Source organism: Zingiber officinale, chromosome 8B (assembly GCF_018446385.1).
Source record: "Zingiber officinale cultivar Zhangliang chromosome 8B, Zo_v1.1, whole genome shotgun sequence".
Taxonomy (NCBI): Eukaryota; Viridiplantae; Streptophyta; class Magnoliopsida; order Zingiberales; family Zingiberaceae; genus Zingiber; species Zingiber officinale.
In genome coordinates this window covers 99,125,911-99,250,989 of record NC_056001.1, presented here as the reverse complement: position 1 = coordinate 99,250,989, position 125,079 = coordinate 99,125,911, and the positions used below count along the sequence as shown (strand labels likewise).

At 37.7% G+C, this 125,079-nt stretch overlaps 3 protein-coding genes and 1 long non-coding RNA gene across 8 annotated transcripts; 1 reads left to right on the top strand and 3 right to left on the bottom strand.

Annotated features, from left to right (window-relative positions):
• The first annotated feature begins 28,121 nt into the window (after nt 1–28,121).
• On the top strand, nt 28,122–92,425 carry LOC122015840 (truncated transcription factor CAULIFLOWER A-like). The gene is made up of 8 exons (XM_042572904.1): nt 28,122–28,421; nt 90,902–90,980; nt 91,246–91,310; nt 91,412–91,511; nt 91,587–91,628; nt 91,798–91,839; nt 91,926–92,026; nt 92,126–92,425. The coding sequence occupies exons 1-8, from the start codon at nt 28,234–28,236 to the stop codon at nt 92,238–92,240; spliced, it is 732 nt and encodes a 243-aa protein (XP_042428838.1). The 5' UTR covers nt 28,122–28,233; the 3' UTR covers nt 92,241–92,425.
• On the bottom strand, nt 30,335–92,083 carry LOC122015841. Its single transcript, XR_006120979.1, has 3 exons — nt 91,751–92,083; nt 90,559–90,601; nt 30,335–30,923 (listed from the first exon to the last, which is right to left on the bottom strand). It is a non-coding gene; the product is annotated as an uncharacterized LOC122015841 (long non-coding RNA).
• A 1,876-nt stretch (nt 92,426–94,301) lies between the features above and the next one.
• Nucleotides 94,302–102,767, bottom strand: LOC122015839. 5 transcript variants are annotated; one of them, XM_042572900.1, is made up of 7 exons: nt 102,632–102,767; nt 102,318–102,463; nt 101,721–101,850; nt 98,116–99,907; nt 97,403–97,516; nt 95,636–95,752; nt 94,302–94,892 (listed from the first exon to the last, which is right to left on the bottom strand). In XM_042572900.1, the coding sequence occupies exon 4, from the start codon at nt 99,203–99,205 to the stop codon at nt 98,204–98,206; it is 1,002 nt and encodes a 333-aa protein (XP_042428834.1). In that variant the 5' UTR covers nt 99,206–99,907; nt 101,721–101,850; nt 102,318–102,463; nt 102,632–102,767; the 3' UTR covers nt 94,302–94,892; nt 95,636–95,752; nt 97,403–97,516; nt 98,116–98,203. The 5 variants fall into 5 exon arrangements, with proteins under 5 accessions (XP_042428834.1, XP_042428837.1, XP_042428836.1 ...); XM_042572903.1 differs by lacking the exon at nt 101,721–101,850 and adding an exon at nt 97,737–97,872; XM_042572902.1 differs by lacking the exon at nt 101,721–101,850 and having other exon boundaries at nt 94,302–94,573; nt 94,677–94,892.
• A 20,650-nt stretch (nt 102,768–123,417) lies between these two features.
• LOC122015837 (nuclear transcription factor Y subunit B-3-like) lies at nt 123,418–124,552 on the bottom strand. Its single transcript, XM_042572897.1, has one exon. The coding sequence runs from the start codon at nt 124,196–124,198 to the stop codon at nt 123,551–123,553; it is 648 nt and encodes a 215-aa protein (XP_042428831.1). The 5' UTR covers nt 124,199–124,552; the 3' UTR covers nt 123,418–123,550.
• Between the last annotated feature and the right edge of the window lie 527 nt (nt 124,553–125,079).

The following is a 125,079-nucleotide window of genomic DNA, read 5'->3' as shown; positions in this document are numbered from 1 at the left end:
TCGCTTGGTTTTCATCATCATGATTCAACATTATTTGTTAGATGTACGCGTGCATGTCGTATTCTTTTATCATTATATGTTGGTGACATAATTATTACTGGTAATGATTCTGATGGAATTGCTTCTCTGAAGTCTGAGTTGGCTCGTTGTTTTGCTATGAAAGACTTGGGTATACTACGCTACTTTGTGGGCATTGAGATTGCTTATTCTTCGAAAGGTTATCTTTTATCCCGGTCAAAGTATATATCTAATCTATTTGAGCATGCTCGCCTTACTAATAATAGAGTCGTTAATACTCCTATTGAGACTAATGCTCGATATTCTCCATTGATGGCTCACCTTTGTCAGATCCTAGTTTATACAGAATTATTGTTGGAAGCTTGGTTTATCTCACTGTGACTCGTCCAGATATTACATATATTGTTCATGTGATTAGTCAATTTGTCACTGCACCAACTACAGTTCATTGGGATGTTGTTCTTCATATTCTCAGGTATCTTCAGGGCACTCAATTTCAAAGTATTTTATTTTCTTCTACTTCATCTCTTGAACTACGTGCATACTTTGATATGGATTGGGCTAGTGATCCTACAAATCGTAAATCTATCACTGGCTTTTATGTTTTTCTTGGTGATTCCCTCATTTCGTGGAAGAGTAAGAAGCAAGATGTTATTTCTAGATCTTCCACAGAAGCTAAGTATCATGTCATGGCCTCAACTACTTGTGAGATAGTTTGGTTGCGCTAATTGCTTACATATATGGATATCTTTCTTCATCAACCTACTCCGTTATATTATCATAATTAGAGTGTTATTCAAATTACATGCAATCTAGTTTTTCATGAGTGAGCGAAACATATTGAAATTGATTGTCACATTGCTCATCACCATCTTCAGATTGGCATCATCACATTGCCTTTTGTTCCTTCAAAGTTTCAGATTGCTGATATGTTTACCAAGTCACATTCTGCTTCACGCTTTCGTTTCTTATCTGACAAAATCTCAATACTTCTAGCTGTAGCATCGTGAATTTGAGGGAGATGTTAGTGTTAGAGTGTATACTAAAAGCCTAGCTTTTGTATAAACATTTATTTAGAAATAAAGAATTATAATGGTCAAATATCTACATTTATTTGTTAAATATAATTTGTTCAATTAATTTATATAGTAGATAACATGGTGTGTGGTGTCACACACAGAAGATCATGTTGTCGGTTCTTTATAAATTATAAATAGTTGCTCGCGACTAAGATGAAAAGCAACAAACTGTTGAAGGAGTCATAGTGTAATTAAGTATTAGTTTATCTTAACTAATAAATTACACTGATACACTCCAAGTGTATTGAGTAGGACCATTTCAGGTAAGTTCTTTTTGTACTGACTTTATAAAAGAACTAGACCTTAGTTATTATGGAAGTGTGTGCTCTTAATCCTAATATGATAACAAACATATATATTTAGTATTTATTTCTTTGACTTATCAATGGGTGAGATTTAACTCGATAAGTCAATAAGCTCGATAAGTTGGGAAATGATATTACTTATAGTGTGTATTGTTAATTATAGAAGGAAATTGTGTCCTAGTTATCTAGGTTGAGAATGTCCCCAAGAGGAGCTCATAAAGATTGCCATGTTAAACCCTGCAGGTGGACTTAGTCCGACATGACAATAAAGTTGAGTGGTACTACTCTTGGAGCTAGATATTAATTAAGTGAGTTGTCAGTAACTTACTTAATTAGTGGACATTCGTAATCTTAAACACAGGGAGACTAACACACTCATGATAAGAAGGAGCCCATAATGTAATTTGGGATTGGTGCGGTAGTGCAATAATAACTCTCTAGTGGAATGAGTTATTATCGATGAACTTGAGTTGTGTGTTCGGGGCGAACATGGGATACTCGAGCTCATCGGAAGGCCAAAACTAATTTCTCCTTTAGGTCCCTGTCGTAGCCTAATTAGAACCTCAAGTTCATCCAAAGTAAGGCCCATCTTAGTGTCCAAGAAGGGGGTCGGACCATTGCTTGGTGACCAAGCAATGGCCGGCCACATCTCCTCCTATAGGGGCCGGCCCTATTGCTTGGTGATCAAGCTAGTAAGGGTCGGCCACAATAATTCAAACAAGGAGGGTTATTTTGAATTTTTAAAATCTTCTCTTTGTAGAAAACTATAAGTTTTAAAAGAGATATTTTAATTTTTAAAACTTTCCTTATTTGAATTAGGCCACATGTTTTAATAGAGAGTTTTAAAAGTTTTAAAACTTTCCTTTTTTAATCATCCTCATGGTTTAGAAAAAAAAAAAAGATAAGTTTTAAAATTTTAAATTTTCTATCATTATGTTAAAAAGGAAATTTTATAAGAGAAGTTTTAAATTTTAAAACATGGTTTTAATTTTTATAATTTTCCTTTTTAACTCTTACTTTAGGAAAGAGAGCTTGTAAAATTTTATAAGAGTTTTTTTTCTTGTAAAATTTTATAAAAAAATTATTTCCTTCCTCTTATAGGGGTCGGCCACCCTTGCTTGGTGCCCAAGCAATGTGGTGGGTCAAAACAAAAAATAAAATCATCATCCAACTAATTTGGTGATTGATTCAATCAAGAGGAAAGAAAAGGAAAAACTCTTGGAAGATTTTAATTTTTGTAAAAATTCTTCCCTTATTTGCCTTGGGTAAGTATTATAAAAGAAGGGGTGAGGAGGCTTCATGTAACTGATAAACATGATTTCATTGCATTATTTTGATTCATATATGCATGGTTTGATGTTGATTTCATAGGTTAAAATCATGGTTACATCACATTTTGTGCATTGTGTGTATTTTTGGACTTAATTGCAAATTACTTTATTTTTATATTATTTGATGCTAATATTTTATTTTTATTTTGTAGGCATCAAAGGATCTTGAATTTGGATCTATTTGGACCGAAATTGGGCTCAAATCGGAGTTCAAACAAGAAGATCAAGCTTTGAAGCATTATGGGCCGTTTATCAAGAATAGGACAGATCTGGACCATCCGTTGAAGATCTGGCCGATTCAACTTAATGGGGAGCAGATCTGAGCCATTGATGAAGATCTAGAAGTTTTGATCCAGATCTGAGTTCATCTAGCCATTGATCAAGACGAATTAATCTGGGCCGTTCAATGAAGATTGGGCCGATCTGGGCCATCCAGTGATGATCTGATCGATCCGACCTACGGGAGGGTAGATCCAGACCCTAGATCAACATCAGTACCTTCGGATCAGATTTTGGATGAACTTTCACCGTTGATTTAGCTCCAAATTGATCCCAGCCGTCGGTTCAGATCTGGAACAGATTCAAAACACAGAAGCTACACTGTTTTCCAGTGTCGATTCCTCCACGCACAGTAGCTTCGTCCCGGCGCGGTTTTCTCCGGATTTCGGCCCCTTTCTCTTCTCCGATCATTCTCCCGAGCTTCAACCTCGGTGAAGGACGTCCCAGCAGCTTCATCCCGATTCTCTGGAATCGATTTGGGTGTTCCCTCCGGCGCAATCTCCATTTCTTCGATACCTCTGTTCACCTCAGATTTGGAGGTGTTCTTCCAAATCTGAGCTCCGATTCCCATCAGAAACGCTAGGCGGTGGTCCTCCGGCGTTGTTGAGCTTCATCCTACCACAATTCGCAATCCGTAGCTCCCATTCCAGATTCAGAGGTCAAGGATGGCAGATTTCCAGATTTTCGGCATTTTCTTGGGTTTAGGGTTGTTTCAGCTCGTCGGGGGTGGTCTGTCGGTGTTGTTGAACCTTCCTTGAGCTGATACGCAGCTGAGACGATCCATTGAGGTCCAAAGTTGGGTGGCTTCGACTTTGGCACTCTTGTGTGACGGCTTGAGTGTGAAACTTGTGGAATTGATTGTGAGAATGGATTGGTTTGCCATTTTATTTCATTTTAGTTCATTTTCTTACTGTTTTATAGCTTAGACAGATTTCTTTTAATGTTCATTTTATTTTTATGCAAGTAGTTAGCATTTCTTTCCTTGTTGAAGCTTAGTTTAAGTTTTATTTGTGCTTGGTTAATTGTTTAGTGTTTAAGTGCTAAATTAGGTTTACATCTTGCTTTAGATCAGATTTATTTGAGTCTCGTAATTTCTTCCTTAGTTTGATGTGTGTTGATGGATTTATCACAACGTAGTGTGACAATGTGTAATGATTTGTTCATTGGCACATAGTTATGTTTCACTCTTGCTTTAGATTAATTTCTTAATTGCTGTGTTTTTCCTCTGTTAGATTTAGATTTAAAGCTTAAACCCCCCAACTCCATTTTTATATCGAAAATCCCAAAAAATAGGAATTAAAGACAATCCTAAATTACATTCTACCGTTGGTTCCTCGGATCGATCCTGGGCTCGTTATTACAACATTATTGCGAAATTAAGGGGTTCAGTTAAATATACATTTGTACAATTTGAGTAGCGGATGTGACAGATTCGCTTCATCAAATTTTGGCGTCGTTGCCGGGAAAATTGTAATATGCAATGTTTAGTAATTTTAGGATTGTTGTTTTGATTGCTTTCATGATTATATATCCATGTGTTGATTTTATTTGTTCCTGAGTCTTTTGATTTTATTTGTTAGTGTTTCAGTGTAAGAACATGAGATTTATTTGACCATGGATCCATATCATCAGTATTTTGGAGATGGGATGGAGAATTATTTTTATCAGACTCAGTCCTACCTACCTATGGAGCAACAGAATAGGTATGAGGATGCACAAGAATAAATTGAAGAATCAATGTGGAAATATAATAAAGTTATGCAACAAATGTTAGAGCATCAAGAGCAGCAATTTGCAAGGATACAGAATATTCAGAGTCAGTTAGATCAGATTACATCATCTATTAATCAGTTACAAAAACAAAGAGTCAGTGAAGAGGTGGATTGTGGAGCGCTTGTCAGGCTTGACCCTACTTCTATTTCTTCACAAGAATTTTCTAGTTTAATTTGTGATGATGATGTAGTTGAACCTATTTTTGATTCTACTACTAATAGTATTGCTTTAGATGTTGTTGAAGATGCAGGAAATGAAGATTTAATTATTGAAGATAATTTAAGTGTAGGGGAATGTTTACTGGAAGCATTACCTCAATAATCACCAAGAATAGAGGATGTAAGTGTAGGGACTTGTGCTATGGAGCCAAGCACCCAAGAATCACTACATGAAGTTGAACATTTGCCAGAACTGGAGTCTGAGCATTTACTTGATGAGGAAGAGGTAACAAACACCACTCCAGGTACCTTTCAAGTTGACAAGGTAAGAATTTTGTGTAATTTTTCAGAGAATTTTATAGCGGTACCAATTGTTGATTTTATTAGTTGTGATGCAATTCTTGATATATATTTTACCCACACTAATATTCTCCTATTTTCTTTTTGCCCCACATGTGTATGGGAGGTGTTTTCTTTTATTGATTGTGTAGGAGAAATTAAGCTTCCGGAGTGGGTGCTTAAACTGAACCATCTACGACCTCCAGAAAAAGTTTTCAACCACCGGGAAATGAAAGGGGAGTTGGTTCTAATTTAGCTTCCTTTTGCATTTTAATTCATGCTTGTGTTTAGTTTTTGCTTTAATAAATTCTTTATACGTTTCTTTAGTTTCATACTTTGCATTTTGCATTTTACTTACATACTTTGCATTTAGTTTGGTATACATAGCATGTCATTTGAATAAAAATTCTCCATGAATTGTTTAGTAATATTTTTAAGATGGTAAAAGTCTTTTAAATTTGATCATCAATTTTAGGTCAAATTACATGATTGAATGCTTTACTTACATGATATTGGTTAATTTGGTAGTGGATTCCATGTTGATCGATTTAGCTTGATTGCATGAATATTACCTAGTGAGGTCCACTTTAAGCCTAAACACTATTTTATCTTTGTGTGACATGCGCTTACAACAATTGAAACTCTAGAACTTGCTTAATTTCTTTTCAAAGTCACAATAACATATGTGTGCATGGAAATTAAGGATTGTTTTCATTCTTGATCCCACATTAATTCCAATTCCTTTCTTCACAATTTTCTTAAACATTCTCCTCTAGCATTTTAACCTATGTTTGCCTTTGCTTGCTCTATTTCATTGAGATTTTGGTTGAATTCTTGATAAGTTGGCTTGATCAAGATGTGTACATATCCCGCAAAGATCAATTCTGTTGCTGCTGGGCATAGATTCTGTATGGGTTTGAAAGGAAAAAAACTCACAAAATGAGTGTGCTATCTTAGCTAACCAAGATTAACTGAATTCCTTGCTGAAATGAGAACGTGCTAGCTGATGTAGCTGAAAAATTGGTTTATGCAGATTTGGTTTTTATACAGAATCTGCAGTAAGCAAAGATAGAAGGCAGTTTGAGTTGTATCAAATGAAGATATTACTGCAGTTGTATCAAGAGAAGAGGAGAAATTTAAGTCAGTTTTGGGCTGCAATAAGCTATTACTGCAGTAAGCTTCTGAACAGCAAGAATTCATGAAGAGAAATCTGATACTCGAATGAAGATATTGCTGAGAAGGTTAGTTGCTAGTTTTGGAGATGTGTTGAATTAATGTTGAGTGTTGTGATCAATACTGCTACTGGTGATTAATGGCATGTCCTTATTGAATCTACCAAAGACAGAAACAGAAAAAGGAAATTGTTAAGATCTGCAAATTTTAAAAAAAAAATAGAACTTGGAAATGTAGAATTGAAGATCTTAAAGTTACCAAAATTCTGTTATGGTGTACTTAAGTCGAGTTAATAGTTGCAGAAATGAAGTGTCATTTATCAAAATTTGAATTCTGAAAGTCATCTGCTGCTAAGTGCTACTCAATTTTTGTTGCTGGGACTTAAAGATGCTGAATTACAATCAGAAAACTTTTCCTGTAAGAAGATCATAAGATGGACAAAAGAAGCAACAAAATGATACTGAATTAATGTATGGAAGTAGACAATTTTAGGATGACTTGTAGAGAGTTTCAGAGACAGTTGCTGGGAAATTCTGTCAAAACAGTTTGGAATTCCAGAATGGATACTTGGTGGTCTTTTATAGAGAAATTCAAATCTGCAGAATATGGATCTGCAGGAAATCTGCAGAATTGAAGGCAGAGACTTTTATAGAGCTGGAAATTGCAGTGCAGAGTTGAAAAATCTGTATCAGGTTTGTATCAAGATTTGGAAGCAATATCCAAATGAGAGAAAGCTTAATTGGAATTTAAGAGTATGTTGGAGACAAATGGTATGCTTACTTTTCATGACATGTGCAAGATAAGAAAGGATGACTCCAGAAACTCGATCGGGATACAAAAATAATTCCAGGAAAGTGAACTTGTGTAGTTACTGAAAGCTGATCATTGTACTGTAATGGGGAACTCAATTGGTGGTTATTATTTGATTAACAAAGCACTTGAACATAGTATCATTTACTTGGAAAAATTGAAGAAAAGAGCAGCAATTGTTGTTTAAATCCTGATAGCATTCTTTACAAACCTGCTGGAAGAATTCTGATAGCATCAAGTGGCTGAAATTCTGAATTGCAGTAACTTTCTATGTTATAATCTGAAACAAGATGAAGATCAAGCTATTATTTGATTACATGATTGCAAAGTCCTATAGAAATAACTGTTGAAGCTTGAAGTGAGAAAGTAGTAATATTAGATTTGGATATCAAGTGTACCAAAAATTCTGTGGGGTAAATGCAGAAACTTTGCAAATCTGTAAAAGTTGTAGAATGCTAAAATGGGAATCTGAAAAAAAAAATTGTTTGAGGCTGCTGATGGAATTTATTAGTGTGCCAATATTCTTGGACAAGATGCCTATTGTATACTTCACTTCTGATTTTTTAAAAAAAATGCAAAGAATAGAAATGGAATCCAGGGCATGATTTGCTGGAAATGAATTTGTAAATGCTGATCAAACTACTGGATTGATATAGAATTGAGAACATTGGAGGAACAAATCAAATTCAAGAAGATTTTTAAAAGGATAGGAATCATCACTTGAATTCATTTGAAGTTGAATTCTTGAGACCAAAACCTGGAATCTGAATTTTTAAAGAAGCTGACTCATGAATGCTGATTGTTGACCTCAAATTATTAGGAAGTAGGAAGATGAATTAAGTTCTTTTGAGTATTCAATTCTCTATAAATTCTGCAAGCAGAAACTGATTTCCTAGAGTTTAAATTACTGAAATTGCTCTTTTGATATTCTTGGAAGCAGAGCTCTGAAATTGAATTTATCAATTCTATGTTTGGATTTGATTTGCATCTATTGTGGACAAAAGGTAGTCCTGACTTGCTGAGTATTTGCGATGTGAGAGTAGGAGTGTTGTGAAAGTATGGATGGCTCATAAGAAGTGTGAAACCAATGGAAATAATTCTGCAATTCCTGTGATTAAAAATCTGTCAGAATCAGGAACATGATTTCTGAAACTTAGTTCAAGAATTGAAATATATTGCTGCAATTGGAGAGACTAAAATTCTTCACAGCAACTACACCAATTGTCTTAAGAGTCACGGATCAGAGATGCATAGCAGAGCATAGAATCCAGCAGCTTCTGAATGCAGACGTTACTGGAAATGTTGGACTGAAATGTTGGAAATTAAAATGTGGTAACGATGGAGATGAATGCAGATTGCAGAAGTTGCAGAATGCAGAAGTTATTAGAAATGTTGGAATTGGCTAGCTGCATCAAAAGTCTGCACAATTTTGAGTTTCTGAAACTGGGTTTCTGAAAGCTGATAGCTGTGCCAAATGATTCTGAAAGTTACAGCTGGTAGCTTCAATACTTTGAGTTCTTATTGTATTTGATACACTAAAAGGAGACAGAATGTATGAGTCAGAATTCAGAAAGTGAAATCAGAATTTGAGGATTGCAATTGAGGTATTAACTTTTGCATGTATGTGTCAAGCCACAGATGAAGATTTCTGATCAGCAAAGAAGTCAAGTGGAGTTCTTGCTCTTTCAATATAAATTGATTTTCCCTCTTATTCCAAGATTACTATAATTTGAAGCATGCATTTTTTAAGAATACAGAATTTGGAATTGGCCAGTTACACTTCAATGTTGAAATCAATGACTTTCTGGTTCTGATTTATGTGTGCCGATTTTGTATCAATTTCCATATTGTTGGTCCCTTTTGTATTCAGTCCTGTTGCTAGTTCTTTACCTTTGCCTTTTGCATTGTTTCCTTGATTATGTAGAGCTTGAAGCCAGTCTAACACAGAGAGGGCAATGGTAACAAATATGGACAGATCTGATTCCTGTGAAGAAAATCTGCATATCCAATTAGAACTGAACTCTTTGTATTGTTGATGGTTTCTTCCTAGCAATCTGTGATTATTTGCTGGTGTTTGCTTAACTCACTCAGTGGATAAAATTGTCATGAGATCATACTGTTGTGATGCTCTAAGTTGGGTTGCTATAATCACTGAATTTCGAATTTGTTTAGCTTATTGTTTACCCTTTGAGTTCAGAAAATAATCTGTTAATTTCTGAAAATTTCTGTTACTGGATAACAAGTCTGGGAGATACAATTGAAAGAAGTGTCATTCAGTGCCATAAAAAAAATAATTCTGCACATTTTGGAAGAGTGGCACACAAGGAGACATACTTGAATTCAATGTGGCTTTGTTAGGAGGATTTTGGGAACTTAATTATAGAGGTTATTTATAATGAGAAAGTGATAACAGCCATAGATATTGGGATTTCTGTAGATTCTGGATATGCAAGTTGCTGGAAGATTTAAAATGGGAATTGGAAGAAGCAATTGCAGTAAATTTCTCAACCGAGAAGCTAAACCTTACATGATTCAAGCCAAATATCTTTCGAGAATAATGGATTGTATTCTGAATTACCTCATTGCCTAACAATTCTTGCAAGTTTCTGCCAATTCTGCTAAACTCAGTTGCCAGCACTTCACTTGGTACGTCCACTTCCAGAAAGTCAAAACAGAAATTGGAAGTGACTAAAGAATATCAAGTCATTGGGTACATGGTGTGTGCTATTGTCCGAGACGGCCAAAGTTAAAGTGTGGGGGAAGGGAATTATTCTTCATGATTTGAGATTATTTTTGAGCTTCCAAATTGCTGAAATTGAAGTGGAAAAATAGTGAAAGAATTTTTTTTGAAAATTGGCACATTCAAGAGAGTATCAAAAGGGAGACAATGTATCAAGATTCTATGTTGGCATTCAAATTGAATGGGAGGGTAGATTGATACTTTGAATTGGTTAAAACAAATGGTATACAACTCTTTTTACATCAAAATGGTTAACTCATCAAGTATACTCCTCCAATACTCTCATCTTCTCATTTTCTTCATTAATGCCTTTTCTTTTGCCTATTTCATCCATTTCAATTTTTCTTTTTGCTTCTATTTAAATTCTTCATGATTAAATCCTTTTGATTCATGTATGCTATGTTTATAGTGGTGGAGAATTAGAAAATAAGCAAGCTTATGGTAGTGAAATGTTGTGAGTTGCATTGAGTGAGCTCCACTTTATACACATGCTTGAGTGTGAGAGCTAGAATAGGTAAATTCTTGTGAGATTGCAACTTGCTTAATTTTTCAATTGGATTGAAACTACCATACATACTGATTATTGTTTGGATTGTATTCATGATTGTTTGTGATCTTTAAGATGATATTAGTTAAATTCTTTTTACTATCTTCTAGATATTATTGCTAGGGAATTTTCTATGGAGATGATTTTTAGTTTTCTTTACTTGCACGGGACGTTCAAGACTAAGTGTGGGGGATTTGATAAACATGATTTCATTGCATTATTTTGATTCATATATGCATGGTTTGATGTTGATTTCATAGGTTAAAATCATGGTTACATCACATTTTGTGCATTGTGTGTATTTTTGGACTTAATTGCAAATTACTTTATTTTTATATTATTTGATGCTAATATTTGATTCTTATTTTGTAGGCATCAAAGGATCTTGAATTTGGATCTATTTGGACCGAAATTGGGCTCAAATCGGAGTTCAAACAAGAAGATCAAGCTTTGAAGCATTATGAGTCGTTTATCAAGAATAGGACAGATCTGGACCATCCGTTGAAGATCTGGCCGATTCAACTTAATGGGGAGCAGATCTGAGCCATTGATGAAGATCCAGAAGTTTTGATCCAGATCTGAGTTCATCTAGCCATTGATCAAGACGAATTAATCTGGGCCGTTCAATGAAGACTGGGCCGATCTGGGCCATCCAGTGATGATCTGATCGATCCGACCTACGGGAGGGTAGATCCAGACCCTAGATCAACATCAGTACCTTCGGATTAGATTTTGGATGAACTTTCACCGTTGATTTAGCTCCAAATTGATCCCAGCCGTCGGTTCAGATTTGGAACAGATTCAAAACACAGAAGCTACACTGTTTTCCAGTGTCGATTCCTCCACGCACAGTAGCTTCGTCCCGGCGCGGTTTTCTCCGGATTTCGGCCCCTTTCTCTTCTCCGATCATTCTCCCGAGCTTCAACCTCGGTGAAGGACGTCCCAGCAGCTTCATCCCGATTCTCTGGAACCGATTTGGGTGTTCCCTCCGGCGCAATCTCCATTTCTTCGATACCTCTGTTCACCTCAAATTTGGAGGTGTTCTTCCAAATCTGAGCTCCGATTCCCATCAGAAACGCTAGGCGGTGGTCCTCCGGCGTTGTTGAGCTTCATCCTACCACAATTCGCAATCCGTAGCTCCCATTCCAGATTCAGAGGTCAAGGATGGCAGATTTCTAGATTTTCGGCATTTTCTTGGGTTTAGGGTTGTTTCAGCTCGTCGGGGGTGGCCCGTCGGTGTTGTTGAACCTTCCTTGAGCTGATACGCAGCTGAGACAATCCATTGAGGTCCAAAGTTGGGTGGTTTCGACTTTGGCACTCTTGTGTGACGGCTTGAGTGTGAAACTTGTGGAATTGATTGTGAGAATGGATTGGTTTACCATTTTATTTCATTTTAGTTCATTTTCTTACTGTTTTATAGCTTAGACAGATTTCTTTTAATGTTCGTTATATTTTTATGCAAGTAGTTAGCATTTCTTTCCTTGTTGAAGCTTAGTTTAAGTTTTATTTATGCTTGGTTAATTGTTTAGTATTTAAGTGCTAAATTAGGTTTACATCTTGCTTTAGATCAGATTTATTTGAGTCTCGTAATTTCTTCCTTAGTTTGATGTGTGTTGATGGATTTATCACAACGTAGTGTGACAATGTGTAATGATTTGTTCATTGGCACATAGTTATGTTTCACTCTTGCTTTAGATTAATTTCTTAATTGCTGTGTTTTTCCTCTGTTAGATTTAGATTTAAAGCTTAAACCCCCAACTCCATTTTTATATCGAAAACCCCAAAAAATAGGAATTAAAGACAATCCTAAATTACATTCTACCGTTGGTTCCTCGGATCGATCCTGGGCTCGTTATTACAACATTATTACGAAATTAAGGGGTTCAGTTAAATATACATTTGTATAATTTGATTAGCGGATGTGACAGATTCGCTTCATCAGTGACACAATTCTTATTCTCTTGGAGGAGTCTCTCTTGATGGTGGTCGGCCCTCTCTCTTCTCCCTTTCCCTTTGCTCTCTTCTCCTTGGTGGTGGTGGTGGCCGGATTTTAGAGGAAGAGGAAGAAAGTTTTTGGGTGGTGTTCATATTGGAGGATCGTCGCCCACACGACGTCCAAGGCGAGGCGAGGAATACGGCAGAAGATCTCGGGATCATTAGTTTACAAAGAGAAGGTATAATTAGCAATTATTTTCCGCATCATGCTAGTTATTTCTTTTTGTAAGAATTTCAAACACAAGAGGCATTAGATCTAGTTTTTTGAATTAGTTTTTTGAGTTTGTGTTTTCTTCTTTTTCGAATTTGTGATTCGATTGTTCTTTTTGGTTAACCTAGAGTTATTTAAGGAAATTAAATATTAACTTTCCTTAAAAGGCTTTGTCTAGGCAGTGGTGGTTGCTCTCATATCCAAGAAGGTCATGTGCCTCGCCATGCAGTCCTGGAAGTCAATTTTGGAAATTAATATTTAATGGAATTAATAATATAGGTGGATTTGAATCAATAGTGTTAAGTTCCGCTTGCGATTCAAATCTAAATCATTAAGAACAGATAAGTTAAATTTGGAAGCAATGATGTTAAGTTCCGTCTGCGATTTCTAATTTAACTTCTAAAGAACATAATAGGTTATTTAAGGAAAGGTTCGACACTTGTACAAAAAAAATTTGTACAGTGGGATCGGTACGTTTTCCTAGGACTAACTAACAATTGGTATCAGAGCTAAGGTTTGCCTCTGTGTGTTTAGAATTCAAATAAGTTATGCACATGTCATACATAATTTAGGCAGGATAATAGTAGGATGTGCTAACTTTTTTGTTGTAGGCTCCAACTATTATAGCTTATAGATGTTGTGTGTGATTGGACCCTTGGACATATCAAGGGCATTATTGTGTGTGTGCATGATTGTATGTAACTAATACAGCAGGAGCTGTATTAGCCCTAGGATTTTAGAATTCTATTTTCGATCTAGATTTCATGTACATTCTCTCGTGAAATATAGGATCGACTCATGTAAAATTCTATTTTTGTCGCGGATCGAATGCTTGCGAGGCGTGGTACTTTTGAAGCACCAGAGGCGCAGCGGAATAAGAAGCAAGATAGATGCGACGTCTCGACCTAATGGCGGTGGCTAAAGATGGCAGCAGCTAGGGTTGGAGTATACTGAAGACAGTGATGGAAAAAGTCATAATAGTTGAAAAATTAATTTCCAAATTTATTGCTTTTATTTACTGTGATGTTTATGTGCATGTGATGTATGCTAGCATAGGTTAAAATCCTCATTTTTAAATAACTAAGTGAGAGAGGGATTTTAATAAATTCCACGTTCTCCATTACTGGTTTGTAAGTGATGCAACAAGCTTGCGTGTTGGGTCTGAGTGCCTCCCTCTACAACGGATGGGTTTGTTGTGGATCACTAGATCAAACTTCCTTTATGGATGGCTATAGGAAATTATTTAGGAGCATGTGATCTTCTCCAACTGAAGGAGCATAATCCTATTTAATGGACTAAGTATCAAGTAATGGTATACACTTAGGCGCATTCAATAGTATCCTCCCCAACGGAGTCACTGCTATTATTTTGCGGGACCAAAGCAATACCAACTATTAATTTGTCATAAAGTTAGGTAAAACCCCCCTCTTACAAATTTTTGAATTTGTATACGTCCACACTAACGTGGCATACAAAATTCACGGTATTTTAGGTAATTTTATTTGTCATAAAGTTAGGTTGAATAAAATGGGTAATACCTCCTCTTACAAACAATTGAATTTGTATACGTCCACACTAACATGGCATACAAAATTCATGGTGTTTGAGGTAATTCAAGGTTGACAAGATAATTAATGGGTAAGACCCTCCTCTTACGAATGTTGAATTTGTATATGTCCACACTAACGTAGCATGCATAATTTCCGGTGTTTGAGGTGTTGGTGAATTTAAATAATATTGTTTGAGGAATCAATGTTATTTTAAATTCAAAGTTTTGACCAAATATTTGATCAAAGACAGACTAACTATTAATTTTATTCGTCATAAAGTAAGGTTGACGAGATAATAAAATTAATGGATAAAATCTCCTTTTTGATTTTGTATACGTCCACACTATCGTGGCATACAAAATTCACGAGGATTTTAAGGAATTGGTCTTGACCAAATATTTTTGTGATTCTTAGGATTTCAAATGTTAGTCAATCCCCTAGTTGTTATACTATAGAAAAGACTTAGTAGTCCTAATTAGAATGATTGGAAATAGGACTTGGACATTAAGGTAGACTGTCTTCTTAGAACTGAGAACAATATAGGTGTATTTAATTTATTAGTTGTTGTAACATGTTTAGTGGTGTTATCTACCAGTACCTGGAGTGTAGATACAGATGCCACTAATCATGTCTGTAATTCATTGTAGGGTTCCAGGAAACCCGATAACTATATGAAAAGGAAAACACCGTCTACATGGGCACTACTGCAAAAGTAGCAGCTGTTGCAGTGGGAGATGTTTATCCTCTGATAGGAATAAAATATGGATTTTCAAAAATTGTCTTTACGTACTAAGTTTAGAAAGAACCTGATTTCGGTTTCTAAAGAATAGATATTCTGTCTATTTTGATAACAAACTTATTATCGAGAAAAATAGGGAAGTTATCTGTTCTGGTACGTTGGTTGACAATTTATAATCCAATAACTCCCACGATGCAATAAATGGAAATTAATAACACATTTTCTAACTTTAATAAGAGAAAGTAACCTTCGGAAATGAACCAATCATATTTTTGGCATCTAAGGCTATGTTATATTAACTTGAGTAGGATTCAAAGGATAATAACCAATGAACTCTTGGGCTCATTGGTAGTGGAAATCTTTCCAACCTGCGAGTCTTACTTGGAAGGAAAAATAACCAAGAAGCTTTTAAGTTTAAGGGGTATGGAGCCAAAGATATGTTGAAATTGGTTCATTCTGATTTGTGTAGACCTTCGACTATCCAGGCAAGAGGTTGTTTCTAATATTTTGTTTTTTTTATAGACGACTATTCGAGATAAGGATACATTTACTTGACGCGCTACAAGTCTAAGTGCTTTGATTAGTTCAAAGAGTACTAGGCTGATGTGGAGTAACGTCAAAGTAAAAGTATCAAGACACTACGATGAAATCGTAGTAACGAGTACCTCTTAGGAGAGTTTAGGAGTCACTTATCAGAAGTCGGGATTTAATCCCAACTAATTGCACCTGGTACACCCCAACAGAATGGTGTAGTAGTAAGAAGGTACAAGGCTCTTATGGAATAATTAGATCGATGATGAGTTATTCAGAAAATTACCAAATTCGTTTTAAGGATATATACTGGAAACGGAAGTGAACATAGTACCTTCTAAGTCAGAACTCTCTGTTGGAGCAATCTAGTGACCCTAGGTTTTGATGTTTGGGCAAAGGTTTAAGTTAGGTTTATTGTTGTATTTGATATGCATTGTGAGTATGCAGGATACAGGTACAACAAGGAAAGTCCAAGGGTGAGTCTTGGCGGTGTAAGTCCAAGCATGTAGTCTTGGCAACATAAGTCCAAGTGTGATATTGGCAAAGGACGAAAGTCCAAGGATGAGTCTTGGCGGTGTAAGTCCAAGCATATAGTCTTGGCAACGTAAGCCCAAGTGTGACTTGGCAATGGATGAAGTCCCGGAGGTGCGACCTCTTGGCAAAGGAAGACCTGACAACAATGACAAGGGCAATGGAAGCTCCAGAAGGCAAGACGTGAAGGATAGGGAGGCATCCGAGGGACGCAAGGCTGATGGAGGAGGCTAGAAGGCTAGGTCTAGGTTGGTCGGGCAGAGACGAGTGCTGAGAGATTGTACTCGGAGTAAAATACTAGAATTAGGGTTTACTGTAGCAGTACTGTAGCGCTACTGTAGCAGTCGACTGCATGTTTTAGCAGTCGACTGGCAGCGAACATAATGTGTGAAATCGAGCCGTTAGGGTGTAACAGTCGAATTTCCACAGAGGGCAGTCGACTGCATGTTTTAGCAGTCGACTGGTAGGCGGGGTTTTCAACCCGCGGGCTATAAAACCAAAGCTTGGGAGCTTGGTTTGGACTGACGAAATTAGTGGTGGTTAACCCTAATTAGAGTCTCCAAGTGCCCAAGTGATCTAGCGTGCTTGTACGAGGTTGTGGCGAGGTTTCTCCACCCACAAGGAGCTACGCGAGCTAGCCGGAAGTTCTCCGGGGAATCATCCACCGACGGATCGGGATCGTCCACCTTACGGACAGCCGTGGAGTAGGAGCTTTATCTCCGAACCACGTTAAATCAACGTGTTAGGTTTGCTTTCTATTGTTAGTGTTTATTTTGTATTTTCGCTGTGCACACTAATCATTGTAGGAAGTGACGATTTGGGTGAGACGCTATTCACCCCCCCTCTAGCGGACGTTAAGGTCCCAACACTCTCTAACTCCCATAGAATTGCAGAATGGGCGTAAGCCTAGTCTGAAGCATATTCGGATTTGGGTGGTCTATCACATGAGAGACACTGATAAGTTGGACATGAGTTCACTTGTTTGTGAGTTATCCTAGAAAAATGAAAAGAGGTTTATAATCCTTAAAATTGGAAGGTCATTGTTTGCACCAATGCCCGATTTTAGAAAATGACTATACTATGAACCACAAGCCCATGAGTAAAAATTGTTCTTAAGGAAATTAAAGGGCACGTCTAATCTAGTACCAACTGTACAAGATGAAATATCACAAGAAACTGCAACACGTATCACAAATGATACACAATTACAGAAAGTGTCTCATCGTAATGGGAGGGTTGTTAGGCAACCTAAAAGAATCATGCTTTGGGAGAGTCTTTGGACTTGATCCCTGGTGGACATGAACCTGATCCCCGGACATATGACGAAGCACTCCAAGATAAAGATACAGCATCTTTGCAAAGAGCAATGAATACAGAATTAAAATATATGTATTCTAATAAAGTCTGGAAGCTTGTAGAACCACCAAATGGTGTAAAAGTCATTGGGTGAAAATAAGTCTACAATAGGAAAAGAGGGATAGACAGGAAGATGGAAACTTTCAAAGCAAGGTTTGTTGAAAAAGGAAACTTTTTCACTGGTAGTCATGCTTAAGTCTATCCGGATTCTTTTATCTATTACTTCTCATATGGACTATGAGATTTAACAAGTGGATGTCAAGATAGCTTTCCTTAATGGAAGTCTTGAAGAAAACATCCATATACAGCAACCAGAAGGGTTCATTGCAAAGAGTAAAGAGCATCTTGTGTGTAAGCTCAATCAGTCTATGGACTGAAGTAAAGCTTCAAGGTCTTGGAACATCTGGTTTAATAAAGTAATCCAGACATATGGATTTATTTAATAACCGAATGAGTCTTGTGTATACAAGAAGTGTGATGGAAATGTGGTGGTATTTCTTGTACTATACGTAGATAGCATTTTTGGTAGTTGGAAACAATATCAAAGTGTTGTCAGAAGTAAGGGTATGGTTGTCCAAACAATTTGATATGAAGGACTTGGGAGAATGTATATATTCTTGGGATCAAAGTAATAAGGGATCGCAAGAAAAGAATATTTTACTTATCCCAAGCTTCATATATCGAAACAATCCTTACTCGTTTTAAGCATGTACAACTCCAAGAAAGGTTTCTTACCTTTTCAGCATGGAGTAGCTTTATCTAAAGAGATGTCTATGAAGACATCAAAGGAGATAGAGGAAATGAAGGTAGTTCCTTATGCTTCGGCTGTCGGAAGCCTAATATATGCTATGCACGAGATCAAAAATCTGTTTTGCCGAGGGCATAGTTAGCAGATATCAAAGTAACCCTGGACAAGGACATTGGACTGCGGTAAAGCATATATTGAAGTACCTTAGAGGCACTTTAGATTATATGCTAGCTTAAAAGGCGGATAATTTGGTCCCAGTGGGTTGCACGGATTTTGATTTTCAATTGAATAGGGACAATAGTAAGTCGACCTCGGGGTTTTTGTGTTTACTTTAGGAGGTGAAGTCATAATTATGGAAGAGTGATAAGCAAAGGTGCTTTTTCGGACTCCGCCATAGAAGCTAAGTAAGTGGCAGCCGCTGAGGCAGTCATAGAAGTTGTATGGCTCAGATACTTCATGATGGACTTAGACATGTTTTCTGGTTTGCCCAAAAATTATTACAATTTATTGTAATAATAGTGGTGCAGTAGCAAACTTGAAGAAACCATAAGTCCATAAGGCAAGTAAACACAATAGAGCGTAAGTACCACCTAATACGAGAAATCGTATAAACGAGGAGAAGTTGTTGCCGCCTAGATTGCATCAGGTGATGACCTGTAGATCCTTTAACTAAGGTCCTTAAGGCAAGAATTTTTAATGGGCATGTTGAAGGGTTGAGAATCAGATGTATGACAGCATTTATGGCAGCATAGTCTTTTAGTATAAGTGGGAGATTGTTAGAGTATATACTAAAAGCCTAGCTTTTGTATAAACATTTATTTAGAAATAAAGAATTACAATGGTCAAATATCTATATTTATTTGTCAAATGTAATTTGTTCAATTAATTTATATAGTAGACAACATGGTGTGTGGTGTCACACACAGAAGATCATGTTGTCGGTTCTTTATAAATTATAAATAGTTGCTCGCGACTAAGATGGAAAGGAACAAACCGTTGAAGTAGTCGTAGTGTAATTAAGTATTAGTTTATCTTAACTAATAAATTACACTGATATACTCCAAGTGTATTGAGTAGGACCATTTTAGGTAAGTTCTTTTTGTACTGACTTTATAAAAGAACTAGACCTTAGTTATTATGGAAGTGTGTGCTCTTAATCCTAATATGATAACAAACACATATATTTAGTATTTATTTCTTTGACTTATCAATGGGTGAGATTTAACTCGATAAGTCAATAAGCCCGATAAGTTGAGAAATGATATTACTTATAGTGTGTGTTGTTGATTATAGAAGGAAATTGTGTCCTAGTTATCTAGGTTGAGAATGTCCCCAAGAGGAGCTCATAAAGATTGCCATGTTAAACCCTGCAGGTGGACTTAGTCCGACATGACAATAAAGTTGAGTGGTACTACTCTTGGAGCTAGATATTAATTAAGTGAGTTGTCAGTAACTTACTTAATTAGTGGACATTCGTAATCTTAAACACAGGGAGACTAACACACTCATGATAAGAAGGAGCCCATAATGTAATTTGGGATTGGTGCGGTAGTGCAATAATAACTCTCTAGTGGAATGAGTTATTATCGATGAACTTGAGTTGTGTGTTCGGGGCGAACATGGGATACTCGAGCTCATCGGAAGGCCAAAACTAATTTCTCCTTTAGGTCCCTGTCGTAGCCTAATTAGAACCTCAAGTCCATCCAAAGTAAGGCCCATCTTAGTGTCCAAGAAGGGGGTCGGACCATTGCTTGGTGACCAAGCAATGGCCGGCCACATCTCCTCCTATAGGGGCCGGCCCTATTGCTTGGTGATCAAGCTAGTAAGGGTCGGCCACAATAATTCAAACAAGGAGGGTTATTTTGAATTTTTAAAATCTTCTCTTTGTAGAAAACTATAAGTTTTAAAAGAGAGATTTTAATTTTAAAACTTTCCTTATTTGAATTAGGTCATATGTTTTAATAGAGAGTTTTAAAAGTTTTAAAACTTTCCTTTTTTAACCATCCTCATGGTTTAGAAAAAAAAGAAAGATAAGTTTTAAAAATTTAAATTTTCTATCATCATGTTAAAAAAGGAAATTTTATAAGAGAAGTTTTAAATTTTAAAACATGGTTTTAATTTTTAGAACTTTCCTTTTTTAACTCCTACTTTAGGAAAGAGAGCTTGTAAAATTTTATAAGAGTTTTTCTTCTTGTAAAATTTTATAAAAAAAATATTTCCTTCCTCTTATAAGGGTCGGCCACCCTTTCTTGGTGCCCAAGCAATGTGGCGGGCCAAAACAAAAAATAAAATCATCATCCAACTAATTTGGTGATTGATTCAATCAAGAGGAAAGAAAAGGGAAAATAAAAGGGAAAAGGAAAAACTCTTGGAAGATTTTAATTTTTGTAAAAATTCTTCCCTTATTTGCCTTAGGCAAGTATTATAAAAGAAGGACTGAGGAGGCTTCATGTGACACAATTCTTATTCTCTTGGAGGAGTCTCTCTTGATGGTGGCTGGCCCTCTCTCTCTTCTCCCTTTCCCTTTGCTCTCTTCTCCTTGGTGGTGATGGTGGCCGGATTTTAGAGGAAGAGGAAGAAGAAGAAAGCTTTTGGGTGGTGTTCATATTGGAGGATCATCGCCCACACGACGTCCAAGGCGAGGCTAGGAATACGGCAGAAGATCTCGAAGTCATTAGTTTACAAAGAGAAGGTATAATTAGCAATTGTTTTCCGCATCATGCTAGTTATTTCTTTTTGTAAGAATTCCAAACACAAGAGGCATTAGATCTAGTTTTTTGAATTAGTTTTTCGAGTTTGTGTTTTCTTCTTTTTCTAATTTGTGATTCGATTGTTCTTTTTGGTTAACCTAGAGTTATTTAAGGAAATTAAATATTAGCTTTTCTTAAAAGACTTTGTCTAAGCAGTGGTGGTTGCTCCTATATCCAAGAAGGCCATGTGCCTCGTCATGCAATCCTGGAAGCCAATTTTGGAAATTAATATTTAATGGAATTAATAACATAGGTGGATTTGAATCAATAATGTTAAGTTCCACTTGTGATTCAAATCTAAACCATTAAAAACAGATAAGTTAAATTTGGAATCAATGATGTTAAGTTCCGTCTGCGATTCCTAATTTAACTTCTAAAGAGCACAATAGGTTATTTAAGGAAAGGTTCGACACTTGTACAAAAAAAATTTGTACAGTGAAACTTGTACGTTTTCCTAGGACTAACCAACAGTTAGATTATATATATTTATTTGTTTATAGCTTTCAGGACAATTTGATATTTTCTCTTTTTATATTTAGAGTTTAGAGTTTCTTAACTAAACTATATAAAGACCTTATACTCTGTATTTCCTATTATCAATTTTGGATTCAATAATATGACTAGTATTTCCTATTATTCAAAGTTAGGGCTTATCTATGATAAAAGGTTATAACGTTCACTTCTAGCGGCTCAACAACCTCAACCCCCAATTAGATACATGCAAGTAAATTATAGGAGGCTTCGCCCAGCAATAGTAGTGCATGCAGGGATGAGATAACCCACATAGCTTTCACACCCGCTAAGAATCAATCCAAATTTATCTATAATAATACCACTATATGAACCATCTGTATCAATCCGTGGGATTATAATTTAGAGCTTATGGTTTAGTATTGAGTGTTTTGGGAACCTACCGGTCTCATTTTATTTTTAATTGCAAAAAATAAAATTTAGCCTTAATAATGTCGACCGGCTGTAAGAATGTTAATCAAAATACAATATTTTAATTAGCAAAAAAAACTCTACAAGTAATTTCCTTTAAACAAATACAAATTGGCATTTCGAATATGCATTAATCATATACACTGTAGTTATTGGAATGATTTTGACAAAGTTAATAGCGATTTTAATGAAGTAACTGTGATTTCGATTAATTTTGCTTTATAATAAAATTAATTTTGAGATGAATAATATGATAGAACATTGTTTAAATATTTTGTTGAAATAGGACATCCTTTTTGAGGATACTATTCAAAGAATGCTCTAGTTGTTGTATCAATTATTTTATCATCAAGAGAAGAATTTAAAGTACACACAAGAAATGACAACAATTAAATTTTATCCCACTAGATGAGATCGATCTATCGTGCACACAAGATCAAAAATAAAAAAGAAAAATCACAGGTTATGCCCAACAATAAAAAATAATGGAGATAATAGAATTACGCCATGACAGTAAGTTAAGTTTGTTAGGATTTTGATCTCAACACAGACTTTAGTTTTGGATATGGTGAAATGCAGATTCTTGACTATAGTAGAAAGAAGGCACATGGGAATGAGAGAAAACCAAAATTGGGTTAATGTTGCTCGAACTGGCTTTAGCTTGACCAAGGTATTTGGAGCTCAACTCGAGCCGGCAACGCTCAACTAGATTGGGTGTCGTTTGTCTGGGTTGTTGGCAACTTGTCCAAGGTGAGTTGGATAGGATTCAGGATCATAAACTTTTGCCACAAACAATTGGATAATTTTAGATTGGGTTTAGACACTTGCAGTGGCATTGCCAAAGGCTAAGCTAAAGTTTATGGGAAAGGTTTGAGTTGAAGTGGAGATTGTACGGAAGGATTGGATCAAAGTGGAGTGACTTGTCCAAGTTGGAGATTACTTGTTGCCTAGGCTTTAACCTGAGAGTTCTCTGCAGTTGGTTTGGTAGTCTGTCTGAAGGTCGTTGGAAGATCTAATGTCATCCAATGTATATCCTTGGTCAGTGCCTATGTTAGTCTATCGTTATGTAAAATTTAAGAAGTTGCAACATTGATTTTTAGAGATTGAGAGCATAGATTTTGTTTTCTTGCCAAGTACATACAAAAGCACTTGTGTTACATCTGATGAAGGTTTGTATAAAGGGCTTGATTGGCTCTCCAACAACATCACCAACAAAATATCTACTTTTTGATTTTTCAAAGTGGAATCCATGATCTGTTACTTAAACAAAAAATCATTTTATAGATGTTGAATCAATTCATTGAGTTTAATGTATTAATTATGTGAACTTGTTTATTGTCTTAAGTTTAATATATAGATACTACATCTGTTGTTAGCTATTATCTTTTTCAAATTTGTTCATTGGTCTGATTTAATGTATTAATTATATGGGTTGCTTCATCTTAATTATAATGTAATAATTTAATATATTGATTATGTGAGCTACTTCATCTTAATTATAATGTAATATTTTTCTTCCTCGCAAATGAACGTGGAAAGAAAATGAATTTTTATTTTGCCAAGAAGGGTACTCGTATATTTCTAAGAAGATGCAATATTATCAAAAAAATTCAATCTAAGAAGCAAGATATGTTGGAATTAACATGCATGTCTAGTATGTAGGGTTTTACTTTTATATAGACTTAACATGGATCCAAAGTTTGTGGATTATATTTATATATTTTCTATTTGAATTGTATGACACATTGCTGGTTCAATAATAAGAAGATTAATCAGTTGTTTTTTATGATATTTTAATTTGTGCTATTTATAAGGGTTTAATTAAGTAATTCATAGTGTAAATATAATAGACAAAAATTTTGTAAATAGAAAAACAATGCTTTTTATACATTACAAAAGTATTGTCTTTGTAAAAAATAAAAATACTTTTTATGCGTTGTCTTTAAGCAGTACAATAGTGCTTTTAATAACGTTTTTTTTTCAGTCACATAGACAACGTATAAAAAGCTTTGTCTTTCAATTTTGTTCTTTTAGTGTACATTTTTTTCTTCTTATACAACAACTAAGTTTCATTTCACTAAGTGTGATCAGCTATATAAATCCTTCTATCTCATTGGACTATATTCCTTGTTATATCATCATTTATATTTAAATAAATTTTATTTTATTTTATTATTACTAATCAAGTTTTTTTTAATTTTTCTCTTTCTCGTTTGATGTACACACTTGTCATAGTTTCACATTACTTAATTGTAATATTTATTGGTCGTCTAAGTATTGTTGATCCCGATGTAGCCAACAAGAGGGAGATAAATTACCTGAAATTAAAAACCTATCATTCTTAAACCTTTCAACTTAAGTTAATAATAATACTTTAATAAATGAAACTAAAATGCATAAGAAATAAGTACGAGACAAAAAGGGTTTACTTGGTTTGCAACCAGGGTTGCTAATCTAAGAAAAGTGAAGCTCAACTAGTTGACTCTTTCTTTGACACAGATCGGAGGCGGAGAAGTCTTGTACAGAACGTTGAAAGCACAGAACAAAAATGGAAAACTCCAATATAGAAAGTATTGTTCTTAATGAAGAAGACCAGAGCTCTATTTATAGTCCACTGGTCGAAACTAGTTGTTTGTTGATGTGATAACTCTGGGCACCTAGACCCTCTTCGGGCACCCCAGTGTGACAAATTTTATCTCCATACAACATCTTTGCAATGGCTTGAAGATGAAATTTTCATGTCCGAGCTCTTGGACCATGTCTCGGCACCTGAACTGTTGCTAACGTAGACCGGAAGAATGATCCACTCGACGAGACACCCTTTGGGCGCCTTGGTGGTCTGAGCACCAGGATCATTCAACCTCGGGCTGACAGTCCGACGTCGTCTCGGGTCGTTAGCGCCTTCTCCAGTTGCTTGGGTGATCCTCCGATCTTCTCCTCGAGCAGTCTTCGATTCTGACTTCTCATCTCTCGAAAGTACCGCGTGAGTCCTTCTCACTCCATCGGTCTCAAGTCTAAATGGAAAAGGGTGAGGAAAAATATTAAAGGCCTAAACAAAAATTTGTTTACCTAAAGGCTCATGGAACCTTGACAATAGGATGTCTAACTACTATTTTATAAATTTTATTTTTAAATGTTAGTTATAAATAGTTTTCCCTATATATCTTGATCATAAAATTAAACCCCTTGTACTAATAGCAAGCACAGCATAACTTTAAACTCTAAGTACTTTTAATCAAACAAATTAAAAGCCGGTCTTAGATCTAGTTTACGTACTACTAAACCAATTAAAACCATTTCATTTATTGTCGAATGCATGCACTGCGGTTTGAACAGCTTTCATCACTGTTCCATGACTATTTCCTACCTTGTACCTTCGATTCAAGCTGAGGTTTCCGACATATATACATTATCACTGATAGAAACTCCCAACTTCTGTATCCGTACAGATGTTAAGGAAGAAGACCTAACCAAGTACATGAACAAAAAATAAGACAACATTTCATTCTTGTTTTCATAAACGTAACGATCGAATAAATCCCATAAAGTAATATCTTGTATCCATTAAAATAAAGTTATGCTGATAGATAAATAAATGAATATAATTATGGTACATGTACATGCTTTATAAATGGATAATTAGCTCGGATATACATTTTAATTGTTGTTAGAAAATAAATACATTTGAAACTTTTTTTTTGTTTTGATGCATTTTTTATTTGTTTAGTAATACAAAATATAAAAACAAATAAGTTTGAAGATTAGTAAACTTTTTTATGTTTTTGGATATAGCTACCATACATATATTAAAAAGGAAATAATGCAAGTTTTATTATGCATTAGATCAACACTTTATTTAAAGTCTAAGAGAATATATATATACTAGTACTTTATTTATTTATTTATTTTTTATTTTTTTTGCATTAGATCGTGGGAGTAAAAGATGATTAAGCGCTCATCCTTGCTCATCTCATATGTTCTTTATAGTCCGTCCATATAGGTTATGTAACGACAGATAAATTACGAGGTCAGCTTATAACCTACCGTTAAGTTGAATAGGAGGTGGGAGGAGTTTTTTTCCCCGAGGACATGCACTCGTCGAAAAATTGATCTCTTATTTCATTGTAGCAAATCTACCACCTACTAACCTAAATATATTATACCTTAAACCTTAAATCCTAAGTTCTAAAAATCAGTTTATCTCTCTCTCACACAAACATCTTAATAATATTTTGAATTTTTGTAAAATATATTTTATTTACCTCTCGTTTTTCTTGGAGTGATCTGTCTATTTAATAATTAAAATTCAATAAAATTTAAATAATATTTAGTTAATTAGAATCAGATTATTGTTTAAACAATAAGTGTATTTTTTTTAATGATTTTAAAAGATGTCCTTCAATTATTATTAAAACAACGTCACACTTAGAATCTAATACCCTAAATACTTCTTTGTGTTCCATCTTAAATTAATTTAATTAAAAGTATACTATTTAAAACCCATTAATTTCAGCTAAAGTTCGATTTTTTTTTTGCCATTTTAAAATAGAATGAGCTCTTTATATATATATTTTTTATCCATTTGTACGCGGGCAAAGAAAGCGACAGCTGCCCTCCGCGCTAGGGACAAGTCTCGGTGCGGGGTGCAAGGACAAGTGTCTGTGCGGACTGCAGGACAAGTGTTTGTGCGGACTGCAGGGACCAGTGTCTGACCGGGAGGCGGGATTGACGGCAGGCGGGCAGCAGACTCGATGACAGATCTTGTTTGAGTTGTTTCTAATTTTAATTTTAATTTTTTCCTCCTTATGGTTGGTGACAGCTCTTGTTTTCCTACACGCTGTTTGGCCTTCTTTGGAACTAACGGCACCTGGTGGCGCCACCGCCTGTTTAGTTAGTTGACACGCCAACATCAGTGATGTCATTTTCAAGTTTGTCATCCACAACCAATCAATATTTTTTTTAATAAATAAATAAATATTAAAAAAAATTAAAGGTAAAAATAAAGATCGTGCTGCATTTAATGGGAGTGTCTAAGATTATTAAATGAATGTCCTGTTAATTATATATTTTATTTTAAAAATATTCTTACTTTCAATCCTAGTATAGTAGTTACTGTAGGGCACGATGAGATGGTCAACAGCAAGATGGTTAACCCCATCGGTAAAGGTTCGATTCAAGAAAAAATTTAATTTTTGATTTATTCGATTTGGTTGGTTTAATTTTGACTAAATATCTTACCCTAATTTTAATGGAATTTAAGTAATTTAGATGAAATTGGTAAATAATATTTATTTAATTTTAATTTTTTTCATATATTTTTTAAAATTTGCATGTTATGCTAGCTTTTATTGTCCTAAAATTTGTTTGAGCTTCCTTCTCAACCCATTGACAAGATTAGAGCCTAGTACATAGGTGCCTTGACCCTTTGTTTTTATTGTCTTTTTTGCAAGTGCGTAAGTTATCAAATACTTTGAGGTTAGATTTTTTTAGGTTTTGGTACAACAATATGTTATTTACCAGTTATATAAATTCATTTTATAAGTAATGTAATTTTCATGTGTCTTCTCAAAATATATATATATATATATATATATATATATATATATATATATATTTTGAAAAAATTAAAGTGTTCCACGATTCGCCCAAAGTCGTCACGCCTGCCATGTAGGCTAAAAAGACTATTATTTTATTTTTCTTTAGCCTAAATACTATACAATAAATTCTAAATACTTATAAGCTCTAAAAAAAATTACACTTGCACAGATTCAAATTATAAAAAATTATCAAATGAAGTATTGAATCACTCAACAAATTACAAGGAGCGCGGTGTATATATGTTTTTTAGCCAGAAAAAAAGTACTAGTTGAATAGGCGATAATCGAGGGAATAAATTTGACGAATACAAAAACACCTTTTTTATATATATATACTACTATACTAAATGTAGCCCTGAAAAAAAAAACGAAATATTTTTTTAATGATTCAATAATTAAAAGGTGTGAATTTTTATTCTTTTTTTTTATTTTCCATTTTCTCTTTAAAAAACAATCATGCGGTCGCGGCTGGCCCAGAAGGTTTTTCTGGCTTCGATCCGTACGATGATACTCTGTGGACATCGTGGAGCTGCTGCTCCGCAGGCCGTTCTAACCTCCGTCCAATCACCTCTCGACAACGTGGTCACCCAAAACCGCCCTGGTTTTCTATAAGACCGCCTTCTTCCCCTTTCTCCGTCTCGCGCAGCCTCTCTCTCTTTCTCTCCCATTCTCGCCCTCTTCTCGACTTCGTCTATCTCGTCGCAGCAGGAGTAGGAGGGCAGACTGCAGAGATGGGGCGGGGGAGGGTGCAGCTGAAGCGGATCGAGAACAAGATAAATCGGCAGGTGACCTTCTCCAAACGCAGATCCGGATTGCTCAAGAAGGCGCACGAGATCTCCGTTCTCTGCGACGCCGAAGTCGCCCTCATCATCTTCTCCACCAAGGGCAAGCTCTACGAGTATTCCAGTACCGATTCCAGGTGCGTCCGCTCCGCTCTTCTACCTTTTCTGCCTCTACTCGATACCGCACTCCTCCTCGTCCTAGCTTTCTACCTACCTACTTTGATGATCTGATTAATTTCTTCTTGTCCGATACTAATTTGTTGTGTTTTTTCCGTGGGTCATGTAATCTGTCTGCTACATCTATCTTGCAATGGGTGCAAGGTTATCTATTTTAGATGCTTGTAGTAGAAGCCAGGCGCTTCCAACCGGGGGTTGGTACAACGATTTTCTACACGAAAAACAATTTACTCATTCAGGGATGATCCATACCTAAACAACCTAAACAAGGACAAAAAGTAAAACTATCTATATTCGGGGTAATACTGATACATATATACTTAGCTTTTGGAGTACGTACCACGAGGATTCCATCCATTTCCTTACTTGTGACTGTAGTCGCTTGAGGTACTACTACTCCTAGGGTTCGATTGATTCTCTTTAGTTTACCTACTGCCATCTTTTATATCGGGGCATGCCACATCTCAACTATGTCGAGGAGCTAGGACGGGAATATTAATTAAAAACTACTGTAGACAATTTTTCCGTATTAATTTCATTAATGAATTAGTTTTTTTTTTTCGTTCTCCTGTTACTCACTCGATGGAAAGAGTGGATTCGGAAAGAAAGCACTGTAGATTAATTTATTTTTTAATTGTTTTTTGTACGTGTTCAAATAGGATGGAAGATAATTACCTTTTATCTTTCCTAATTTCTCTCTAAATGGTGTTCGTACGTAGTCACGAACTGCCTCTCGCGACTGTAAGCTCGCCTTGCGGGACCGCGATCGTCGGCTCCGCAGAGAAGGACGCGAGGCCGCCTCGTGTGCAAGAAATAGAGGAGAGCATGGAAAATAATTATTTTTGATGATACTAATGTAGCCAAAGGAATTATTTATATAAATTATCTAAATAATAAATGGAAAGATTAAAATATCTAAATCATAATAATTACAAATCGGAGCCATGTATATAATAAATTTTAAAATATTATTTTTATTATCAATTTGGGAACTTGATTATGATACCATATATGGTAAGTCTTGATTGATCAATATTAATTCGAAATTCTTATTCCTTATTATTATTTTTTACTTTGAATTTGATTACTAGTTTAATAAAACATAGTTTGGATAATAGGTTACGTTGGATGTAAGAAATTGAAAGCTATTAAGTTGTCACGTGTCATTAATTTTCACAAGTATACTTGGTGCAAGCATAAAAAATTAGATTTGTGATGAAATATGTCACTCCAATATTATTATACCATATTTTAGGAGTAACATTACTAATAGAAAGATGTAGTTAAGAAAAAATGGGCCGAAGCCAAATGAATTCAGATGTTACATTGACTATTTTAGGAAAATTTTATATTCAATTTTGGTGCTTTAGTGAGAAATAATTGATTACTTTTTAGAATGCCATGAAATGAGGTTTCAATAAAGTAAAATTGCATATCCACCAAGAAAACATCTATCTTTCGGAGAATCAATACTGTCTGCATCACTTTAAATATTTAGCTTTCTTGAATGATGATATAAAAAGAGACTATGAAAAATAATATCTTTGAAATAATGAATAATCCTTTTAACACCATAAATTAGCAAGCTCAATTAATAACAAAAGTGATGTCAAATCGGGTGACAGTGACATGATGTAGTTACCAATAATACTCCAGTACATTTAAGGATCATTTATAAGAGGAGAAGATGAAGATGTATAAAAGTTACCTATAATAATCGATGTAAAAATAAGGCGCACCATCCATTTAGCCTATTATAAAATCCTAGTAATGTATTTGCTCTGTAAAAAAAATACAACATTCAAAATTTGAGAAAAATTCAATACCAAGAAAATACCGAACATTGTTAAGATCTCGAATCAGAAATTCCTAATTAAAAAGACAAAGTTTAGCATTGATGTCTTCTTAATTATTACAGTAATAGAATATCATCCATATAAATAAAAAGAAATATGGTCAACATTATACTTATAAAATAAAGAAGTATCAAATTTTGAGTCATAGAATCCTTGAATGTATAATAAAATAGGTAGACGATAAAATCATTCAGGGGGGTTTATCAAATACCATATATAGATTTCTTAGACTAATAAACATGTGTTTGAAATTGTGGATGAATGAATCTGCTCCATAAATACGATTTTCTAGAGATGACCATAAAGAAAAGTATTGGAAAATTTTAATTGTTGTTTATTTAATTAGAGTTGATAATGTTAGGACCCGTGCGATCTAGAGGAGGTGTGAATAACTTCAATTATTTCTCTTTGATGTTTTATGCTTGTTGTTAATGCGCAGCAAAAGCCTTGTTTCAATCTTGACTTCATATGCACAACACCTTGGTTTATTTGGTATCCGTCTTCTTGAAGTGACTAATCCATCCACTCCTAGCGATCTCTTCCACTAAGAACTCTATCCTTCTCGGAAACTTTTCGAAGGCAAAGAAGCTTCTTAGAAACTCATTCCTACAAGAACGCAATAAGAAATAAGAAAGTAAAGACAAATATAATCAAAAACGAATTTGCAATCAAAACCTTGCTTGCTTGATCTCTTATAGCTTAGAAATGTCTCTTGTTAATATGAAAATATAACAGCACTATCCTCAAAATCCCTAAAAACTGGCCTTGAAGTATTCCTTGAAATTCCTTCTTTAAAAGCCTTTAGATCGGGGTTGATTTTCGCTTATAAGTTGACTGATCTTATCCGTTAGTCAATTGATATGGTATTTGACCATTGAACGACCTCTAAACTTTCTGAAATCTATTTGATTGGATCAATTATTAAAACATTAGTCGATTGATATAAATCATGATTCGATTGATCAAATCAGTCAAATCAAAAAAGTGAATCTGACTCACTTCTGTTCAATTCTGATCGGTATCAGTCGATTGATTTGAACCATCAGTCGACTAATGCTATCAATCAAATTGAATCAACTGAATCCGACTCACTTTTGTTCAATTTTTGAAGCCATCAATCGACTGATGTCATTAATTGAGTTGAATAATCAAATCAACTTATGTTTGGTTTCTAAAATTATCAGTCGACTGATACTTGAGTTTTACAAATATAGATCTCTGAACGAGCTCCATTTTGTAATGAAAATCGCCTTGTTTTGATATCTGAGTCAAAATTTATAGCATTTGAAAGTTTTCTCTATCGAAGCTTCCTCATTTCATATCAACTCTTTGTTGGACTTACGACCACTAAGTGTCTGGTCAATCGTAACTCACTTGGACTTTCCGTCTCATGCTAAGTGTTCAACTCCCAGTTGACCCACCTTGGAGCTAACTTAATTTCCAATTAGGTTTGCCTAGTTTCCAACTAGTTCCCTACCACTTAGCCCTACTAAGACTTCCATTGTCTAGTTCCCAATTAGGTATTCTACTGCCTAGCCCCGCTAGGACTTCTATTGCCTAATTCTCAACGAAGACTTCCATTGCCTAGTTCTCAACTAGGTCTTCCACTATAGTCCTAGTAGGAATTCCATTGCCTAGTTCTCAATGAAGACTTTCATTGCCTAGTTCACAACTAGGTCTTCCACTATAGTCCCATTAGGAATTATATTACCTAGTTCCCAACTACGTTTTTCACTGTCCAACTCCGCTAGGACTTTCATTACCTAATTCCCAACTAGGACTTCCCTTTTCCTAGTCCCAATAGGACTTTTACCATTAGTCTTACTAGGACTTGCACTGCATATTGATCAAATATCGAAATCTCAATTCAAGTCAACTCGAGTTTGGTCAACTCTAACAAAAGGTCGATTTCACCCATAGATAACTATATATAGCAATAATCTAACAATTGTAATCTTAATGGTTGAGTTGAATATGTCATTAAAATCAATACTCGGTTGTTAATTGAATCTTTTGGATATAAGATGAGTTTTATACCCTTCAGGAGACCATTAACACAATACTTGAGATGAAGACATATTTGAATCCCACAATATTCATAGAGGAGGTGTGAGAAATTAAATTCATGTCCCATTATAAAAAAAGAGCATCACACTTCATAGTTGTCATAACACGCTAAGTTAGATCTTTAATTGCTTGAGTAAAATATATTGGCTCAATAGGTTTACAAGAGACCACTAGAGCTCAAGGAATACTGGATAGCTATTAGTGGGCATCATCTATAGATGTCACTTAAAGAAAGTATGCAATAAGAAATATCCTTATCAGAGTCACTTATCGAAGAGGGTGAGGAAGTAGGTTGAGATTGTGAAGATACGATTTATGGCACATTCAACAAAAGAAGTTGATCATTTTCTCGATTGGATGATGCAACAAAGGAATCAATAGGAGAGGCCCCAAAGAGAAGTGGAGATTGAGCTAGATCTAGAATATCATCACTTCCGATATTAGCAGCATTTTTGGCCGAAGGAGTCGGACATCTAAGGTGATATAAAAAATGTACCACCTATATCTTTGAGGAGAGATTAAAGAAACTGCTGAAAAATAAAATGGACTCATCAAAAACAACATGCCATAAAATATATTTCTCTGATTGATATATGTAAGCAATCATACTCATGGTGCAATTATTGTAATCAATGAAAATACATTGCAGTGAACAATAGTTAAATTTATGTTTAAAATAGAAGTATAACTATGAATAACATGCACAACTAAATATTCAAAAGAAAATGTATCCGGAGTCTAATTAAAAAGTTTTTTCAAATGACACTTATGATTGAGTAATGTGGTCGTTAAAACTCGATTTATGAGATATACTGCAATACTAATAGCTTCATCTCAAATTTACATGAAACTGATACATTATGGAGAAGAGTCAAACTAGTTTCAATTATATGTCGATATTTTTTCTCAACAGATTCGATAAATAATTCTAAAAGAGACAAGATAATGATGAAGAAATTAATGTTTGTCTTCCAAATCAGAATAAAGAGAGAGTATTTTGTAATTAAAATACCATTCACTTATTTTGAAAATGACATAATATATTTAATAAATCATATTTTTTCCTCACATAATGGAGCCAAATATATTTGCTTAAATGATTAATGAAGTTAACATAATATAAGAAGTCTTGGTTAGACAAGATACGTTCAGGGCCCTAAACATCGAATGAAATATTTCAAGTAGAAAATTTGAAACATGATTAGCTGTAAAAAAAAGTTAACTTATAACTTTTAGCATTAATGTAGATCCTACATGAACTAGATTGGAAAGAGGTAAAGGAAGTAGGTAAACTATATCGATTGATAATCAACTAAACAATGCTTAGAGAATGATGATCAAGTTGAGCATGCAAAGTTGGTATATTGATGAGTTCACTAATAAAAATTTTGATTGAAGAACTTTAAAGATAGTAGATGTCATTTAAGATTCCATCATGAAACAATAGTACATGTTCCTCTATCTTCTATAAGATAATCATTATGATGAAATTAAAATATATATATATATATATATATATATATATATATATTATCAAGATAAAACTTACGTATGGAGAGAAAATTTCAAAAATAGAAATTCACAAACTTGAGTCATTGCATACTTGCATCATATCCGAGTTATAGTACGACATTACTTCTACAAGGATGTTATAATCTAGTGTGATATGTGAGTTGCTTTAATATCAATATACAATTTAGTAGATGAAAATTCTGATGGTTTACCAAGAATAGGTACACACGAGAATACTTTAGGAGAGACTCGTGAATCAATTGTTTGTTTTAAAGTTGCAGTATCGCCATCAAAATTTGAGTCAAATCTTCTAGTACATTCAATATAATATGTCCAATTCTGAGATAAATTTATCATCTTCTTTGATTATATGATTAATCATTCTTCTAGAACAATAATTTCTATTATGATCAATAATGAGACAGGTTTGACATTGTTTGGATTTCTTTTGGCCGCCTTGATGCGGTTGATTATCTGAGATCTAAAATAAATAATTTATTGTCCCCATTAGTAGTGTAGATTTATGGTGGAATGATGAAACATAACACAAAAAAGGAATTTATAACAATAGGATTTTTTTTCTCGTTTTTTTTACAGCTAATCAAGAAAATAAATAGAGAGAAAAATAAATGAAGTTGATTTCAAACCCAAATTAGGAGATGACTGTGGCTTTCTTAGACTCTGGCGATGAGTGGTTGTTTGTTGTAGCTTGCTGGAAAGAGAGGAAGAAGACTACTAGGAAGAAGAAGAGGTTCCAACTGGTTGCTGGAGAAAATAAATAGGAAAAGAGATGCTAGAGATGATGCTGGAATACTGGTCTAGTTGTTGGTGCCTGAACCGGCTCTTGATCTTACTAGTAATGGCAACAGAGAAAAGAGAAGGTTGTTGCTGGTCTCGGCAAAGAAGAAGAAGAAGAAGAAGAAGAAGAAGAAGAAGAAGAATTAGGGCTAGCTGTTGTTGCTGGTGTTGGTCTGTTTGCTAGGGGGAAAAAAAAAGAGTGCTTGCTGTTGGAAGAAGAGTGGGAGACGAGAAAGAAGGAAGTTGGTGGGAAGATATTATTGTTGGAAAACTAAGGGAGAAGAAATTAGGAGGAAGAGAATAAATCTAGTGAAGAGCACGACTTGTGATGGTTGTAGACGAAAAATCACGGAGGAGAAAAAGAGATAATTAGGAGGAAAAACAATAACAAAAAAAAGAGAGATGAAAAAAAAATGGAGAATAATTATGATATTATTACTTAGGCAAATGACTTACTTATAAAATTTGTCTAAATAAAAAATTAAAGATGATATACAATCATAATAATTAAATCATAGTAATAAATTTGATAAATTTAAAAATATTATCTTTTGTTATTGATTTATGTATCAGATATGGTAATGTTCGATTTGAAATCAATTCAAGATTACCATCTATTACTATTATTTTTGCTGTCATTACACAGATAGTGGTCTCAACCCCACATGAGGTCACCTTGTGCGGCTGTAGGCAGCGACCCTGTGCGAGGTTGCCTCATGCAACTGCAGGTAACAACCCTGCACAAGGTCGCCTCATGTGGCCTCAGGCAACAACCCTGTGCAATGTCACCTCGTGCGACCATGAGTTCACCCGTTGTGTTTTATTTTTTTCTTCCCATTCTTGGTCTTTATCTTCATCCTTTTTCCCCTTAATTTTTTTCTCTTTTCTTTTCCTTACTTTTTCATAATATTTTTTCCCGCTTTAAATTTCTTTCCTTAAGAATTCATCCTTAAGTAAATAGAGGGTTAGTAGACGTATATGCGCCTATTTCATCTTCATCTTCTTCCAAAGCCTCTAGGAGCAACTATTACCTCTGACTATCGATGCCTACAACTACTCTGAATGGTTGTTTTGCCCCTCTTAGTGGCAATTATGTTGTTTGTACAAAAGGTCTATGCCGAGCAATCTCAGACCTAGCAATCACATACAAGACGTCATGGCAGATCGGTATATACGATGGGCAATTCAATATGATTAACAAGAAGGGTGCATATTTAAGTTGTGCTTTGCGGCGGAGAGGAATAGACCACGTGGATTTGAACAGGAAGTTGACCAGTGCTTGAATAGAGTGAAAAATAAATTTGGCAAGTGATGGTCCTCCGCGCTTGGGCCTTTCCCCCTCCCTCCTTTCCTGCTTCTCCAGCTGCCTCCCAGCCGACCTTGTGATTATGCTTGTCAACACTCGTTAGCGGGTGCTGACATAGACGACGTGATCTCTCCAATGGTCAGTTATGTGTCACGATGAGTGATGCGGTGATGGGAGGAGACCTACTTGACATGGGTGGTCAACACCTAAGTGTCAAAGGATCGACCGAAAGATAATTACAGCAGCCGGTCGGGACGGTTAGGGCCCGACCAGCGGGTAATATATCCGAGTGAACAACCCTTCCAACTCGGGGGATATGATAAGCAGGCGCTCAAGTCGTATTACCAAGGTGCTAACGGAGACCGGATAGTTTGTCTGAACGGAAGAAGGCAGGTTACCACATAACTATTGCACGGAAGAACAACCTGAGGCCGCGAGAGCGGATGGGTCCCGGCCGATCGGCTACCCCGCCTGGCCAAGCAGTGGGGCATGGATGGCAGAGTAGAGTTCCGATCGAGTGATTATCCCGCTCGGCCCAACAACAGGACCACTGTAGTATCTCTCGACATCCTTTTGAGAGATAGTGCCGCTGACATAAGATATGGTCCACAGAGGGATCGTATGACTAAAGCTTCTACTGTCGTGTCAGGAATATGCATGCCCTGTTAAGGTATAATGTCAAGGGTACTTTCCTGACAAAGCCCTTTCATGGGACATATGGAAGAGCATGTTCATACCTCAAGAACGTGCACAATGCCCACTAGGCTCTATATAAAGGGGGGTCCTTCACCGACGGAGGTACACGTTACTATTGAATTCCATTATTGTTACCATTGCTATGCTTTTCCACATTTTCCGATAACTGACTTGAGTGTCGGAGGACCAATACCGGAGATCCCTTCCTTGACCTGACAATGCCGCCATTTGTTTTGCAAAACATAACGAAGTCTACATTTGATCAACGAAGCCATCACCTCCTAACTTTCCAGCTTCACGATTTTGGACAGGATCAATAAGAATGTAGCTCGGGAGAAAAAATACCTTTGTGTGTAAGAGAAAATCATACCTCCACTTGATACACTATCCTTCTATAATGTGGGGGGAGAGAGTCCACGTCGTCTGTAGGGTAAGCCGGAAGTCGTTTGAGTCGATGAAAAAGAGTCAATGGCCAGGGGGGTAATCACAGAGCCGTATGCGTGCCGTGGTTTAGCTATCTTCTAGGAATCACTTTCAGGGCATATTGCCCATAAGGGGCAGTTACAGGTTGCAAGGTACGATGAAGACTGTTGTTGTCCAGAGTGGTAGGAGGTTGAGGCCATAGAAAGCAGCTAGTGAGGATCCTTCTGCCCAATTAAGCTCCTTTGTGTGAGCGTTGGGTTGAAAGACTTGGGGTACTTGCAAGGGCCATTTCTTCATGAGGAGGATAGTAAGGAATTTTTGATGGGGAGTACTTGCAAGGGCCCAAGCGGGAGACTTGGGGTCTTTCCCAGGCGGCCGGGAGACCCAGAGTGCATCACATACCCCCTTCCTAACTGAATCGAGGAAGAAGTGACAAGACTTGATGAGAAAAGTGATGGCAACCCATCTCAGGCCTTGATGCTCCAGTGTTTGACGCCCTACCATTCACGACTCGGTTGCCCAGCTATTCACCGCTCGATCATTTAGCTAAGGCCAAGTTGTCTTAGCTACGATCCTCCGAACGGGAGACTTGGGGTCTTTCTTGGGCGGCAGACTCAGGGTGTGAAGGCAACCCTTCTCAAGCCTTGACACTCTAGTGTTCAGCTCCCTACCATTCACAACTCGATCGCTCAGCTATTCACCACTCGACCATTTGGTCAGGGCCTAGCGGCTCACTACCTTTGAGCAGGAGACTTGGGATCTTTCTTGGGTGGGAGACCTAGGGTGCATAAACATGATGACAAAGTATTTTTAACATATCAACAAGCAAATGTACTTTTGGTGAAGGACAGTGAGGTTTCCTAGTAAGAGGCCTCTCAAATGAAATTGAAAAATTTGTGTGCGCAACTATAAGTATGAAAACTATACATACGATTGATGTATTTATCAAACTATGAACCTCAGCTAAGATTTGAGATGAAAACTTCTGAAGCTCGATATGATTGCGTGATCGGGAGAAGTTGATGCATAATTTTGTTCATTGTGTGAATCTTGACATATCTGTAAGGAAGTGCAAAAAGAGATTCCCTCTTGATGTTAGTTTGTATATTGATTAGTTGGGTGTAATAACCCAATATTAGAATGATTTATCTCTGATAAATACAATTACAAACTCTAAACAACAACAACAAAATGTTGATTTATAAAAGATATAGAATTTGGAGAGAACTATTTGCCTTGGATGAAGAATTGTACAAAAGTAGCATGTAGCTATGACAAATAAAAGAAAGAATGTCTTTGAAAAATATGATGGAATGACAGAAGGATAGTGATTCAATGAAAACCATTGACTGAAATTGTAAGTACATTGCCTACGTGTTTTAGTTGTTTAGCTAATGTATGTGTACGAGTAACATAGATGTAAAAACATGATAACGTTCACGCTAAGCACTCCTTATCGTTTTTCCCATGGTGAGATGAAAAGAGGTATATCAGGTACTGAGCGGCTCCTTAAGTGGAAAGAATATTTGTTATAGCCGCGACTCAAACCTTTGTCCATTGATGCAAGCCTATCACTTGGATATTGATGCTATTTAGATTTATCTTCGAGCTTTTCCTCTTCGACCCAATATTTTTAATCGGACTTTATTCAACTTCACTCTTCAGTCCGACTTGAAGAAAGGATCTGATGGTATATGGATTTATTTTATAGCATCTCAAGTCGTTAGAGTCTTCTTCCAAGTAATCACATTCTCAAATGTTACATTAACATCATTGCTACAGTATAGGAAACCATTTTAATCACCCGATTAATCAAAGTTCTCAAATGCTACACTAACACCATATTACAAGAACTGTTACAGTAAATAACCCAATATTAAGGAAGTGCAAAAAGAGATTCCCTCTTGACGTTGGTTTGTATATTGATTAGTTGGGTGTAATAACCCAATATTAGAATGATTTATCTTTGATAAGCATAATTACAAATTCTAAACAACAACAACAAAATGTTGATTTACAAAAGATTTAGAATTTGGAGCGAACTATTTGCCTTAGATGAAGTGTAGAAAAGTGTCACGTAGCTTTGACAGATAAAAGAAAGAATGTCTTTGACAAATATGATGGAAGGATAGAAGGATAGTGATTCAATGAAAACCATTGACTGAAATTGATAGTACATTGCCCATGTGTTTTACTTGTTTAGCTAATGTATGTGTACGAGTAACATAGATGAAAAAACATGATAATGTTCATGCTAAGTGCTCCTCATCATCAGTCCCACGGTGAGATATGAGATGAAAGGAGATAAATCAAGTACTAAGCACCTCCTTAAGTGGGAGGAATATTTGTCACAACCACGACTTGAACCTTTGTCCATTGATGCAAGTGTACCACTTCGAAACCTACAAATTATACAATCCCTCTAGAGCATCAAGGAAAATGCCACTTCTAACAGAAAGTCAGTATAAAGACCTAAACATGATGGTAAGGAAAAGACATGATTTATAACTTAACTTGTTGAACCCTAAGGATCCTAAACTTGCATCCCATTAATGAGTTAATAAGGTTACTGATTTCCTAACCTTTATCATGATACAAATCGAAATTTAAGCTATAACATGTGATATTGAACAACTAGCATGTCAACAACATCATTCAATGGCCTTACTACATGGAATATGAAGATCCCCACATATTTTACAATATCTAAGGGACCATAAATTCTGATGAAACATCCTAAAATATTCCCTATATAGTAACCATTAGTTCCATAATTTTAAGGGTCATTGAATGTGTAAGGAACTAGGGCACTAAACACGCGAAAGAACAGCAGAAAACATCTAGTTCCTATCCAGAAGATCCATGCAAAAGGAAATCGTATACTAAGTACTAATTTTTTACATGAGAAAGTTATGCCTTTGTTGCATGCCCTTCGCAATCCCGACAGCAACGTTTCTTTAGGATGTAGATCTCAGCGCGATCAACACGTCCGCGCCTCTATGGTATCCACACGAACACGTTCTCCGTCCGTCTCACGAACTCACGAAATGGAGAAAGAAACAACCAAAGGTTGTGCTAGCAACCGCTTGTGGAAGTTTTGGCCAAGAGTGGAAGAAGGAAGAAAAGCAAAAGCCAAGAAGAGCACACCCACCCAAAAGGTCACTTCATCTATATAAAGTGACTTCACAAAAGGGTTTACTTTACCAAATAGGTTACTTCACCTAAAGGTTACTTTTACAAATAACTTTTGTATTCATCCAATGAATACAAAATATTTTTGTCTCTTGATCTTCCTTTTGATTAATGATATATTAATCTCTATTAATATTCATTAATCTTAATATGTTGGATTTAGAATATTGGATTAACCATTAACTCAATAAGCCATTAACCCAATAAACCAATGAGTCTAACCCATTACTCAATAAGTCTAATCCGAATTCATTCGAGTCTAATTCAATGTGTATAATTCGAATTAAACTTAACCCCATAATCCATCTCCAAATCAACATGTTCTTTGTGTGTGACCCAATAAGCTCTCGTAATGTTGGCAATGTATCTAAAACCATTTTAGAAACATAAGCAATGAATGACATCTAACAATACATCATTGCTACCGAAGTGATGAGAATGTCGAGATCCGACCTAACCTTTCCATGTCTATTATCTTGTATGACTCAATCCTTCTATCATTGATATCTAGATTGATCAATAAGGCATAGAACGTGTCATCCTCTTATCAATCTTTGTGTTTCTTGATCTCTAAGTAGACACACTTAATCAAATAAGCTCAATATCGCATATTGACTCATTTGAGCATGGTCATGCATTCTTGTGTCCTACTAATCATGGGGTCCACAGATATCGCTTCCGTCATATGGAAGGGATAGATCTCATCTACATCACTCACATCCCTCCGCATAATTTATTGCATACCCAGTGATCGACTTTATTGTCCACCTTGTTACAGGTGACGTTTACCGATACCAAAGTACACAACTCCTTATGTAGGGAACTGTAGTGACTTCAGGTCTAAGGACTATTCATACCAATAGTCACATGAAAATATTTATGACACTCATATAATGATCCATGAAATATTCTTATGGCGGGTCATTCAGTATATATTCTCTAATATATACTCATGTGTCAATCTGATATCTCATATCCATGACTTGTGAGATTAAGTCATCTGTTGACCTACATGCTAATCTCAACGCATTAATATTGTCCTTGCATATTAATGTTTAACTAGGAATAGTTAAGAGTAGTTTTCCATGTATATCTACAATATCTCACTATCAATTCAACTAATTGATATATTGTAGATAAGAACCTACTATCCAAGGACATTATTATACTTATTCAATTGACACTGAACTGAAATAAATATAATAACCAACTTTACATTTTATTAATAATGATATATGATACAAGCCTTTTACAATCATCTCATAATTGGTACTAGGGCTAATACTAACAGTATGCATCAATAAAATGAAGAAACTACATAAAATGTTAAAACTACAAACAAGGATCCGATTTAATGGAGCATGAAGAATCCTAACGTTTTCACTAGTGATTAAATGACATTAAATTCATATTTAATTCACCTAAATATTCTCCATACAGTATCCATGAGTTCTCTAATTTTAAGGGTCATTATATGCATCAAAGAATGAAGAAACTACATGAAATGTTAAAACAACAAATAATGTTCCGATTTCATGAAGTATGAAGGAACCTAACATTTTCACCGGTAATTAAATGACATTAAATTCAGATTTAATTCATCTAAATGTTCTCCATACAATAACCATGAGTTTTCTAATTTTTAGGGTCATTATATGCATCAAAAGAATGAAGAAACTACATAAAATGTTAAAACTACAAATCATGTTCTAATTTAATGAAATATGAAGAACCTTAACGTTTTCACCAGTGATTAAATACCATTAAATTCAGTTTTAATTCATCTAAATGTTCCCCATATAGTACGTTAATTTTTCATATTGTAAGTAAGATTTAGAGCATCTAGAAGACAAAGAACATACACAAACTTGTTAAGTAGAATTATGATGGACAACCTTTAACATTTAGTGAAGAAATTATCCCTTCAAGAAATCTGAAACCCTATATTCAGACAAACCATTTGGGGCTTAGGAAAAGAACCTAAAGTGATAGTATCATGCTTCCAAAAATAGCCAAGAATATCAAACTATGATACCTGAAATACACAAATTATAGAAACTAACTAGAGTATTAACAAGGTAGGGAACATGCCTTTGAATCTTTAGCTATTACCCCCATTTCTTATCTTCCCTAAGAGCTATGGAACCGGTGGAACTTGGTGAGGGTGAGAGGCTCAGGGCCAGCAGAAATCAAAAAGATAAGGTGGAGGTTTATGTGAGGGTTTTATATAAGGTGGGGGTATTAGGACTTGATCTAAATCTTACCCACTAAATCATGTAAATTTTCATACTAGATATATTTTATAAATGCCAAGTCTTATATATTTTACATGTTATACACATTATGTATTAATCCTTTATTTAATTTTATGTACACAATATAAATTTAATACTTGACTTCTATATTGATTAGATATAAAATTTTATAAGTATGTAATAATTTTATGCCTATTTATATCCTACTATTTTCTTAATATTATTGATTAATAAATTTGTAATTAAATTTAAATTATTCTTAATTGAGTAATTGGATTTTAAAGAGATGGAGCTTAGAATTTTATCTAAACTTTATATACTAAGTCATATAAATTTTATTATATTAAGTCATAAAAATTTATATTCATATGTTATATAAATTTTTATCTACATACCAAGTCTTATAACTTTTATAAAGCTAAGTCTTGTATAATTTAGTTTTATTATATATATAAAAATTTATATCCTTATGTTATATAAATTTTTATCTACACACTAAGAATTTTATTCATAATAAAAATTTATTATAAATTTGGTTATATAAATTTATATAGTCATATAAATTTATATAAAAATTTATATACATGGATTATATAAATTTTTATATACGCATTTAGCTTTTAATTAAATTTTATATATTTATATTTAAATTCCATAAATATAAGCTAACTTAATTAATTAAATCTAACTAACTATATCTATTAAATTAAATAAATTCTTAATTAAATATGAAATAATCAAAAAACCCATCTTAATTAAATAAATTCTAAATTTTAATTAAATTACAATTAATTTAATAAATCTACTTAATTAAATAGATTTAAATTCTAATTAAATTACAATAAATCCAATAAATTCCCTTAATTATATAAATTTGAATTTTAAGTAAATTATAATTTAACTCAATAAACCTCCTTAATTAAATAAGTGATTTCGGACACTACACCTTTTAAGTCTTAAATATACTTTACGATCACAAAGAACACCTGACGCTCTTCTCCATTTCAACTATCCTACTTGTATTTTATGTAAGATGTCTCTTTCAATTCGTCTTTCATTTTATAAAAATGATTCCAAATACCTCATCATCTCATATCTTAATAATTATCTTATTACATTTAATATTGATAAATTTAAATTTTATATATTCTATCTTTACTTTACTAAGTCTAAAATCATTTAATTCTAACTTTTTCTGTCAAGATTCAAATTTAGTATTTACTTCTTCATATGTTTCATCTATTAAAATAATACAATCCGCAAATAACATGCATCGTAATACTATATCTTGGTTGTATCCAGTGAGTTCATCCATGATTAGTGTAGAAAGACAAAAACTCAAAATTGACTCTTGATGTAACTTTATCTTTATTGAAAATACTTCAATTAATCCACCTGAAGTCTTCACTCTTATCATTATATATTCTAAATTAACTCAATAGATGTTATGCTAATACCTTTCTTTTCTAGTTTTCTTCATATAATTTCTTTTGAAACTTTATCATAAACTTTTTCTAGGTTAAGGAATATCATGTGTAAGTCTTGTTTCATTTCTCGATACTTTTCGATTAGTTGTCTGAGAAAATGTATAGCTTCCTTTTATTGTCAACCTCCAAGGAATAAATTCAAATTAATTTTTGATCACTGCAGTATCTTTCCTTAGTCTTTTTTTCTATACTCTTTTCTAAAATTTCATGATATAATTTATTAGTTTAATATTCCTATAGTTTATATAATTTTGTATGTCTATTTTATTCTTATATAAGAGAAATAGAGTAATTACTCTATGTTGATTAGATGTTTTTAAAATTTTTAAAATCAGGTTGAATAACTTTGTAAATCATTCAATACCTTATTTCAAAATGCACTTGCATACCTCTATCAGAATACCATCTGATCTAACTAATTTTTCATTTTACATTCTATTTAAAAATTATTTTATTTCTGAAGTTTAAATTATATGATAAAAATTTAAATTTCTATATTTTTTTACCTACTTAAATTGGTCATCTAAATCTTAATTAAAAAATCAATGAATATACCTGTTTTATTACTTTTTTTATTTCGTTATTATTTATTTGTATCCTAATATATTTATCTTTAATATATCTTATTTCGATAAGATCTATTTTTTTCTTACTCTCACTTTTGTTATTTTGTAAATATCTTTTCCCCCTTCTTGTAATCAATTTTTTATATATGCTTCATTTATGATTTTCTTGATTTTTTTCTTATCTACTGTATAGTTTTTAAAGCTTTTCCTCATTTTTTAAAGTATATAATTACTCATAAGCCATTCATTTTTTTTCTTCAATTTCTCCTATACTTTCTTATTCTACTACTAAGATTATTTACTTAATGGTGTACATCCCTTTGACTCTTCGAGTAGAATCTTGACTATTATTTTCAATTTTAATATCATCTTATTTCATATCATATTTAAATTATCGTATATTTCTCCTAATACTTGTAATTCTACTCTTTCCTTAAATATGTTTTATCTCTCATCCTTTAACTTTTATCATTTAATTTCAAGAGTCGTATATTTTTCCTTCTATTGATATTATACTTGATGTGAATATTTAACACTACTAATCTATATTGGGTAGTTAAATTTTTTCCAGAAATGACTTTGCAATCTTTATAAATCTTTCTATCATTCTTCCTAATAATAAGAAAGTTAATTTTCGTTTTATTACTTCCACTTTTGAATATAATCAAATGTTCTTCTCCTTTTTTTTAAAAAAAGAAAATTGTATTAAGTAGTTTAAGTAGTATAAGATCATATACTGTTGCAAAATACAATATAATTTTCCTTCTTCATTTTTTCCAAACTCAACCCCATAGAACTTATCCTATTCCACCATTTTTACTCATACATGTTAATTTAGATCTCCTCTTATTAAAATAATTTAGGTTGATGGAATATTTTTTAATATCACATCTAGATTATCCTAAAATCTAGATTTGGTGTGTTCATTTAATTTTATTTGAGGTGCATATATGCTAGTTACATTAATACCTTTTTTTACCGATATTTTTTTATGAGCTATAATATTATTTTCCTTTTTAACTACTACTACTTCATCCTTTAGCTAACTATTGACAAGAATACATACTCTATTTCTTATTTGACTCTTTCTTGTGTACAATACCTTAAAATCTGAATTCTCTATTATCTTTACCTTCTCTCCTATCCATTTTGTCTTTTGCACATATAATATATTAATTCTTCTCCTAATTATCATATCGAATACCTCCATTACTTTACTAGTAGACATTTCTATCTTTCATGTTCTATCTTTCATGTTTCAAATATAAGACCATTAAATTTTTTATAATATTTGTTCTTATCCAATTTACAGTATGAGAACTCTTGTATATTTAACACTACACCTAAGTTTTCATAGAGATATAGTGGTCATTGCCAATACATTATAGTCAGACCTTGCAATGCGAACTCTTACATATTTAGCACTACACTTGAGTTCACGTGGAGATGTAACAGTCCTTATCGAGACATTATAGTCGGACTCTACAATGCGTTCTTTGCAAAGAACATCCTAGCATTAGCATAATAGTTTGATGGATATATTCATTGAGCATCTGCCTGAAACTCCACGCTGACTGATAACCTAACGCACAACTCTCTCTCTCTCATATCATAGGTTTTGATAAGAATAAATATTATAGAAAAACTAATGATTTAAGATTTGGAATATAGATTATAAAAATATTTACTGGAAAACAATAGAGGTAGTAGATATGATGATTAGAAAAAGAATTTATATTTTATGTGTACAAGACATAAAATAGTATAATAGTTAGTCATTCATAACTATTAATTACAATTATAACTAATGATTTGGAACATCCTAGCATTAGCATAATAGTTTGATGGATATATTCATTGAGCATCTGCCTGAAACTCCACGCTGACTGATAACCTAACGCACAATTCTTAGTTTATGTTAGTCATTCATAATTAACTATTAATTATAAATCGATCATGAATGACACCTAACAGTACATCATAATCCCTAATTAATCAAAAAAATACAATTGATTACAGAACTAAATCTGAAATCTTTCATCAGCTAAAGTAGTCAGTGCGTCTATTTCTTTCACTCATCTTATACCCACTTGATTCAGGACATGGTTTATGTGTTAGTCTCTACTAGGCTGACTACGCCACACTTAGCCCAAGTAGTAGCTCCTTGTCTTTTGGATTTAAATTACTCAAACACATATCCAAGAACACCATCCTCTTGAGGTGTAATGCTTTAACCAAAGACTTACGAGTAATAATCCTGACAATAGACCATAGGCTATACGCCTCCTTATAAAAGGAGTGGTGAATCCTCTATATGTTATTTAAATACTTTCGGATACTTTAGTTTATACTCAATCATCTCGGGGTCACACCTCCAAGGAAATGCTTTCTTAAGATGTCAAAAATATAAGTCTCTATGACCAAAATGACTTGAATACCTCAAGTCGAAGAAAATTTACACTCAAGCAGTAATAAGATCTTCATAGACATATATAGAACTATATGAAGTCTCGTGGTAGGTCATGTCCAATGAACTGGTTACCCTTAACCAACATCCATACGCTAACACTCAACATCCCAATATTTTCAGCCAATGAGGATCAACTGCTTAGATAAACTAAGGAGCATGACATATGCTAGTCTTGCAAATTTGATAATGTTCAATCTCATCAATTCATCGACTAGGGATATTTCAATATGTATATAATTCACATGGAGAGATACCCATTAATTATAATACAATCATAATTTCTCTCATGTTATACATTGTATTGTGGACTTTATTAATTAAGTTTAAGATCAATATCATATATATAGAGAATGTATACTCAAATAATGAATTTATTTATCCAATAAATAATATAATATCTAAGGTGATTGCCTTAAGATACTTTTCAAATATAATACTCTCACTTTTCCTTGATATAGTATACCAGAGGATTCGATGTGACTCTCAAACTTACTTTATGGTAAAGTCTTTGTCAAAGGATCCGTTAGGTTCCTTTCGATGGAAATTTTTTCAGTTTGTATTTCTTTCCTACTTATGATCTCTCTAATCAAATGATAGTGGCAAAACACATGTTTAGATCATTAATGAGACCTTAATTCTTTGGTCTATGCAATGATCCCATTGTTATCGTAGTAAACTGATAACACTTCAACAATGCTCGGAACCACACCAAGTTCAGTGATGAACTTCTTAATCTAAATCACTTCCTTTGATGTTTCAGAAGTTGTAATGTAATCTGCCTCAATGGTAGAATCAACGACTTTCTGTTTGAAATTTTTTCAACTTATTGCTCCTCCATTTAAGGTGAATATGTATCCAGATTGCGACTTGAAATCATTTTTGTCTGTTTGGAAGTTGACATCAATATACCCACGTATGTCCATATCCCCATCTCTATACACCAAAAGCACATCCTTAGTTCTTCTTAAGTACTTAAAGATTGCTTTGACAACCACCTAATGATTCATTCCTAGATCTAGCTGATATATACTCGTAACACTCAAAGCGTATGATACATCAGACCTAATGCATAACATATCATACATGATTGATCCTATAACCGATGTATATGAGATATGACTTATACGTATCCTCTTGTCTTATGTGCTCAGGTACATAGACTTCGAAATGTTAATCCCATGTTCATGGAAAGAAAACTTTTCTTGGATTCTTCCATATTAAATTATTTTAGCACTTTATTTATATATGCAGACTATGAAAGACCAAGCAACCGTCTTGACTTATCTCTATAAATCTTTATCCCAAGTATATAGGTTACTTTTCCCATATTTTTCATGGAGAATGTTTTGAACAATCAAATTTAATTTACTGTAAAATAAGCACATCATTTTATATAAACAATATGTTATTAATATATAACACTAGGAAAATGACCGCACTCCCACTAGCCTTCATGTACACACAGGGCTCATTTAAATTTTATGAGAAATCAAAATCTTTGATTACCTCATCAAAACGGATGTTCCAACTTTTAATGCTTGCTTCAATCTAGGGGTGGCAATTTTTGACCCGACATGAAAACACGACCCGAATCGAACACAAAAAAATCAGGTTAAGGTTGGGTAGTTTCGGGTTCGGGTCGAAATCGGGTCGACCCATTTGACCCAATTAATAAACAGGTCGGGTTCGGGTCAACCTGAAATGACCCAATTACAACCCACGAACCCGTTTATAAATAATTATAAATTTAAACTAAAATTACAAATTTAAAAAAGTTAAAAACCCTAAACATAGAGATATGTTATGCTATTGATTGCAATGTTGCTATAACTTATCATTTATGATATGAATTTTTAATTTGTTTAGATAAATGTTATTTTTAATTTTTAATTTAATATACAAAATTTATTTAATGAATTCAGGTCATATTCGGGTCAAACGGGTCAAACAGGTTAAACGGGTTGAACGGGTTAAACGGGTCGGGTTCGGGTTCGGGTCAAGTGCAAATAAACAGATCAGGTTCAGGTTGAATATTTTGACCCGAATTAATAATCAGGTCGGGTTCAGGTTGTCATTTGCCAACCCGCCAACCTGCCAACCCGAACCTGTCAACCTGAACCCGAACCGAATTGTCACCCCTACTTCAATCCATAAATGGACTGTTGAAGCTTGCATATTTTACTTTTGTCAATGGATGTGAAACTTTCGAGTTGTATCATATACACGTCCTCGAATATATTTCTGTTAAAAAAAATTATTTTCACATTCATTTATCATATCTCATAATCATGATAAGCTTCTATAGCTAGGAGTATCTGAATGGATTTAAGGATGATTACTGGTGAAAATATTTTGTCATAGTCAATACTGTAGGGATTTTTTGTGTGAAAAATAACATAAATATGCAGAAAAAGAGAATCCCTCCAGAGATCCAAGCAAATGCAAAATACATGTTTTGATCGGATTGTTATCTTTGGTGCGTGAACAGAACAATCCTGGCAACACTAATGCTTCAGCAAATCTCAGCATGATCAGAATGTACGTGCCTCTATAGTATCTACACGAGCAATTCCCTTGGTTCTTCTCCAACAACTTTAGAATTGAAGAGCTCTCTCCGCACACGAAAAATGAGAAAAGAATGGAGAGACATCATCCTCTTCCTCATTTTGCTAGAGATGGTGTATATAGTGGCAATCGAAGAGACACTCATACCTCTTCATCGTTTTGGCCTCTTTATGACTATTTAAGACAACATTAAAAGAAGAGAAAATACTAATTCTTTATCTTCTCTGATGACTCCATCTTCTCCGATGACTATTAGTGTTTATATTAGTAGGCTCTTGATTATGTTGGGTCATAATAAGGTCTTAAACCAATTTTAGAATTAAGACTCAAACCCATACAATTTTAGTCAAACTAAAATAAATCTATCTTCAAGTCAATACGCTCTTTATGTGTAACCTAATATGTTCTCGTAATGTTGATAGTGTTTCTAAAATCATTTTAGATACACAAGCAATGAGCGACATTTAGCAATGCATTATTGCTACCCAAGTGACAAGAATGTCGAGATTTGACCTAACCTGTCTGCGTCTATTATTTTGTATAATTCAATTCTTCTATCCTCGATATCTAGATTGATCCATGAGATATAAATCATGTCATTCTCTTATCATTTTTTGTATTTCTTAATCTCCAAGTAGACTCATTTAATCAAATGAGCTCAATATCTCATATTGACTTATTTGAGCATGAGCATGACCATGCATTTTAGTAGCCCTACTTAATTAAGAGGCCTATAGATATAGATTTCCTCTACATCACTCACATCCCTTCGTATTACTTATTACATACCCAATGATTGACTTTATAGTCCACCTTATTACAGATGACATTTGTCGATATCAAAGTACACAACTCCTTATGTAGGGAACCATAGTGACTTCAGGTCTAAAGATTATTTATTTTAATAGTCAGTATAAGAATATTTATAACACTCATAACAATTCATGAAACATTCTCATGGCGGTTTAATTCAGTATATATTCTCTATATCTTGTGTCTATGACTTGTGAGATTAAATCATCAGTTGACCTACATGCTAATCTCAACATATTAATATTACGCTTGTATATTAATACTTGACTAGTATTCTATATATATCTACAGTCTCTAACTATCAATTCAACAAATTGATATAGTGTAAACTAGAACCTACTACCCAGGACATTATTATACTTATTCAACTGGCACAGATTTGAAGGAAATATAATAACCATAAATATTACCTTTTACTAATAAAATATGATACAATAGATCTCTTGTAAATTATCTCATAATTGGCTCTTAGGAGTAATACTAACAGATACTAACAAATATCATATTTTTGACGATAGCCTTTTGCCACACTAATCTCGCTTTGAAAGTAATCAAATTACCATCCATGTCAATATTTTCTTGAAAACTTACTTGCACCCTATAGGTGTTATACCTTCGGGTGGATCCACCATGTTTCAAACTTAGTTTTATACATAGAATCCATTTTTGAATTCATATAGTTTTATACATAGAATCCATTTCTGAATTCATGGCTTCCAACCATGAATCTCTTTTTGAACTATTCAATACTTATTCATAATTAGTAGGTTTCTCATTCTCAATAAGTAACATGTCTCTTGATTCACTTATGAGAAATTTATATCTCTCAAGAATTATGTGTGTCTTACTAGATCTACAAATAAGTGATGTAATAATAGGTTCAACCATTACCTCATCCTCATAAGTAATCGATTGTGGTACCTGATTAGGCGTCTCTTCGGTATTTATTGGAGTCTCTTGAGCTGTCTCATGTTCAACCTCGCTCCCATTGTTTTCCTGTAAGAGAAATTCTTTCTCCATGGATTCAGGATGCCTTGAAATAAATACCTTTTGTTCCAAGAAATGATATTTTTTGTAAACCCTAATTTCTTTAGGATAACCAATAAAGAGACACTTATCAGACTTAGTATCCAACTTATCTGATATAGTCATCTTCACATAACCAGGACAACCTTATATCTTCAAATAAGACAGATGAGATTTTTTACCATTCCATATCTCATATGGAGTAGTAGAGACTGTCTTAATCGGGACTCTATTTATTAAGTAAACAAATGTCTCGAGTGTGTAACCCTACAAGATTTGAGAAGACTTGCATGATTCTTCATCGACCTAACCATGTCCAATAAGATTTGGTTTGGCCTTTTGACACACCATTGTGTTATGATGTGTATGGTAGAGTTCATTGAGACAATATGTCATTGTCCCTGAGATAATCTAGAAACTCTCAGCTTAAATATTTGTCATCTCGATTTGATCAAAGTATTTTAATACTCTTACCTAGTTATTTCTGTACTTCATGTATGTATTCTTTGAACTTTTTAAAGGTCTCAGACTAGTGTCTTGAGAGTTACACATAGTCAAATCATGAGCAATCATCGATGAAGGTAATGAAATAGTTATAACCTCCTCATGCATGAGTTGACATAGGTCCATATATATTAGTATGTATGAAGGTCAATATTTCGTTCTCTCATTCACCTTTTTCCCTTAAAAAGTAACTTAGTCATCTTGCCTTGTAAGCATGAAGCGCATATATCAAATGAATCCAATTCAAATAATTTCATAATTCTACACTTGTATAATTTGGACATGTGTTTTTTTACTTATATGACCAATATGATAATGTCACGTGTAGGAAGTTAACTAATCATCTCGTTTAGCATGTTTGCTACTTATTTCGATATTGAATATGTCTTTAGATATAACTAGCATATAGATATCATTGCATAATGTTCTAATCACATAAAGAACACTATTTAAAGTTATGTAACAAAACTGTTACTAAAAGTTAAATATGTTAGGACATGTGCGGCCAGCAATAGAGGAGGGGGGGGGGGGGGGGGGGGTGAATTGCCTGTAAATTAAAAATGAACTTTTCTCTATCTTTCAAACAAGATTAGTAGCACAATTAACTTACAACAATTTAACAACTAATAAAATAAAGAGGCAGAGAAAGTTACTTGATTACAACCTAGATGGTTATTAATCCAAGACAAAAAAAAGCACTAAAGATCTCCTTCGGTGAAGACAGAGAAGTCTCTTACATTCATTGAATGCTAAGAAAGTTACTAGGAAATGAATACTTGATTTGTTGAATATTTCCTAACACCAGAGGTCTTTTTATAATCCTTGGAAAATTCTATCTGAGGCTGGAAGGCGTCTTCAATAGGCTTGAAGACGCCTCAAGCGTGACAAGTTTTATCCGTGTGAAAATAAATTCTATCTTTACTAACGGTTACTATTTGGCTAGTCGAAGGCGCCTTCAAAGGGTTGAAGGCACCTTCCATAAATGTGCGAAGGCGCCTTCAACTTCCATAAATGTGCGAAGGCGCCTTCAAGGAATTGAAGGCGCCCTCCATCAAAAAGGTGTGAGGGCGCCTTCAATGTTATTAAGGGAGCCTCCAACAACTTCACATCACTCCGTTCGCTTTTCCGCTGCTTCGATCGACTGGGTGATTTCATCCATCCAGAATTGGGCTCACCCAAACTCATCTCCCGACATTCTCCTTGAGCAAGCTTCCATTTTGACTTCTCGTCCCTCGAAAATGCCGCGCGTTTCCTTCTCGGTTGCCAGTGTACTTTTCCATAGTACCTCGTCCCTCGGACGCACCGAACCCGTCGACTCTCTCCCGTGCCATCAGTCTCACTAGCTGTGTCTTTTACTTGACTTCCTGTGCTCTTAAGTTCCTACACACTTAGATACAATGCATTAAATATACATATGAACTAACTTGACTCGGTTGACCACATCAAAACTATCTCGGGATACTAACAAAATATAAACCTTTTCTACTTAAGCAAGAAATAGAAATAATATTTTTTATTAACGAAGAAACATAATAACAACTATCCAATTCCAATAACTAGTCTAGTAGGGAGTTTCAACAAATAAGTTCTAATGGCTATGACTGTAACTTTTGTTCCATTGTCAACTCACAAATTTAAATCTCCTTTGACTAGCCATCTACTATTCTTCAACCCACTTATATCATTACATATATATGAGACACACCTACTATCTAATATTCAAGTGTTTGAAAAAATAGTATAACATTCAATAATAAAGATACCTGAAGAAGATGGAGCATCAGATGTTTTTCTCTTCTTAATGGACTCAAGATAAATCTTGCAGTTTCTTCTCCAATAACCCATTTTACCACAATAATAACATGGGCCCTTTAGAGCGTGTTCTTTCTTGGCTTTGAGAATAATTCTCAGATTTTGAAGTTAATCCAAGAAGTTTAACCAGGTCAGTTTGTTTGTTTCCAAAATTAAGCATAAATTTAAAGAAAACATTATGATTTTATTATTTTAGAAATATAAAATTAAGCATATAAGAGAGCTGAATTAAATGTGCAAGGCAACAATTAGTATACTAAAAAAAAGTTTCACTTGCTTATCAAATTCAAGAGTCATTACTTTAAATTCGGGAGATTGTAGATTTTTTCTAAGTGAATTAAGTCCAACAAGTCATTCTTATTTCTAGTGGTAGGTATCATATATACCAATTATATATCACATATATATAACTATCACATTATGCTATCAACTTTTAAATATTTGCATAAATATTGAGTTGTTAATTCATTAACATATATATATCACCCAATTTCACCTCTTTCCATATTAATCTTGGAGAGAATCTAACAAATTAATGCTTCAAGTTAAAGTCAACTCATTAATCATGAAATCATATCTCAATGGTCTAAATATGTTTTAGTTCAAGTTAAATTTAGAGAGAATCTAACAACCTAAATATGAAATTAAACTTTAGTTTTTATCATATTAATGGAAGGTATAAGATTTAAAAAAATTTTATAAAGGCTTACTTAATCTATGTCTCATTAATTATATGTAAAAGGATATTAAAAATATTTAAACTATTTACATGATATGAATGGTGATATATCTAATAGCATAAATCATGTCATCTAATATGATATAAATCATATCATCTAATATGATATAAAATGACATAAGTCATATTATAGCTGTCATAAATTAATTAGAAAATTTATGATAAAGAATTATGTTTTCATAAATCATAATTCTTTAATTAAAATAGGAAATAAATTTTCAAATCTAATTTAATATCTTATTTAATTAAAAAAATAATATCAAATGAGGAAATTTTTAATTAAATTAGGAAAAAATTTCTAGATTTTGATTTTCCTAATTAATTAGGAAATAATTTTCAAATCATAAAATTCCTAATTAAATTATGAAATAATTTCCTAAATTAGTTTTTTCTAATATGATTAGGAAATAATTTTTAAAATTGGATTTCCTAACAAATTATAAAATAATTTTTAAGATTGAAATTTCTTAATAAATTAAAAAATATTTCTAAAAAACAGAATTTCCTAATAAATTTAAAAAAAACTTAAAATTAAAATTTATATAAATAATTTTCTTATCCGAAATTTTATAAAATTTTTAAAAATAACTTTAGATAATTTACGATATACTAAACATAGATCTACGATCTATGTCAAAACCTATGGTGACTATGATATCATTGTTGAGTGTCTCTATGCACGTTTTAAATTTTTGTTTCATAAATAAGTCGCGGAAACATAATAATTTCTTAAATTATTATAAAAAAATACAACACTCAGATACAAGATATAAGACATAGTCATAGAACATAAGTTTTAAAAATAAAAGAATACCTTCCGGATGACGTTGAGCGAAAATGACATCAACTAGTAAACTTGACAAAGTTTACCTCTATCAATATTCACGCTGAGATATCTTCAAGATGGCTTCGCTAAGCCACAAGTTGTCTCCGATTTGATACTAGCCAAATGAAAGATACAATGTGATCCGAGAGAGATACTACGACCCAATTTGTGTCTGACGACATAAACAACTAGGCAACACAAAAAGGGAAAGGGCTCAACCCTTTTTCCGTCTGCTATTCTGACGACACAATAGGTCTTCACTTGTTTGTCGACCAGAGGTTGGCCGGAAGGTCCAGCAGCTACAAGTGCTGATGATGATGAGGTTGTGGGTGGCAGCAGTAAGAGGACAGCTTCCTCTTGCTGCTGTTTGGCACCTCTTGGACCTATTGGTGGTCGGAGGCGGCTGCTAGCAGCTGGCCTGAAGTTGTTGGCCGACAGCAAGGGAGGTGGTTGGCTGCTCCAATGGGCGGTATCACAAGGAGGTGTTCCTTCTTTGGTCGACAGTAAAGAGAAGAGGGAGAGGAAAGGAAATCCTAATCAAATTAGGTTATCTAATTCCAATTAATAACTCTCCTCATGGTGGGGTATATTAATACACCTCTTCAATGACTTAGGGAGTAAATCATCTTCCAAACCCAATACCCAATACCAACCCGATCCATTAAGTTTAGTTCAAAACTAAATCATCTTGGTTTATAATCAAACCAACTTTCATTCATAACTAAACAAAACCAATTCGATTTATTATGAATCCTACTTGTCTACAATAGGTGTGACCCACCATCGCTTCCATCCAACAAATATCTTTCATATTTGCTCCTTGGCTGGTTCTACCAGATTTAGTTTATCTCAATCTGATAATTCAATTCTCAAACATTTTTAAGTCTTTTAGATATACTCGCAGTGAGTGTGATCCAATAGATTTTTGATTTATGTTGGTCATTCATAATTAATCATTAATTATGAATCGATTATGAGTGGCATATAGTAGTACATCCTGATCCCCAATTAATCAAAAATTATAGTTAATCCCAGAACTAAATCTGAAACCTTTTAGTAGTACAGTAGTCAGTATATCTATTCCTTTCACTCATCTTACACTCACTTGATTTAGGATATGTCTATGTGTCAATCCCCATTAGGCTGACTACGTCACACCTGGCCCAAGAACAGTTCTTTGTTCTGTAGATTCAAATTACTCAAACATATGTCTAAGAATACCATCCTCTTAATATATAATGCTTTGGCCAAAGACTTACAAGTAATAATCCTGACAAAAAAATCATAGGATATACATCTTATAAAAGAAATGGTGAATATTTTGTGGGCTATTCAAACACTTTCAGACACTTTGACTTATACTCAATTATCTCGGGGTCACACCTCCAAGGAGATGCTTATTTAAGATGTCAAAGTATAAGTCTTCATGACCAAGATAACTTGAATAACTCAAGTCGAAGGAAACTTGCATTTGAGATGCAATGAGATCTTGATAGACATGTATAGAGTCACATGAAGTCTCATGGTAGGTTACATCTAATAAATTAGTTACCCTTAACCAGCATCCATACGCTAACTCTCAACATCCCAATATTTCTAACCAATGAGAATCAACTGTTTGGATAAAGCAAGGAGCATAACATATGCTACTCTAACAAATTTGACAATGTCCAATCTCATCAGTTTATCGACTAGGGATATTCAGTACATATATAATTACACATGAAGAGATATCCACTAATTGTAATCCAATTATAATTTCTCTCACGCTATACATTGTATTATAGACTTCATTAATTGAGTTTAAGATCAATATCATATATATAAAGAATGTACACTCAAATAGTGAATTTATTTTTCTAATAAATAATATAATATATAAGAAGATTACCTTAAGACGCCTCTCAAATATAATATTTACATTATCCATAGTGAGCATGACCTAACCACACCTGAGCACCTCATCTATCACGGCGGTGATGAGATGTTTTCAACGTGAATTGCACAACCAAAATCCCGTGTGACCTTTCCAGGATGTTCCCACACAGTTAGGGATGGCAATGGGATGAGTTTGAGCTGAGTTTTGCCAACCCCAAATCCTGCCCCGCCAGAAAAAATGGACCCAAATCCGGATCCACCCCACCTAATTTTTCAACCCATCCCGCCCCGACCCCACTCAAAACATGGCGAGTCCATAGCGGGTTGGACCTGTCAACCCGCTAAGCTAAAAAAGAAATACAAGTTAACAATAAGTTATTGATCCTGTCCGAAAGTCGAAGAGATGGCATGCTGGGAATGTGGCGCTCCCGCTGACCTCTTGTGGACTTCGCTCCGATCTACAACACAAACTAGTCAGTGTCGAGCCAGGGAACGGGTCCCCGGCGTTGGCTCTCCGACGTTCAAATCAGTCACTAGCGATGAAGTAGAAGACGAAGCAACAAGAAGACTGTAGCGCAAACAATGAATATTACATACCTCCGTCGATACTTGGACCCCCCTTTATATAGAGTTCTTATAGCGCACGTGCACGCTCCCCAAGGCAAACACACTTCTCAAAGCTTTTCCTGAAAAGACATGTCAGTAAAGTGTCTCTGACATAGTACCGCAATGGGTCGAGCATATCTCTGAAGTGACAGTGAAAGCTTCAGGCGTATGATCTTCTGGCTGCCCGTGCCCGGTGTCGACGGCACCAACTCCCTAAAGGATGTCGATGGATATCAGAGGAAGTGCACTGTTAGGCCGAGCGGGTGGGCCGCTCGGTTGGAATTTCGTCGCTCTAGTGTCCTGCCCGGTTGGCCAGAACCTTGCTACTCCCGTGTGCGTGTCCGCTCGACAGAAGTTCCACATTGCCACTGCCGAGACCTGCTGTTAGGCGAAGCAGGGTAGCCGCTCGGCCGAAGTTGAACTCTGTGCATATCAAGCTCTGTTGTCTGGCCGAGCAGGGTAACCGCTCGGGCCAGCTTCTGCACTTCGTCGCCTCTTCCGTTCGGCGTCCAATAATCCATTGAGAGTTGATCATTTAACCCCGTGTCGAAGGCGACGGTGGATCGGGGCCTTGTTCCCCGGTCTGCGCATTGACCGTCTTGACTTTGACCTCCACCATGGCCACAGGATGGAGCCTCTCATCATCACCGCATCATATACCTCTCCCTCAAGTCTAGTCGAAGGAGGCTGCAAGTCCGACTGACTGGATAATTGTCTGAGCAGTTTTCCACCCGATCATCCTTCGGCATTACTTGGTTTCTGATCGGGATGCGACCGCTCGTTGCTAGTCGGCCTGTTGAAGCTTGTTGTTCGACCGTAGGTATGCTCCCTCAATCCGATCGGCGCAACGAAGGTTTATACATGTGAAATCTCTTCTTGGGTTGTCTTGGGCAAGCGCGAGCCAAGCTTACGTCACTCAGATTTTCGAAAAATCGTGCAAATCTCTTCGCATTAAGGCTAAGCGCGCCCCCAAGCCCTCATTAAATGCTGACCCGTGGCGATGCGCCACATGTCCTGCCCACTGCTACCGCACGCCTGATGTGACAAGCGGATATCCGCTGGTGATGTGACATTTGGCGATTCAAATTCAACGATCAGATATCGTCCTAGATTTCTGCGACCTAGATCGGACGGCTCCGATCGGCTAGTCTCGAGGTTTATAAACTCGGGTTTGTCGTCGCCTTTTCACACTCTTGCCTTTATGCTCCGGTGACTTCGTCTCTGTTCTTCGGGTGATTTTGTCTCTGTGCTCCGACGATACTCCTCTTTTCTTGCTCCTCCGGCGACCTTTTCCAGTAAGCTTCCTTCTAATCGGCTTTGCCTTCGAGTTTTTTGACGTTTTTGTGTTCCAGCGGTACTCTGCTAGTAATCTTCTACTTCGCATCCTTTCACTATGTTTTTTGCGATGGCGAGTTCCTCACAGCCTCCCGCTGGCATCCTTGGGCTCTAATACACCTCTATCGAGTCTCGATTTGACATCGGCGATGCTAAGAGTTTGACAGCCGCATTCGAGTTTCCTATTGATTATCAAGTCTTCCTTCCCTCTCCTTTCGATCGGCCAAATTCTTCGCCGCCGGGCTGTATCACCTAATTTAGGGATCAATTTATCGTCGGTCTGTGGTTTCCCATTCATCCTTTTTTCCCCGCCGTTTGTAAATACTTTCGCATCTCCCTTCACCAATTAGTGTCGAACTCCTTTCGGCTGATGTACAAGCTCATTGTTCTTTTCCGCCTGTACGACATTCCTCTTACCCCCGGATCTTTCATTATTTTTATTATCCAAAATTGTCCGAGCCGGGGGACTTTCCTTTTCCAAGACCGAGTGAGCTTGGCCTCCAACAAGCATTGGAGGGAATATTTCTTGTTTGTACGCCTTCCTGATCGGCCAGACTTCCCGACCCACTGGCAGCTCGAAGTGGTGTCTCAATCTCCTTTGAAATAGTACAAGAGTCGGTCGGACTATCTCAACATTACTTCCATGCTGGCAAGTCAGAAGTATGACATCCACAAATTGCTGTTGGAGGGTGTCCTCTACATCTTTGGCTTGAGTCTGATCCACATCCAACTTCCATCCAGCCTAGGTATGCAACTTCTTCAATCCTTCTTTTGATTCTAACTGGTTTATCTTCCTCTTTTGTAGCTGAAGTCATGCTATGTGCACGTTTGGTCGGTAAGGCGAAGCTTATGGACGTCGCGATCAATGCGATTACTGCGGAGGAGCTGGAGAGTCGTGGTCTGCAGTTGGTAGGCTCCCAAGAAGACCCCCAGGATGAGAGCGAAGCGGCTCCAACCCTAGTGAGTGATGGAGCGACTGGTGGCTCACAACCTCCTTCCGAACGATAGCCGATCGTCGAGGTTGAGGGGGCTTTGGGCTCAACCTCCTCAGCCGAGCCATTGATCAGGCGCAAGAAGCGTTGGGCGGAGCCTCTATCACGCTCCGCCACTTCGGGGGTGCGGTTCGTCGAACGAGTCGAGACATCGACCCCCACTCCCGTCGAAGAGTCCACTGTGTAGGGACCATTGGTGGCTGGCTATCAGAGGGTTGAATGACCTTACACAATAAAAAAATACCCTTCTCGTACTTTTAAAAGAAGACTTGCGTAAATTAAATAAAGAAAGAAACTTAAAAGATGAGGCTCATGGATTTGACTTGATTACAACTGGGGAGGTTGTTAATTCAAGAAATGGATCGCACTAAGTATCTCCTTCAGACGGAGAAGCCTCTTACAGCAGTAAAAGCACATAAATCAGAAATGAGAAGCTTAGACTAAAAGAAGAGCTCACAAGTGTTGTAATGCTAATTGCTTGTTGATTGAAAAGCTTCTGTACCAAGGTTATATTTATAGCATTAGTTGGGGTACTTGGAAGGGTTCCAGGCACCTGAAGCGGGATAAAAATTTATACCCGATGCAACGGTCAAACTCCACGTCATTGTGGATAAAAACTTAGTTCCGGGCACCCGGACTTTTAAAGTCAACCTCGTTGATTTTTTCGGTTCGGGCTCTCTGCTACGGTTCAGCTCACTTCAGTTTCCACTTACTTGGGTGATCTCGGTCATCTGAATAAGACTCAACCGAACCTAACTTCCGATCTTCTCGAGTAACCTTCCACTCCGGCTTCTCGTTCCTCGAAAACGTCGCACGTCTCCTTCTCGTTCGCCCGCGTACTCTTCCACAACACCTCGCCCTCAGACGCACCAAGCCAGTCGACTCTCTCCAGTACTGTCCTTCTCGCTTGCTACTTCTTTTGTTCGACTTCCTGTGTTCCTAAGTTCCTGCACACTTAGACACAAGGTTAAAACACCACAGGACCTAACTTAACTTGTTTGATCACACCAAAACAACCTTGAGGTTCCAACAATCTCCTCCTTTTTGATGTGAACAACCCAAGTTAAGGTAGGATAAAAAAAGACATAAAATTAAAACAATAAATTATGTAATAAAGTCCAAAAATAAAAAATTATAATCTACCTCCCCCTAGATTTAATATTTTCCTTCTCCCCCTTTGATCACATAAAAAATGGGGTATCACAACAAGTCTAAGGGTAATAACTTTGAAACTTTGAAAAATTCGAAGATTATTTTTGATATCACCAAAAAGAATTTATACTAATTTTAGAAACTTTAAACTTTGAAAATTTTCCAAGTAAAATTCAAGTAGAAAGAAAATTTCTAAGGTAAAAATTTTGTAAAAGAAATTTCTAATTTTAGAGAACTTTGTAAAAAAAAATTGAATAATTTCTAAAAAAAAAATATTTGAAAAGACTTTTTTAAAACATTATCTAATTTCAATTTAATACTTTATCAGTTAGGCAATTAAACATTTTATTTCAATATTTAACTTCTAGGCTGTGGTGAGGCATTAGGCTTTCTTGGTTATTGGATCATCAATCACTTCTAGACAAAGCCTCATAAGAAAATTAAACGTTTAATTTTCTCACTGAAAGCGCTAAGTCTAATTAAGGTTTAAGTTAGACAATACTTTGGAATCCAATATAGGTTCCAGCCAATTAGATTAATTAAGAAATTTTTAGGGACATATTCCTTTGAGATTTTCCTAATTTTTCTTTTTGATATTTAAAATACCAGTTCAGGTTATATTTTCTAACACTTGTATTATATGTACATGTATGATTTTTTAAGTTATCTACTTGTATTTTCAAATTATCATTTTCTAATTTTACTTTGTCTGACTCTTCTAATGGGCAAGATTTAACTAGAATTAATTTTAAATTTTCAATCTCTTTTTCTAATTTGCAGCAATCTTTAGTTAATAATTTAACAAACTTAAATAATTTATCAGAAGGAAGAGATCATACCTTACTTACCTTGTCGCTCTCATTATCCGTGTCTTCCCCTGAACTATTGCTTTCTTCTGACGTAGCTCCCCCTTCATTGATGCTCTCGATACTCATTTCGGACGAGCTTGAATCGTAGTCCTCGTCTTGATAATTTGTCATTAATGCAAGTCCGAAGAAGGCCTCGACTTCCGATTCGGACGATCTATCATCTCACGTCGCTTTTAGTGTCTTGAATTTATTTGTTTGGACAGGTTTCTTTCCTTTGTCCTTGTCCTTGTTCTTTAGCTTGGGGCAGTTGTCTTTGACGTGCCCTTCTTCGTTGCAGTGGTAGCATCTGATCGTCCTTTTCTTTCTATCCTGAGGATGATTAGTTTTACTTGAATTAAATAACTTTTTAAAGCGTCTTACCATCATTATTATTTCCTCATCGTCGAGAGAAGATTCTGACTCATGCTCGTCTCTCATTGCCTTGAGGTCGATGTTATGCTTCGGCTCCTTCGTACCTGCACATCTCGATTCATGCACTTCAAACGTAGAAAATAATTCTTCTAAGATAATAGTTTCTAAGTCCTTAGAGATATAAAAAGTATCTACTAGTGAAACTCATTTCGTATTTTTATGGAATGCATTTAACGCGTACCTTAGCGAATCTCAGTTACTTACCTTTTCTAGGAGATTTGATAGTCCGGTGATGAGCTCCTTAATTCTCGAGTGAAGATGCGCAATTGTTTCATTTTCTTCAAGCCGTAAGTTGGTCAGCTGGTTACGAAGTAAGTCCCATCTCGCGAGCTTGGCTTCAGACATCCCTTCATGTAGCTCAAGGAACTTCTCTCAAAGCTCCTTATCTGAGTCATAGTTGTTGATCCAATTGACTTCTTGTGGCAGAAGGACGCTCGGTAGATGGAATTCTACTTTGCCGTTTGCCACGTAGTCAGCCTGCTCATTTTTCGTCCACTGGTATTTTTCTTTACCTTCCGGTGCTATAAAACCAAATTCCATTATTAAAAGTAAATCGAAATCAGTTTTAAAAAATACTTGTATTCACTTTTTCCAGCTAACGAACTCCCTCTCGAATTTCGGCGGGTATATGCTTGGTTTGGTCATCGTCTTTTCTTCGATCGACGGTTAGTCCTCCTGAAGCGTCCTTGCTCTTATACCACTTGTAGGGACCGTTGGTGGCCGACTATCGGAGGGTTGAATGGCCCTGTACAAAAAAAAATACCCTTCTCAAACTTTTAAAAGAACACTTATGTAAATTAAATAAAGAAAGAAACTAAAGAGACGAGGCTCACGGATTTGATTTGGTTACAACGGGGGAGGTTGTTAATCCAAGGAATGGATCACACTAAGTATCTCCTTCAGACAGAGAAGCCTCTTACAGCAGTGACAACACATAAATGAGAAGTTTAGACTAAAAGAAGAGCTCACAAGTGTTGTAATGCTAATTGCTTGTTGATTGAAAAGCTTCTGGACCAAGGCTGTGTTTATAGCGTTGGTCGGGGCTCCTGGAAGGCTTCCAGCCACCTGGAGCGGGATAAAAACTTATCCCCGACGTAATGATCAAACTCCATGTCATTGTGGATAAAAACTCGGTTCTGGGTGCTCGGACCCTTAAAGTCAATCTCATTGACTTTTTCGATTGGGCCCTCTGCTCCGGTTCAGCTCGCCTCGGTCCGGGTCTTCTGCTCCGGCTCCTCTTGCTTGAGTGATCTCGGTCATCCGGAATAGGGCTCACCCGAACCCAACTTCCGGCCTTCTCGAGCAACCTTCCGCTCCGGCTTCTTATCCCTTGGAAACATCGCGCGTCTCCTTCTCGTCCGCCCGCGTACTCTTCCACAGCACCTCGTCCCTCAGATGCACCGAGCCCGTCGGCTCTCTCCCGTGTCGTCCTTCTCGCTAGCTGCGTCTTTTGCTCGACTTCTTGTGCTCCTAAGCTCCTGCACACTTAGACACAAGGTTAAAACACCACAGGACCTAACTTAACTTATTTGATCACATCAAAACAACCTTGGGGTTCCAACACACTACTCTTGAGTCGTCAGATCGGACTCCTTCCCTCTCTAGTTTGCCTCAAGGAATCGTCTGTGCGCCACCAGTGGCCTTCCTGTCACCAAAATTGAATGCCAAGAAGTCTAGCATCCATCCGACGTCTTCATCCCGGTCGTTCGGACGAGCTACTTCTGCACAATCAGCCCCGAGCGGCCAACGCCATATTACAGCGATTCTTCACCTGCCGATCGAATAGTGGCGTGAGTCGACAGGCGCTGCATCCCGAGCCCCTGAGCACCAAATCATCATCCAAGGGTCGCTCGCCCAAATATGGGCGGACGCCTAGCCCGTGCGGCTGTGATGCCTCTTGGGGTGCTTGCGGACAATCACACCCAGATGTCTACTGGGGTAAGTATTAATATTCTTTTTAATCAATTTTTGCTCGGCACTAATACTCTCTCTGTTGCTTGTAGTACTGGGTGGAGAGTCTGGTCATATGCCAAAGGCTCGCATTTTTGGAGGAGAAAGTGAAGAAAATGAAGGCGTCGAGCGGTCAATCCTCCGCCGCTCAAGAGCAGATGAACGCCAAGGTGGCTAAACTGCGGGCCGATCTGGAGAAGAACACCAAACTGCTCGAGGCCGAATGGGACAAGAGTTTGGGACAGGCCACTCTACTGGCTCGGCTCAACAAGCAGGTCAATACCTTCGACAACAAGATTGAGACGCTCAATGCGAGGAAGCTCCGGACCATCGAAGACCTTGAACTGAAGAATAAGGAGGCCCGGGCGCTCGCCCAGAAACTCAAAGAAGTTGAGGATTTCCTAGTCTCCAAGCGGAACAGTCGGTCAGCTGAAGAAACTACCCTTCGCGGCCAATTCGCCGCCAAAGATAATGTGTTGGCCACTGCGAAGGATGAGCTAGCGGCCTCCCGAGCGACATTGAAGACTTACCAAGATGCCGAGGCTAGCCGATTCGAGGCGATGAAGAAGAATTATATCCGTTTGGATGCTTTTAACGACAAAATTTCCGATCGGGCGCTCCGCCTGTTCGACCTAGCGATCGACGGGACAATCGACCAGCTCAGAAAGGGTGGCTACCTATCGGCAGCTCTGACCAACAATATCATCAACCGGGACAAACTTACCGTGTCGCTGCCTGACGACGCCTTAGACAACCTTGAGTGAGGTCGAGAGCTCTTGTAAAATTTTTGAAGTTTTAATGAATATTTATCCGTTCGGACAAGATTTATCTCCTTGTATGTTTTTTCAACTCATCTTTTGAGCATTATGAGAACTCATGGCCTCGTGACTCCTCCGATCGTCCACAATTAGTCTATCCAGCCGATCGATCCTTTTTGTCTCCAGAGTTCATTAAGATTCTGCGACTTTCCGATCGGCCATGGGAGTATTTTGAAGAATAGTCTGGAACGGTCACTGTATTTTGAAGACTTCGAGCTTTTGAGTAGCCTCGGTTCACAGTCGACTATTCATCGACGCTTGCACGCTCACTCAGCAAAGGTTTAATGTCGTCGCTCGACCGTTGAAGAAGATTAGGCGAACACTGGGATTTAAAGTCATCGCTCGACCGTTGAGGAAGATTAGACGAATAATGGGATTTAAGGTCGCCGCTCGACCGTTGATGTAGACTAGGCGAAGAATGGGGTTTAATGTCGCCTCTTGATCATTGACGGAGACAAGAGTTTAAGGTCGTCGCTCGACTGTTGATGGAGACAAGAGTTTAAGGTCGCCGCTCGACCGTTGATGGAGACGCATCTCAAGAGGCCTTCACTTTTTATTCATATTTTGCCATGCGTTCAGGAAATATACAAAAAAACATGGTATTCACTCACGCACCTCTCATCCGACCCTATAGAGTTGGAGAAGATTTGTGCTCCATGGCCTCTCGAGCTACCTTCCATCTTCATCCTCCAAGTAATAAGCGCCCGAACGGAGCTTTTGGACAATCTTGAAAGGTCATGCCCATGGAGCTTCGATCTTGGTGACGTCGCCGACCGGCTTCACTTTCTTCCAGACGAGATCGCCGACTTGGAAGGACCTCGGGATCACCCTCCAGTTGTAGTTCTGTTTCATCCGTTGTCGGTACGCCATGAGACGAACAGCTGCTTTCACCCGCGTTTCGTCCACCAAGTCAAGCTCCATGAGCCTCCGTTCGGTGTTTCCTTCATCGTAGTACTGCACCTGATCGAATTCTACTCCGACCTCCACGGGGACGACTGCTTCACCGCCATATACCAAGTGGAAGGGGGTTACACCGATCGCATCCTTCGGGGTCGTGCGAAAGGCCCACAACACACTGGGGAGCTCGTCGACTCAGCTGCCTCCAACGTAGTCGAGCTGAGCGCATAAAACTCTGAGGATCTCCTGATTAACGACTTCAACTTTTCCGTTGCCCTGGGGATAGGCCACCGATGTGAAGGCCTGTTGGATGGCATAGCCCTCACATCATTCTTTGAGCCCCTGACCAGCAAATTGTCTCCCATTGTCTAACACGAGTCGACGTGGGATGTCGAACCGACATATGATGTTCTGCCAAACGAACTTAATGACCATCTACTCAGTTATTCTTGCAAGCGGCTCGGCTTCCACCCACTTCGAGAAGTAGTCGACCGCGATGAGCAGAAATTTCCGCTGATCGGTAGCCATGGGAAATGGCTCAACGATATCCATGTCCCATTAGTCGAACGGACAAGATACTGTGGACGCCTCTATTTCCTTGATCGATCGGTGCGTAAGGTTGTGATACTTTTGGCAAGACAAGTAGATGACCACCGTCCAAGCAGCACCTTCTTGGAGGGTCGGCCAAAAATATCCGGTCAGGAGTATCTTTCGAGCTAATACATGGCTGCCCGGATGACTTCCGCAGGAGCCTTGATGCACCTCCCGCAGAATATACTTGACATCTTCCGATCTGACGCATTTGAGTAGGGGCCTGGAGAAGGCTCTCTTATAAAGCTGGTCCCTAATCAAGGTGAACCGTCCGACCCTCTTCTTTAGCAGGCGAGCTTCTTCCGGATCGGCAGGTGTTACTCCCGATCGCAGAAACTCTGTCAGAGCTGTCCTCCAGTTGTTCAAGAAGGTCACTCCTTCCATTCGGTCAATATGCGCCACAAACGAGACTTGTTCGACTAGTTACCCTATGATGATCGACGATAACGAACTGACTAATTTTGCCAACTCGTCTACCACCTGGTTCTCGATTAGGGGATTTTTTTTATAATGAGATCCTGAAAGTTTGTCTTCGACTTCTCAAAGGCCTACGCATAGAGCTTGAGTCGAGCATTACTTATCTCGAACGTCCCAGATAGCTGCTGAGCGACCAACTGAGAGTCCAAGTGGATGAGGACTTTAACAGCTCCCACAGCCGGACTGCCTGAAGGCCGACTATCAATGCCTCGTACTCTACTTCATTATTGGTAGCTCTGTAGTCCAGCCGAACGGAGAGCTGCATTCGGTCTTCCCGTGGTGAGATGAGCAATATGTCGATTCCACTGCCTTGCCGAGTGGACGAGCCATCAACATATATCTTCCATGTTGTCTCCGGCTCGACATTCTGAACCTTTATGACGAAATCCGTTAAGGTTTGAGCTTTGATTGTCGCTCGGGGTTGATATTGTATGTCAAATTCGCTTAACTCGGTCGTCCATTTGATTAGCCTTCCTGATGCTTCGAGGTTGAGAAGAACTTGTCCCAAGGTGCTGTTAGTTAGCACAATGATTGTGTGCACTATAAAGTACGAACGAAGCCTCCGAGCGGCGAGAATCAAAGCATAAGCTAATTTTTCAAGACCAGTGTAGCGAGACTCTGCATCCTTCAATATATGGCTCAAAAAGTATACATGCTGCTGCTCTTGGACGTTCTGCCTAACTAGAGTCGATCCAACGACATGTTCGTTGGATGATAGATAAATCTGAAGTGGCTCACCAATAATTGGCTTGGCTAATACAGGTAAGGAGTTTAGATATTGCTTCAGCTCTTCCAATGCTCGATCACACTCGGCTTCCCATTGAAATTTTGTAGCTCGACAAAGCACTTTGAAGAACGGCAGGCTCCAGTCGGACGACTTGGATATGAATTTGGATAGCGTCATGATCTGACCGGTCAGCTGTTGAGCTTCCTTCAAGTTTCGAGGTGGCGGCATGTCTCGCAATGCTCGGACTTTGCTTGGATTGGCTTCGATGTCCGCTCGGTGACGATGTAACGTAGGAAACGACCACTCTTTGCACCGAACAGACACTTGCCGGGGTTCAACTTTATCCCATAAGCCCTCAGCGTTCGACAGGTCTCCTCAATATCTGTGCATGGGTCAGCAGCTTGGAGGAACTTTATTAATATGTCGCCAGCGTATACCTTCATATTACGGTCGATCTGTCGTCGGAACATCTTGTTCATCAACCTCTAATAAGTGGTTCAGACATTCTTGAGTCCGAATGGCATGACGTTATAGCAGTACGTTCCGTCAGTCATAATGAAACTGACCTTTTCTTGGTCTTCTCGAGCGAGCGGCACTTGGTGATATCCTTGGTATGCGTCGAGCATGCAGATCAGCTCACAACTCACCGTCGAGTCCACCATCTGGTTTATCCTGGGCAACGGATAGAAGTCTTTTGGGCACACCTTATTCAAATCGCGGAAATCAATGCAGACTCACCATTTATTGCCCGGCTTAGAGACCAACACGACATTGGCCAGCCAACTCAGAAATTGAACTTTCCTAATATGGCCGACCTCCAGCAATTTCTCTATCTCTGCCCGGATGATCAAATTTTACTCCGCGCTGATGTCTCTCTTTCTTTGCTTCACCGGCCGAGCATCCGGTCGGACATGAAGCTCATGCTGAGCCACGCTCAGGGAGATGTCGGGAAGCTCGTGTGTCAACCAGGCGAACACGTCATAATTTTGTTTAAGGCAGGCGATCAACCCTGCCTTCTTCTCCACCTCTAGGTCGGCGGCAATAAAGGTGGTTACTTTCGGTCGCCTAGGGTGAATCTGAACCTCCTCCTTTTTTTCGTACACCAGTGTGGGAGGCTTTTCAGTGATTATGTTCACCTCCAAGCGCGGATTCTTCCGAGCGCTCCTCATTTCGGACTTGACCATTTTGACATAGAATCGCCGAGCGGCTAGCTGATCGCCTTTAACCTCGCCCACCCAGTCGTCTACCGGGAACTTGATTTTTTGCCAGTAAGTAGACACTACTGCCGGGAACTCGTTGAGGGCTGGTCACCCAAGATGACGTTGTAGGTCGACGGGGCGTCCACCGTAATGAAATTCATGGTTCTGTTCTCCTCAATGGTTCTTCCCTAAGCGAGATGGCAAGTCGGACCTGTTCGAGTGGCAACACTTCATTGCCCGTGAAATCGTAAAGAGGGGTCGTCATGGGCAACAACTCATTTCGATCAATTTGTAATTGATCGAACAACTTCTTGAAGATAATGTTCACCAAACTCCTTGTATCGACAAAAGTTCAATGAATAGTGTAATTAGCGATTATCGCCAGGATGATCAGTGCGTCATCGTGAGGGATCTCCACTCCCTCCAAGTCGCTGGGGTCGAAGCTGATCTCGGGCCCTTCGGCCTTCTCCTTGCTGCATCCCACCGCGTGAATCTCCAGCCGCCGAGCGTATGACTTCCTGGCTCTGTTGGAGTTGCCGTCGGTCGACTCTCCGGCGATCATGCCTATCTCTCCTCGGGATGTGTGTCTTCTGTTCTCTTCTTCCCGAGCGGATGGTCTATTTCGCTAGGCCGAAACTCGAGAGGGATCAGTGTCATCCCTCCACTGATGTTGATGGTGTCGCTCGGGCGCCCTTCTTTCGTCCTCCAGCTGCCCAATAGATCGATGTCTTTGTCGCTGATCGAGAGAAGGAGATCGGCGGCGATATCCTCTTAGAGCTGGCCGGCTGACGATTGGTGTCAGACTGCGACAATCACACGTGTTGTGGGTCACCGACTGATGGAAAGAACAGAGCATCGACGTCCACACCTTGCCTTTTGCCGCCTTCTGCCGACCGGAAGCCACATGCTGCACAGCATGTGTCCTGGTCTCCTGGTGCGGCCGCGCTCCTTCGGCCCTTTGGGCGGCTAATGGCTGCTTGACTGTCGGCGCTTGGTTGCCGCCGAGGGTTCGGTCAGTGCCTCTTTTCTTCTCGCTGCTTGGACTTCTTCCACATTTATATATTCGTTGGCCTTCTTGAGCATGTGGTCGAAATCCTTGGGCGACTTCCTGATGAGCGATCGGAAGAAATCTCCCTCGACGAGCCCCTAAGTGAAGGTGTTCATCATTATCTCGGATGAGACCGAGGGGATGTCCATGGCTACCTAATTGAAACGATGTATGTAGGCTCAAAGCATTTCTTTAAATCCTTGGTGGCGAAAGGTGAATACGCTTGCCCCCAGCGACCCCGCCAATCCGTCCCAAGGCTAATACGGAGGAGGTAAATCACGGGTGGCTACTAGCTTTTGGAATAGTAACTAGCACATAAGGGAGGCATTCACCTCGGCTTTGCCATGATTCGAACTCAAGACCTCTTGGTGGTAATACCTCATGTACTAGCCACTGGACCGTCCCGAGGGGACCGTTTCTTTTGATCCTTACTTTAGGGAGACGAGGCTGACACTCGTCTTTTGATAGTGTCGGCTGCTAGCGAAATGGTGTAAGAATACAGCTCAGAAGTCCTTGAAGCTGCATATAGATCCGTCTGGCAATCTTTTGAACCAACGCTGCGCCGATTCGGAGAATGTAGTGAGAAAGACTCGGCGGCACTTCGCCCCATCTGTATACTGGTGCAGCGTGGCTTCATTATCAAATCTATCCAGATGATCATTTTGATCAGTTGATCCGTTGTATGTCCCGATCGCCAGCGAGGTATAATGTCTGGGCAGAGAATCTTGTAGGATCTCCTCGGAGAATTACCGATTGATCCGTTCGGGCGACGTGTTCTTTGGGACGCCTTGCCTTTCCGTGCATCCCGAACGAGAGCATCATCCGAAGACGATCCCTATTCTTGATTCGCCTGGACAATTTCTGAGGGGGTTTGGAACAAGGCACGATGAAAGGGGATCGGCGCGGGCGACGCTTCCCCCTGTGTGCCGGTCGGCTGTCTATTCTGCCCCTATACGAAGATTTGCTCCGCTCAGTCTTCCTGCCCCGCTTGTCTCCCGGCCGCCGATGTTGCAAGCTGCGGTGCTTGTCGATCAGCTAACGTCTGTTGTTGTTGTTGCTCGATCATCTTTAGCGCTCGGGCTTGCGCGAGCATGTCGAGCTATTCCTGGGTGAGCGTTACGGTGGTGAGTCGTCCAACGTCCTCTATCTTCTTGGCTCGGATGTAGGTTATGTTTCAACAGACGGCGCCAAATATGATCTTATCCAAAATTCGATGAGATGGCAAGCTGGGGATGTGGCACTCCCGCTGACTTCCTGTGGACTTCGCTCCAATCTGCAACACAAACTACGTCAATGTCAAGCCAGGGAAGGGGTCCTCGGCGTTGGCCCTCCGACGCTCAAGTCAGTCACCGGTGATGAAGTAGAAGGTGGAGCAACAAGAAGACTGTAGTGCAAATAGTGAATATTGTATACCTCCGCCGATACTTGGACCCCCCTTTATATAGAGTTCCTGTAGCGTGCGTGCATGCTACCCAAGGCGAGCACGCTTCCCAAAGTTTTCCATGAAAAGACATGTCCCTGACACAATACTGTAACAGGTCGAGCATATCTTTGAACTGACAGTGGAAGCATCCGCCGTACGATCTTCTGGTTGTCCATGCCTGGTGTTGGCGGCACCAACTCTCAAAAGGATATCGATAGATATCAGAGGGAGTACACTGCTAGGCCGAGCGGTGGGTCGCTCGACCAAAATTTCACCGCTCTAGTGTCCTGCCCGGTCGGCCAAAACCTTGCTACTCCCGTGCGCGTGTCTCCTCGACCGAGGTTCCACTTTGCCACTGCCGAGACCTGCTGCTAGGTCGAGTGGGGTAGTCGCTCGGCCGAAGTTGAACTCTGTCCATATCAAGCTCTGCTGTCTGATTGAGCAGGGTAGTCGCTCGGACCAGCTTCTGCACTTCGTCGCCTCCTCCATTCGACGTCCAATAATCCATTGAGCGTCGATCGTTTAACCCCATGTCGAAGGTGGCGGTGGATCGGGGACTTCTTCCCCAATCAGGGTATACTTCGTCTGATCGACCGATGCTATTCGCGTGCTGACCGTCTTGATTCTGACTTCCACCGTAACTATAGGATGAGATCCCTCATCATCACCATATTAATTATATTATTATGTGTATATATATACAGGACAGATTCGAGACGAATTTAAATAGACCTACTGTCATCTCTACATACGGTGATGTTCAAAAATGAACTGCACGGCAAAAGTCGTATATGACCTTTCTAGGAATGTTCTTAAAATAAAATGAAGTGCACGGCTAAAGTCTTATGTAGCCTTCCAAAATATCTCTGACGGGGATGTTCGTGAAATGATATGTTGCCAAGTCACTTCATCTATACATATGCTTGTGCTGACGCTCAAGGATGAGCCTAGTTGAGTGTGTGCTTGGACAAGAGTGTCCAATCGTCTCAGCTTCCCGAACAATGCATTCCTCGTGTGACAATTCTGATACATATCACTATCACTTAAAATATTAAGGGTGAGTAAAATTTCAATTCAACCAAAATAACCAACTAAACCGAATTAATTTAGAAATTCGACTCGATCTATTTGAAAGTTTATTTTTCAAAAATATATTGATTATTTCAGTTAAATGAATTTGATTTTGATTTTAAATTTTAAAAATTGATTAAATCAATTTTTATTTAAAATTTTTATATGTTTTGAATATTTTTTTTTAATGATTAATTTTATTTTCGACCGAATCAAATGCCACTGACCCAATCCATGAATCGGCGGCAATGATGCATTGCGCTCTAGTGGAAATGGAAGTTTTAGGCTGGAGTGACTAGGGAGCGAGGGTTCAGTTCTGAGCTAGAAAGGGGCAAGCATGGTGCTCATGCATCTCATGACTCGACTATTGTGCCCGAGACATGAGTCATTCGGAGCTCATGAAATTAAATGGTTGGGTTCAAGAAAGCTCGTAGGTCAGGAAGTGACACGAAGATATGAGTTTAGCCGTTACAGCATGATAAGGGTCAAATCATTAGCGAAAGCCGTCGACCATTGTGGTAAGTCAATTGTTGTTGAAAACCGCTACTCTGTAAGAGTAAGAGTAGTACAGAGTAGCAAATAAAGGTATGATGATTGATAAGGGTATAAATGAATCAAATTGTTCGTGAGGTATTTGAAACTTGATTCGATAAAAATTTATTTGAACTTTTTTAATGAGATTCGTTAAGATAAATAAATCAAGCTCAAATTTTACAATACTTGGCTCGTTAGCTCGTGAACATATTCGTTAGTAAACCTATGAATCAACTTTTAAATGGAAATAATAATAATTTAGTATTGAATTTATAGATTTTACATTCTACTTAAGAAAAATATAGATAAATATATTAAATTTATTTATTATAATAAAATTATAAATTTTAATGAAAATATTATGCGATCCTGTCGAGAATCTGAGAAGACAGAACTGTCAAAATAATGTGACGGGGATGTTGATCGCATCTCCATGACCCAAGGGGATGTCTTCTATGTTGACCAAGTTGTCCTAAAGCCTGCGGCCAATGCTACCTATAGACAGAAGCCGGGTTTCCCCAGTCCCTGACACCCCGATACTCGAAGCGTATCCCACGAATATATAAGTAGTCAAATAATAGCAGAACAATGAAATAAATATAGGATGAGCACAGTGACGTACCTTGGCCCTGGGGCACCCTCGGATGGATCGGTGAGTTGGTCGCGATGTTGATTGAGTCATCATGATCCAGAAAGGTAAATGAATGTGAGTCAACTAGGGAGTTGTATCTGGGGGCGACGACACGGAATCAGGTACAACATGGATCCAAAAGGCAGCACGTAAGTTGAAATATGGCAACGACACCTAGGTCGGAATACCACAACGACTCACAGGTCGGAACACGGTGCATGGGTCGGATAATACCAATAACTCACAATCATAATAGCGGTGCGAAGAGCGAAACACAGCGGCTCGATGGTCAAGACACAATACACAAGGCAAAACACAGATCATGGAGGCAGAGTGCAATAGCAGTGGCCCAAAGGCCGGATCATCAGTGGCTCGAGCGTCGGATCAATGCTAAAACCATATGCCGACATGGATCGAATATTGAATCGACGTCAGAAGTGTATGACAGCGCCGATCGAGGGCTGAACAAGTGTCGTGAACGTGGTAGCGATGCTGGATGGTCGGATTTGGCGATCGGGGTGCCAACAACGGCGATGGCGCTGCGCCACCGGCGAAGGTCGTGGGTCGGCCGGTGGCTGTCGCTAGAGGTGACATCAGTGATGATGCCGTTGACGGTGGTGGCTAGTTGCTACGGTGGAGAGGCTGTCGACGCACGAGTGTGTACGCTAGAAAAAAGGGGGGTGAGGTAGCCAGTTGTGGCACGAAGGCTGTTGTGGAAAGGTCGTGGAGCAAGGAGAAGAAGAGGGAGGGCAGTGCAGGCCGCGTCGACGTGGAGTGGGAGAGCCAGGCGGTTATGGCGAAGTCGGACCAAGTTAACCTGAGGGAGATGGCAATGTGATGCTCCTCAGCGTGTGCGGCTCCAGCCGCCCCCTCGGCTGACAACCTGAGGAAGGCGAGAAGAGGCGCGGCGACGACGTCCCTGTGCAGCGCCGACATGTTGAGAGTAGCACGGCGGCGACAACGACGACGGAAGTCCAACCAACCCTCAATCTCCCCTTTTTTGTAATGAACAGTGCTCTTCTAAAACCCCTCAAAACATGAAATGACCTAAATATCCTTCTCTTTTCTCCTAATTCCTTTTGAGCCCAGAAATATATCCACATTATTATAATTTCCTCTAAATATATAATTTAACTTTTAATGAATATCTAAATTTATAATTTATATTTATTAAATTCATTTAGACTCGATAAATGTTCGTGAGCTATGAATATGTTCGTTAAATAAAGTTCAAGCTTGGCTCAATTATAAATGATTCAAACTCAAACATTCAAGAATTCCGCTCGACTCAATTATACCCCTAATGATTGAAGAGCCAACCAGATATTTTATTCATTTTCCTTTTGCATTACTTTGTGCAAACTACTTCCGGCAAGGAAACTTTAACTTAGGCATCATGAATGTTCGGCTCAACTCAATTATACTCCTAATGATTGAAGAGCCAACCAGATATTTTCTTCATTTTCCTTTTGCATTACTTTGTACAAACTACTTCTGCCAAGGAAACTATAACTTAGGCATCATAGCAGTAATGTTGGATATCGTCGACGTCCATTGACTCATGTTGTCGACGTCCAGTGACTCATGTTGACCTTGGATAGGAGGCTACTCATCTAGTTACAGAAAGGCAAGCAGTGTTCGGGGAAAGAGATTGGATTTCAACCATAACATAATTGGTGTCCTTTTAGACTTATATGTTGATGATAGTCTACACTAATCGTAATCCTTGCTTTGCTCATCTAGAAGAGGAGGAGCTCCTCGATCCTAATTAGTTTACCCAATTAATCAAGGCGGCGGTTGAAGAGGCACTCCATCATCAAATTAACTCGGTTGATGACCAACCTCGTTGGATGAAGGGGCAGGAACCTCTATGTCGGCCTTGGGCGGGCACGAGATAAAATCTAATTAGAGTCCCGTCCCAGCCAACTCCTCAGATAACTCAGGAAATAGTTTAGTGCAGGCCAGCCTTAGTCGCATTTATGGCAGTGGCTTCACCCTACCATCAAAAGATCAAATTCTCGGTGTGTGGGAGTGTGACCAAGCAGCATGGGGGATCATGTTAGAATTAGAGTTGACGTCTAGAAAAGAATGGGGGACCCCAATGTTTATTTTCGAAAGAATACCTTAAGTAGGTGCCGTTATTTCCAACCGATAAGGGAAAAGTTACCTGAATAGCTCAAGGGCTGATGGACGCACTTAGAGAAGATCTAATGGCATGTCTATGAAGGAACACAGATGTATTTGCCTAGGGGTGCAAAATCTATTGGAGTCGATTCAACTCTAATGGAGCACTAACTTAACATCACCCAATGGGTCATGACAATGAAGTAGAAGAAAAGAAACTTTGAGATAGAAAATGATAGAATCATTTCTGAGGAAGTGGACAAGATTTTAGAGGTGGGACATGTGCAAGAAATTCCATTCCCTATATGGTTGTCAAATGTGGTTTTGATGCCTAAAGCATGGGGATGTTAGTGGATGTGCGTGGATTCTGAGATCTTAATAGAGATTGCTCGAAGGATTCTACCCGCTCCCTCAAAATGATCAACTAGTAGATTTGACAATGGGCAACGAGTTCATTTCTTTGATGGACGTATACCAAAGATATCATTAAATCCCTTTACTAAGGTAGACCAGGATAAGATTTGTTTCATGACATTTGAAGGTATGTTCTATTATGCCCTTCAGATTCAAGAATGCAACAGCCACCTATTAAGGCTGATGGATCATGTGTTTGATTGACAAATAGCATAAAATGTTGAAATGCATGTAGATAATATCCTAACAAAGTCTGTCTAGGCTAAAGATTTGACAATGGACCTCAAAGAAACTTTTAATACCCTGTGGGAGCGCAACTTGAAGTTTGATTTGAGTAAGTGCATTTTTAAGGTTGGATTACATGGTAACTGAATGAGGGATTGACTCTGTCCAAATTCATCTCTACATCGGTTGATAAGGGCCTACTTTTCTTCTGGGTGTTGAGAAGAGCATCTCATTTTCATTGGAATGAAGACTGTGAATGAGCTTTCCCTGAGATGAAAAGATAATTGGGCAGCTTGCCAATGTTATCTAAATTATGCTTATATGCTTAGGGAGCAACTCTAAGGGTGTGTTTAGTTCAAATTATCACATATAATCTTAGTTATATGATTACCACTTAGGTGTTTGGTTACCACTTATGTGATTACCACTTAAGTGTATAATCTTGATTATATGATTACCACTTAGGGAACAACTCTAAGAGTACCAAGTAATCACATAATTAAAATTATGAAAAATAAAACATTACTTATTAGGTGTTTGGTTCAATGATTATGCAACCACTTAGTTTTACATTTACTAATTTACCCTTGACCTTTTGAATTAATTTAATTGAATAAAAAAAATTTTCTCTCTTCTCTCTCCCGTGACTTCTCTTCTTCCCCTCTTCGTTGCCACCGTCGAACAGCACAAGCTTGTCACCGCCGACCAACCACGCCAATCGTGGTTGTCGTCACCACGCAACACTTGGGAAACGAAGGGTTGTCCTCTTATAGCCGTCGACTAAAGAAAAGCTTTCTAAAAAAGCTACTGCTCCTCCTCGACTCCGTCGGCCAACTTATTAAGTTGTTGATCTCACTGGCCAACGAAGAGGGCTACTGCTCCACTGTATGTAGACGACCAGCAGAGCTTGCTGCTCTGGCCAAAGAAGACTGTCGAGTAGCCTTACTTGTCATCCAAACTTGTTACTCCCGTCAAGGACTATTCCGACCATAAAAGGCAACAACCTTGTTGTTGTTCCATGTTCCCTCCGGTCGAAGAATTGCTACAGCCAACTTGCTACTCCCTTGCGCCAACGGAACAACAAAGGTTGCTATTCCAGTCAAGGCAATTGATCCTGTCCAGAATCTGAGTCAGATGAAGGTCGGATGAGCTGTTGCTAGCGTTGACGGAGGGGCGACTAGGACACCCTTCTCGTATGCGCCTACAAGAATGGACCCCCACGTGGTGCTGACGGACGGCGATGACTGAACCGGCGGTACTTGAGCTCTGCGCACACCCAAACAAGCACACGGAACGTTAAGAGGCCAGAAACAAGGGAAAAAGTCCCCGGAGTAGGCCCTCTGAAGCTCAAGTCAGGTACTTTTTCCCCATAATAACAGTGTACGAAGGGGAAAGAAAAGTAGAAGACAAATGTGAATGTGCGAGAGAGCGTACCTGCGTAAGGGAGAGGACCTCCCTTTTTATATGACAGTGTGTACCTCCGGAGCCTGACTGATGTCAGGGAATGTCGGGTGTCAGAACCTATCTGGTGATGGAGGACGCGTGACACCCTTTTATGGGTTGGAAGAAAGTTTTATTCGCAGATGACCGCAGAATGTTGGAATATTCCCTGACATACAACAGGTATTCTCTGACAAGCGGTTACGATTCCCTGACCTTATTGTCGTATAACACCTTTTGTCCCGACCGGGTATGAATAGAGGAAGCTTGAGATGGTCGGTATTTGGCTTACTAGGAGGACCAGGCCTGGATATAGCCGATCTATGGAAACCCGGCCAATCGGAGCAGGTCAGGCATCACCCCGACTGCCCACCATGTCTCAGACCAGGGTGTCTCAGATCTGGGGTCCTGGTCTGTGAGAACCCGATCGAGAACCATATTGCTGATATCGTCACACGGTCCTACCTCTTCTTTCTCTAACTGCTGACTGCCACGTCACATTGACCTATGACTGTCACATCCCCTTGACTTCTGACTGCCCAGCTTTATCGGACCCCACTATTATACACCGTATCACAACCCTCCCCTCAAGTCTAGTCGAAGGAGGCTTAAGTCCGACTGACTAGACTCAGACCCTGATTTCATTTGTTTCTCCATTATGTCCCTAAATGTTGCTCCTTTTCCCAGATCATCGATCGTTTAACATGTTTAATTATTCAATCAGCATAGGGAGAATGGTCATTTTAACATCATAAGTTGTTTTCCCCTTCCCCTCCTATTTTAAAGGAGGCCAGTCTATCACTCTCCATAGAATCATACTTTCTTTTTACTGACATCCTTTACCTATGGATGTGATTTCCGAGTCGGATGAACTACAACATCTCCGTCAACAATTGGAATAGACGACTCAACTGCTTACCCAAAGGAGTACGGCCTTAGCCGAGATACAGCAGGATAGAGATCTTTAGTCTTCTCTCTGTCGAGACATTGAGGAACTTTGGTTAGCCGCTAAATCTCAAGCCCAGGCTGAAGTAGGGTCGAAATAGAAAGCTTATGCAGACTTGGAGAGCCAAGCCCAATTCCCGATCTATTTGAAAGAGAAATACGTCTCTTCCATAACCCTTCTTCAAGAAGAAAATCAACTCAAAGACGAAATCATTGCTCAACAACATCACATTATTCAGTCCACCAAGGTGGAGGTGATTCAAGCGCGATCTTACTTGGAGCAGGCAGGTCAAGCGGAACACCTTTGCTCAAGGTGTCGATCGACTACTGATACTGGAAAGGAATTCTAATTACTTAGATGTCCCTAATATGAAAATGAGATTTCGAGGGGTGTCCCCTGTATTTTATCAAATAAATGCAAATATGGTTAGGCTTCAGTTTTTGTTTCTTTTTTCCTTTCTTCCCTGGCACTTCTTTACTTTATGCAAACCCCGAGGGAGGTTAGTGAAGTCTTTGCTTGCTGATAACCTGCCCGGGAATAAGGGTGTAGAAAGCTGACCCATGAGTTACTAAGTGCGGGAGTGTGCTTGTTTATAGCTTGTGCTAAGGCGTGAGGGCGAGAGTCTGAAATCCTGACCGAGAGGTCATTGGTTGTGAGAGCAAGCTCACTTATAACTCGCGTTGGGGCGAGATTCTAGCATCCCGACCGAGAGGTCGTTGGTCGTGAGAGCATGCTCACTTATAACTCGCGCTGGGGCGAGAGTCTGGCATCCCGACCGAGAGGTCGTTGGTCGTGAGAGCATGCTCACTTATAACTCGCGCTGGGGCGAGAGTCTGGAGGTGTGAGAGTATGCTCACTTATAACTCGCGCTGGGGCGAGAGTCTAGAGGTGTGAGAGCATGCTCACTTATAACTCGCGCTAGGGCGAGAGTCTGGAGGTGTGAAAGCATGCTCACTTATAACCCGTGCTAGGGCGAGAGTCTGGAGGCGTGAAAGCATGCTCACTTATAACTCGTGCTGGGACGAGAGTCTGGAATCCCGACCGAGAGGTCATTGGTCATAAGAGGAAGCTCACTTATAACTCGCATTGAGGCGAGAGTCTGGAGGCGTGAGAGTATGCTCACCTATAACTCGCGCTGGGGTGAGAGTCTAGAATCCCTACCGAGAGGGCGTTCATCGTGAGAGCAAGCTCACTTATAACTCATGCTAGGGTGAAAGTCTGGAGACGTGATAGCATGCTCACTTATAACTCGTGCTGGGCGAGAGTCTGAAGGTGTGAGAGCATGCTCACTTATAACTCGTGTTGGGCGAGAGTCTAGCATTCCGACCGAGAGGTCGTTGGTCGTGAGAGCATGCTCACTTATAACTCACATTGGGGCGAGAGTCCGGAGGCGTGAGAGCATGATCACTTATAACTCGCGCTGAGGCGAGAGTCTGGAATCCCGACCGAGAGGTCGTTGGTCGTGAGAGTAAGCTCACATATAACTCGCGCTGTGACGAGAGTCTGGAGGCGTGATAGCATACTCACTTATACTCGCACTGAGGCGAGAGTCTGGAGGCATGAGAGCATGCTCATTTATAACTCGCACTGGGACGAGAGTCTGGAATCTCGGCCAAGAGATCGTTGGTCGTGAGAGCAAGCTCACATATAACTCGCGCTAGGGCGAGAGTATGGAGGCGTGAGAGCATGCTCACTTATAACTCGCGTTGAGGCGAGAGTTTGGAGACGTGAGAGCATGCTCACTTATAAATCGCGCTGGGACGAGAGTCTGGAGGCCTGACTAGGAAGCGATCTGGAAGTCTGACCAGGAGGAGGAATTGGTTTTGGTCTCCCGATGAACTTGAGCTTCCCGTGTTTGCCCCGAACACCCAACTCGAGTTCATCAATAATATCTCATTCCACTAAAGAGTTATTATTGAACTACCGCACCAATCTCATATTACTATATGGGCTCCTTCTTATCATGAGTGTGTCAGTCTCCCTATGTTTAAGATATAGAATGTCCACTAATTAAATGAGTTATTGACAACTTACTTAATTAATATCTAACTCCAAGAGTAGTACCATTCAACTTCATCATCATGTCGAACTAAGTCCACCTGCAGGGTTTACATGACAATCCTTATGAGCTCCTCTTGGGGATATCATCAACCTAGATTACTAGGACATAGATTCATTCTATAATCAACAACACATCATATAAATAATATCATTTACCAACTTATCGGGCCTATTGATTTATCGAACTAAATCGCACCCTTTGATAAATTAAAGAAATGAATATTAAGTATATGTGCTTGTTATTATATCATGATTAAGAACACACACTTCCATAATAACAAAGGTCTTGTTCTTATATGCAGACAGTATAAAAAAGAACTTACATTAAATGGTCCTACTCAATACACTCAGAGTGTACTAGTGTAATTTTATAGTTAAAATAAACTAATACCAAATTACACTATGACTATTCCAATGGTTTGTTCCTTTCCATCTTAGTTGTGAGCTATTGTTTATAATTTATAAGGAATTGATTACATGATCTTCTGTATGTGACACCACACACCATGTTCTCTACAATATAAATTAATTGAACAACTACACTTAGCATATAAATGTAGACATATGACCAATGTGATTCTTTATTTCAAAATAAATATTTACAAAAAGCTAGGATTTTAGTATACACTCTAACACCTGGATCATCGTCGGTTCCTCAGAGAGATGTCTGACAATGTATTCTCAGAGTTTAAATAACCCTCTTATTGTACATGAACATTTTGCCCATTGTACTTATAAAAGTTAATTTAATTTTCACTGTTCCTGCTAGTCTTTCCTTAGTCCTTATTCAGTGAAGCTCGAGTCGTGTAACCCTAGCACGGGGACCTGAGTGGGTCTTAGAGATTCATGAGTATTCTAGATCTAGTTATCCCGACCGAGCACCTCATTCCCGACCGATCATATCATCTCGATCTCAAGTCTTACAAAGGAGTGACTCACTTAAGTACGATAGGGCTAGAGGTAGTCAGCACTCTAAGGACGGTCCAACCTCCTATCCCGGGTGTCTTGTAAGTAGTAGGCACATAATGCTAACGTTTTAACAATTTTATATGGCCCGTCCCACTGAGGTACTAACATGGTTACCTCCCCTACAGGCTTTGTTTTTTTCCACACTAAGTCCCCTTCTCCGAAGAACCGCAGGATCACCCTCCTATTGTAATTTTTACGCATCCGCTGTCTAAAGGCAGTTAACCAAGTGGTTGCTCACTCTCTAGTTTCACTGATAAAATTCAGTTCTGAAAGTCGTCGCTCGGCATTCTCCTCGTCATGCAGCAACCTTATGACGGATGGCACCCCGACCTCTATAAGCACAAATGTTTCACTGCCGTAGACTAGGTGAAAGGGGGTGAGCTCGGTGCTTTCTCGTGGAGTCATGTGGTATGCCCAGAGAATGCTAGGCAGCTCTTCCACCTAATCACCACCTACATAATCCAGCTTGACCTTCAACCCCAAAACTATCTCTCTGTTGGTGACTTCTGTCTGCTCATTACTTTGAGGATAAGCCACGGAAGTGAAGACCTGAATTATTCCAAATTCTTGACACCATTCCTGGATCTTGCGCCCTTGGAACTGGCTACTATTATCTGAGACCATCTTGTGCGGTATTCCAAATCGGCATAAAATGTTCTTCTACAGAAATTGAATAACGGCTCCCTCATTGATCAAAGGGGCATGAGACTATTGAAGTTTTCAAAGTGTCGGTCGGTCGATGGGTTAGATTATGATGTTTTTGGCAAAATAAGCAAGTATTCACCAGTCACTGAGCGTCTTTCTGTAGAGCGGGCTAGAAATACCCGGCCAGTAATTCTTTTCGAGCCAACATCCTTCCTCCAGCGTGGTTACCACAACACCCCTGATGTACTTCTTGCAGAGCATACTCTGCCTCCTCCGTTCCTAAGCATTTAAGAAATATCCTTGAGAATGCTTGCATGTACAGCTGGTCCTCGATCAGGTATATACGTGAGCTCTTTTCTTGATCAACCTAACTTCTTCCGTATCAACAAACAAGACGCACTGCTAAAGATAAATGATCATAGGGGTTCTCCAGTCGATTGGCCCCTCAATATTGTTCTGTAGATCTATCTGAGCTGCTAGGAAGGTCTGGGCTATTGACCTGTCTAGCACCCAAGTGGTCAAAGAGTTAATCATTTTAGTTAGTTCATCAGTTCTTTGGTTATCTGCCCAGGGGATCTTAGTCACTGTTACTTCCTTGAAGTCTTCTTTTATTTTTCTCATACGCTTCCCAGTATACCTGCAGCTTGTCACTATTAACCTCGAAGTTGCCCGCCACTTGCTAAGCTACGAGCTGAGAATTTGAATAAATGACCACCCGGGCGGCTCCCACATCCGAGCTGCTTGCAGCCCTACTAATAGCGCCTCATATTCCGCCTCGTTATTAGTGGCTCTGAAATTTAACCTTACGGCCAGTTGCAGGATATCTTCCTGAGGAGATATCAGGAGTATCCCCACTTCGCTTCCCTGCTGGGTGGACGACCCGTCTACATAGATCTTCCAAGTTTCTTCGGAATCAGGTTGATGGACATCCGTCAGAAAATCTGCTAGAGCTTGCGCTTTAATTGTCATTCGGGGTTGGTATTGTATGTCATATTCTCCCAACTCAGTTGCCCATTTGATGAGACGGCCTGCTACCTCCATGTTAGTAAGAGTCTTCTTCCTCGTGGTGTTGTTGGTCAGGACTTTGATGGGGTGCGCCAAGAAATAAGGTCTTAAACGGCGAGCCATGAGTACCAATCCATAAACTAATTTTTCCAAGGTCGTGTATCGAGGTTCGGCTCCTTTCAATAAGTGGCCGAAGAAGTACACTAGCCGATGTACATCATCCTTCTCTTTCACCAACACCGCTCCTATGGCCTCAAGAGTGGCTGACAAATAGACCCAAAGTGGTTCCCCCACAATGGGCCTAAATAGTGAGGGCAAGGTCTCCAGGTGCTTTTTCAATTCTTCAAAGACCTGGTTGCATTTTTCATCCCATTGAAACTTGACCGCTCGCCTGAGCACCTTGAAGAAGAGCAATGCTCGATCTGTAGACCGAGATATGAACTTGGACAGTGCAGTTATTCGCCCCACCAACTTTTGAGCTTCTTTCAGATTTTGAGGTACTTTCATACCTCGAAGTGTTTGGACCTTCTCCGGATTAGCCTCAATTCCCCGCTCGATAACTAGGTATCCCAAGAATTCCCCCCCCCCCAAAGCAAACAAGCACTTCAATGGATTTAACTTCAGCACATATTGTCGTAGTGTACCACAGGTTTCTTCTATGTCAGCAATCAAATTTATGGCCAAAATGGATTTGATGAGGATGTCATCCACATAGACCTCCACATTCCGCCCTATCTACTCCCGGAAGATCTTATCCATCATCCTTTGGTAGGTAGCTCCTGCATTTCGCAATCCAAAAGGAATGACGGTGCAACAGAAAGTATCATCTGCCATGATGAAGCTGATCTTCTCTTGATCTTCCTGTGCTAGAGGGATCTAGTGGTACCCTTGGTAAGCGTCGAGCATGCAAATCCTTTCGCAATCCGATGTTGAGTCTACAATCTGGTCAATCCTAGGTAGTGGGTAGCAATCCTTGAGGTTGGCACGGTTGAGGTCTCGGAAGTCGATGCGAACTCTCCACTTATTGTTGGATTTAGACACCAGGACCACATTAGAGAGCCAGGGTGGGAATTGCACTTCTCTAATGTGTTATGCTTTCAGAAGCTGGTCCACTTCAGCTTGGATGATCTTATTTTGCTCAGCCGAGAAGTTCCGCTTCTTCTGCTTGATCGGTCGGGAATCGAGCAGAAGATGTAGTTTGTGTTAGCCACATCGGGCCTGACTCCAGGCAGCTCCTCGAGGGACTAAGCGAAGACGTTCCTATTACGCGTCAAGTGGTACACCAAGTCTGTCTTGATCTCGATAGGCAGGTCGCTCGGTATGCGAGTGAGGCTTTCCGGACGCTCGGGATAGAGCTGGACCTTCTCCCAAGGGATGGGCTTCTCTACTATAGGTAGAAGCTCCTCTTGGATGACGTGGATACTGCCATCCTGGGATCTCTGAACTTTGCGGGCCTCCACCTTCACCATGTCGATGTAACACCTGTGAGAGATTAATTGCTCACCTCTGACTTCGTAGACCTGGTCTCCCACAGGGAACTTGATCTTCTGGTGGAAAGTGGAGACTGCCGCCCAAAACTCATGCAGTGTCGATCTCCCCAAGATGAAGTTGTACGAGGACGGCGAATCCACCACTATGAATGTGCTCCTCCACATCCTTACCAGGGGCTCGCTACCCAAAGATATGGCTAGCTTGATCTGGCCCATGGGTCGTATTTCATTGCCAGTGAAACCATATAATGAAGTAGCCATGGGTTAGAGTTCACTGGCGTCGATTTGCATGCCCTCGAATGCACTCTTGAACAGTACGTTGACAAAGCTTTCAATATCAACGAAAACTCTGGTCATGCGACTGTTGGCGATGACGACTTTGATTATTAGGGCATCATCGTGAGGAAGCTCCAGTCCCTCCAAGTCTTGCGGCTCAAAGTTGATGATGGGCCCTATATCTTGCTCCCGACTACATCCTATAGCGTGTATCTCCAGGCGGTGCTCATGATATTTCTGAGCCCTAGCGGAATCTCCATTTGTGGGCCCTCTGAAGATCATACCAATCTCACGGATGGTCGTGTTTCCCCTGTTCTCCTCTTCCCGGGTTTCTCCTAGCTCCTGGTTGCGATCGGGTTGCTGACTTCCTTGTCCTGCATTGTCGGACAGGGGTCTACAGACTGACCTGCCACGGGCTGTTGGCCAGCCATCAGCCTCTGAATCTTGAGCGCGATCTTAGGTGGGGGCAGGCCTAGCTCAGCTGCACGCCGGGAGTCACGGGCAAACTAGAAGCAATCACTTGTGGCATGGGTGTGGGACCTATGGTAAGTGCAATAACGCAACCCTCAGTGACCGGGCCTTGGGGCTTGGATAGCTGCCACACATTGGGCTAGCCTGGAATCCTGACCGGGAGGGAATTGCGGTCGAGCATCTCGAGCGTGTGGAAGAGGCTGAGCTGACAATTGGGGTGGTCTCTTCTCTGGTTTGTCGGCGGGAGCAGGCACCTTATCTGCTTTGGGCCAAGCCGCCTGAGCTTCTTCTACGTTGATGTAACTGACGGCCTTCCCTAGTATCTCATCGAAGTTCTTCACGGGTTCTCGGATGAGATCTCGGAAGAACTCCCCTTCTACCAGTCCATGAGAGAAGACATTCATCAATATTTCAGAGGTAGCGGACAAGACGCCCTGGGCCACCTAGTTGAAGCGTTTGATATAGCTCCTCAAGGGCTCGGCAGACACTTGCTTGAGGGTAAAGAGACAGTGGTATGTCTTCTGATACTTCTTGCTACTGTGAAATGGTGCAAGAAAATAATCTTGAAATCATGAAAGCAGGTGATGAAGCCGTTCAGAAATCCATCGAACCATTTTTGTGCCGAGTCAGACAGAGTATTCAAGAACACTCGGCACTTGATAGCATCGCTGTATTAGTGCAACAGCGCATCGTTCTGAAATTTCCGAAGATGATCCTCCGGATCCTTACTATTGTCAAACTCTCCAATGGCTAGGGGCTTGTACCCCAGCTACCCCTTCGGTAGCTTCTCCTCGAGTACTCTTATAGAGAATGGCACTTGCTCATCAGGCTTCCCCGGGAGCTCCTCCCTAAGGGCTATGGCTTTCCCTTTCTTTGAGTCCTTGGGTGGGGAGCTTTCCACCATAGAGGCATGTGGTTGCTCTTTCTTATTATAGCAGTCCGGGTCCTTATGGTAATAGTTTGGGCTCGGTTCCTGATAGAAGGCCGGGGGAACTCCTCGGGTTGTTTCTTCTTAGATCCTCTATCAAAAACGTGAGTCGGGTCCTTGGAAACTGCTAGCATCTTGTACGGTCGAGAAGCAATGGTCTGTTTTTCGGAAGTCGCTTGCCTCTTGTCCTCCTTGAACAGTTCGTACTCCCCTGCCGTCATGGTCACGTTGATTCGTCCGGTGTCCTCCATCTTCACGCTCCAGAACATGTGAAGGAGATTCCCACAAACAACGCCAAATTGACCCTGTCCGGAATCTGAGTCAGATGAAGACCGGATGAGATGTTGTTGGCGTTGACGGAGGGGCGACTAGGACACCCTTCTCGTATGCGCCTATAAGAACGGACCCTCACGTGGTGATGACGGACGACAATGACTGAACCGGTGGTACTTAAACTCTGTGCACACTCAGACAAGCACATGGAACGTTAGAGGCCAGAAACTAGAGAAAAAGTCCCCAGAACAGACCCTCCGACGCTCAAGTCAAGTACTTTTTCCTCAGAATAACAGTATATGAAGAAAGAAAAGTAGAAAAGAAGTGTAAATGTGTGAGAGAGTGTACCTGCGCAAGGGAGAGGACCTCCCTTTTTATATGACAATGTGTACCTCTGGATCCTGACTGATGTCAGGGAATATCAAGTGTCAGGGCATGTCTGGTGATGGAGGACATGTGACACCCTTTTATGGGTTAGAAGAAGGTTCTATTCGCAGATGACCACAGACCATTGGAATATTCCCTGACATACAGCAGTTATTCTCTGACAAGCGGTTACAATTCCCTGACCTTATTGTCGTGTAGCACCTTTTGTCCCGACCAGGTACGAATAGGGGAAGCTTGAGATGGTCGGTATTTTACTGGGAGGACCAGACCTGGATATAGCCGAGCTGTGAAAATCCGACCAGTCAAAGCAGGTCAGGCATCACCCCGACTGTCCACCATGGATCAGACTAGGGTATCTCAGATCTGGGGTCCTGGTCTGTGAGAACTCGACCAAGAACGATGTTGCTGATGTCGTCACACGGTCCTACCTCTTCTTTCCCTAATTGCTGACTGCCACATCGCCTTGATCTCTAACTGTCACGTCCCCTTGACTTATGATTGTCACGCCCCCTTGACTTCTGACTGTCACACCCCCTTGACTTATGACTATCACGCCCCCTTGACTTATGACTATCACGCCCCCTTGACTTCTGACTGTCATTTTCCCTTGACTTCTGACTGCCCGGCTTTATCAAACCTCACCATTATGCACCATATTAACAGCTATTTTCCTTTCTCTGTTTGGTGTTGGGTCGGACGGTCAGCGAGCGACGTCAACCAACGACGAAGGTGGTTCTGGCAGCAGCGTCGAAGAAGAAGGAAAACAAAATTAATTATTTTCTCTTTTGACAGCTTCGGACAAAGAGGAGAGAGGAGAGAGAATTGTGGAGGGTAATTTTAGAACAAAAATAATTGATAACTTCGGAATCATCCAAAATCTTAGATTTCGGAGGTAATGCAATTCTGGATTGCATGCCGACTTTACTGACGTGACAGTAATCGTTTATTACTGGATGTCACTCATTACCTAAACCAAATAAGATTATATAAACCTCAATCAAACACTCCCTAAGTATACTTGGCCACTTTAGAAGGGGTTATCAGTTCCATCTTACTCCAATTGGAAGGAGTGGTTCAGTGACCCATTTATTATGTTAGTTCTCTCTTGAAGGGGGTTGAGCTCCAGTATTCCGAGCTAGAAAAACTTACTTTGGTGCTTGTGATGACGGCAAGACTGTGCTTGTATTTTTTATCACACCCTATGGCGGTGTTGACCAATGTGCTTTGAGAAAGATTCAAGCTAATAGCTCATCCAGACGCTAGCAAACTGATGAAATTGTTGAAAATAATGGTAGTGGTGACTTCATGCCCTATTCCTATTGACCAATGGAAAATGGGCATAGTCGAGCCCTTGCCCACAGCCCTGCAAAATAAAGTTCCTAATGCTAGCAATTGATTACTTCTATTGGAAGTAGAGTCGTTGGCAAGTTATTTTTTTCCTGGGTATTTGGGGAAAGCGTGAGTCAATTGCTTTTATCTAGTTCAGTCATTAGGCCCTTGGCATGGCCAAATATTTAATCTCCCAGTCCTCAGTCAGTCAAACCCTCGAGTCCTCTCCTCATCCTCACCGGATACAGTCCCCTAGACCTTAGCCAGTCAAGCCCTCACGTCCTTGGCTGGACCGGATATATAATCTCCTAGTCCTCGGTCAATCAAGCCCCTAGGTCCTCGGCCCAGTCAAATATATAGTCTCCTGGTCCTTGAGCAGTCGAGCCGACCCGATCAAATATTTAATCTTCTGGTCCTCGACTGGTGGAGCCCTTGGTTTCTTGACCCAATCGGATATTTAATCTCCTAGTCCTTGGATAGTCAGTCCCTAGGTCATCGACCAAGTTGGATATATATAACCTTCTGGTCCTTGGCTAGTTGAGCCCTCAGGTCCTCAGCCCAGCCAGACATATAATCTCCTGGTCCTCAGTCAATGGAGCCTCCGATTCCTTGGACTGGCCAGATATATAGCTAGTGACCAATCAAGTTTGTATGTTTAATTATTTAAAGTTTTGAATTAAAAGTTTTCCTGGTTCCAACTCCCAAGCTAATCTACAGCATCATTCATTTAACTTAAGCAAGTGATCTTAATCAAGATTTAAAATTTTAACCTATACCAAAATTTCTATTCTGGACCAGAACGATACGATTTTAGTACCGTATCATACTATATCGATATAGTTTTGATATTTTTTTAAATATAAAATATATTAATTAAAAAATAAAATATTTAACATAAATATTTAAAAAAATAAATAAAATAAACAATATAAAAATAATCTTTATTATTATAATTTTTAAATTAAAATAAATGAAATATAAAATTAATTAGATAATTTTATTAGGGTTTCATAAAATCTTTTTAGATTATCTCCATTATAACTAGAAGTTGATTAAAATAAATAATCTAAATTTAATTTTAAAAAAAAACTGAAATCTGACACCACTCGCGAGATCGTGCAACTTCCGGGTTGCCGCGGGGTTGTGCGACCCCTTAGCCATGGCCATGGGGATCACGTGACTCCTCCGGCCCGACCGCGGCGGTCGTGCGACCCCTCTGTAGCGGCCGCATGATCGCGCGATACCTCCACAGCGACAGTGGAAGGGTTATGCGACCCCTCCGCTGTTATTGCAGGGTTGAGCGACGCCTCCGCTGCGGCCACAAGGTCGCACAACACGTCGCAGCTATCGCGAGTATGGTGTCGGGGTCGTGCGAGTGTCGACTATCAGGCGGAACAAGATGTTTCGTCCGTTTCGATCATCTCAACATGATATTTTAAACCATGATCTTAATTTTTGAGATCAACAATTTATCCGACTACTAATGACAACTAAAATACCCAGATATAAGCATTTGGGAATAGAAATTAAATCATGATAAGCAATGAAAATGGAAGGACTAGATGGGGACGACTTGTAAGAACAAAACTTACACTTAGCTTAACATCTGCCACCATGGCCCATGAGAGTTAGTCACTGCATGCATAAATGAGAGTTAGTCAATGCCTATAGTTTTTCATTCAATTAGTAATGATGATAATAGGTCGTTACAACATTGCTACAATTAAAAGTATAATTGGATTTGGAAGTAAATTTGAGGTGCATAGGCATATGGAATTAACTTGCATTGAATTTACTCCACTAATAGCATTTCAGTGTCCTTTTCCTGCAATTTACATTTCAACAAGGAGCAACAATTATATCCAGGATTCTTTGTTAGCACAATCCTTATCCATGCACACCGATCTGTTGAATTTGTTTCCCATCTTTTTACAGTATGGAAAAGATTCTCGAACGATACGAGCATTACACATATGCAGAAAAGACTCTCAAATCACCTGATCTTGAGTCTCAGGTCAGTAAACTAAACAGTCCTGCCCTATGAACGCATTGTTATTCTTGTTTTCAGACATCTAATGAGTCGGCATGCAAGTTAGATCTAACTTAAGACTTACTTTAGGCATCAAACATGCAATTCAATTTTGATTAGTCAGTCTAAGTACTAAGTTCTCCAATTGTAGTCTTTCATCTAAATACAAAACAAGTATGATACTTGATCGACATTACAAATGAAAAGTTTCGACTTAATTTCTTGATAAATTAATAGTTTGCTAATGCAGACCAATTGGTGTCAAGAATATAGCAAACTCAAGGCCAAGGTTGAAAGTTTAAGTAAAAGTCAAAGGTAATCAATCAGCTTGGATAAGCTGAAGACTCAGAGTTGCCTACCATTTGGCATACTCGTTGACCTAATAAACACTGATTCACGCTGCCTCTACCTCACAGGCATCTAATGGGAGAACAACTGGATTCCTTGAATCTCAAAGAACTCCAACAGTTAGAGCATCAGCTGGAAATTTCTCTAAAGCATGTCAGGTCAAGAAAGGTGATTTCTACTACTTGCCCGTCACTGACAATTTCCAATCCAAAATAATAAACAATTTCCAATTTCACTCCGCAGAGCCAAGTCATGTTTGACTCCATTGCTGAGCTTCAACGGAAGGTAAACTTCACTTTATATTTCACTAAAGATTCTGATAAATCTGATATCATCCTAAATCAATTAGTGTTCTAAACCATTATTAACCAAATCATTAAATGGCAAAGAAAAAAACACATTCTCACCGGCGCTTCATGGAATCGTTGTTACTTCTTTGCCTTTCGATGTGTAGGAGAGAGCACTTCGCGAGCAGAACAAAAATTTAGAGCAAGAGGTAACAAACACACTGTTGACTGTGGCTCAATTAAATTCAGATCCAGAAATGATCACTCAGCTTTCTTGTGATGTTATGTAAACTAGCTGACGGAGAAGAAGCAGCGAGCTCACCGGGAACAAGATCGAACGAGCCCCGTATCATCTCCCCCTCTGATAGCAGAGCCTCAACCCACGCTAATCATGGGGTGAGCAAAAAACAAGCTCACCCTTCGAGCTGACACTTTACTCTCGAAGATTTGCTGTGTGTAGTAATTTGTTTTAGGAATAATCGTTTGATTTTCCAGGTGTCAGCAAGGAAGGGGAGGTGGCGACGGCCCCGGCCAGGCAGCTGCACAGACTCAGGTTAGGATCAGTGGTAGCTTGTTGCCGCCATGGATGCTCCACCACTTGAGCGGCTAGTGGTAAATTTGGCACAAATAATGAATCTCTGTATGATGATTACTCCGCCACCATGTGAGCTCGTTTATCCGAGCTTTTCGCAACCCCTAACTTGCTATTTAGCCTTTACTGCGTCTGTGAATGTGTTCAAAACAACGCTAAATGTTCACTGCTGCTAGTGGTGCTATAAAGCTACATGCTTCGAATGTCCCTATCTTTTCAGCGGCGCAGTAGAAACCAGGCCACTGGCTTTCAGTGGAATGCAAATTCTGTGATGTCTTACAGGATTGTATATCAAGATTTTATACATCCTCCGTGTGTACAGGAATGTTTAAGATTATTTGATAAAATAACTTAGTTAAACGAAGTCAAATTTAAAATGAATAGTTTAAACTATTAAAATGATTACTCAAATTTTACTTAATGCTCGGTTGCTTTTTCATGAATTTAAGTTTGGTTCCAATTTTGTTTGAGATTGATTTATTTAAGTATTATGGAGCTCTCAACTTAAATTTGATTGATAGTTTAAAATTTTACATTTTAAAAATTATTTAATTTATTATTGAGTTTGATAATAAAAGTTTATTTGTTTGTTTTTTTTATTTACTATGTTAATAAGAGTTTATTGATAAACATGATTCTCAAATTTTATTCATAAATATTATCCATTAATATAGCGGATTTATATTTTTATTTATGAATATTATTTTTTTATCAAGTATTCAGATAATCCTAGGATAGATAATTCATCCCCACATTTATCCACCAAATAAATAAGGAAGTACTCTTGTCATCATCCTATTAGAGGGGAAATGTCCTCCAACACATCGTAATTAGAATTCGAATATTAGATATCTAGTTAACCACTTGATTAACCATACAACCTGAGGACTTGTGAATATTATATATGAACATTACCCCTAAGCAATTGATAATCTCTATTCATAAATATGTGTTTAAACTTATTCATTTAGTTTAATAAATTGTTTAAATTGTTCAAGTTTATTTATTTAATTCAACTTGTGTGTATCGAACAAACATAAATGAATTGTTATCAAGATGAATAATCTACTACCATAAAACCATGCACACTGTGCAAACATAAATACTATTAAAATTTATAAAATATTTCAAAAATATTATCTGTGAGAAATCATGATTTACAGGTTATGATTATATAATTTTATAAATATAAAACATGTGGATTAATGAGTAAACCTACCAACTCTAACCCTTAGACAGAATGTTAAGTATTATTGTTGTCTAATGGTTTTGATATCCGGAATCTAATATAGAGTGAAATTATGAGGAATGGCTAGATATTGATTTTCTACATTGGACCATTTACAAGGTGCTAGACACCAACCAGCCGACATTATATGGTATTCTGGAGGATAGGGTAAATAAAACATACCATATGTGTTGATATGTTGCACTTGCACATCAACTAACTTTGCATCGTATAAAATTCTTATAGAAAAAAATGACAAATTTTATTAATCATAACCGTACAATAGGACAACACACGAAGTAAATGTTAAATTTGAATATTGATCAAAAAAACAATGGAAGTAGTTTAATAGTTTAATAGAGTAAAAGACAGAATATATAAAATTTAAATCTAATAAAATTAAGCGTAATATGATAATTATTAAGATAAAAGATGATAAATTATTTATAATTCAAAGGTATTTAGGATTATTTTTATAAATGATGAAGAAGGGAGATGTAATGTTCTTTGTGATTGTATGAAGAGTTTTACAAAAGGACAATTAAGCTGGATTATGACTTCAGTATATGAGCATAAGATGAAAGTTGTAAAAATGAATGTATAATCATACAAGAATTAGCAGAATAAGAAATAAAAATATTAGAGTCAAATTTTCAAAAAAAATTTCAAAAGATACATTTAAGATAATATGGATATATATTTAGACAATCAATAAATATTCTTATTAGATGATGTAAAACTATAATAAATATACATATCAAATACAAAAAAGAAAGATAAAAAATTATTTTAGAATGATAAAATAAGATACAATTTATTTAAATATAAATGATATAGTAAGGGATAGACTCTAATAATATAGAAGGATCTATATAATCGATCTCTCATAATGAGATAAGATTTAATTATTGTTGTATAACAATACAACTGACAACATAACTCATTGAAGCCCGACAAAATACAAATGGCAAGCCCAAGATCATGCTGAATGCTCACCAAATCATCCGGTCTGATTGGACAGTCAGATTTCCCGATGCCAAAATCATCATAAATCTAAACTGATTACAACCGTCATTAGTGAAGATGCCATGTGACTCAACAAGAAAAACTGGACTAATCATTACTGTTACAGAAAACAAAAAAAAAAAAAAGGCATATCAGTGAACAAAGCTTCAATGGAACTAACCAATCTAGGAATAGACAGTCGGTGATGGGAGGCAGCGCACCAGCAACACCAGTGTAAACAGATAAAGAATCCCAACCCATGCATCAGATGACTCCATAACATGTAAACTAGATAATTATAGTGCAGGTAGCAGTTTTTCTTTCAAGCGTGAAATCATTTTAAATATCTCTTCTGCTTCAACTTGTTTCCGGATGTCAGTTCTAGAAACTCGGTCAGGATGAAATCTCCACAAAGCTTGTTTATAAGCAGCATGAACCTGGGAAAATTATAAGTTATATAGATACCAGTCAATGTTCCAACAAATACGTCTAAAAGTGGGAATCAACAAGCTTATCATGAGGTCCTTTCACTGGACAAGGGTGAGTCATGCCCCACCTAATTGAGTATAATTAAGTGGATTTAGAAAAAAAACCTTCAACCTAATTGGCCTCAATTAAGGCTTAATTAGAATTCTAGTAGGTGGAACCAGGATTGCAGTGTTTATGCTGAATCTGGGTTTGATTTGGGTAAAAACCAAAATCAAGCAACACTAGCCTCCATCTTTGCTTTTGTCGTTGGTACATATAGTCGGTATAGGGTGATAGAGGTCGAGAATAAAATGTACAAGCAGATACAGCTCTTCAAGTTCCTGGAATATTAAATGAACAAACCACCTAACTAGAGAAAAAGAACCAATAGCCTACTAAGTATAAAAAAAAATTGTCACTCAAGCCTCCTGCAACAATCAGAATGGGTCACCAATCCCCACAAATTTAGAGATATTGGCATTGGCATGTCAACTTATGCATGAAATCCTCAGAATGAAATGAAGAAAATACATGAATGAATAGCACAGAAAGAAGGTTATTTAGTAATCATTTTTATGACAAAAGAAACATTTTTTAGAAAGAAAGTGAAAGAAGCCAATCTAAACAGTCAAATGGGCTGTCATTCAGTAAAATTCAAACCAGTAGTATCACAGAGCAAATCAATAGCTTAGTTTGAGATGATAACCGATACCTCGCGTAACAGTCCCCGTAGGAGTGAAGCCATGTCCCTGTATCTCCATTCCATCTCATCCAGTTCTTTTCTTACGTCAGCACGGAGTTCTTCTTTCAGATGTACCATTTGCTCATTCTACAATTAGCAAATACAATTAGTAAAGGTTCACAAACAATTACCACTTAAAAAGGAAATTCTTAAGTAATTCACCAAATACAATAGCAAAGAAAATGACAAGTTAAAGCATAAAAACTAAAGGAAAGAGAAATTTTGAGGGAGACCTGAACAGAAAATCAAAGTATCAAGTAATGATCCAACAATAATTTCTAAGAATAGGTCTATGTAACTCACTAATTGAAATCTGTGGATGACCCCAAAGCCTGTCAGGATTCAGATTCTATGAATACAACAAGGTAAGAGAAAAAAACAATCACAAGTTACATGCATCGAACTTATGGCATCGTTCAAAATGTTACATCACGGTGCATAGTTGTGTCATGTTCACTAATCTGAACGTGGACAACCAGGCAAACTGCTCAAATTTCAAGTAATCCACAGTGAGCAACTCTTTAATGTCTGTATTCCGTATCATATGGCACCAACCCATTCTGTTTTGAATTGTATTTTAACCATTTTAATCTTCTCTCCGACACAAATTCCAAGTAATCCACAGTGAGCAACTATTTAGCAACATGGTCGTGGTGCACACTTGTTCAGTGGATCCTTGAGATCAGTATAGAACTGAAATTTTAAATATGATCTTATAATTCCAATATCAATAATTGTCCAGGTCAATCACTTATACACTGCTACATCAATTGGTACGGCTAAAAGGAGAAAATAAAAAACAGGACAAAGAAAAAAGGCACTGCACAGATTCATATGGTACTAAAAGTGTTAAAGTCATTGCTTTCATCGAGATAATTATGAAAGTATTTCAAAAAGGAAATTTTAAAATTGTTAAATACGAAATGGAAAGTAGACATATATTATAGGATTAAATGAGGGAAACAAAATTAATTTCTTCTTTCATATTATATATGACTTTATCCTCGTTATTCATGTGAGTGATATGGGATTGTTTTTTAAAGTTAATCATCAATCCATTTGTTGCTCCTTATCTTCAGTTTTGTTCTTCACGATATTAAAAGGATAGTCCGGTGCATAAAATTACACTAATATGAATACAAGAAAAGGGTCTATTATACACGGTCTAATCTAAACCCTAAATTCTAAACCTCAAGCTCAAAAAAACTAAAGAAAAAAATATACACTTGGTGCTCACATGGTGCTTGTGAGCACCATGAGATATGTAGGCTAGTAAACCCCTTTTATATATATATATATATATTCTGCAAAAAAGTATAAAAGAGAAAACATAAAAAATAGTGACCTTACCCGAGAAAAAATTTTAAAAATAACAATAAAATAATGATAATGATGGATTACTTCTTTAATGTGAGGATATAAATTTCACAATATTTATGTGAGATACTATATTTTGTGCTCACATCTCGATTTTTTTCTTGGTACTTGTGATGTCACTTCAAAAGTATGCATTTAATTTAGTTAGCTATTGTATAGTGTTTTAAGGCCACCTCACTATTCAAAAGTATGGCATTTATTGCAGTTCACGCATGACAAACAAAAATTACTTCTGTCTAGCTTGTGCGGGATGCGGCCTTGTTAGACCAACTTAAAACTATTAATTGACAAACATCCTTCGAATGTAAACCATGGACAAAAAGTTATCCACATGCTGTGGCAAAAAACACACAATGGTACCTTCCTCCGTGATTCTCTGATTTCCTCTACCCGTTGCTTTTGCCTTTTCTCCATGTCTAATAAACGCAAGCTTTCAGCTTTTCTCCTCTTCCGCAATCGCTGTGCTTCTTCTGCCTGCAGAATTGAAACAAAAACAGATAATAACCAGTGGCATGGTTCATTTGCAAAAATGGTAAATTTCTGATTTTCATTTTGTATGAGTCATTTAGTATCATCAGGAAGTTTGTTCTTGTTGCTTGTAGCCAGCAGAAAATCAAATTAAACAGATAATTCCAGATGCTTGCCTTCATATAAGATGAGGCTATCATACTTTAAAAATAAACTTTGCCATTACCTTCCAAACTAGGAATGGTCCACAATAAAACCTCTTCCTTCAGCTAACAAGAACCAATCGTGGCAGAACCTTTCTAATCATATTGTTTAAGAAATTAACATGTTCATTGCTTCTTTAGTCCCAAATGGATTTTAACCTAAAAAACAATTGGTAATGCATCTTTATAGAAATCATAATTGAAGGTAAAGCATTTAATTATACTCAAAAGAATAACTTGACAATGTGCAAGCCATCATTAAAGAGACAAAAAATCAGAAAATTTCCATGTACCATATCAAAATAAAATGTCGCCAATCAAGCAGAAGAAAAAAAGAAAGATTATGCTGGTAATTTAGGAAGGAATTGGTGTAAATAACTGAAAGAAAGATAAGATAAAAACCTGAGATTGTATCTCAAGCTTCCTTTGTGCCCATTCTTCTTCAGCAGCTCGTTTGTATTCATCAGATTCCTTATGCTTTTCACGTTCACTAATTGCAGCAGTGGTACTCTGAACCTCGGATACGGTTTGGCCTTATCATATGTTTTTCAACATCATTAGTCAGATTGTCGATGGAGAAGGATAAATCTGGCATGCCTACATGTAAAGAGAAGTTCCATCTGGAAGCTTCATTTTCAGCATCATTTATGGAAGTAGATTCTCCATGAATGACTTTAGTTTCACAGTCAAATGATTCATTACTATATTGGTTTATTGGCTCATCATGTAATGGATCATTAAATGCAGGAGTCTGTTCTACAAATGACTTCTCTTTTGCTCCTGGATTAATTTCCTGGTGAACTGAGTTGCCATGTTGTGATTGTGTGGAAAGGTCATATTCTTTCTCACTATGATTACAAGAGGAATCCAAAGAGTGGGATGGTTTTCCAGCAGTAGGTTCCTCTTTGCCTTCAGAGTTTGTTTCAACCCTTAATGTACTTGTGGAGGAACAATTCCCTGATGAACCTTTCTCAGCTTTTTCTATGCAACACCCATCAATATTAACACTGGTATTCCCTTGCATTTGTAAGTCTGGAGTAAAAGTTTCATTAGGATCAATATGAGTTTCAAAGATCTGAGATCTCAAGTGGCCACTTTCAGAAACTGGAGTAAAAGCTTTGTTAAGATCAATATGAGTTTCAAAGATCTGAGATCTCAAGAGACCACCTTCAGATGCTGACGTATTCTTCCCAAAACTGGGCACTTCACAGCTTGAATGGCTTGGACCACACATGGAAGGTGATGCTTCGAAATAATGAAAGTGCTTGTTTGTACAGTCTTCTAAGTTGTCCACATTTCGAGTGTGTTTGAAATGCTCAGAGAAGCCCATATTATTACAGTGAATATTGGAATGCTCAAAGTAGCTCTTGATCCTACAGTCTTCCAAATCAACCATATTTTGAGTAGGTTCAGATGATGAAAAACAAGGATCAACACTTAATCCCGAGACACTAGACTGATCATCAGATCTCATTCTTACCGTCTGTGACATTTTTCTCTTAAGAGCCGCTCTTTCCCACTGTTCATGGATATGCCCACTAATATCTTCAACTTCTAAATCAGAATCATCGCTTCCAGAAGTGCTAAATGTTGAACTGTCATTTTCAGATGAATATCTTCTTGAACAAGAAAATAGAGCATGAGAACTCCCCGATGAAACAGATTTGGGAACCCTTTTCTACTAGAGTAAGAAGAAGAGAAAAGATCCTCTTTTGAGTACATTACACATTCTTCATCATCTAATTCTTGTTGTGTTGAATAACTGTCAAACACAGGACACACTCTACTGTTTGAGGAATGCTGATCTGCATTACTTTGAAGTTTATCAATTTCTCCCTCTTCATCATCAATGTGTATAACAACAGAAGGAATTTCATTAGTTTTAGCCTTTGGATGGTCAGAATCTTGATGGGAAGACTCTGAGGCATCTATTATGACAACATTAGTTTTCCCTTTTTCAATTTCAATGGTTTCAATGGTCTTGCTTTTGCACTTTCCAAGTGCTCTCCTCCCTGACTGAATTCTTGTTTGGGATTGACCCTTTGACATTGTGGAACTCAGACTGACGCTCAAGCAATTTTAGATACTTTCAGAGAAGATGTAAAGTGATACCAAGTGGTTTTTATAAAACCCAGGTGCCTAGTCCACGAAAACAAATCCTTCTTATGTCACCTCATAATCTTCAAACAAGTACCTATCAGGGAAAAAAAAAAGCTGCATCAACTCTAATTGTGTGTGGGTCAGCATGGTCCATCAAATTCAACTTATATCTAAAAAGGTACAAAACAAAGCACAAAAAATCACATGAAGGGGCACTTAATCTTCACCTCCAACATATAAGTAATCTTCTAGCTAGAAACCAGGGATAATTTAAAAATGAAATGAAATGAAATGACATGCTGTTCAAGCTTCACGAAGAGGAGCTATTATATAAAGAGCAGCCTGGTGCAAGAAGCTCACGTCAATACGGAGTCCCGGGAGACTACATTGGTACATAGTTTTACTCTACATTGCAAAAAGTTGTTTCCACAACTCAAACTCGTGACCATAAGGTCACACCGCAACAACTTTATCATTGCGTTAAGGCTCCCCTTCAAAAGGAGCTATTATATGTTGGCAAAATTTCATGGAAATAAGTTGGTATTACTGAAATTTTATGATAATACAATTGAATTAAGAAGAATAGAGTTAATGCAACAAAGAACATCAAGAAACATGTGTATTGAAAGAATTCCAAAAACACGTGATTATAAGTTACTAGGGATACAACCTTACATAGAGTTCCAATGGATAAGATAGATGTAGACAACCTTTAATAGGTGGCACAAACATGATATAATCATATAATGATGATGGTATCATGAATACTAAGAGATGTATGGACAATAAATAATGATGAGGGTCAGAATTTTTGTATAAGACCATAATAGTGTTAATGCACCTACACCACATGGTAATGTGTTTTTTTACTTGTGCAAAAATTCTGAGGAGAATGTAAAGCATCTATTCATTACATACTAGAGTACTTCACAGAGATCAAGATGTAATATTATAATTGGGATAGGCTCAAAAATAATTAAGAGGAAAACGCGGAGGAAGATGAAGTAACTGAGATAAGTTTTACTATGATGCCAATGTCACTTTCAGTATTCAACACATTTGCAGCCACATGCACAAAATAAACATACTGTAGGAATTATGTAAAGTCCCTCGAAACAAAAGGAAAATTCTGATAGTTATATGTCTTTTTTTTTTTTCTTGATTTATAGTTTTGATGTCAGTTGTTGAAATTTTAACATTAGTCCATTTCTAGAATATTACCTTAGATAAGGATGTGCAGGTATCATTTACAGTTTAGGAATTTCACAAGTTTGCTGACTCCTATTTCTGAAGAATCCCTTCGAAACCTAACTATATACCATCAAATTTTGGGCCACTAGAGATTGTTATAAATTAAAAGATGGATCCAAAATTACCGTGAGGATTTAACAGGCAAGGCATTTCCAAGAAACTTTCTTTATGATAGAAATTTTACAGTCTGACACAACGTAGCTTTTTGAACCCCCATGCCAAGATATGATATGCCTACTCACAGAACTGGCAAGGCTGCATTGCTAAGCAATTCTCAGAATTCATGGAACCAGAAACAAAGAGAAGTTTTTTATTGCAGATAAGCTCCATAGTCTTTTTATAGACTCTTGGGCATCTGCCTAGAATGACTGTGCCCATTCAAGATCATCCCATTGAAAGGAACTTATCAGTTTTCAAGCATCCCTTGGGTCATGAGTCATGACTTGATCTCTTCTATTCAACTATTGGGTTTGAACTTAGTCAAAAGTTTTCAGTTAACTGTACCCACTCGCCCTTCTTTTCTTATTCTCCTTTTTTTCTTTCTTTCTTATATATAAGGAAAAAAAACAACCCCGCCTAGTGTGATAAGTTTGGTTGTTGTTGGAAAAAAAAAGAGGGAACGAGTCAGCATGAATAAACAAAAATGATCAACTAACCGGAGCTCAAATGCAGCAGCCAACTAGCATTGATCAACTGGTGATGCATGGGACTCCTATAGAAGGATAAATCCCTTCTGGTTGGGAGCTCTCCAATAAGTGCAACCCTTCCAGGTAGATGCCTAGCCATCTACAAAGAGATTGAAAGAGTCTCACCCTCATGACATAAAAACAATACAAATTTTTTTTTCTTCTCTTTGCTACTTTGAGTTTATAGATCCAAGAGTTTGCAGAATTGTTGAGCAATGCAGGATTAAAATTTTGTGAGATAGGCATTGTATATTATGGATAGAATTTCTAGAAGTCATGCAACATTAAATATGTGAAAAAAAATCCTTAAAACTATCTAGAAGGGCCCTTCCTATCAAATCCTTATGTTGATTTCCAAATGGATTTGGTAGTCATCCTAAAGAAAAAAAGAGAAACAGTCTCCATGAAGATATAATAATATTAATTGTATCAACTATCTATAAAACAATTATGGCAAAAATCCCAGCATCAAGCACCATCTTATGGATAGATATATCCACAGCGCTACAAAATAAAACAGTGATGATCATTTGAAGTAAAAACTGCACAAACAACCCCAGTCCTTACATGGCATTGAAAACTCATTTCCACGTATTGCTGGAACTAATATTATCACCCGATTGATATCCCCGCCGAATCACCACCCAAAGTAGATACCCCTTCAGAAGATTGATAGCGTGCCAAAATGAATCAGGATGAATTACCCAACCTAACTGAAAGAAAAAAAAAATCATAAAATAGATAAAATAGGAATACACATCAACAGGACTACAAATTAGGGTAAGAATCGAACTAGGCTTGGAAACATGCGAGGCTCGATCGCCTCAGAAATCAACGTTGGTAGATAGAAACAACGAGTTAAGGAATCTAACGGGACGAACCTAGGGAAGCGGCAAGAAGACGACGGGACTTCGGATCGTCGGAAGTCGGCGGTCGTGACCCCGGAGAACATGCGAGGGTTACGATATCGCCACGCGATCGCAAGAGAGATCGAGGAGAAACTAGAAGGCAGGGAGGTCGAGGTGCTCCTCAATTTGTTTCCCGAAATTGCAAGGATATCGTTCCGCGCTCGGCTCTTCTGATCCAAGGGCTCTCGACTGGTTTGCACAAATCGTGCGGCCGAATTTGAAGAGGGACTTTTTCGTACGCATTGGAGCGGATCCCGTACAATAAAGTAGATTTGAAAATTGAAATTCGTTACGGAACCCGAATCGCAATGGGGAAAGTGGTTGGTTTGGACCCTTCCCCACGAACGGACCGGCGAACCGCATCATCGGCGGTTAAATTGAACCGCCAACGTCTAAAATATTAAATTAAATAATAAAAAAATAATTGTTAAACAATAATTGTTACACTTTTAGGTTCCGTTTGGTGAGGATGATAAGATTAGAATTGAGTAAGTAGGATAGGATTGGGGATAAGATTATTAATCACTCCTCATGCCTAAGGATTGTGAATCTCACTCTTAATTAATCCTAATTCCACCCCTAATCAATCCTACCAAACGACATATTAGTAACTTTTTGAAAACATAATTCTAATCCTATCATCCCTACCAAACGCAGCCTTATAGAAGTATTTCATATCACCCGCCTACCATAAAAAGTTCGGCAATTTATCAAAAAAAAAATGTAGTTTGTATATTATATTTATCAAAAGGCGTAAAGTAGTTTTGTTTATACCAAAAAATGCAGATAAAAAAAATTCAATTCCCAATTTACCCCTCTGGTAACTTATCAATTTCCTCTTTTCAATCATCATTTTTCAAGCATCCAAGCCACAAATTGAATTGAAAATTAATTTGTGGTTCGGAGGCACGTCCTCTCAACGTCTCTCTCCCTCCATCCCTCTGCCAGGTTTTATAAACATGAAAGAAATATGAACCTCCTTCGCTTGTCATTCCTTCTCGTGTTGGTTGGCGGGATTGTAAAAGACCAGTTAGGATTTAGGGATCCATAAGAGTTTCAAGAGGAGTTCAAAGAATAACAGCAGTTAAGAACGTCAGTGTTGAAAGACAAACGTCTAGCAAGAGTGAAATTAGTAGAAGAATACAGTTAAAGATTTAGTAATGTATGTATAGATTTATTACTGTAAAATAGGGTAGTGATGTAAAAAAAATTACAATTTAGTTGCAAAGGGTGATGACAAAAATCGTGTTTATAGTTTCATTGGATGTTTCGGGAATAAATATTCAACAACACCTGCAATATGATCTACTCCAATACTTAATTGATTTGCAAGGTGCTCCACTATGATGCTAGATTTCAGCTAGACTTTACTCATGCATATTAGGTTAATATGGTAGGTAACAGGAAGTTGGACCTGATATGCGATCATATCAGGCCCACTTTCTGCGTTGATCAAAAGTTTTGTTTGATACCATATCTATCTTCTCTCTCCCTCAACCCTTCATAGTGATTGGGAGTTTGCATAAATTCAATTACCCTTGGTCCAGCAATGTGTTTATACCAAAAGCCACTTATCGACCTAAACTTGTTTGATTACACCCATTTAATGTGTTGTTAGTTTTTGTGGTTGTAAGGAATTAAATTGTGCTAACCATTTTTTATTTAGGTCTCTCATTCTCTCAGTGGTGGTCCTAGTTTATGAGAATTTTTTGCTTCAATATGAGCCTGATATTAGATAATACCAGGCCCACGATGGGCCTGATATCATACCATATCAGGCCCATCATGCACCTGATATGGATCATATCAGGTCCAACGTTATCTTTGGTTAAAACTTTGTTTTTACATCATATAGATCTTTCCTTGCTCAACCCTTCCTAGTAGTTGGAATTATGCAAAATTACAAAAACCCTAGGCCCATATCAATCGAATTGTGTCACAACCACTGATAAATTATGAAAATCTAATAGGTACATCATATATTTGGTCTTTGATAAATTTATATGTACAACAACACTTGATTATGTAGTTGCAAATTTATTAAATTAGTTTGTTATTTATTTATCAGGGGCAATCATATAATTGAAGAAATTCTCTCTGAGATATGGAATATGCTTGATACAAATTCTAGCATTGGACATGAAGCTCATGTAGGAGAATTATCCAAAACAAATATTCCATCGTCTTCGGAGTATAGTGGTGTGCCTAACACAAATAGAAATACAAGTAGTAATTTCACATTTTATCTAAATGAAAAAACAAGTATTCAAGAAGATGAGGTTCTGAATCCTTGTACAACACTTGGCGATTACTTTAAGCATACTTGGAGTGAGGAGAAGAGTATTATACCCGAATTGGAGAGGAATTACAATGTAATAGAGATGTACAAGAATTCTTAGCTGATGATATGCAGATTGAACAATATGAAATTTCTCCAGAGCAATACAATGACTTAGAGGAGAAGTTACCAATAGCTGATGATCTATATATTCTAAATTCTCGATTGCTCCAAAGGCCAATTGAAGAGGCAACAGATGAGTATGAATTTTGTGTTGGACAAATTTTTTCGTCTCAGCAAAAGTTCAAGAATGCACTTGTGAAACATGTCATGGTTAAACATATGAGATATAACCCAGTTGACACTCAGAAAAATAAATTAAAAGTCATTTGCTTCAATCAACCATGTACATGGAGAGTAGTTGGCCGGGGGAATGTAGAGTTCATTGTTACGAAATATATAAAGCAACACCAATGTGGCACCATTAGGGAAAGTGCTGATCATCAAACATGTTCTTCCTCCTTTGTAGCGTCTTTTGTTGAAGAGCAATTTCTTGTTAATGAACAGTACAAGCCAAGTATGATTATATCAGATATAGAAGCTAGGTTTGAATTGACCATATCATACAGAAAAGCATGCATTGCTCGAGAGAAAGCGATGAAGAAAGTTGTTGGAGATTATGACCAAGCATATAGAGATCTTCCACTATAACTGCGTGAGTTAAAAGTTAGGGATCCTGAAACATATGTGGCACTACACATGAATAGGGATAATCAGTTTCAATGATCTTTTTAGGGTTTTGGAGCTTGTATAAGAGTATTCAGGTCTTATCTATGCAAATTGATTGGAATTGATGTCACACATCTAAGAGAGAAATATCCGAGTGTGTTGTTGATGGCTACAGCAATTGATGCTAATGACAATATTGTAACGACCCGACCCTTTGACCTCTTGGGCCGCCCTTGCGGCGGCCCACTGGCGGCCCTTATGTCGTCAGCCCATTTGACGACCTCTAATGTCGTCGACCGAGGACCCTTTGGTCGTGCCGCTACTTACTAAGACTTTCCACCCCTAGCAGTGGATTTTTGTCTTCCCCAGGATTCGAACTCTAGACCTCCAGACTTAAGTACTAGAGTTTATGAATCCTGGTAGCCAAGTGAGAGCTCACTTGGTTACCAGGATTCATAAACTCTAGTACTTAAGTCTGGAGGTCTAGAGTTCGAATCCTGGGGGAGGCAAAAATCCACTGCTAGGGGTGGAAAGTCCTAGTGAGTAACGACACGGCCAAAGGGTCGTCGGTCGACGACATGAGAGGTCGCCAAATGGGCCGACGACATAAGGGCCGCCAGTTGGGCCGCCACAAGGGCCGCCCAAGAGGCCAAAAGGGCCGGGTCGTTACAATAAAGATGATATCAGAGCGACCTTGTGACCGTGAGTGCGCCTGTGGCAGGAGCACCCAGGGCGCCACCTAGCGAGGGAGATTCTGGGATTTGTCTATGGTGTGATTCGTGGTTACACAACGAGGACGTTGTGTCTTTAAGTAGGGGTGATTGTAATACTCCGGTTCTGAGATTCTGATTAAGTACGACTTAAAAGGTTAGATGGTACTACCATACCACCAAGGTGCACCTTCCTTTTCAGAAGCCCAAACTCAAAGAACTCCAAAGTTAAGCGTGCTTGGCTTGGAGAAATCTGAGGATGGGTGACCTCCTGGGAAGTTTTCCAGGGTGCGTGCGAGTGAGGACAAAGCACGCTGAAAGGACCTCCGGTGGTCTGTGGAGCTAGTCGTCAACCCGATGGGCAATTCAGGTAGCGTTCCCGGTTCGGTTCGGGTGGGGTCCACCCGAGCCGGGGCGTTACAAATATCCTCCCAGTAACCTTTGGAATCGTTGAAGTTGAATGTGGGTCTGCATGAGAGTGATTTTTGGATCATACGAAGATATTCTTTGTTGTTGATCCAAAGTCAATGAGCATAGCATCAGATAGACATCGCGGCATTATATCAACAGTTAGAAAGTCTACCCTACCGTCCATCATGCTTTCTGTTGCCGCCACATGTCTTGCAATATAGTAACAGATACTGGTAGTAGGTCATGTTTAGGCTTGTTTTGGGCAGTAACTCGAGCAAACACAACACTCCAATATGATCTCATAATATAGTCCATGTTTGAAAATTATCCAGATGCTCATAAGTGGCTTCAAAATATTGACCATAAAAGATGGGCTAATGCACACTTTAATGGTAGAAGGTACAAAATGCTAACCACCAATTGTGTAGAGAGTTTAAATGCTTTGTTTAAGGAGACACATGAACTTCCCATAAATAGGTTAATTGATAATATCAGAAGAAAGGTAGCTCAACGGTTCTTTAACCATAGGGAGGAAGTCTTGAAATGGTATGTTGCTTTGACACCTCATGCTACCAAAGAAATAGATTCAATGAGGGAGAAAGCTAGACGATATAAAGTCCACCCCTACTCTCAATCTGAAATAATGTAAGTAGAGACATGGGGTGTTTCATTCATTGTTGAGTTGAAGAGAAAATATTGTAATTGCGGGGAGTTTTAAATTTTAGGATTACCTTGCTCACATGCAATTGTCGTTATCATGCACCGGAACATGGATACACTCCCATATTGTGAGCATTATTTTCATTCACAGAATTGGAATGTGACATACATGGATCATATTTACCCCTATCGAAACAAGGAATTTTGTCTTAGGGGAATAAACAACATTATAGTTCTATGTCCCCGTAGCCTTGTGCAGCCGAGTAGGCGAAAGAAGGCACGGATCAAGTCAAAACATAATGGGAAGATAAAAATCAAATGCAGCCGGTGCAACTGGGCCATAATCGGAGGACTTGTAGAATGTCGCCAGCCTCTGGGTCTTGACTTACTTGTAAATTGGAGGAGTTGATCCATATATTTTGTATGTAGTACATCCATAGAATTGTAAGAAAAATAATTATGCAAAGTGATGTTGCTGTTATATCTTTGTATGTAGTATTTATTTTATAATATAGTGTTATCTATGGTATGAGAAGTGTAAACCAACCCTAGCAAGGCAGAACTAATACTTCACACTATATCTTTATTTTGTAAAATAAAAGTGCACTAGCAGTTGTGAATATTCAGAAATATAATAGGTTTAGTCCATCTCTGCATTTCAATTCAATAGGTAGGGGTTGTTAATTTCAAAGTCATGTAAATTTATTTTAAACTATAAATAAGTTAAAACTTAGACAAAATGATTGTTGTTATGCTTGAAAATTAAAATTGGACATCGGTTGTCATTCATTGAAAAAACATAGGTGCACCGTTCCGTGCCAAATGGTACTGAGCAAGAACTTCTTATCCAAGGTGTATAAATAAGTCTTGACACAATATATACTATCTCCCCTCTCAAACCTTCATAGGGAACGTGATTTCAAGTAAATCCAAGTAGCGTAGAGCCATCAGTGGGTTTTGACCAAAACACCTAGACACCTCTAATTGGACCCAAAAGACTTGAAATGGATCCAACGGTACTATCCATTACTGATGTACCCTAAAACAAGGAGTAATATATAGAATAAAATAAATCAATACAATATGAGCTAAAAAAATTACAATTTTGAATAACTACAAAAAAATTTAGATAAAATAAGAATATATATATATATATATATATATTAAAGCTTCTCCTCTCTCGGTTGTTGTTCATTGAATACAAATAAGCTGCATCGTTCCATGCCAAATGGCACGAAGCAAGAACTTCTTATCCAACGTGTATAACTAAGTCTTGACACCATATATATTATCTCCCCCCTCAAACTTTCATAGGGACCGTGATTTTAAGTAAATCCAAGTAGCATAGGGTCATCAGTGGATTTTGGTCAAAACACATTGATAGACCTAGACGTCTCTGATTGGACTCATTTCAAGTCTGGTTAGATTCTGATATTGCAAGGACTCCAACGGTGCTATCCATTACTAGCGTTGCCCTTATATGAGACCATATCATGCCCAATGTGGGTCTGATAGGTTTCAAAAAATTTGATACTATCTCTCCCTTCTATAAACTAAAAACGTGCTACCATGGGTTTTAAGTGTTAGAGTGTATACTAAAAGCCTAGCTTTTGGTATAAACATTTATCTAGAAATAAGAATCACATTGGTCAAATGTCTACATTTATGATAAATGTAGTTGTTCAATTAATTTATATTGTAGATAACATGGTGTGTGGTGTCACATACAGAAGATCATGTTATCAGTTTCCTTATAAATTATAAACAGTAGCTCACGACTAAAATGGAAAGGGATAAACCATTGGAAGGTCGTAGTGTAATTATGTATTAGTTTATTTTGACTATATAATTACACTAGTACACTCAGAGTGTATTGAGTAGGACCATTAGAGGTCGTTTCTTTTATACTGACTTTATAAAGAAACAAAGACCTCAGTTATTATGGAAGTGTGTGCTCTTAATCCTAATATAATAACAAGCACATATGTTTGATATTTATTTCTTTAATTTATCAATGGGTGAGATTTAGTTCGATAAATCAATAAACCCGATAAGTTGGGAAATGGTATCACTTATAGTGTGTGTTGTTGATTATAGAAGGAAACTGTGTCCTAGAGATACTAGGTTGATAATGTCCCCAAGAGGAGCTCATAAGGATTGTCATGTTAAACCCTGCAGGTGGACTTAGTCCGACATGACGATAAGGTTGAGTGGTACTACTCTTGGACTTAGATATTAATTAAATGAGTTGTCAGTAACTCACTTAATTAGTGGACATTTGTTATCTTAAACACAGGGAGACTAACACACTCATAATAAGAAGGAGCCCAAAATGTAATTTGGGATTGGTGCGGTAGTTCAATAATAGTTCTCTAGTGGAATGAATTATTATTGATAAAATTAAGTTGTGTGTTCGGGGCGAACACGGGATGCTTAATTTTATCGGGAGACCAAAACCAATTCCTCCTCTCGGTCCCTATCGTAGCCTCTAGTATATAGAGATTTATACCCACCGCATACCCACCTTCTTACCCATCCAATGGGGCCGGCCAAGCTAGCTTGGAACCCAAGCTAGGGCCGGCCAAGACCAAGTGGATGAGTTAAGTTGGTGGCCAAAGCTTGGGTTCCAAGCTTAGGTGGCCGACCACTAGAATATTAAAAGGATTTTTATTAAAATTATTTCTCATGTGGATATCATGTTTTTAAAAGAGAGTTTAAAAATTAAAAATTTCCTTTTATAGCTTTCTACAAAAGATTAAGAGAAGAGATTAATCTCTTTCCTTATTTGTAGTTTAAAAGGATGGTTTTAATTTTTGGTAAAAACTTTCCTTATTTGTAAATCATCTATATGTTTAAAAGAGAGTTTAAAATTTGAAATCTTTCCTTATTTGTTGATTAAAGGAGGATTTTAAATTTTAAGAAAACTTTCCTTTTTAAACATATTCATGATTTAAAAGAAAGTTTAAAAATTAAATATTCTCTTTTATAAGTTTCTACAAGAGAAAAGATTTGATATCTTTCCTTATTTGTAGATTAAAAAATTTTAATTTTTAGAGATAACTTTTTTATTCACATGTTTAAAAGAAAGATTTTAATTTATTAAATTTCCTTTTATAAACCAATCATGAAGGGATAAAAAGTATTGAGATATTTTTATAAAATTCCGGAAGCAAATAAGGAAGTTTTAATTGGTGTTTAAAATTTTATTTGCTTGGAGTTTTTTTTGTGGCCGGCCATTATAAAATTGAGAAAGGAAATTATTTTTAATTAAATAAATTTTCCTTTTCAATGGCAAAAGAATTAAGGAAGTTTTTATTAAAATTTCCTTATTTGCCAAGATCAAGGATTATAAAAGAGGGGGTAGAGGAGGCTTCATGGCTAATGAATCTATTCTATTTTTCTCTCCCTCTTTTCTTCTTCTTGTGGTCGGCCCTAGCCTTTCTCCTTTCTTCTCTTTTGGTGGCCGAACCATACATCTCTTGGAGCTCTTGTTGGTGGCCGAACCTAGGAAGGAGAAGAAGAAGAGGAGGAAGCCTCATCTTGAAGATCCCTTGGAGTATTGGTGGTGATCAAGTTCTTCTTCCTTGGAGGTGGTTCTTCTTGTGGCCGAACCTTGCTTGGAGAAGAAGAAGTGGCGCGGTGGTCCTCGAGATGTAAGCTCTTTGCCCACACGACGTCCGGGATAAGAAGAGGAATACGGTAGAAGATCAAGAGGTTTTTCTAAAAGGTATAACTAGTAATTTTTCTTTCCGCATCATACTAGTTATTTTTGGAAATAATACCAAATACAAGAGGCTTACGTTCTAGTGTTTCGAATATGGTTTTTCGAAGTTGTGTTCTTTTGTTTCTTTCTTTTCCTTGTGATTTGATTGTTCTCTTTGGTTAACCTAAAGTTATTTTAGGAAATTAAATATTAGCTTTCTATTAAAGGTTTTGTCTAGTCGGTGGTGGTTGCTCCCATATCCAAGAAGGCCATGTGCCTCGCCACGTCAGTACTGGGAACCTTTTATGGAAATTAATATTTAATGGAATTAATAACTTAAGGAGACTTGGGTCGAACGTGTTAAGTTCCGCAGGAGATCCAAGTCAAAACCTAAAAGAACAAATAGATTAAGTTTTGGATCAAACGTGTTAAGTTCCGCAGGCGATCCAAAATTTAATTTAAAAGAACACATGGTAGCTAGGAAAAGGTTCAGACCTTTGTACAAAATTTTTGTACAGTGGAACCTATAGGTTTTCTAGCAACCAACAATTGGTATCGAGCTAGGGTTTTGCCTCTGTATTTGGTATTAGTTTAATTATGCACATGTCATACATAATTTAGGCAGGTTAATAGTAGGATGTGCTAACTTTGTGGATCAGGATCCAACTATTATGGCTTATAGTTATTATGTGTGTGATTGGACCCTGGACATGTCAAGGGCATTTTATTGTGTGTGCATGATTGTATTATAAAATACAGAGCTGTATTTAGTTTTATTAGGATTTTATTTTGATCTAGATACATGTACATTCCTTTTATGGAATATAGGATCAAAATGTAAAATTCTATTTATGTCATGGATCTAATCTTGCAAAGCGTGGAACCTTCGAAGGACCAGAGAACTAGGAGCAAGATGGATGCGACAGCTAGACCCGGTAGCGGTGGCCAAATATGGCAGAAGCTTGGGATGACAACACACGGAGGACAACTAGAGATAAAAGCCATAATAGTTGAAAATTAGATTTTCTATTTATTGCTTTTATATTGTCCGTGTGTGCATGTTGGTTTACATATTTAGTAGGCTAGCATAGTTAAAATTCCTCATTTATAAATAACTAAGTGGGAGAGGGATTTTAAGTAAATCCCATGGTCTCCATTATTGGTTTGTAAGTGATGCAAACAAGCTTGCGCGTTGGCTCTGAGTGCCTTCCTCCATAACGGATGAGCTTGTTTGTGGATCACTAGAACAGACTTCCATTTTGGATGACTATAGGAAGTTAATTAAGAGCGTGTGATCTTCCCCAGCGGAAGGGGCATAATCTTATTAATGGACTTAGTGTCAAGTAATGGTATACACTTAGACACATCTAATAGTATCCTCCCCATCGGAGTCACTATTATTTGTGTGACCAAATGAAACCAACTATTAATTTGTCATAAAACTAGGTTGACAAGATAATAAAATTAAAGGGTTAAAACCCTCTTACAAATGATTGATTTTGTATACGTCCACACTAACGTGGCATACAAAATTAACGGTGTTTGAGATAATTTTATTTGTCATAAAGATACGTTGACAAGATAGTTAATGGGTAAAACCCTCCTTTTACAAATGTTGAATTTGTATACGTCCACACTAACGTGGCATGCAAAATTCACGGTGTTTGAGGTGTTGGTAAATTTAAATAATATTGTTTGAGGAATCAATGTTATTTTAAATTCAAAGAGTTTTGACCAAATATTTGATCAAAGACAGATCAACTATTAATTTTATTCGTCATAAAGTAAAGTTGACAAGATAATAAAATTAATGAATAAAATCTCCTCTTCGATTTTGTATACACAAAATTCATGGAGATTTTAAGGAGTTTATCTTGACCAAATATTTTTGTGATTCTTAGGATGTTTGTCAATCCCTAGTAGTCATACTATAGAAAAAGACTTAGTAGTCCCAATTGTAATGATTGGAAATAGGACTTGGACATTAAGGTAGACTGTCTTCTTAGAACTAAGAACAATTTAGGTGTATTTAATTCATTAGTTGAAACATGTCTAGTGGTGTTATCTACCAGAACCTGGAGTGTAGATACAAGATGCCATTAATCATGTCTGTAATTCATTGCAGGGTTCCAGGAAACCCGACAACTAAATAAAAGGTAAATCACCGTCCACATGGGCACTACTGTAAAAGGCTGTTGCAGGGGGAGATGTTTATCCTTTGATAAGAATAAAATATGGATTTTAAGTAATTGTCTTTACGTACCAAGTTTAGAAAGAACCTGACTTCAGTTTCTAAACTATTATAGATATTGTGTCTATTTTGATAACAAAGTTGTTATCAAGAAAAATAGGGAAGTTATCTATTCTGGTATGGTAGTTGACAATTTATAATCCAATAACTCCCACGATGCAACAAATGGAAATTAGTAACACATCTTCTAATTTTAAGAGAAAGTAACCTTCGGAAATGAACCAATTATATCTTTGACATCTAAAAGCTAGGTTATACTTGAGTAGGATTCATTGGTAGCTGATGAACTTTTGGGTTCATTAGTAGTGGAAATCTTTCCAACCTGCGAGTCTTACTTGGAAGGAAAATAACCAAGGAGCTTTTAAGTCTAAGGGGTATGGAACCAAAGATATATAGGAATTGGTTCATTCTGATTTGTGTGATCCTATGAGCATCCAGGCAAGAGGTTGTTTCAAATATTTTATCTATTTTATAGATAACTATTTGAGATACGGATATATTTACTTGATGTGCCGCAAGTCTAAGTGCTTTGATTAGTTCAAAGAGTACGAGGCTGATGTGGAGAAACGACAAAGTAAAAATATCAAGACACTACGGTAAGATCGTAGTGGCAAGTACCTCTTGGGAGAATTTAGGAGTCATTTATCGGAAGTAGGGATTCAATCCCAACTAACTACAGCTGGTACACTCCAACAGAATGGTGTAGTAGAAAGAAGGTAAAGGACTCTTATGGAATAATTAGATAGATGATGAGTTATTCAAAAAATTACCAAATTTGTTTTAAGGATAAACTCTGAAAACGAAAGTGAACATAGTACCTTCCAAGATAGAACTCTCTACTCATATAGAATTGCTGAATAGGTGAAAACCTATTTTGAAGCATATTCGGATTCGGGTAATCCAGCACATATGAGAGACAATGATAAGTTGGATAGGAGTCCACTTGTTTGTAAGTTATCCTAGATAAACAAAAGTAGGTTTATAGTCTTAAAAATCAGAAAGTCATTGTTAGCAACAATGACTGATTTTTAGAAAATGACTATATAATGAACCACGTGCTCATAAGTAAATTTGTTCTTAAGGAAATAATAAAGGACATATCTAACCTAGTACCAACTGTACAAGATAAGATACCACAAGAAAACTGCAACACGTATCACAAATGATACACAATTGCAGAAAGTGCCTTGTCGTAGTGGGAGGGTTGTTAGGCAACCTAAATAGGTCATGTTTTGGGAGAGTTTTTGGACTCGATCCCTGAAGGACATAAACCTGATCTCCGGACATATGATAAAGCACTCCAAGATAAATATACAGCATCTTGGCAAAGAGTAATGAATAATAGAATTAGAATATATGTATTCTAATAAAATCTGGAAGCTTGTAGAACCACCAAGTGGTGTAAAAGCCTTTGGGTGTAAAAGGTCTATAATAGGAAAAGAGGGATAGACAGGAAGGTAGAAACCTTCAAAGCAAGGCTAGATGAAAAAGGAAACTTTTTCACTGGTAGCCATGCTTAAGTCTATTCGGATTCTTTTATCTATTTGGCAAGTGGATGTCAAGACAGCATTCCTTAATGGAAGTCTTGAAGAAAACATCTATATAAAGCAACCAGAAGGGTTCATTGCAAAGGGCTAAGAGCATCTTGTGTAAAGCTCAATCATGGACTGAGGCAAAGCTTCAAGGTCTTGGAACATCCGGTTTATCAAAGTAATCCAGATCTATGGATTTAGTAACCGGATAAGTCTTGTGTATACAAAAGATGTGATGGAAACGTGGTGATATTTCTTGTACTATACTTAGATAACATTTTTGGTAGTTGGAAACAATATCAAAATGTTGTCAGAAGTAAGGGTATGATTGTCCAAACAATTTGATATAAAGGACTTGGGAGAATGTATATATTCTTGAGATCAAAGTAATAAGGGATCGCAAGAAAAGAATATTTTACTTATCCCAAGCTTCATACATCGAAAAAAAAAAAAAAAATCCTTGCTCGTTTTAAGCATACAAAACTCCAAGAAAGGTTTCTTACCTTTTCAGGATGGAGTAACTTTATCTAAAGATATGTCTCTGTAGACATCAAAGGAGATAAAGGAAATAAAGGCAGTTCTTTATGCTACGGCTGTTGGAAGCCTAATGTATGCTATGCACGAGATCAGAAATCTGTTTTGCCAAGGGCATAGTTAGCAGATATCAAAGTAATCCTGGACAAGGACAGTGGACTGCAATAAAGCATATATTAAAGTACCTTAGAGGCGCTAGAGATTATATGCTAGCTTACAAGGCAGTTAATTTGGTCCCTGTGGGTTGCACGGATTTTGACTTCCAATCGGATAGGGACAATAATAAATCAAGCTCGGGGTTTTGTGTTTACTTTAGGAGGTAAAGTCATAACTATGGAAGAGTGATAAGCATAGGTGTTTTTCTGGACTCCACCATAGAAGCTTAGTATATGGCAAACCTCTGAGGTAGCCATAAAAGCTGAATGACTCAATAACCTCAAGATAGACTTAGATATGATTTCTGGTTTGTCCAAAGATTATTACAATTTATTGTAATAATGTTGGTGCAGTAGCAAACTCGAAGAAACCATAAGTCTATTAAGACAAGTAAACACAATAGAGCGCAAGTACCACCCAATACAAGAAATTGTATAAACGAGGAGAAGTTGTTGCCGCCTAGATTGCATCAGGTGATGACCTATAGATCCTTTCACTAAGGTCCTTAAGGCAAGAGCTTTTGATGGGCATGTTGAAGGGTTGGGAATCAGATGTATGGCAGCTGATATGGCAACTTAGTCTTTTAGTATAAGTGGGAGATTGTTAGAGTGTATACTAAAAGCCTAGCTTTTGGTATAAACATTTATCTAGAAATAAGAATCACATTGGTCAAATGTCTACATTTATGATAAATGTAGTTGTTCAATTAATTTATATTGTAGATAACATGGTGTGTGGTGTCACACGTAGAAGATCATGTTATCAGTTTCCTTATAAATTATAAACAGTAGCTCACGACTAAAATGGAAAGGGACAAACCATTGGAAGGTCGTAGTGTAATTATGTATTAGTTTATTTTGACTATATAATTACACTAGTACACTCAGAGTGTATTGAGTAGGACCATTAGAGGTCGTTTCTTTTATACTGACTTTATAAAGAAACAAAGACCTCAGTTATTATGGAAGTGTGTGCTCTTAATCCTAATATAATAACAAGCACATATGTTTGATATTTATTTCTTTAATTTATCAATGGGTGAGATTTAGTTCGATAAATCAATAAACCCGATAAGTTGGGAAATGGTATCACTTATAGTGTGTGTTGTTGATTATAGAAGGAAACTGTGTCCTAGAGATACTAGGTTGATAATGTCCCCAAGAGGAGCTCATAAGGATTGTCATGTTAAACCCTGCAGGTGGACTTAGTCCGACATGACGATAAGGTTGAGTGGTACTACTCTTGGACTTAGATATTAATTAAATGAGTTGTCAGTAACTCACTTAATTAGTGGACATTTGATATCTTAAACACAGGGAGACTAACACACTCATAATAAGAAGGAGTCCAAAATGTAATTTGGGATTGGTGCGGTAGTTCAATAATAGTTCTCTAGTGGAATGAATTATTATTGATAAAATTAAGTTGTGTGTTCGAACACGGGATGCTTAATTTTATCGGGAGACCAAAACCAATTCCTCCTCTCGGTCCCTATCGTAGCCTCTAGTATATAGAGATTTATACCCACCGCATACCCACCTTCTTACCCATCCAATGGGGCCGGCCAAGCTAGCTTGGAACCCAAGCTAGGGCCGGCCAAGACCAAGTGGATGAGTTAAGTTGGTGGCCGGCCAAAGCTTGGGTCCCAAGCTTAGGTGGCCGGCCACTAGAATATTAAAAAGGATTTTTATTAAAATTATTTCTCATGTGGATATCATGTTTTTAAAAGAGAGTTTAAAAATTAAAAATTTCCTTTTATAGCTTTCTACAAAAGATTAAGAGAAGAGATTAATCTCTTTCCTTATTTGTAGTTTAAAAGGATGGTTTTAATTTTTGGTAAAAACTTTCCTTATTTGTAAATCATCTATATGTTTAAAAGAGAGTTTAAAATTTGAAATCTTTCCTTATTTGTTGATTAAAGGAGGATTTTAAATTTTAAGAAAACTTTCCTTTTTAAACATGTTCATGATTTAAAAGAAAGTTTAAAAATTAAATATTCTCTTTTATAAGTTTCTACAAGAGATTAAGAAAAGATTTGATATCTTTCCTTATTTGTAGATTAAAAGAGATTTTAATTTTTAGAGATAACTTTTTATTCACATGTTTAAAAGAAAGATTTTGATTTATTAAATTTCCTTTTTATAAACCAATCATGAAGGGATAAAAATTATTGAGAAATTTTTATGAAATTCCGTAAGCAAATAAGGAAGTTTTAATTGTTGTTTAAAATTTTATTTGATTAGAGTTTTTTTGCGACCATTATAAAATTGAGAAAGGAAATTATTTTTAATTAAATAAATTTTCCTTTTCAATGGCAAAAGAATTAAGGAAGTTTTTATTAAAATTTCCTTATTTGCCAAGATCAAGGATTATAAAAGAGGGGGTAGAGGAGGCTTCATAGCTAACGAATCTATTCTATTTTTCTCTCCCTCTTTTCTTCTTCTTGTGGCCGGCCCTAGCCTTTCTCCTTTCTTCTCTTTTGGTGGCCGAACCATACATCTCTTGGAGCTCTTGTTGGTGGCCGGACCTAGGAAGGAGAAGAAGAAGAGGAGGAAGCCTCATCTTGAAGATCCCTTGGAGTATTGGTGGTGATCAAGTTCTTCTTCCTTGGAGGTGGTTCTTCTTGTGGCCGAACCTTGCTTGGAGAAGAAGAAGGTGCGTGGTGGTTCTCGTTTCGGAAGATCGTCGCCCACACGACGTCCGGGATAAGAAGAGGAATACGGTAGAAGATCAAGAGGTTTTTCTAAAAGGTATAACTAGTAATTTTTCTTTCCGCATCATACTAGTTATTTTTGGAAATAATACCAAATACAAGAGGCTTACGTTCTAGTATTTCGAATATGTTTTTTCGAAGTTGTGTTCTTTTGTTTCTTTCTTTTCCTTGTGATTTGATTGTTCTCTTTGGTTAACCTAAAGTTATTTTAGGAAATTAAATATTAGCTTTCTATTAAAGGTTTTGTCTAGTCGGTGGTGGTTGCTCCCATATCCAAGAAGGCCATGTGCCTCGCCACGTCAGTACTGGGAACCTTTTATGGAAATTAATATTTAATGGAATTAATAACTTAAGGAGACTTGGGTCGAACGTGTTAAGTTCCGCAGGAGATCCAAGTCAAAACCTAAAAGAACAAATAGATTAAGTTTTGGATCAAACGTGTTAAGTTCCGCAGGCGATCCAAAATTTAATTTAAAAGAACACATGGTAGCTAGGAAAAGGTTCAGACCTTTGTACAAAATTTTTGTACAGTGGAACCTATAGGTTTTCCGAGTAGCAACCAACATTAAGTCTACAGCGTGGGGAGTGAAATATAGCTAATAGTATTATAACATAGCTTTAATCTCTGCCTAATGATAAGCACCAGCATGACAATTTGGATATTGTGATTTTTAGTTCACTAATCACTATGCAACAGTATTATTATTTCTAATGCAGTTTGATATACTCTTCTTATTTCATACATACTACTGTATTAAACAACATAGACTACATACAAAGATATAAAATTACCAACACTACGTAATTGTACCTTTATATTCCCTACCAACTTTTTGACTTACAACACTATGGATATTTAATCCAATGTTTTACAAAACTTATCCCTCAAAATTGATACAATTACATCAATTTTAATTTTTTTTTCATGTCTCCTTGTTTGAAATTCATCTTCATATTGTATAAAAGACATCGAATATATTGGATCACAAAGAAGCCACAGTCAAGGTTGTAAATAACATCACCAATTTAATGCACAATATTTTATATCAATATTTTCTATTCACACTATTTGCTCGACTTACCGGCTTCTTGTTGTGGACATTCTATTGTGCGAAACATCCATTGATCGAAGGGATGATGTCTTTCAAATTTTGGATCAATAGAAGCAAGGTGCTCATGACTATAGAGTTTTAAATCTGATACCTGTAAGATTGAAGAGGAAATTTAAATTTTACATCAACTAGTATTTATACTACAATACAAACATACACATGAATATTGGATGCTCACCGCTGCATCAAATTCATATTTGTATTTTCTTCCATTTGCTAGAGAATTGTAATGATTGAACGTCAGTGATTTGGTGGCCACCATCAACAAGTGGAAGTGTACATTATCACTGCACAAAGGTATAAAATATACCTAACCTTTTCATCTTTAGTATCTGTCTTTATCAGTTGTTGGAAGGCAAGCTTGCTTGAGAATTTTATTAATCACTACAAATATGCAAAGTCATACATACTTAACCAAATAATAAAATGTATTCAAATTTTAACTATTCTCAAATAGATTCCTTACTGTGAAGAAAGTTGAACAATAAATAGACTTGTTGTATGTTCTACTAGACGATGATGCCCCCCTAAATAGAATTTTACAATACGTATCAATTACCTCTCCCTTTGTCAACATCTCTCCATTCACACCGGATAAGAGGGAATACACATTTAAACCAAAGGGTGGTTCCTCCCAAACTAATTCATTTGTAAACTTACAATGTAAATCAATGATTATAATTCACAAGATTTAAATAGAAAATCATATAATTATCTAAATTATAAAAGAATATAATTGTCTTGACTTATAAATTAATAAAATCAACTATGTAATTCACATACTTTATTTTCTCCAACACTTTTAACAAGTACGCCACATCTTCATCTTGTTTTTTTTCTTTCAAAGTCTTAAATTGCTTCTTCATAAACTATGCCCATCAATATAAAAGAAATTTAATTAATGAATTAAATCAAACAAATTACTATAAAATTTGTAAATATCGACTTACATCAATGGCTTGTTTCCTCATTTTGTTATGTTTACCACTCCTATCTGTATCCTTCTCTGCATCTTCTTCAGAATTGTCTTCCTTCAATTGTACAATGTCTCTTTCTTCTTCCATATCATTCACATTAATTTTTCCTTTCCCCTTCTCCAGAACATCAGATTCTTTTACAAATTTTTTTCCCTCTCCTTGTCTTGAAACGTTCTCTGCAGGCTCACATATTTGCATATTTCTCTGCTACCTCTTAGGTAAAATTTTTAGCCACAATGAACTATCAATTAGAGTATTCCTGTAATCATAGCGACTTTTGCCACGTCCTTTCCTACTTCTTGTTGCAAAAGCTACTGGTTCACATTGAGGATCGTCTATAGACTCATTATATTGAGATTGCATGCCTTTATTTTCTACTATTTTAAGTAATTCTTTCACCCTATCATTCAAATGCATGTTCTCCATTGTTAGCTCCTTAATTCTATTTGCTTGAATAATGCAATTACAACATTCCTTATTACTTTGGCTTCCTTCTTCATTTACTTCAAATTGTGATGTCTCTATTGCACATGGAATGTCATCAACGCCAACAAGGTTCTCAACCAATGATTTCTCATATTCGGTAGGGATTAGGTCAATCAAAATCTGTCAAATTATTAAAACACATGTTAAAAAAGGATTTTTAACCTAACTAAAGTCATAGTAATGAAAATTTACCTCTTCAGATGAGACTCAATCGAACAAATCCCTCACCTTACTAATATGTGAAGGAATATTCCTCCACTTATTTATTCTTGCTCCTTCTATTTTGAATGGTTTTTGGATTGGAACATGCTTCAAAAACCATGCCTGATTCACCATCACAAGTGTTAACTATTCATACATGTCCGTAAATTATTGTTAAATTTAACATCATTTATAAACTTACTACAAAAAACCAGCAAAGTCTTTAGGTAAGGGAGGTTGGTGTTAGAATATATTGTCTGAGTTGATGAAAATATGTCCCCAATTTTAGGTAATTGTGGAGCCATAAATTCATGGATGACTTCAACCCAGTTGAATATAGCAAGATTCTCAAAATCATCTACTATATCTATAAGACATAACGGGACCTTATATGTACTAGAAGAAAATAAAACACAAATAAATATATAAAAAATATAGAATTTGCAAAATAATAAAATATCATCTTCTCCTTCAACGCGATTGATATAAAATTTAAGCAACTACTCAATTCTTGATCTAGTAGTTTCTTTTTTGTTTGAAAAGTATGTTAGAAAGAGGTCACCGGATGCTTTATTTGAATTGATCGGAATCGAAGCTCCTCGGTCTGTAATACCAAGCAGCAATGAAACGTCTCTTCTTATGAAGGCAACTGGAACACCTGACCAAGTTAAATGATTAGTTGACATCTATGAACATATACATAAGTATTGGGCACACCGTGAACCTGATATGATCATATCAAGCCCACATTAGGCCCGATATGGGATTGTATCAGGCCCACATTGGGACTGATATGATATCATATCAGGCCTACGTTAGGCCTGGTTTGACATCATATCAGCTCCATGTTGGGCCTGATATGATATCATATCAGGCCCTCGTTTGTCATAAGACCCCACTATCAGTGCCATTAGCTTACTAAAATATTCACCTTTGCAAAATATTTTATTTAACTATACAACTACTTAATGATTAAAATACAAAATTATAAATTGTACTTGAGAATCTAAAGGTTTTGAGTACTTGAATTCCAATTTTGAAATATATTGACCAAAATACTACGGATATGCTGCATATCTTATATGCCCAAAAAAAACTAAAGGGTGACTGTTTGATCAACGCTATGTGTCGGTCATGTAAAATAATAAATCCATGATGCTTTCCTTTCTTTGTGGATGTTTGAAAAAAAAATTTAAAGTGACCTAAGATACTGTTCCAATGTAATTTCTGTCCAACATCAACTGAAGCCTACAATTTAAAAAATTTAAAAAAATTTAATCATACTCATTGAGCTTTTCAAAATCACAGAGTTTCTAAGATGACACCTTTACAAATAATTGAAGTGGAGAGGATGATACACCCGATCCACTTCTTTGCGCCATTATAAAAGAAGATTATTGATGGAAACCTAAAACTCTTACCGGAGCCTCGTGAACTTTGTGAATATTTAGGTCGAAATACTTAATGCCGCTTGAGAGAGACATGAAGACAAATCATGACTGAAGAGGGGAGGGTTAAAATGAAATTTTCACATCACTTAACTGCATCCTTTGGTAAATACACAACTATGATACGTCTTTTGATAATTTTCTTATTCTGCGTACGTCTTTTGATAAATTACCATAAAAAGTTAATTGCACAATTAAAAGAAAATAAGATCATTGAAAAGAATGAAAAAGAAAACAAAGTTACGAATAATCAATCCATCTATCATCAATAGTTTGCCATAATACAAGAATGTTTAGAACATAATTAGATAATGGTTAAAAACTTAAAATAATTCAATTATCATAACCATCATAAAACTCATATTCAATACTCCAATCCAATCGTTTTAAAAAAAACAAATGATTTGTTATAATGGAAGACAAAACAAAGTTAAAGGTGATCAAATATTTAGTCAAGATAAAAGTCTAGATACTGACAAGGGATCAATTGACTATATAAAGTAACAATTGACCATCATTATGAGAATCTTATTTATTTAAAATAGTAATTAAGAATATGGATCTTTCTCTGATTATTTTTATTTTTTATTCTCTTCAGCCCCACAGACTCAATTTGAGGAAATGAAACAAAGAAAGCCAAACTAAGTCCTTTCCTGCAATATTTATGAGACCTTATGAATCAACCCTCAATCTCCTTCTTGATAAACACTGACACAGCTTAAATTAGGTGAGGCAAGACAAAAACTCTTCTTTTTTTTTTTCTGGAAAACAGAATGGCATGCAGGATGGATCTCAAATTTTGATAATATTCAGAAATTATTGTTATTGCAAACTAGCTGAGAATTGTTATTGCAAAACTCAAAAGCAATTTCTTGCAGAAAAATGTGTTCACTCCTTCAATCACGTAGAAACTGCAGCACCAAATCCATCCAATTGGTTTCACAAGTGAAAAATCCACTGCGTATAGGAAGAACTACTACGAGCATGGCTACTACTTATACCCCGGTTTGGAAGAGGGCGAATTCACGCCGTCGCTGGCGCCGCCACCGCTCCCCATGCTGCTCTTCCCCGACATGGGCATCTGGTGGCGATGGAACGGTGAGGAGGACGGCTGCGGGGCGTACATCTGCTGCCCCATCATCATCGTCATCCCGCCGCCGTACATCGCCGGCGAGCCGGCAGCGTAGCCGCCCACATTGGCCCCCGTTCCCAAGGAGGAGGCGGAGTCCTGCTGCTGGGGCTGCGACGACGAGGGTGAGGGACCGACGCCCTTCTCGCCCTCCATCTCGCGGAAGCGCTGCAGGTAGACCTTGAGGGGCTCCACGTACTCCTCGAAGCCGAGGGTGGTCATGGCCCAGAGGAGGTCGTCGCCGTTGATGGTCTTGCGCTTCTCGCGCTGACACTTGTCGGAGGCCTCGCCGGTGATGAAGCTGATGAACTCCGACACGCACTCCTGCACCGTCTCCTTGGCGTCCTTGGAGATCTTGGCGTTCGCCGGGAGCGCCTTCTTCATGATGCGGCTCACGTTGGCGATGGGCAGGAAACGGTCCTGCTCCCGCGGCGACGAAAGCTCCCCCACGGCCCCCGCCCCGGAGTGGCTGTGGTTGTGCCCGCCAGATTCGTTGTCAGAATCGGCCATCGGAAACCCCTCAAGTGTCGCAACTTAATCCGATAAACCACTCGAGATCTCTCTTTAAAATCCCAAATTCCGACGGACGACCCAGCAGGGATGATTCCTTGATTAAAGACGCGAATCCCGATAAGGATGAAATTTTGACTTTTCTCGCTGATAAATCTCGATCGATGATAAAATCTCCGTCGGAATCCGCTCAATCGAGGTGGAGGAATAAGAGGAAAGCAGATGGCAAAGATCCCGTCGACGACGACGGAGAGATGAGCGCCGCGGAGGAACCCTAGAAACCCTCGTCGAACCCTGCGGAGGATCGATGGAAACGCCCGCCGGAGGAAGAGAGAAAAATAATAGAAGGGCGATACCGTGTTCGTTGGATCTTCGATCCTAATATCGCATCGGAAAGGACACGTGTCCTTAGCATAGCCGTTTGTTTCTCGATAAGAATGGTTCGCGCTGAGTGGCATCGGCCGTCCCAAGGATCGCGTCATCTTTAATCTCAGCCGTTGTTTTAGGGGACACTGTGTAGGTTGAGCTTATCGATAATTAACATTTATCCGGAGACATTTTGACTTTGCCCCCATATTTTACCGAGTTCTCAATTTAAACCCATCAGTTTCAAAAATTATAATTCACACCCGAGTTTTCCAACCTAAGATATTTTGGCTAGTAAAACAAAACGAAATAAATTGCTGAGGGCCAAAATATAATTTTTTTTCTCTTTATCAGTGGGAATCAAAAATAAAGTTGATGTGATTGTATCTCATTGTCAAATAAAAAATTAGTCAGATGAAAGATGGAAAAGGTGATTTTAAAAAAGTGAAAAGTTTAATCTTTACTCGAGAAATAAAAAAATAGAGTTTAAATTTAAAATTTAACAAATATTCTAA

What these genes read in the sequence shown, in the direction of transcription:
- LOC122015840 (XM_042572904.1), top strand. Translation starts at nt 28,234, where the DNA reads ATGGGGCGGGGGAGGGTGCAGCTGAAGCGGATCGAGAACAAGATAAAT. An exon ending in ACAAAAATTTAGAGCAAGAG is followed by an intron (nt 91,840 to 91,925) that starts GTAACAAACACA and finishes TATGTAAACTAG; the next exon opens with CTGACGGAGAAGAAGCAGCG. An exon ending in CAACCCACGCTAATCATGGG is followed by an intron (nt 92,027 to 92,125) that starts GTGAGCAAAAAA and finishes TTGATTTTCCAG; the next exon opens with GTGTCAGCAAGGAAGGGGAG.
- LOC122015839 (XM_042572900.1), bottom strand. Translation starts at nt 99,205, where the DNA reads ATGTCACAGACGGTAAGAATGAGATCTGATGATCAGTCTAGTGTCTCG.
- LOC122015837 (XM_042572897.1), bottom strand. Translation starts at nt 124,198, where the DNA reads ATGGCCGATTCTGACAACGAATCTGGCGGGCACAACCACAGCCACTCC.